We start from the raw sequence: 144,179 nt of genomic DNA, 5'->3' as shown, positions 1-144,179 counted from the left end.
GGACACCTCTTTGTATGACTTTTGGCCTTCCTGATGGATGAACAGATTGCTCATTCTGATTTCCACTAGTTTTTAATCAGGTGGAATTTTCATTCTTTTAAAAGAATTCACTGCTCTTTCCATCGCTCCCTTTAGCTGCTTTTAGGCACCTGCTGTTTGTTCTTTTGGATGGCTGGTTTATTGCTCTTGCATTTTGGCTGTTGTCATTTTTAATTCTTGATGGGGAGGGGTTAGGGTTGCCAGCCTCCAGGTAGTGGCTGGAGATCTCCTGGAATTACAACTGGTCTCCAGGCCATAGAGATCTGTTCACTTGGAGAAAATGCGGGGTGGACTCTATGGAATTATGCCATGTCGAGGTCCCAACTTTCTCCAGGTTTCTCCAGGTTTCACCCTCCAGATCTCCAGGAATTTCGCAACTTGGAGCTGGCAACCCTAGGTTACACCATAAGCTTACAGCCAAATGCAGTCTTTGCTGCTTGGGCTGGTCAGAGCCTCAATTTCTCCCTTTGGTTCTGCTCCAAACTGTCCCCAGATTTAAGGAAAAGATGGCGGGGGGAGGTAACGTTGTTGCAGAAAAGAGGGACAACACCTCTTTTCAGTTGTCAGCATTTTTGTGCCTCTGCGGAAACTTTAATCCACACTCTGAATGAAGAAAAAAATTGAAGCCCCCCCGCCTCCCCGCCACATGAGCATGGCTTAAACCCTCTCAATTCCCTTTGGAGAGGAAAAAGTTTGCTAATCCGTCTAAGTTTCTGTTGAATGTGGGATGGGCAGGTGGAGGGTTTGTTGGGGTGGGTGAAGATTGACAAGTCACACCCCCCCCCCCGAAGCTGTTAAATAAGAGGGCAGAAAGTGCCGGTCAGATTTGGCAAGACGCACAAGAGGACAGAAAGCATCCAGAGACATTTCTGAGACTGGTGAGTGAATCTGGAGTGTTGGCTTTTTACCTGGGCAAAAAAAAATCCCATTTTTTATTATGTGGTCTGTTGGCGAAGGCACAAAATGCAGAACAGGACTTCTGCAAAGTCCAGAATAAAAATGCTAGGAGTGGGGTGGGAAATACAGATTTTCCTCTAGCGAATCCTTCTCAGTTCCATTTGTTGGCAACTTTCCTCTTTTTATATTATGATTAGCAGCTGGAAAGTTTTCTAGATGATTTATTTGCCGTATGCAATTGATAGCAAATTCAGGGTTGAAAAATCTCATAATATAGCAATCTCAAACAGCAAAAGAGCCTGGTGGAGAAACTTGCAGATTTTTTTTTCAGGATGATTTTGAACTTCTCCCCTCTTCTGTTTTGACCAGAATTTTTTTTTGCTCAGGACAGCATACATTGTGTTTCTTTCCCTACTTTCTCTTCACAACAGCCCTGTGAGGCTGTTTAGGCTGAGAGAGAGGGGCTCGCCTAAGGACATCCAATGATCAAGAGGGGATGTATGCTTGGGTCTTCCAGGTCCTAACCTACTATTCTAACCACTATGCTATCCCACTTCATACAGTAGGAAAAAAAAGAGAGACCCAAAACTGTGGACAAAATTATGAACAAATAAAAGGAAAATCTATATTTTCTCATCAGTGGAGAAGGTTCCTGCCTTGACTTCCATTGGCTGGACTGCTCTGATGTCACAGAGATGCTGTGCCTAAGGCCACAACATAAACAGAAATGAGTATGATGGGATGAGGTAGGGAACATGCGTGTGAGATTCTTACGTGACCTTTGCTTAAACAATAGTCTTGGGACACTGGAAAAACTATAAAATAGTAAAGAGTCCAGTAACACCTTTAAGATTAACCAACTTTATTGTAGCATAAGCTTTCAAGAACCACAACTCTCTTCATCAGATGCATCTGATGAAGAGAGCTGTGGTTCTTGAAAGCTTATGCTGCAATAAAATTGTATCTGATGAAGACAGCTGTGGTTCTCGAAAGCTTATGCTACAATAAAGTTGGTTAATCTTAAAGATGCTTCTGGACTCTATTATTTTGCGACTACAGACTAAGACAGCTAACTCCTCTGGAAAAACTATGGGAATCATGTACTTTAATGGCTTACAAAACTAAGGGCAACACTTTGAGTAGCTGACGGGATGGGATGTGGAACCTTCTGCCACTATAAATTTGTTAGTCTTTAAGATGCCACCAGACTTTTGATTGCTTGGGCTGCCATGGACAAATCCAGACAAACTTCTGTTTCAGAACATTGGGGTACTCCTGCTGTGTTTGTACATAGAAGGCCCTGTGTTTAATTCCCGGTATTCTGGTTAAAAGACCCTTGGGTTTTGTAAAAACCCTTTCTCTGCCAATCACACGAGACGATGCTGGGCTTGGTGTACTGAGGGTTGGACTCTGAGCAAGGCATGTTTGACTCTGTAGTGCCCAGGGCTTTTGTTCTGGGAAAAGAGGTGGTGGAACTCAGTGGGTTGCCCTCAGAGAAAATGGTCACATGGCTGGTGGCCCCACCCCCTGATCTCCACAGTACAGAGGGCAATCTCAACTCCCCTCTGTCTGGAGATCAGGGGGCGGGGCCACCAGCCATGTGACCGTTTTCAAGAGGTTCTGGAACTCCGTGCCTAATTTTAAGTTGCACCCAGGGCTTTTTTTCTAGGAAAAGAGGTGGTGGAACTCAGTGCGTTGCCAGCACAGGGGGCAACTCCTGGCAGGAGGTGGTGCCCCTGGTACTACATGCATGCATGCAAACTGTGCGCACGCTCCCAGGCCCGCAAAATGATGTCACTTTGGGTCAGCTGGAACAAGGGGGGAGCTTTTTAAAGTTTAAAATGCCCTCAGCAAAAATGGTCACATGGCCGGTGGCCCCGCCCTCCTGATCTCCAGACAGAGGGGAGTTTAGATTGCCCTCCGTGCCCAACTGGGCACGGAGGGCAATCTAAACTCCCCTCTGTCTGGAGATCAGGGGGCGGGGCCACCGGCCATGTGACCATTTTCAAGAGGTGCCAGAACTCTGTTCCACCACGTTCCCGCTGAAAAAAAGCCCTGCTGGTAGCTATAGCTGATATTATCAGTACGTTTGTTGATTTTTCTCCCCCTTTCTTCAGGGTAGCCTCATTTCCACCAGAAGAAGGAGGGCATCATGTACCATCTGTGTGGCAGCTTTGCTTACCCACTGGGAACCATTGCCTCCCCATCATTGGTCTGTGCCATGCAGCTTCTGCCGCTACTGCCTGAGTCTTTCCCCTTGCTGGCAGGGCCCACGCCCCAGGTGTCACCTTTCGCCAATGTCACTCTGACAGATCGCTTGGCCGGTAAGAGGATCCAGAGGGGAAGTCGTCTTTCTCATATCTTTGGGGCTGGGTAATGAATGATTATAGGAAGACATGTGAGACTCACCCAGTCCCGTAGCTTCACCTTTCACAGCAGTGAGTAAATGGGGATTTATCATGCCTGCTCCTTGGCTTGAAACACAGGGCATATGGGAACTGAGAGTTCAGGAAGTCAGCTACACATGTGCCAAAACAAGTTGCATCCCTCTCCATACATGTGAGAAGCAGATTCTTTTATTTACATTCATCTAGGAGAATTTCTAAAATTAATTCCAGAATTAGAGCATGCAGAGAGTGCCACAGCATCGAGTTCATTGGGGAGGGACCCTCCAAACAAGCCCACCTTGATGAGATCTAAATGATGATTGCATCCAGACTGTTTGATGTGGTGTGTTCCTGATGTGCATGTGTGCACACATCAAAAGGTGCTGAATGCGAAACACCACACAAAGAACCATGGTGGTACATCAAAATGGCCTTTTGGCAGTGTTTCTTCACTGCTCTTGTAGGCATAAGGAGTGAGCATGATGGAAACCGGTGTGTGTGTGTGTGTGTGCGCGCGTGTGTGCACACCCATGCACACCCTGTTTCATAATGCACTGATTCAAATTTAATTCAGAACTCCCAAGTTAAGGCTTATAGAGGAGACAAGGGTTTTAACCATGTAGGATACATGGCTGGTTTGGGGTGTCCCAGGTGAACTATAAGAGTTCCCTCATCCTGCTACATCCAGTAGAGAGAGAAATGAGAATGAACTTTATTTACTTGGCATTTGAAATGGATAGTGTACAAATAAACACAGAGGTTCTCTTCTGCCTTTGGCGCCCCTCAAAGAACAAGCCGTGAAAATGAACTAGATAACAATTCAAAAGGATATATCCTGTAAGTGATTGAATCAAGTTCTTAAAAATACAAAGACAATAAGGTTTTAATGCGTTTATATTTTGTCAATTACAATGCTTTTTTGTGGCCAGCAAGGCTCCTCAATTATTAAACAAAATATTTCAATAACACAACAGAGTGGGTTATGTCAATTTCAGCCCCGTTCAGAATATTACACAAGCCTCTACGAATGTTGTCAATAAAGTATCTTAATCACGTATACTCAAAGACGGTATCTCAAACCATTCAAGTGCTAGTGCATGGAGACCATTCAAAAAATATATAACACAATCAATTTCATTCATATTCAAAATATTGCGCAAGCCTCTGTAGATACAATCTGTTCGGTCTTAATATAGCAGGATTTTTTTTTTACTCAAATCTTTAAAGCGTCAGTGCAGATACAGTCCATAAATAAGCAATTTATAAAAAATTGTGAACTGTCCTGCTATACTTGAAGTAAGCCTAATTGGTCCTTGATTCCTTCTTAGAAGATATGATTCCAGTTGTGACCACGACAGGTAATCCGGTTCATTATCCCCATTTCCAGAATTCTTTCTCAAAGTAGTCACAGTTTAATGGTATTTACGCTTAGTTAAAAATAACACATCCTTCTCATCTCAGACAAGAGTTCTAGTTTGCCTTCATCAGGGCCCATTCTCGCGCGAAATCGCGCCAGGAAGATGCTGTCGTTCCAGGAGCTTGGTGCGATGTTCCATGGTTGCAGGGCTTTTTTTCTGGGGAAAGAGGTGGTGGAACTCAGTGGGTTGCCCTCGGAGAAAATGGTCACATGGCTGGTGGCCCTGCCCCCTGATCTCCAGACTGAGGGGAGTTTAGATGGCCCTCCGTGGAGGGCAATCTCAACTCCCCTCTGCCTGGAGATCAGGGGGCGGGGCCACCAGCCATGTGACCATTTTTCAAGAGGTTCCAGAACTCCATTCCACCGTGTTCCAGCTGAAAAAAAGCCCTGCTTCTATCAAACTGAAGCTTACTTTCCTACTTCTCTTACTTATGGCATACGTCCGCATGGCTTCCCTCTCCGCTTCTCTACCAACAGTTTAATCTGAGTGGCAACAAACAACCAAGACTGCACCCCCAGCTCCAGTGAAAGGGCTCTTGGGTATCAAGGGGGTTCTTGCCAAAGCAGTTTTCTTCTGTGAAAACTGCAGCACAAGGAGGGCTTTCATTGCTGATTTTGCTGCTCCACGTGGCAGATCTGTGCTCAGAAAAAACTGCTTGGGGGGGGCAGCAACATTCTGAGCCTGTTTGTGCTCTCTCTCTTTTTAAATCCAGAGGAGTTAGCCGTGTTAGTCTGTAGTAGCAAAATCAAAAAGAGTCCAGTAGCACCTTTAAGACTAACCAATTTTATTGCAGCATAAGCTTTCGAGAATCAAGTTCTCTTCGTCAGATGCCTGATCCAAACTGGCCACATACAGAAGAGGAGGGGAGAGAGGGAAAGAAGGGGACATATATCACAAGGGGACAGGATGCAATTAGCGTGGAGGCAACCCAAACATTCCTTTGCTAGTAAATGTAAACATCTCCTTTTGGTGTGGAGTCAGTTTGCCTGACTCCACACCACAAACACGGCAAACTGACTCCACACCAAAAGGAGATGTTTACATTTACTAGCAAAGGAATGTTTGGGTTGCCTCCACGCTAATTGCATCCTGTCCCCTTGTGATATATGTCCCCTTCTTTCCCTCTCTCCCCTCCTCTTCTGTATCTGGCCAGTTTTGATCAGGCATCTGACGAAGAGAACTTGATTCTCGAAAGCTTATGCTACAATAAAATTGGTTAGTCTTAAAGGTGCTACTGGACTCTTTTTGATTTTTCTCTTTTTAAAGAAGCAGTTCCCCACAGTTGCTGTGTGACTGCACGAAGCACATTAAAATGAGTGCATGCCCAGGCAAAAAAGTGTCTTCTTTGCAGAAATAGGATGCCCACTTGGGCAGGTCATCTTGAGTACGTCAGCTTGTTTGCGAAGTCAATTTAAAGCTAGAAGCAGGAGACTAGATGAAATATTGGCAAGAATTTTTTCCCTTGGTTTCTGGTATAAGGGACAGTTTAAAACATAACATGATAAGTCCTCAATTGAGGTTCCACAGATACATATACACTGATCAATGGATTTTTTAAAAAAATTGTCCGAGTAGTAGCTCCTGCCTGATTTTGGTAAATTAAACTTTATGCTCTCAGATATAGATCCTTTTATTTCCAATAGGATGGCACTTTATGCCCTGGCTGCTAGGAAAATAAGAGCAAATGTGGCAACTAGGAAAGTAAACAGCTGATACAGATTGTTGCCTTTTAGTCTGTTAGAAGTCATCTAATGTTAAAGCTGTTTATATTTCAGGTAAAATTCATTTTATTATAATTGTATCCGTATGCATGTTTTATTATGAAAGGTTTTGGCTTGTGAAGGCCTATGGCCATATACAATAAGCTCTCTCTCCGTCCGTTATAATTTAAAGCTAGCACACCCTTGCTTGCTTTTTGCTGCATTCTCCTGCTGTGCGTGTGTGTGTGTTGTTACCAGAACTGCTATTTTTATAGGGGAAATTAGCACGCAGTTCGGCTTGAGCTAGCGTGGATCTTTGACCAATGTATACCAGAGTCAGTCTTTCGGATTGCTCAGATAGGAAAGAGGAGGCTAATATTCAAATAAATAATGTTTACTAAAGTGTTGCATATGCCTGACATAGCACTTACATACAGCAGACATACACGAACTCAGAAATAAAGGTTGGAAAGAGTTACAGACATTTGCATTAGCAGGTTCCCACTTGAGATCGACGGCAGAGAGAGAAGCAATACATTACCTGATCATGGCGAGAAGCAGAGATTCCAGAAGCGCAGTTGGGAATGGGGTGCAGCGCCCGGCTGAGCCCGGCGCCGGGCACTGGGCACGGCGCCAACCACCTAGCACCGAGCGTCAGGCAGAGCCTGCTTAAATAGCCAAAATGTGGGGGCCATTCTGCCTGCCTGTTTTTAACAAAAGATATGATAGGCCAGTATTATGACTTTGATGGGCCACTTTAGAGTCTAATCGTGTGATAGTGACACCCTTGGGGCAGGGCGGGTTGATTGAATCTGACAGGAAGCCAGACTGCTCTTGATGCGATCGGCTCGGAATGTCAATGTTTGATGGGCATATTGATAAGTGTCCATTGTCCGCCCTGTACAGTCGGCCTGTCGCTCCCGTCCCTGGGCTGTTGCAAGCGATCTGCATATCGGGGTGAGGCATAGCTTCGGACTTGACAGGAACCTTGTGGTGAAATGGTGGACTCAGGGAAAACCGTCTGTAGTAACTGCCTGTTGCCTAAGAACATGGCTGCTCTCTGGTTTGCTGTCTGTGGGCTTGCTGGCATGCTGCTCTGGGCATTGAGGCGGACCCAGGACTGTTCTGCGGTGGCTTCCCGGTGGAAGCGGGCCAGGGGGTGCCTGCCTAGTCCGTTTCACAGAGACTCCTTCCTGTTTGCATGTCATTGCTAGCTGCCAGGATCTGGGCCCAAGGTACAGTTCATGCCCAGCATAAGGCATGCAGCGGGTCTCAGGGCAAGAGAGAGAGAGAGTCCATAATCCAGGGAGGCAAAGAGCAGGCACAGATAACAGAGTCCATAATTCAGAAGGCAGGAGACAGGCACAGGCAATCAGAGTCCATAATACTGCAGGCAGGAGACAGGCACAGGTAACAGAGTCCATGATTCTGGGAGGGGGAAGGCTGGCAACAGTGTGTGTGGGGGGGTTACCCCACCACCCCAGCTGTAACACCTTCAGAGCCTATTTCTGGCCTTGTCTCGACCCACCCACCCCAATCCATAAACTCACATGTGGAACGTTTTTAGCAGGAAAGGAGAGGCAGAGAATAATAACCTTGTGCTTATATATTGCTCTTCTGGACAGATTACTGCCACAGAGCAGTTTATAGAGTCAGTGGGTGGGGCTGAGAGAACTCAGGAGAGCTGTGACTGGCCCAAGGTCACCCAGCTGGCTTCAACTGGAGGAGTGTGAATCAAACCCGGTTCTCCAGATTAGAGTCCTGCTGCTGTTAACCACAACACCAAACTGGCTCAGAAAGGGTAAGAAAGGAAGGAAAATATGTCCTTTCAAGGGGGTTGTGCACCTAGAGACAGATTAGGCCTGTTGCTAGCTAGTAGCCCTGAGAGTGGACTGAGTTTTCTCGGTTCTGTCCCTGATTGCTGGGAAGCAGTCAGTAAGGGTGGTTGTTCCCCCATAACAGTGGCGCCTTGTAGGGTAGGGTTGCCAGCTCCAAACAGGAAAATTCCTGGAGATTTGGGAATGGAGCCTGGGGAGGGCAGGGTTTGGGGAAGAAGGGGACCTCTGTGGGGTGTAATTCCATACAGTCCGCCCTCCAAAGCAGCCATTTCCCCCAGGGGAAATCTCCTCTGTTCTCCTGAGATCATAATTCTAGGAGATCTCCAGATCCCACCTGGAGGTTTGTTCGTTTATGTCATTTATAGTCCGCCTTTCTCACTGAGACTCAAGGCGGATCACACACTTGAGACTGGTTCAGTCAACATCAAGGGCATTTCTATAGCAATGCCATAGGGTAAATAAACCCAAGTTTACAGAGACAAAACATTAGCAAGAAGAGTTGAAGAAATGCCGAAACAGAACCGAAGCAATTCGAGGGCTGACATTAGATTTGCAACCCTGCCTGACCGATCCTGCAGGTATTCTTGTGTCCTAAAATGGCCGAGAAATGAACATAAGGAAGAAGGCTGGGGGCGGCAGCACTTCAAGACGCCTCTGTGGGCATACATGCCTAACAGGGGAGATATCCATTGGATGGCAGCTTATCCACCCTCCTTTGGGGCTGCCCCTAAACTCACACCTGTCTTTCTCGGCTTCCTTTCTCTCTCTGACACCCCTCCACCCAACATGCCCAGAGCTTTTGCTGGAACTCCACTATGGGCTGCCCCAGAAACAGCGGAGGAATCGGACGGCGTTCACCAAACGACAGCTGGAAGCTCTGGAGAGCACCTTTGCAAGAACCCACTACCCGGACGTAGGCACCAGGGAACGCCTGGCTGTGTGCACCGACCTGCCAGAGGCCCGGATCCAGGTAACTGCGGAGCACTCGCTCTTTGCTTCCATCCACTCCCCCACCCAATGATTCCTGGCCATCAACACTGCAATCCAGTGTTTCCATCTGGCAAATGGAAAATTATATTCAATCAACCTGATGCTTGAATAGATAAAGCTCTCGTAACCAGGGCTTTTTTTCAGGGGGAACACGGGGGAACAGAGTTCCGGAACCTCTTGAAAATGGTCACATGGCTGGTGGCCCCGCCCCCTGATCTCCAGACAGAGGGCCACCAGCCATGTGCCCATTTTCTCCGAGGGCAACCCACTGAGTTCCACCACCCCTTTGCCCAGAAAAAAAGCCCTGCTCGTAACAAATCTCAGCGTGGGTCTGCCTACTGCAGTAGTTAGAGCAGTGACTTGCCCACAGCTGCTCCCAACTAGTGAAGGGTCTATCCTAGCAGGAGAACCACTTCCAGTCAAAGCGGGCACTACCGGCCTCAGTGGACCGGTCCTCTGATTCATCATAAGGCAGTTTCATATGCTTTTGATTTTAAAAAGGTCTGTGTTCGTGCCAGTCTAATTTGAGCCAGAGGGTCCGTAGGCCAGTGGTACAGGACCAGCTCCCCATACGTGGTATAGTGGTTAGTGTGTCAGACTAGGATCTGCCTTCAGATTTTGGGGTCACTCCCTCTCCCTCGCAGGTAGATTGCCAACCACCGGATGGGGCCTGGCGATCTTCCAGAAGCATAACTGGTCTCCTGATGAAAAAGATCAGTTCCCCTGGGAAAACTGACTGCTTCTGAGGGTGGACTCTATGGCGTTATGGACCACTGATGTCCCACCCCCTCCCCGAGCCCTACCTTCCCAAGCTCCACCCCCAAATTTCCAGGAATATCCCAGCCTGGTGTTGGCAGCGCTATTCATATGGTTTCAAGGCAATCCAGTGCCTTGTTCTGGGGAGGGAGCGTGACTTGGTGTAGTCAAGAACACTCTTTCCATGTACAAATGCCCAGGTTCAATTCCCAGCTGTGAACAGGACTAAGATTTGGGGAATAGTAGCACTTTTAAGACTAAACAACTTTATTGTAGTATAAGCTTTTGAGAACCACAGCTCTCTTCATCAGATGCAACTTTATTGTAGCATAAGCTTTCGCGTACCACAGCTCTCTTCGACAGATGCAACTTTATTATAGCATAAGCTTTTGAGAACCACAGCTCTCTTTGGCAGATGCAACTTTATTGTAGTATAAGCTTTCAAGAACCACAGCTCTCTTCGACAGATGCAACTTTATTGTAGCATAAGCTTTCGAGAACCACAGCTCTCTTCATCAGATGCAACTTTATTGTAGCATAAGCTTTTGAGAACCACAGCTCTCTTTGTCAAATGCAACTTTATTGTAGCATAAGCTTTCGAGAAACACGGCTCTCTTTGTCAAATGCAACTTTATTGTAGCATAAGCATTCGAGAACCAGAGCTGTCTTTGTCAGATGCAACTTTATTGTAGCATAAGCTTTTGAGAACCAGAGCTCTCTTTGTCAGATGCAACTTTATTGTAGCATAAGCTTTCGAGAACCACAGCTCTCTTTGTCAAATGCAACTTTATTGTAGCATAAGCATTCGAGAACCAGAGCTCTCTTCGTCAGATGCAACTTTATTGTAGCATAAGCTTTCGAGAACCACAGCTCTCTTTGTCAGATGCAACTTTATTGTAGCATAAGCTTTCGAGAACCACAGCTCTCTTTGTCAGATGCAACTTTATTGTAGCATAAGCTTTTGAGAACCACAGCTCTCTTCATCAGATGCAACTTTATTGTAGCATAAGCTTTTGAGAACCACAGCTCTCTTTGTCAAATGCAACTTTATTGTAGCATAAGCATTCGAGAACCAGAGCTCTCTTCGTCAGATGCAACTTTATTGTAGCATAAGCTTTCGAGAACCACAGCTCTCTTCGTCAGATGCATCTGACGATGAATCTGACGAAGAGAGCTGTGGTTCTCGAAAGCTTATGCTACAATAAAGTTGGTTAGTCTTAAAGGTGCTACTTTACTATTTTGCAGCTACAGACTAACACGGCTACCCCTTCTAGATTTGGGGGAGAGTCTCTCTCCTCTTCTGGTGACCCCAGGGATTCTTGGCCAGCTAGAGCAGACAGTGCTAGGCCTGAGGCAGTTTGCTATGTGCAGACTATGGCGCTGCTTGGCTCTTTGCTCCGAGGACCGCCGCCTTGGTGCCTCATTGCATAAGAGGCTCGCAGGCCTGCTGCTCGTTTAGCAGCCTTTCCCACCCCACTTGGGTGTTTTGATCCAGCCAGGTTTCGTTGCAAACCAACCCTACCGGTTTAGACCTTCCTTCAGTTTAAGAATGTTTAATCCTGCAATCCATCGGGTTGCACTTCTTGTAGGAGGGGAGCTGCTGCCCAAGCACAGTGCCCAATTTTTATTTTTTGCTGGAAAGAGGCACTTAGGGGGGGAGGGGAACCATTTGGTGGCCACGGGGATGCAGGGATGGGGTTGCCAACTCTGGGTTGGGAAATTCCTGGAGACGTAGGGGTAGAGTCTAAGGAGGGTGGCATTTGGGGAAAGGAGGAATTTAGAGACCATGGCCGATTCCAGACGGCCCTCTGCAATCCAAAACGTTGTGCGTTGTCGCGCGTCATCGTGCGGAAAACGCGAAATATCGTGTTTTCTCGCGCGAGTTTTGCACGTGGTCGTGCAAAACTCGCGCGAGAAAACGCGATATTTTGCGTTTTCCGCGCGATGACGCACGGCAACGCGCAATGTTTTGGATTGCAGAGGGCCGTCTGGAATCGGCCCATCTTCCAAAGCTTCCATTTCCTCCAGGGAAACTGATCTCTGTGGTCTGGAGGTCAGTTGTAATTCCAGGATCTCCAGGCCCCACCTGGTGGTTGGCAGCCCCTACTCTGGGGTCAAGATGCAGCTACATCAATAAGTTATCTAGATACATCCTATGCTTTGATCAGAGCTCAAGGCATTATACCTGTTGCCCTCTTCTTCCATTTATCCTCACAACAACCCTGTGAGGTAGTTGGGTAGGGAATGACTGGGCCAGGATCCCACAGCAAACTTCATTGTTGAACATGGATTTGAACTTGTGTTTCCCAGGACCTTGCCTAACCCCTGCACTGCTAGCTCTGTTCATATGTTGCAATAAATGCACACACATCCTGCATGTACAGGCATACATCTGTTTGTAAGAAAGTGCCAAGGTGCATTCGTTTTACAATTAAAACCAGGGACCGGTACCTGGAAAATGTGGGGGCTGTACATGCATTGAGCATAACATGAGAATTACTTAATGTGCAATTTAAAAAAAAAATCAAGTGTACAGTGCTGTATATTGATTGTCTCTGTGTTCGCTATGACTTGTGAATAGAGCTGTTCTCAGCAACCATTCTCTACTGAGAGATAACCTGGGAGAGCTGGCAACTCCGGTTATCATGAGTTCCCATTGATAGTATTTTCAAAAGACACCTGAAATATCTCTCCTAAAGATGGAAAAAATGCACAATCATTTACCAGAGAAGAGACAGCCAGGAAAGCTGGCTCCGTGGAGGGAAAACAGGCCTAGAATTCTCTGCCTTGCTAGCTAGCTAATGATCATGGACAGGGCTTTTTTCTGGGAAAAGTGGTGGTGGAACTCAGGACTGCACAATGACGTCACTTTGGGTCAGCTGGAACAAGGGGGGTTGTTTTTTAAAGTTTAAATCGCCCTCGGCAAAAATAGTCACATGGCCGGTGGCCCCGCCCCCTGATCTCCAGACAGAGGGGAGTTGAGATTGCCCTCCATGCCGCCGAGCGGCGCGGAGGGCAATCTAAGCTCCCCTCTGTCTGGAGATCAGGGGGCGGGGCCACCGGCCATGTGACCATTTTCAAGAGGTGCCGGAACTCCGTTCCACCACGTTCCAGCTGAAAAAAAGCCCTGCTCATGGGCATTTTTCATCTTGCTTGCATGTTCCTAATGGTGGTTTGCCAACTTTTAATTTTTTTCTGAACAAGTCAATCAGTCTTAATCCCCGGATCCATTCCCCGACACAGGTGTGGTTCAAAAACCGACGTGCGAAATTCCGCAAGGGCCAGCATGGGCCACTGAAGAAGCCCGCTGGGCCTGCAACCTCCAGGACTGGAGGAGGTGATGATGCGGGAGAAAAACACCATTCGCGGACCTCTTGGATTGGGCCTGCCTCAAAGAGTGCGGTGCTGGCAAGGGAACAGTTGGTCATGCCAGCGGCTAAAGAGGGCCTGGAAAGCTCCACATGGTGTGTCTCGGGGGGTGCTTTGAGGGCACCAGGGATTTGCCCCCTGGAGATCGCATGGCTGGGAAGAGAAAGCAAAAGACCGGATTTGGCACTTAGTTGTAGCTCAGCTGTGCCCTTTCAGTATTCGTCTAATTGGATAATGTAAATTCTCTGCTCTTATTTATGCCCAGGGTTGTAAATCAAGAAAAGGTGCAGAAAAAGGCAGCCAAAATAATCAAAGGGTTTTAATTTAGAAAAAAGATGCTGGGGAGGCAGGATGACACACCATATATAAAACTACAAACTGTAGAAAAAGTGGATAGAGAGAACAGTTTTCTTCCTCCAGCCTCTGCCTTTTGTGACAGTGAGTTTCACATGCTAATGTTATAGTCTGTGAAGAAGGGCTTTCTTTTGCTTGCCCTGAGTCTTCTAGCTATCTGTTTTGTTAGTTGTGTTTCAGCACAAACAAAAGGAAGCCCTTCTTTGTGAAATTAGCTTGTGGAACTCACTTTCACATGAGACAGTGAGGATGCACATCTGGCTTAATGATTGGTCTGTCTGACTCAAAATTCCCCATTCCAGCTGGAGAGAGCTTTCTGGGGTCTTCTTGAGCAGTGGCCCCTCCATGTTGTCAGCCAGAACTCCTCAGTGGAACTTCCATGTATAGTAACAGTGTACCTCTTAATACCAGATGCTGGGTTCAAGAGCGTACAGCCTCTGGCCTCACGCCCTGCCTTTGAGCTTCTCAGAGGCTGGACAGGAAGGGCCCAGAATGCCAGGTGGACCTTGGAAAGATCCAGCGAAGCCATTTCATATCGTTCTGTTGAGAAGAATCCTTTTCCAACCTGCTCCTTGAACAAACCCATCTTCCCCATGTTTGTGGGTGATATTATCTTCTCCTCGACTTTTGAATAAGGAAGGCCTCCTGCCCGAGCATTCGAGTTCTGTGCAAGCCTATGGAAGTGTGTGTGTGTGTGTGTGTGTGTGTGTGTGTGTGTGTGAGAGAGAGAGAGAGAGAGAGAGAGAGACCTATTGTGCCACATAGGCAGGGTTGCCAACTGTGGGTTGTGAAATTCCTTGAAATTTGAGGGTAGAGCCTGAGGAGGGGCTTCGGTGGGGTATGATGCCACACAGTCCACCCCCCAAAGTTGCCATTTCCCCCCAGGGAACTGTTCTTTGTCATCTGGAGATTAGTTGTAATTCTGGGAGGTAGCCAGGCCTCACTGGAGGTTGGCAACTCTACACACGGGCCAGATGGTATAAGATAATGGGCTTGGGATTAAAACCTCAGCAGCAACTAAATGATTTTATTTCTCCTTTTGCAGAGGTCTGACTTTATTCCTCTCTTCCGAATTTCTTTCTTTTCTCTTCACCACAATTGCCACCCCCGTTTTCTTCTTGCCTTTCCAGCATCTGAAGAGTTGCTGCATGCACAAAACTGCATTTACACAGCACAGGAAGAGTGACCCAAGTTGGCCACCGTACTTAATGCTTCTTCCTTCCTCGTGCTGCTGCATCCTTCTGTGTGAAAGTTGTGCATGGGTAGCAGTGGGGGGGGGGGGGCGCAAACTAGCCATGGGGAAAGGATGCAGAAGGAAAGGGGCAGTCAGAAGGAGATTGCCCCACCCCTTCCCCTGCAGACTGTAACTTGGTGTGTGTGCGGCAAACACAGGTGCTAGGAGTTCCACATCCCCCCCTTGCCCGAGCGTTCAATTCAGTCCGGACAAAGATGTGCAGAATAATAACGATAGCCCCTGAGTGATAACTGCAGGGGTGACAGAGGCCCAACTCTTCAGAGTAAAGGGAGGGGGATACAGCCAGGGCTTTTTTTCAGCTGGAACGCGGTGGAACGGAGTTCCAGCACCTCTTGAAAATGGTCACATGGCTCGTGGCCCCGCCCCCTGATCTCCAGACAGAGAGGCGCTGAGTGGCGCGGAGGGCAATCTCAACTCCCCTCTGTCTGGAGATCAGGGGGCGGGGCCACCAGCCATGTGACCATTTTCTCCAAGGGCAACCCACTGAGTTCCACCACCTCTTTTCCCAGAAAAAAAACCCCTTGGATACAGCTTTTAAAAAACCTTTTCCATGGAACAATCTCTCTTCAAGTAAAACACAAGCACATCAGGAGCAAAGATTCCTCTCAGCTCCCTTCCTGTTGTGCTGGTTTTCTGCTTCCGTGGATTATTGAAAAGTTGGTCCGCCACCTGCTGTCTGAATTGACACAGCCCTATTTATGCCATTTCAGGACTCTACCACCTCATTCTGTTGCATATCTACACCCGGCTGGGAACTTCAGTACTGAACTGTTGCCATAAAACAGGTGGGGCCTCTATCCAGGGCTTTGTACAGCAGCTTGGCACACAAGAAAATTAGGAGGGCATTTCCCCCCCCCCCTCATTGCTTATGTCCATCCTACAGCAAATGTCCAAGGATTATGTCCATTCCAAGGCAAGGACACAGCTTAGTGTCCACATAAGTTGCTGTTAAAGACCAAACAGAGCAGTGAGCATAAGCTCGACCTGTACCTGACTAGTGGAACTCCCTGCTACAGGATGCTATCTAAGCCAATCATTACCAAGGCACATGCCAGGAGGAAATTGCTAGCATGCCATGAGCTAAGCATCAATTAAACTATTAATAGCTCCTGGAGAACTCATTAGTCAAGGCTGCGACCCTCTAAGTGCTTACCTGAGCAAGTTCTATTGAATTCAGCGGGGCTTGCTTCTGAGGAAACAGGGAACATGTTGCAAATGTGTCAAAGAAAAGTCCCTTTGCCAAGCAACTGGAGAGGAGGTTGCCTGTTGCATCTCTGAATGCTTCTCCATCAGCCAAGCAACCTTATGGGTGTGTAATTTTTGCACTGGGGCTGATTTGGTCATTCAGTCAGGCCCCGTCTGCATTTTTGAAGAGTTGGTGTGAAAATTGGTAAAGTGCCTGATTTTTCAGCATAAATAATCTAGGATCAAAGAGTGCTTCAACTCTCAGGAGTCTGGCTAACCATGCTCTATCCTAAGTGACATACACAGTGCTTCATTTTATCCTTACCAATAACCCTGTGAGGTTGGCAAAACCGAGTAAAGGTGACTGAGTCAAAGGCACCCAATGAACTTCATTGACACAGTGGAGATTTGAATCTGGGGCTTCCAAGTTCTGGCCTGACACTTTAACCACTACACCTCACTGCCAATACTTCCAAAGAATGTAGTTGCAAAGGGAGGTTTTAATGAGAGGCATTCATTAACCTGGCTAGCTCAGGAAATATATCCTGATGATTTATAAAGACCAAGGTCAATTGGTGCTGGGCGGTTTTGCTGTTTGAGCACACAAGCTTAATCTCTGCATTCGGCTGCCGCGGAAGAAAGGATGCTGTGCTAAGAAGATTGTGGCAGGAAAGTTTTGTGTGTGCTGAGGAGGCTGAGCCAAACATTCTGGATTCAAAGGTGCGGGCAGATTAACCAGAGAGTAAGCAACAGATTGTTGTGAGGTGTGGGGCTTGTGATCACATTGCCCAAAGTGGGCTGATTCCACAATGGAAAAGGAGAGTTCGGAGAAGGTGTGCTAAGCCAGGTAACCCCCCCCCCCCCACAAACTGTTGTGATTTGCTACCTTTTGTATTAGCCTTGCTTTGAAAAGCCGAGACACAGAAATTTAGCTTGCTTGGCATAGGACTGAAGGCTGCGGGCTCCTCTTCCAAGCTGACGGCCTGTGGTTTTAAATCTTAAAATCTTATTTTATGGGAAGAGTTGAAGATGTTCTTGATACTTGTCTAGCCTTTTAATATATTTGATTGTGCTTTGAAAAAAATATGTTCGAAGTCCCAGTGCAGCAGGTAGTGTGAAGCTTTTCTGACACAGCCCACAGAAGTTCTGAATTTGGGGTCCAAGTGTCCATGGTTGGCCTATAGAGTGTGCTGAATGTCCACTTTACGGTGGGGGAGTATGATTTAGATTTGTGGAGAAGGGGATGTCGCAGTATACTGCTCTTGAGAATGTTTTTACCCCTCGCTTTTGGAAGGCATGTTTTTAAAAAAGTAGAATGATTACTTTGGGGGTGAATGTTATGAATACATGTCTAGCTTGTGATATACCACACCTGAGTTTGCTTTGCTTTGGAGGGATGCTTCATGCTAAAATCTTAACTAGCATGAGCCATTTTGCAAACCGGCAAACCCAAACTGTGCTGAATTCATCCTAGGTGAGGAAACGTCCTCATTTAAGCACCCCTAATTCCAAGATCAAAGATGGCTTCGGAGAACTTGCCGAAGAAACAAAAGGGTGAGAATGAAGAGACGGAGAACAGAAGCAGGAAATGAATGCCTGACAGGGAGTGCAAGCCCAGCTGTGGGGGCGGGCGGGAAGAGGGCAAGCCCAGCTGTGGGGGCCAATCAGCAGGGCTGATCCAAAACTGGGGAAACGAGTTCTTGAGCTTGGGGATTGCTGAACAGATCCTGTGCAATAGCCAGATAGGCAGAAATCATGTGTCACTAGTTCCCAGAGCCAATTCCCACCCCCCCTTGCTCGCAGTCCCTAGTTTTGGGGGGGATAAAATCACTAGAAGATCCAGTTGCAGGATCAGATCAAAGGTCCACCTAGCACAGTATCCTGTTTGACCAGTTCTGGTAATAGGAAGGCCCCTAAGCTGGGCACAAAGGCCAAAGTCTCCATCCAATGGTTGCAAGTGGCATTCAGGGGTAGACTGCCTTTGACAATGGAGAGTCTGTTTAGCTATAATGATCAATAGCCATGGATAGACTTCTGCTGCAAGAATTTATCTAGACCCCACCTTTGAAAACATTAGTGGATGTTGCTACATCCTGTGGCAGTGAGTTCCATGTTCTAATTATGTCTCATGTGAACAGGCCTGGTGCCAGGTTTTCTGGTGCCTGAGGCCAGGGGCAGCTTCAGCGCTGTTGCTGCCCATGCTGCGCCTGGCCCACAGCTGTTGTGCCTGGCCAGGAGCGTGTGCTGGTGGCTGCAACGGCAGCACCACGGGGCAGCTGAATGGGAGGGCTAGCAGGCTGCAGCAGCTGTGGGCCAGGTGTGGCAGGTGGCCGGGGCGGTGTGCAGGTGGCTTCTCAGCCCTCCAGTGCTGCTGCCACCAGCTAAGCATCGTGCTCCCGCCCCCAGCGCTCCCTCCTGCGCCTCACTGCTCGAGGCGGATGCCAGACCTGCCTCTATGGATGCCATGAGACATTTGTCATGAATCTACTGCCCCTAACTTCATTAAAGGCTTTTTTAAAAACAACAACAACAACATTCGATTTATATACCTCCCTTCAGGACAACTTAATGCCCACTCAGAGCGGTTTACAAAGAATGTCATTATTATCCCCACAACAAAACACCCTGTGAGGTGGGTGGGGCTGAGAGAGCTCTGAAAGAGCTGTGACTAGCCCAAGATCACCCAGATGGCTTCAAGCAGAGAAGTGGGGAATCAAACCTGGCTCTCCAGATTAGAGTCCTGCTGCTCTTAACCACTACACCAAACTGGCTCTCTATGTGCATACTTGTGTACTGGATTGGGTCCCCCCCTATTTATTATTTATTTGTATAGTTTTCTATGTTACCTCTGCCCCTTCATTGAGCCTGATCATACTGTTATTAAGTAAAATTTCTGATCTCCCTGAAAAAGGGATACTCGATTACCTTCTGTGCGATAAGAATGCCGAGATGACCTACCAAGTCACCAGATATTGTTTGGTGATATTCAGGTCTTGGAAATTATATTGTACTAAAACTAGATCTTAATTCCAAATTGTTTTACTTGTTCTACTCTATGCTTTGAATTTTCTTTTTAGTGCAATAGTGTTACATAATTGGTCAAATGCCCGTAAATAAAGAAGTGAATGTTGATAAACTGTTTAAAATCCTGAATTTAAAACCCAGCCTGAACAGCCTAAAACATATTGTGCCTTAAACACTTCCCAAGCAAAGCAAACTCTAAAACTAGTTCCTATGTCAGCCCCTCCAGAAGTCCCTAGAAGTGAAGTCTCCAAGTTGTATACATTCGGTTCCCCTGCACACTTGAGAAGGCAGCATGCACCCATGTGCATAAATGCCAAGGGGTGTGTACACAGTATTTTGTACACAAGCATTACGTTTAGGGAACTGCCTCTGTATAGGGAGGTCCTGTTTCATTTTTGTGGCTAGTAACCGTTGATGAACTTCTCGTCTTCCATAAATCTGCCTGCCCAGCCCAGGAGGCAATGGAGATGTGTTTAGGGTGGCATAACTCCAGAAACTCATTAGACAAATCCCGTCAGGGGAGTGCATGCCTCAGACTCTTGGGACTACAAAGAGTTTGTTTATTGTATGCTACTCGTGTGCCCGGTGCTACATAGAGTAACAGGCAGGCACCGCTCCACGCAGTTTGCAATCTGAAATTTGGCAGGAGGGAAGGGGGAGGGGAGGCTGCTGGGGAGAGAATCTGCTTTCTGTTCCACACATTCTGGCATCTTTTGAATGGGGCCTGAGGATTAGAAGAGTGCATTAAAGACTCACAGAAGGCAGGTCGTGGGGAAGAGTTTTAAAGGACAAAACTGTTGGAATTGTTCTCAAACACACCATTTGCTCTGACTGCCGCCTCTGTTTCTGCTTTCGGTGCCAGTGGTAGACTCAGGGCTTTTTTTCAGCTGGAACGCGGTGGAACGGAGTTCCTGAACCTCTTGAAAATGGTCACATGGCTGGTGGCCCCGCCCCCTGATCTCCAGACAGAGGGGAGTTGAGATTGCCCTCCGTGGCGCGGAGGGCAATCTCAACTCCCCTCTGTCTGGAGATCAGGGGGCAGGGCCACCAGCCATGTGACCATTTTCTCCAAGGGCAACCCACTGAGTTCCACCACCTCTTTTCCCAGAAAAAAAACCCTGGGTAGACAACATGTGAATTGCTTGACTTCTGCCTGCAGTGCATACAGACGATCCTCTTCTCTAGGAGGAAAAGGTATAGAGTCAGGGGCTTTTCAGTTTAGAGAAAAGACAGTAAATGTGAGGAGGGGGGCATAGAATGAAAGCTTATAAAATGATGCATAGTGTGGAGAAGGTAGATAGACAGAGTTAGTCTCTCTACTAGAACTTATGGGCCCTCAATGAAGCCGAGCAATACATTTGGGACAGCCAGAAGAAAGCTCTTCTTTACGCAATAGTGATGAACTGGGGAACTCACCGCCACCAGACGTCTGCTAATTTCAACACCTTTAATGGCTTTAACGTTTCAATGGCTTTAACTTTTGTGATGGAATTGGCTGCTGGGGAAAACAAGACGCAGAACTGGCTGGGCCTTGCTCTCAACCAGCAGGGCTCTTAGGGAGGGGCAGACAAATTGGATTTTTTGTTTGGGAAGCAAAACTGCTTGGGCAGGTCTGGGATACTTGAAAGGTTCTGTGGCTGCTTTGGCTTTTCCCACCGGCCTGCTGATGGCCTGGGTGTGACTTTTGGCAATGCTAGAAGAGAATCTCGGTGCAAACAAAATCTAATTGGGGTTTCTGTGCAGTCTTATATGGGTAGCTGTGTTGGTCTGCAGTAGACTCGTAGAATTTGAGTCCAGCGGCACCTTAGAGGCCAACTCAGTGTTCAAGGTGTGAGCTTTCTAGAGCCACACTCTGAAAATCTCGTTGGTCTGTAAGGTGCCACTGGACTCAAATCCTGATTTATATGTGTAGGACAGATGCACTTTGTAGGTGGGACAGGACAGCCATCCACGGCCCTCCTGCCTTGCCTGGGAAATAAGGGCACGAGGAACAAACCAACCCCCTGTTGAATTTGGCCATTCAGGAATCTGGGAGCCTGCCAAGGCCCAAACCCCATGCAGAGGGGCCAATTCCTGCCGGAGATGCCCAGCCAGCCAGGCGGCCGTGCAGAGCTGAAAGCGGTGGCCAGCGGGTGTCCCTCCTTCCATCAGGATAGGGGCAAACGGCCCAAAGGTCTGGCAGCCTTTCAGGAATCTCTGGGTGAGGAGCAACGGAAGGGGTGGCCACCAGATCCTTCCACATTAGCTTTAGACCTGCCAGCATTGCTCAGGTAGAAATAATTACGCCCTCCTGCCCAATGTTGCCTCTTGTCCTTCACATAGTTGCTGTAAAATGCTTACATGCTGCCATGTTCTTTGTTTTTATATTTGTATTTATATAGTTGTAGTATACATTTTAACTGAATGACATGTATTATTTATGCTTTTAATGGTGATGTGTTTAGTTGTGTGGTGTATTTTAAGTCTGTTGTGATCCGCCCTGAGCCTGCTTATGTGGGGAGGGCGGACTATAAATTGAAGAAATTAAATTAAATTAATTGTGGGAGGTTTACGTTTCAGTAGCTTGCAACACTTGGGGTGGGGGAGAAAGGAAAGAAGTCGAAATAGTGGGGGAAAGAGGAGAGCTCCCATGGAAGGGCCCATAAAGATTTATAGCTGCATCAAGGATGGAGCCTGGTGGGAGAAGGTGAGGGGAAGGTTGCCAACTGTGGGGAGGGAAATTCCTGAAGATTGGGGGGTGGGGAGGGTTTGGGGAGGGAAGGGACCTTAGTGTAGTATAATGTCATAGAGTCCGCCCACCAAAGCAGCCATTTGCTGAAGGGGGCCTGATTCCTGTTGCCTGGAGATCAGCTGTGATTCTGGGAGATCTCCAGGCCCTGTCTGGAGGTTGGCAAAGCTATGGCCAGGTCTTGACATATTAGGGAGCAGTTTGCAAAAAAATGAGAGTATTTTCAACAGGTGCTGCAGCTTGGCCAGTCATGGCTTTACTGGCTGCACCCATTAAATATGAACTGATTTTGAAAGAAAAACATTCTATGCGTGCCCAGAGGCATGCCTTTTCAACATCCCCTTTGCTTTTTACTCAGATAGGAGGGCTGTATTGTAGGGAGGGGGTCTCAGATGATCTGCTAATGAGTTAGGAACCAGAGACCTCACCGCTATGTCGTATTGGATTCCTGCTAATGCTGTGTCTTTGTGAACTTGCTTCTATTTACCCTATGGCATTGTTTATAATAACATATTAACATGGGATTTATATACCGCCCTTCAGGACAACTTAATGCCCACTCAGAGCAGTTTACAAAGTATGTTATTATTACCCCACAACAATAATCACCCTGTGAGATGGTTGGAGCTGAGAGAGCTCCAAGAAGCTGTGACTGACCCAAGGTCACCCAGCTGGCTTCAAGTGGCAGAGTAAGGAATCAAACCTGGTTCTCCAGAGCAGAGCCCCGTCGCTCCTAGCCACTACACAAAACTGGCTTATGGAAATGTTCTTGATATTCACTGTACTAATCTTGCACTGTATAATCCACCTTGAGTCTCACAGAGATGGGGTATAAATGACATAGATAAATAATAATTATAATTTGCACATGCTCTGGTTGAGCCGTGTACTCCAGACAGGTCTTGCGATGAGGGGCCAGGCATGCTATTTCAAAACAAAGCGTTCTTTCATTAATTAAAAAAATTACACACACCCCACAGATTGGTGAGGTCCCACATTGGCTAGGTCAGAGCTCTTTCTGGAGGTTGGCTATGCTAGGGTCTGGTCTTGACATGTTGGGGTGTCGTTTGCAAAAAATGAGAGTATTTTCAGTAGGTTTGGCAGCTTTGACCCATCATGGTTTACTGGCTGCACCCATTAAATATGAGCTGGTTTGGAAAGAAAAGCATTCTGCACATGCCCAGAGGCACACTTGCCTTTTCAACATCCCCTTTGCACATGCTGTAGATGAGCTGGGGACTCCAGACAGATCTTGAGGTGAAGCCCCCCCCCCATTTTGCCAAACATGACTTTCTTTTATTTTGTTTTGGTGTTGAATTTGGCACAGAAAGCTGACTCCCCAACAGACACACACACACACACCGCAGAGATTTTTTTAATGGTTTTGAAGAAAGGAGTTCCCTTATCAGGCAGATCAAAGAATTTGGTGCAAACAATGAATTGAGCATATCGATAATTCTTAACAGCCTTGCTTCCGTCAGTGTCTCTGCCGGGGCCTCGGATGAAGTTACACCTGCATGCACACAAACAGCCTGACCTCACCAAACTAGAGAGGATTTCAAATTTCTCCACCCTGACCTGAAAATCTCTCTGGTTTTGGTGGGTTGATGCTCCCTTCAGCAAATCCAGCCTAGATTCTTTATTTCCACACCACATTCTGTTTTCATTCACACAATTTCTCCCCAGTAAAATCGATGTTATTTCTGCATCAGTTAAGTCAGGATGATATATCATGCTCACCGGAAAAGAGGATCTTGCTGAGGAAAGGTGCAGAAAAGAGCAGCCCAAATGAGAAAGGGGTTGGAGCCTGCAAGGAACAGCTGAAGAATCGGGGGCTTTTCAGTTCAGGCAAAGAGATGCCGTGGGGGCAGGGAGGCATGATAGAGATTATGCATACCTGGAGAAAGTGGACCTCAACAAAATGTTAAAATCTGTGGACACCTGCTGAAATCAATGGGCAATATATTTAGAATGCATAATTAACTTATGGAACTCATCGCCACGGGATGCAGCAATGACCACACACACAAACACTTTTAAAAGGGAATTAGATACAGTCAGGAAGGAGGAGAGTTTCATCAATGGCTACTTGCCATAATAGCTAAACTGAAACTCCATCTTCAGAGGCAATATACCTCCGACAGAAGAATGGGGGAAGCTTTGATCTCCATACTTTGCTTGTAGGTCTTCCAGAGCCATTTCTCTGGCCACTGTGGCAGTCAGAATCCTGGGCTCTGACCCAGCAGGGCTCTTTCTTTATCATACATGTATGTCAATGGCGCACAGTTTTTCTTATAAATGCGCACAAATTACATATTAAAATCATCAAATCTGAAGATGTGATGCAAAGAAATCTACAAAACCAACAGTGTAAAAGAGAACGCCGAGCCAAAATAAATGAATACAAGAACCAAAAACAACATGGGAAACATTTCCTTATCCACAGCTAATAAGGACCATTGGACTGAACTCCCTTAGCAATGAGCAGAAGATTGAATGCGAGGCCCGCCATCATTTCATGGTAGTACGGCTACCTTTGGCTTGGGTGCTTTTCTGCTGCAAAATAAAGGTTAGAGCCAGCATTCTCTGGCTCCCGCATTGTACAATGTGAGTTTTCATTTCTGGGGTGCATGCTGGAGAGGCAAGTTGCTAGTCCTTATGTTTGCAAAGCTAGGAGAAACACCCAGACTTCTGCCTGGTTATCATGTCCTCTGACCCACAGAGTGTCTTTTAAATTCCAGGTACCTGCAAGGTGGTTGCTTTTAGTCAGTGGCGAAATTCCCATGTCACGAGGCCCTTGCTTGAAAGCATGAACTTATTTCCTTGTATGTGTCAAGACATGAAAGCTGATATTATGAATAAGTAAATGCACGGGCTCTAAGCTTAAGCTCTGCAGGCAGAGGAGGTGCATAGGAAGTTCATGTGTTGTTAGGAGAAGGTGTGTGTCCCAGACCCCTCAGCCAAAATATTTCCAGCTCCGTCTGCATTGATTTATTTAAATCTGAAGCAATGGACAACGTATCACTTAAACTCACAAAATAAAACCCCATCAAACAGTTGAAGCTGCACTGTGGAGAAAACCTGGAGTTCTCAATTAGGTAATCTGCTGCGCATATTTCATCCCTCCCACGAACTTGTCAGGCGGCCCAAGGAAAGTAGATCAATCTCAGTTTCCCCCACTCCCCGAATCTGCAATGGAAATCTGACCTGCCTCTAGGCTCCCGGGATGTTTTCTAGCAAGAGTGATGCTGCAAAATGATTTGAAGACTGGAAAGTCTGCCACAAGCACTAACTTAATTTCCACAGCTTTTTCTTCCTTTTTGTGGCTAGGTTAGGAGGAAGCCGAAAGACCAGGGCTTCTTTTCAGCTGGAACCCGGTGGAACAGAGCTCCGGCACCTCTTAAAAATGGTCACATGGCCGGTGGCCCCGCCCCCTGATCTCCAGACAGAGGGGAGTTTATATCGCCAGCGGGGCAGAGGGCGATCTAAACTCCCCTCTGTCTGGAGATCAGGGAGTGAGGCCACCGGCCATGTGACCATTTTCACCGAGGGTGATTTAAACTTTAAAAAACTCCCCCCTTGTTCCAGCTGACCCAAAGTGACGCCATTGTGCAGTCTTGAGTTCCACCACCTCTTTTCCCAGAAAAAAAGCCCTGAGAAAGACCCTGGTTCAAGTTATGCTTCTTAGTAACTTCAGGCACCCCATCTCTGCACTGGTTAACCGATATGCACAATAGATTGGGATAACATTGGGCCAGCGTGATGCAGTGGCGTCAGTCTGGATTAATCTGGGAAACCTGGGGTCAGTTTTCCATCGCACGATGAAGTTTGCAGTGACCTCAGGCCAGGCACTCTGCTTCTGTTCAAATTACCTCTCAGAATTGGTTTGAGGATTATTTTATTTATTTATTTATTTATTTATTTATTTATTTATTTATTTATTTATTTATTTATTTATTTATTTATTTATTTATTTATAGTCCACCTTTCTCACTGAGACTAGGGTTGGGAAATTCCTGGAGATTTTGGTGATGGAGCCTGGAAAGAGTGGTTTGGGGAGGGGCCTCAGTGGAGTATAATGCCACAGAGTCCACCCTCCAACGCAGCCATATTCTCCAGGGGAACTGATCTCTGTGGCCTGGAGATCAGTTGTAATTCCGGGAGATCTCCAGCCACCACCTGGAGGCTGGCAACTCTAATGGAGACTCAAGGAGGATTACGTAGTATGATATTAGTACAGTCAGTATCAAGGACATTTCCATAAACAATGCCCCCGGGTAAATAAATGCAAGTTTACAAGAGACAGCATTAGCAAGAATCCAATATAGAGCTGAAGAAATGCTGAAACAGAACATAAGCACTTCTAGGGCTGACATTAGACAACATGAAGCACACGTAGCACATACTTAAAGCAACAGATAGCACATAAGGCAACATAGTGGTGCAAGGGAAAGAAAACCATGCATGCTTCTCTGAGCTCTTTGTTGGGAAAGCCAGATAACAACAACATGTAGCTTTCTTGAAGCGTTTCTTATCTGCCCTTCTTAAAGGTGGCTTTACAATGATTAAATCTAGGGAAATTTGCAAGAGACGTTTTCCTTCTCTTCAGGGAGCGAATTGTGGAGGGGCACAGCAGACAATTCTCTCCACCTAATACACTTGAATTTCATTTGTGCCATCGCAAGCACAAGCCTCATCCGTCAGGAGCAGGAGGGAGCTAATTCAGGGGGGAGGCCAGGTGTGGATTCTAAGCTACGTGAAGAACTGGAAAAGTTGATGCCAGCACCTGGCGTTGAACCCGGAAGTAGACTGGTAAATCAGCCAGGATAGTTGCACCTTAATCCACCCCAGTGGACGTGGAGCTGCTGAGATTGAGGGCCAAGCTACAAGTGATGAATGACACTTGCCTGGCAAGTGAACAGACTCATGTGTATTCCTCCCTGTTCACTTGCCCTCCACTTGATCACGTAGTGATCAAGTGGAGGGCAAGTGAACGGGGAGGAATACATGCGAGTCTGTTCACTTGCCAGGCAAGTGTCATTCATCACTTGTAGCTTGGCTCTCACGTGTATTCCTCCCCGTTCGCTTGCACTCCACTTGCCCTCCACTTGATCATGTAGTGAACAGGGAGGAATACACATGAGTCTGTTCACTTGCCGTTCAAGTGTCATTCGTCACTTGTAGCTTGGCCCTAAGAAACAGAGCCCAAGTGTTCTGGAGGAACAAAACAATACGTGACACCGAGAGTGTTGTGTGCATGGAACTCCAGAGGTGGTTATTTAGCTGGTCAAAACAGCTGTGTGGCAGTCCCAGAGGGACTGAGGCAGGTGTGCCAGGCAAGGGGGGTGTTAAACCTTCCCCTCTCCCCAGATACAAAATACTCCTGGCCCCAGGGCTGCTTGAAGCCCTGATAGGAAAAAGGATAGGCATAATATAGGTCTTTCTGTCTCTCTAAAAGCAGCTTTGGAGGGGGTGTTTTAGTTCAGCGAAACTGCATGGGGAAGGTAAACCTCTTCTCCAAAGCCCTGATCGAAATCATCTCCAGTTGCTTGTTAGAGTTCCCCTGTGGTGTCACATCTGGCTTGGAACAAAGGCTGCCACACATTTGCATTTTGCCTTCACAACAACCCTGCGAGGTAGGTCAGCTGGAGAGAGTAATGGCCCAAAGTCACCCAAATGATTTCCATTCAGAGTGGGGATTTGAGCCCGGTCTCCCAGTTCCTAGTCCCACACTCTACCCACTCCATCACACTGGCTGTCTCAGGGGATGGCTTTTGCCATATTTGCAGCCTAAGCGAAGTACAACATGATGGATCACGGAACACTGAAAAGTTGCAGAGAAGATAACAAATCATTTTAAACGCCCAGTTTTGAAACCTGAAGAGCTCTCAGATGCGCACCAGGCCTTGTGCCTTCCATGCCCCTACTGCATTTCTTTAAGGAGTAACAACTTGAAGGGAGTTGCTTGTGCTTTCATTGGGGGCAAGGAAAGGAGAATTGTTGCAGAGGCAGGTTCTTTTCAGTGGGAGAAGCTAAATGGGCAGGGAGGTGCTAGAAGCCTCTTTGGGGAGCAAATCAAGCTTGGAAGTTGTCCAAGAATGGATCGGGATGGCAAGATCTCCATGCAAGGTTCAAAAGTGGGGAAAGCCCACCTGGGCACTGCTCCCGCTGGCTTTTCAAAAAGCAGACCTGAGTCTCAGAGCCAAACTACAAGTGACGCCTGACACAGGTTGGACACTGGTCAGCTTCCCTCAAGTTCTGATGGGAAATGTAGGCGCCCTGGTCTTGCAGCTGTAATGGAGAGCCAAGCTGTAAAACCAGGACGCCTACATTTCCCATCAAAACTTGAGGTAAGCTGACAAGTGTCCAACCTGTGTCAGGCGTCACTTATAGCTTGGCTCTAAGTGCACCACAAGCTGATGAAGCTGGGATCCAACAAACCCATCTAATTCAAGCTGTACAGACCTAACAAATTCCTTGACGATATTGCTTCCGTTTTGTCTTAATTCCATTTCAGCTGCTTTACTGTCAGACTATGGAATCCCAGTTATCTAGAGTTTGTCTCCCCCCTTCTGCAAGAAGCACAAGGTCTCTTGGTTTCAAAAGGTTTATTGGAAGATTATGCTCAGGATACAGGGGTCCATGATCCAAGGACTTGAGGCCCTTGGCTGAACCAAAGCTTTGTTGAGAATGACACATAAAATGAAAGTAACAACACTTCAAACACCCCTTCCCAGCCTCCCCCCTTAGTCCTGTCTAGAAGGCCTGGGAAGGCGAGGACATCAAGGTTGGCCGGGCTGATAAGAATTCTTCGTTCCCATGGATATAGGTGGCCTGGGCAGCACCTGGGCCTGGAGGGAGAGAACTAAATAACTACAGATTATTCAAGCTTCAGCTGAACTATGACAAGTCAAAAGTCATGGTCTTCTCTAAAACTTGGAGACCATATAAATGGGCCATGGATGGGAAGGAGATAGAACAAGTTAAATATTACAAATACCTAGGTATCTATTTTCAATATAATGCGACTTGGTCCACCCACCGCAAGTCTGCAGCAAAGACAGCTGACATTAGTACTTCAGCTATAGCACGTTTTTTTTTCTCCAGAGGTAATCAATTTGTACCAGCTGCTTCCAAAATGTTTAAGTCCGGATTCGGTTTCGTTTTCTCGGCCATGTCGGACGCTCCTCTCTGCAGGTCCGGGAGGATGTGCCTGAGCACCCTGACCGGGCGGCTGATCTGCGAAGATTAGCCCCCAAGACTCCCAGTGAGGGAGGCAGGGTCCGGGACGCTGCGGGAAGAGCCCTCTGAAAATCAATGCGGGGGGTAAATTGCCCGTTTGTCCCTATGGAGGCCGGCAGACATGCGCGGCGCCTCGAGTGCTGCCGGGCCATGGAAAACGGCAAAGAGCAGAACTAGGTGGAAGCCTGTAAGTAAGCGAATCCCTTCTGTTATTACAAGCGTATGCGAAGGAGTGGTGGGATCTGAAGCTAAGAAGGCTCGTTCTTCCCCTTCGCTGAGTTTCAGAATCTGGCTGGCGGTCCCCCCCCCCCTAAAATGGCAGCGAAAAAACAAAGTCCCGCTCTGGGCAAGTCAATCTCGGCTGCCCTGCAGGGGAAGGGAGAGTCGCTCGAGGAATTGGTGCGGAGGGCGGTTATCGAAGCCATAAAACCCTTTGTTGACAAGCTGAACGAAACAGATCAAAGGGTGGGCTTAATTGAGAGAGAAGTGAAAACCATTAAGGAAGCAGCGGGGGGGGGCAGAGAAGTCTGCTCGGGAAAGTGCGTCACTCGTGAAGGCTACGAATAAAGAGTTAAAGCTGGTGGAGAACCAGCTGATCAGGCTACAAGTGGAACGAACACAGACAATTTTGTGCCTCCAGAACGTGAAAGAGGAGGAAAATGAGGATTTATGGGGTCTGGTCTCGGAACTATTGGCAACACCCGCGAAGGCAACTAAAGAAGAGGTTAAAAGCGCCATTTTGGAAGTCCGCCGGGCTTCTTCAAAATATGCAACGAAGCGTCAGCTGCCTCGCGAGATCATCATCGATTTTTCATCTAAAAGGATCCGAGACACTATCCTATACAATTCATATAACGCGGATCTGGACTTTTTGGGTAACAAAGTTAAGATACTGAAAGACGTCCCATTTTTAGTTCGGAAAAGACGTTTTAAGTATAAAAAGCTCGCAGCTCTTCTGAGGGAACGTGGAATAAAGTACAAATGGTTATTTCCGGAAGGAATCTGGTTCAGTTACAAAGATCAAGCTTACAAGATATTATCAGAAGATCAACTAAGGGATTTTGAGGACGAAAATCCGGAATTTCAGCGCACCAAGCAAGAAGAAAAGGAGAAGTCTGGGGGGGGGGGAGGAAACGAGCACTGCGGCTGCAGTTGCTCAGAGAGAACTGCGTCCGGGATCCAGGAGGGGGAGGAAAACTTAATTTGAATTTGAATTGTAATTTGCATTTTGTAAGGTCAACCACTCCATCAATACTATACAAAGCTTTAATTTTTAATAATGGCAGTATGAAGGGAAAGCATTCTGTGTAGTGTAGTTGTTATATGTTGTTGTTGGGTTTTTTTTCTTTCCTTCCCTTGTTCCCCTTTCTTTCCTTTGTATTGTTAGTTAATGTAGTTAATAAAAAGAATAAAAAATCTTTAAAAACAAACAAACAAAATGTTTAAGTCCAAAGTGATTCCACAACTATTGTATGGCATTCCGATTTGGATTAGGGCCTTTGATCGGGTCATTGAACGTGTCCAATCTAAATTTCTGCGAAAAATCCTGGGCCTACCGAAGTGTGTTCCATATGCAGTTATTTGCTTAGAAACTGGCTTAATTTTAGTGGAAACGAGGGAATGGCTTATGACATTTAAATACTGGCTACGGTTACATTATAATTCTGACCCTGGGAGCTTTATATATCAAATGCTTTCAGAGTCCAATGTGTCAAACTGGTCAGTGTATATCTTGGAAAAAATGGGTGTATCTGTGGACTGACTGTCTATGTTAACATCAAATACTGCATTTCATCAAATTAAGAGTAGGTTGCTAGATATCGAGCGCCAGAAGTTATATAGCCTGGCTACTAAAACCTGCTCCCCCCCAAGCTTTGAAGTCCCCCTCACTGTAGGGAGGATGGCTCCATATTTATCCTCCCTGCAGGTGCCACAACTTCGTAGAGCCTTTTCTTTGGCCAGGTGCAATGCTATGCCTTCGGCCATTCTACATGGCAGATATAACAGGATAGACTATTCAGCTAGATGCTGTTTATGTGAACAAAAATGTGTCGAGTCAGTTACTCATGTCCTTTTGCACTGTCATTTGTATGCTGGAATACGTCAAACATACTTAAAAGCTGTCTTAACTAGTATGATGGATTGCTCTGACTCGCTCAAAGTCTATAGACTGTTGAACGATTCCTTTCATGATGTCACTGAGAAGGTGGCTGAGTTTCTCCATTCTGCCTTGAAGTGAAGTTTCTCCGTGAAGGATATCACGGAGTTAAGCTCTAAATGTATTTTTGAATTTGTAATACAGCATTCTTTTAACTTTGTTCTTTCTTTTTTGTAAGTGGATAACTTGAATTGCTGCTATATCCCAATAAAGACTAACTTGACTTGACTTGACTAACTACAGATTATAACAGGAGAACATGGCGTAGCTTTGGTTTGAGAACTGACATTCTTGTCCAGTTAAGGGTGGCTTGGCATTTAGAACCTTGGCCGACCTTCTAGGGCTGTCGTAAGGTGTGTGAGAATATGGCATACAAAGAAAGAAAGAAAGAAAGAAAGAAAGAAAGAAAGAAAGAAAGAAAGAAAGAAAGAAAGAAAGAAAGAAAGAAAGAAAGAAAGAAAGAAAGAAAGAAAGAAAGAAAGAAAGAAAGAAAGAAAGAAAAAGCTAAACAGATAAACCGGAGATGGTTTTGAATGTCTCCTGGAAGTTATCCATGCTCTGCCACGAAAAGAGCATGACACATTATGTATATTGTATGCAAATGGTGTGCATATAAATGCACCCTAAAGGACACCTACAAGTGCTCAGTGTGCACCCATGATACAAATGAACCTACTAATTCAACAGCAAAAAGTTAAGAAATTAATCTGGCAACAAGACTGAAACTGTCTCCATCCCTTCCTGTTGAGTGAGGGTTCCAGAGGCTTGGGGCCACTCCTATGTAGGCCCTGCTCTGAAAAGCTGTGCCATTTTCTGCATTTCGGCGATTGCTTTGCTACACATTTAAGCCATCTTGTAGCTTTGCTGTGTAAGGCTCTGACTAAATTGGGGTCAATTCTCCCCAATGCCTGATTAGTCAAGTACTTTTTCATGAGTGCAGGAGAGGTGGGAGATGCTGGAGTGTCATGAGACAGTGCCCAGGGATTGAGCCAAAAACTCAATAGTTATAGTTCAAGTGATAGCTGATGAATGGTGACCCTTAGCAGGGCTTCATGGTAAGAGACCAACAGAGGTGATTTGCCATTGCCTGCCTTTGCAACAATGGTCTTGGTTGGAGGTCTCCCATCCAATTACTAACCAAGGCTGGCCCTGCTTAGCTTCTGAGATCTGACAAGATCAGGCTCACCTGGGCTATCCAGGTCAGGACACATGGTAAGGGGGCATGGGTATATTGAGGATGACAAGAGTTGCCTGATGATGTCATGGGGAGGGATATGACAACTTCACATTGAATAGAGCTATTAATAGCACTACTTCCACACATCATTAGGTAGGTACTGTGTGGTATCTCTGGGTAATCCTAATCGAGGGGCTTTGAGGAGGGGGAGCTACTCACCAGACTGAAAAATAAAAATTATATGGGTCTTAACAATGTGCTAAAAGTCAAATCTGCTCAAGTTTTTAATGCCAGCTGCTGCCGCCCATCTCCCGTTTATGAGATCCACAAGCTCACATGCGCAGAAAAAAAATGTGGATCTACAACAAGGCACCAGCTATCTGGGGAATAGTCATTTGCTTATAATCATGCTATGAGTCATTTGTGGGATTTAATGAGTGGCCATACCTATAATCTTTTCTCAGAAACATTTCCATGCACATGACAGTACAGTACAAACTGTCTTGGGAAAGAGTAGAGGTGGAGAGATGGCAATCTACTAGCACTTTAATTACCACAGTGGGATATTCCCACATTACAACAGCCTGTAAATCCCTTCTTCCAGCCTAGAAATTGTCCCCATATGTGTGTGGTTACTCCATAGTGAGGGGAAGGTACCCTGTACATGCTCAGAGTGTTTTCAGTCTTGACCTTCAGCGCACTGATTTTTCTTGAGTTAGGTTTAGTTAGATCCCCCTGCGGCCTTATTTTTCTGTAATGAGAGATGATGGAGCTTAGAACTGCCTGGATATTATAGTCCCTCAGCCCTTTGGCCTTCTGTTGTAAAGTCTTTTTCTGTACTGAGAGGTTCTAGCGTTAAACTGGCCTGGTTCCTTGGGTTTCCAATCTCCAGGTAGATCCTGAAGATCTTCTGGAATTATAACTGATATACAGACTACTGAGATCAATTCATTTGGGAAAAGTGGCTGCTTTGAAGGTAGACTTTATGGTATTATACTTTGCTGAGGTCCCTCCCTAAATCCTGTCCTCTTCTGGCTCTAACCCCAGCCCAAAACTCCAGGAAATTCCCAAACAGGAGTTGGTAACCCTATGGACACGATGTCTCTGATTCTTTAGCTCTAATTTCAGATTTTGTGCTGTAGGGGAAGAGGGAAGAATGAGAATTTGACAGAAGTTATTCATTCAGAAGTTCATTCATTCATGCATTCTGTACATGCTCAGAGACAAGTACACAGGCAAGTGGCAGCAAGGTGGTTTGCAATTAAGAATTACAACTAGTTCTCAAGCTGAGAGAAACTGGGCATAGGGGGGAGCTCCTGCCTTCTGTCTCATAGCCCCATCTATTCCTGAGACAAATTACCCACTGCAGATAGAGGAAGCAACCGCAAAATAGTATGTTTCACAAAAGTTTCCTGCCCGACATTCTCACTTATCACAGAGGTTAGAAACAAAAAAGGAAGAAGTTAAGTCCCAGGGAAAGAACATGAAGGGAAAAAGCAATTGAGAATGAATTTGGGCAAGAAAGAGTTAATTCAGCTCCAGATCCCCTTCCCCTCCCTCATTCATTCCCAGGTAATCTGGAATAAAATTGATTGCATGTTCCCCTTTATATCTCCACAACGAAAAAGGTCAGATCCTGCTTACTTAAAAAAAATGAAAGCCTGAAATTCAGAGTAGGGGTATGTCATATTTCCAAGGGGCCATTGCCCTCTTAGGTCCCTGTAGGTCTGGGCCTGAGTGCATGATTTTTACAGTGCAATCCTAGCCAGAGTTACTCCAGTCTAAACCCATTGACATCAAAGGGCTTAGACTAGAATAACTCTGGTTAGGATTGCACTGTTACTATATAAAAAGTGGCTGATTCACTGCCCCAACCTCTCCAGCTAAAAGGCTCTCAAGTGCCTTTCTCTGGAAAGTAGCTGTCCACTAGAGCTGACAATATGGAGCTCGATAAGACAGCTTTGTATGTTTGCAGAAGAATGAAATGATATCTTTGCACAAGTGTCTGGAACAAGGAAAAGAGTCAGTGAGGCACAACACTCACAATTATCCTTTGTTCTGGGCTTGTGATCCCGCCAACTTCTGCATCCAGCCTCGTTGTGATTTTAATGGGTTGAGATTTTACTGTCTTCTTGGGTTTCTGCTTTTTGATAATCCAGTGTGGCTGAAGCTTAAGACACATCTTTGTTGTTGTTTAGAATTATAATGGAAAGAGCCCGTGGAAATCAGGTTCCCCTCACAGGTGAAAATGAACAGGAGTCCTGAACATTTATGCTAGAAGGAAAACTTGTTGGTTTTCAAGGTTTCACAAGACTCCTGTTTTATGTGTGTGGCAATGGACTCACACAACAACTCTTCCCCTGGAAAGGGCCGCTTTTAGGCAAAGTAGGCCACTTTCAGAGGGGGCTGTGTTTCTCCAACCATTAGGTCATGCAACCCACTCTGGCTTCTGTTAACTGGTGTCTCAACTAAAATCCTCCCACTTTGTGAGATGATAGTAGTGTGGGTTTTTTTCTGTCACTGTCTGATCTTCAAGAAACTTGTTTGTTCTGTATCTGTTTAGTACTCAGGGCCAAGCTAGAAGTGACGAATGACACTTGAATGGCAAGTGAACAGACTCACATGTATTCCTCCCTGTTCACTTGCGCTCCACTTGCACTCCACTCTATCCGAATGACACTTTAACGGCAAGTGAACAGACTCACATGTATTCCTCCCTGTTCACTGGCACTCCACTTGTGCTCCACTTGATCACTACGTGCCGTTCAAGTGTAATTCGTCACTTCTAGCTTGGCCCTCAGATGTAGTATATTGAAATCTGCAGCTTCTATGGGAAGCTTCAGGTGACAGCTTCTGGACTTCCCGTCATGCCGTTTTTCTCATTCCTGCATCAGTTTGACATTTTCTTTCTTCCTTTTTTTCTTTCTGGGATGGGCAGTATGTACACATTTTTGACTGTTTTCCTGTGTGATTCACTGATATAGCCTGCCACAGTGACTTGTGCAACCAAGGGCTGATACTCTTGCAAGTGACGGATCACAAGTGATGGATGGGTCAATTGCATCTAATATTAAAACGAGAGCTCTCACTGACTGATTGGTAGGCTGGAGTGGTAAGCACACAGAGATTCAACAGGCAGCCTTCACAGCAAGGGGCTGCTTTGGACTCACAGAATTAGTTTGTTAACTTTTTTGATTTCTTGCTGCATGCAGTAAGATAATTCTCAGAATGTCCTCAGAGGAGATGGGGCAACTACTTAACTGCATCTCTGTATGACTCACTGTTCTGACTTGGCTAACCCAGACCAGCGACTTATGCAGAAACTCAGGAGGACAGCCTCCTCCAAGGAAAAGTTATTTTTATTGTTGCAACTTTTGGAAGGCCAGTGTTGAAGTGCCAATCCAGAGAGGTCCAGGTTCGAAACCCCACTGGGCCAGGAAGCTTACTGGTTGATCTTGGGCCTGTCATATTCTCTCAGCCTAACCTTTCTGGTGAGGTTAAAGGAGAAGTGAAACCAACGCAGGCCACCTCGAACTCCTCGGAGAAAGGTGAGGGAGACAGATGGATAGACTGGCATAGAGGCGGACTGAGCTCTGCTCCCAGGGAGCTTACATGCCCAAATTCTTACTTTCTCCAATCTGCATTTGGAAGAAAACGTGTGTAAATGCACCCGAATTATGCAGCATGTGTGTCTGGGAGGGGAGCGGGTGGTATCCTTCCCTAGGCCCCCCCATGAGAGTGTGACATTTTTTGGAAGGGAATATTTCCTGCTGGGGCTGGCACCGGGTGGAGGCGGCGGAGAACCTGGGGTTTGTCTTAGGACAACTTGACGCAAGAATCCTCTCCGGGCTTGGCTTTCTGGGGAACGCGTGTCATGTCGAGGAAGAGAGTTTGGGAGGGGGGGGAAGGAGCGCCCTCCTGCCCTGCCCTACCTGCGAAGTCTCGGCCTCGGTGCCCAAGCGGAGAGTGGGGGGGGGAGTGCCCTCCCTTGACGCACACCTGGGCGCCTTCGGGGATAGGTGAGCGAGCGAGTGGCGCAGGGCATGCCAAGGGAGCGCTTCCAGGAGAGGGAGAGAGGCAGGCCGGGGGGTGGGGTGTGGCACTGCCAAGCCCTCGCCACCGCTGCTTAAGAGCCTCCCATGCCAGGGCATCGCCGTTGCCTCTCTGCCAAGGCTCCAGGCCACCGGAGGTTTCCCGAGTCCCTGGAAGAGGGCATCGGCGCCGATCCCCGGCGGGTAAGGAAGGCTTCACCTCCTGGTTGCTAGGGACTCGCTCCGCGCCTTTGCCTCGCAAATCCGTCCCCGGTGAGCCCTTGGGGAGAGCGAGGCGAAGGCGCCTTCCCTCCAAGAGCCGAGGGGGGCGCGGGCACCTGGCGATGCCAGCCAGTGCCCGCCCCGGTGAGCCGCGGGGGCGTTGAGGGGAAAAGTGAGGGGTCCCAGGTGAGACGCAGGGAGGAGAGGAGGAGGGTCGTTTGCACAGGTCTGCCTGTGAGCCCATCCATCTATGCATCCGCCCGTCCATCCATCCGTTCATCAGTCTATCATTCTTCGTTCATCTTTCTTTTCCATTCCCTTCTTTTCCATTCCAGTTTGTACGTTTTAGAGCGCCTGCACGTTTTTCTTCTTACTATGCTGACTCGAGTCGCAGGGTGGGGGGATAAGGGGGGTCTTCTAAACACGCCCCCAGGGGCTGTGCCTTATGCCCTGCAACATCAGCGGAGAGGGTAGTACCAGGTCTCTGCCCCGAGGAGAAGGCGATGTCAAGTTTGACGATGGGGTGGGAAGAAAGAGGCAAAGATAAGGAGTGATGGATATATCCTTGACTGTCATATTTAACAGCACCTTGTCCTTTCCTCGTGCCTTAGTTTCCCTCCTGGTCACTCGGTGGATCAGTCTGTCTGCCTGTCCCTCCCTCCGTCCCTCCCTCCCTCCACAATGTGATCTCTACCTGGTTCAGGAGTTTGCCAAGGTGGCCCAGGGACAGCCAGTCTTTCTCAGTCTGGCCTGCATCCCAGGGGTGTTGTGAGGAGGAAACAGAGGGGTTGTGGAGGGGAAGAGCCTGTGTTTCCTATCCTCAGCTTCAAAGAAGGGAAGGCAAGATGCAGCTGTGGTGGACAGCTAGTGTGGTGCAGTGGTTAGACTAGGAGACCTGAGTTTGGATTCTTATGAAGCTCAGCAGATGATGTTGGGCCAATTGTCCCCTCTTTCACCTTAACCTACCTCGTAGGGTTGTTGTGAGGCTGGAATGGCAAGCCACGTACCCACACCTCCAAGCTCCTTGGAGGCAGGGAGGGATAAAATGGGAGAGGCCAGTGGATCTGCTAGAGTTGTTCAGCTGTAAAAGGAGCAAGAGGCCAAGAGCCTTTTGCAGAGGCGGAAGTCTCAGGAAGGGCCTCTCTCCCGTTGCCTGCGCCTGCTTTCTTCAGCAAGGGACAGCTGTAACCGCATCCTGTGTATGAACTCCCAGGAGGCACACAGACATCTCCGTTTGGAAACAAAAAGATGGATTATTTTTAAATCATTTTACCTCACTGATACCCTGCTTTCCTCCTCAATAGGAACCCAAGGCAGCTTACATCATTCTCCTTGCCTCCATTTTTTCTCACAACAACCCTGTGAGGTGGGTTAGTCTGAGAGCTGCCCAAAGTCACTCACTGAGTTTCCATTGGCAGAGTAGGGACTCAAACCTGGCTGTCCCCGATAGTGGTCTGCCACTCAAGCCACTACACCACACTGGGTATCACACTGGATTAGTCCGTCTAATTCAGCAAAGTGTTTCTGGTGTTGGGTATCAGTGGCTATAGGCTCTGGAAGCTCACTGGAACCTTCTTGCTCCGATTGCTGAATGCCGGAAACAAGCAACAGGGGAAGTCAATTGTCATCATTTCCTGCTTGCATGCTTTCGGCATCAGAATGCTGGGTCAGGAGGTGCTTTTGGTGTGATCCAGCAAAGAAATCCTTATGCACTTTATGGGAGGAGGGGGGCTAAGTCTATCACTGGCTGATAGCTCAGTGGAACCTCCATGTTTAGAGGCAGTCTACCACTTATTGTCAAACGTCGCAGGGGCTCACAGGGAATGAGACTGCTGCCTTTATGCCCTGCTTGCTGGCTTATGGACAGATCTGGATGGATTCTTGTGGGGTGGGGGGAGGGAAATGTGCTGTTGGTATGATCCAGTATCTTTGCTCTCACAGTAATTCCCTCTTCCACGGGGCTCTGTCTTATGGCCTTTCTTTATAACTCCTTCAAGGAGAATTCCCTCTTCCACGGGGCTCTGTCTTATGGCCTTTCTTTATAACTCCTTCAAGGAGAAAGGAATTGTAGGATGGTTGAAGGAAATAATTTCTTTTTTTAAAAAAAACAATGTGAAGAATCAGGTAGGCAGACCAGAGCTAGCCAAGGCTTGGCTTTGATGTCTGTCCAGTGCTTTGAAAAGGCAAGAAAATGTCATTGGCATAGATAACAGAATGCAAGAATGGTGTACGGTGGTATGTGTGCCATGCCAGGGGTGGGTGTTTGGCAGTGGTGGGAGGGGGGGGATCATATTTGCATGCAGAAGTCTTTGTACTTGGCTTTTTAAAAAATTCCCGTGGCCTCTGTTGGAAATGTTTGAAAGCTATGCTTGTTTTTCTCAAAACATGAGTGAAAAAGACAATTCTGTCGTTAAGGAACATTGACACACTCATCGACAGCTGTGTTAAAAATATTTTTAGAAAGTTAGTTCGGTGATTGTGTCCCATAAAAATCACCGTATTAATAATATATTAATACAATTGTCTATGAACTATTATTAATACATTTCATTTATTAATATTAATGTAACATTGGTAGTGACAATGTTGCTATAGAATATAATTGTACTAATGTTTTTAAAATAAAGCTCTAGTTCACAAGATAAACCCTTAAGAGTCCAGTAGCACCTTTAAGACTAACCAATTTTATTGTAGCATAAGCTTTCGAGAATCAAGTTCTCTTCGTCGGATGCATGGTACATCATGCATCTGACGAAGAGAACTTGATTCTCGAAAGCTTATGCTACAATAAAATTGGTTAGTCTTAAAGGTGCTACTGGACTCTTTTTGATTTTGCTACTACAGACTAACACGGCTAACTCCTCTGGATCTTTGAAGATAAACCCTTAACTCCCTGTTCTGTAGTTTGATTACTGTTTTTTTTTTTTTAGTTCTGTTACTTTGTAGCCAGTTTTATATATTTGGTAATGTTTCCTGCTCAGGGCTTTTTTTCAGTGGGAATGCGGTGGAACGGAGTTCCAGCACCAATTAAAAATGGTCACATGGCTGGTGGCCCCGCCCCCTGATCTCCAGACAGAGGGGAGTTTAGATTGCCCTCTGCACTGCAGCGGCGCGGAGGGCCATCTCAACTCCCCTCTGTCTGGAGATCAGGGGGCGGGGCCACCAGCCATGTGACCATTTTCAAGAGGTGCCGGAACTCTGTTCCATGGTGTTCCAGCTGAAAAAAAGCCCTGCCTTTTACTAGGGATTGCAGCATTAGGTTAGGGGATTCCTGGAGATTTGGGGACAGAACCTGGGGAGGGTAGAGTTTAGGGAAATAAGGGAGCTTAGCATGCCATAGAGGTTGAATCCACACGTCCTGGCATAGTGCTAAACAGCCGGAACGATAGCGTCTTCCTGGCACGATTTCTGACATCATCACGCCATGTGTGTGATGACATTAGAAATCGCGCCAGGAAGATGCTATCGTTCTGGAGCTGATCTCTGGTGTCTTGAGAAGCTGAGAGATCTCTTAACTTCTACCCTCCCACCATCTAGCTGTATATTGCCTCTCTGAGGTCCAAAGCAGAGAAAGGGTTTTCCCAATACCAGGAAATTACATGGAGCCTTCTGCATGCAAAGTAGAAGCTCTGAAACACGGCCCCTCCCACCCTGCCCACAATCCGGAGAAAAGATGGGGAGGCCCAAAAGCTCAGCATCTGTTTTGCATGTGTGAGATCTCAGATTCGGCCTTCGGCAGCTCTATGAAAGCCATAGCAGATCAGCAGGTATTGAGGAAAGCTCTTTTAGGCACCCAGTGACAGCCATCCTCCCACACTGAAGGTTGCTCCTACATACACCTCTTGATGGGGGAGAGTGCCCTCAAGTCAGAGTTGACTTATGGTGACCTCTCGTGGGGTTTCCATGGCAAGAGACTAACAGAGGTGGCTTGCCTCTGCTACCCTGGTCTGCTTTGGAGGTCTCCCATCCAATTACTAACCAAGGCTGACCCAGCTTAGCTTCTGAGATCTGACGAGATCAGGCTCACCTGGGCTATCTAGGCAGGGTATATATACCTCTTAGCTCTCTTGTTTCTATGAGCTCAGCTTGTATTCTTGGGTCTTTTCTGACTTGCTCTCTTGACCGTACAGAAGGCCTATCTGCTCGTGTTGTAATTTGGAGCAGCGAAATCTCCTGGGTTTGCCCCACAGGGTCTGAAGTAGAGCTGGCAACAAACTCAGACCTTGCCAGGTATCCCAAATTCACTGAAGGCTGCATATTGTCAGAAATCAAAGCTAGTGCCAGTACGTCAGAGCTGTAATGTTTTATTTGGTTTAATCCCCTGGTTGATGAGTGACAGCTCAGCAAAGTCATGCCAATGTTTCCTCAGCTTAGAGACCAACAAGATTTTCAAGGTGCAGCAGCATAGCGTGGGTTGCGAGTGCACAGGGCAACTCCCGGCAGGAGGTGGTGCCTGTGGCACCACACATGTGTGCAAAGAATGTGTGCGCTCCCAGGTCCCCACGCAATAACGTCACTTTGGGAAGTGATGGCATTGCACAGGGTGTGGTTGCCCCCCATGAGCGCTCCCCTGTTTCAGGGCCACTCACCTCTCCATCCCTTACCCCTCCACCGCAGCCTCTCATCCCCCAGGAGTGCTCCTGCGATTTGGAGCCACACAGCTCCCCATCTGTCAGACTATGGAATCCCAGTTATCACGAGTTTGTCTCCCCCCCTTCTGCAAGAAGCACAAGGTCTCTTGGTTCAAAAAGACTATGCTCAGGATACAGGTGTCCACAATCCAAGGGCTGGAGAGGCCCCTGGCTGAACGCAAGCTTTGTTGAGAATGGCATGTAAAACGAGAGTTACAATACTTCAAACACCCATTCCCAGCCTCCCCCCTAGTCCTGTCTGCAAAGGCCTGAGAAGACGAGGACATCAAGGTAGTTGGCTGGGCTGGATAGATAAGACTCTTCACTCCCATGAGTATGAACGGCCTGGTCAACATCTGGGTCTAGAGGGAGGAAAACTGGAAAACTACTGATTATAAAAAGAGTTAATATGGTGTTGCTCTGGCTAGAGAACTGACATCCTGACATTCTGCCCCCCTTAAGATCCTCCCTCACCCCTCAAGTCCCGGTTTCTCAGGATACTTTCTGTGAAATTTAGCTATCAGTTTTGGGGTGTTCACATTGGAGGCTTCTACCCACTCTCTGTACCCCTCCTCAAAGTCTTTCCACCTGACTAGGTGAAAGATCTTGTTGTGCCTCCGTTTTGAGTCCAAAATCTCCTCTATTTCATAATGTATCTGGCCATCCACGAGGGTAGGGTGGGGCACCGCTTTTTCAGGATGCCATTCATCTGGAGGGGGTGCCTTCTTGAGGAGACTGACATGAAAGGTGGAGTGGACCTGACGAAGGTTTTTGGGTAGTTCTAATTCCACAGTCACGTCATTGATTACTCTCTTGATTGGGAAGGGTCCCAGATACTTTAGTCCTAAATTTTCCGTGTTGTTCCGTTTTGAAGCTCTTGGTAGAAACATATACTTTGTCTCCTGGGTGTAATTTCCATTGCTCCACACGATGGCGATCGGCATACTTTTATAATCCGCTTTGCCTTTGTTTAAAGTCTTTTGGATTTCAGTCCATTGCTCGGTGAGGGAGGTCCACCACTCTCCCAGATCCCCAGATTTCTTGGATTTTGGGCTGGTTTCATTGGGGAAGGCTAAACCCTCATATCCATACACAATTTTGAAGGGTGATTCTCCGGTTGAACTGTGGACCGAGTTGTTATAAGCGTACTCGGCAAAATGAAGAAATTGTGTCCAATTGTCCTGTTGGAAATTAATATAACATCTGAGAAATTGTCCTAAGACTTGATTAGTTCTTTCCGATTGTCCGTCGCTCTCGGGATGATAGACGGAGCTTATTCTTTGCTCAATCCCCACTACTTGTAGGAGCTCCAGCCAGAAGTTGGTAACAAATTGTACTCCCTGATCCGATATCACCTTGGAAGGAAAAGAATGTATTCTTACAATGTGTTTCATAAACAGACCGGCGAGTTTCTTTGCCGTAGGCACGGTTGTGCAGGGGATGAAATGTGCTTGTTTGGAGAACAGGTCTACTACCACTAGAATGCAGGTGCAACCTTTAGAGGGAGGTAGATCGGTGATAAAGTCCATAGAAATGACAACCCAAGGCCGGGAGGGGGTTTCTAATAGCTGCAATAGTCCCGGGGCTTTCCCCCTTCATGGTTTTGCCATTATGCAAGTAGGGCAGGAAGCCACATATTGGGAGACATCCTTTCTTACGCTATTTGGCAGTCCGGTCCCCAATTTAACTTTGCTAAATCAAGGTCATTGGCTGGGCTGGATAGATAAGACTCTTCACTCCAATGGGTATGAATGGCCTGGATGACATCTGGGCCTAGAGGGAGGAAAACTGGAAAACTACTGATTATAACAAGAGTTAATATGGTGTTGCTCTGGCTAGAGAACTGACATCCTGACACTGTCCCTTACCCTTCCGCTGCAGCCACTCACCACAGCTGCTCACGCCACCTCCGCCTGCTTGGCACGTTCCTCAACCAGCAGCGGCATGGGTGTCCTCCCAGCTCCCACAAACACGGTGCAGGCTCTCCTCAGCAGCTGGCAACCCCTAATGATTTTGTGCCCAGGGCGGCTGCCCCTCTGGTTCCCCCCATACTACGCCACTGTCAAGGTGTAAACTTTCAGGAGTCAGAGCTCCCTTATTCAGATGCATGTATGAAGTTCAGACTCTCAAAAGCTCATTCCGTGAAAAAAATTGTTGGTCTCTAAAGTATCACTGGACTCATATCCAGTGGCTAGTTGACATTGACTGAGGTGGGGCTAGTTGACATTGACAGAGAGGTTGTGGAGAGGCACCTGGCTGCACTAGATGAATACAAATCCCCTGGGCCAGATGGTGCGCACCCAAGAGTGCTCAAAGAACTTTCTAGAGGACTTGCAGAGCCTCTGTCCATCATCTTCAAGGCCTCCTGGAGGACTGGGGATGTGCCACAAGATTGGAGAAGAGCAAATGTTATCCCAATCTTTAAGAAAGGGAAGAAGGATGACCTGGGAAACTACAGGCCAGTCAGTCTGACTTCTGTTGCTGGGAAGATGTTAGAGCAGATTTTAAAGGGATCAATCTGTAAGCATCTGAAGGACCGCTTAGTGATCCGGGGAAGTCAACATGGTTTTGTCCCCAACAGATCTTGCCAGACCAACCTGGTTTCCTTCTTTGATCGAGTGGCAAGCTTACTGGATCGTGGGAACTCTCTCAATGTAATTTACCTGGATTTCAATAAAGCTTTTGATAAGGTTCCCCATGACATTCTAATGGGTAAACTGGAAAACTGTGGACTGGACTATAGGACAGTTTGGTGGATAGCGAACTGGTTAGAGGACCGCACCCAAAGAGTGGTGGTAAATGGCATTTCATCAGATTGGAGGGAGGTGTCCAGTGGGGTGCCACAGGGCTCGGTTTTGGGCCCGGTACTTTTCAATATTTTTATCAATGTTCTGGATGAAGAGGTAAAGGGGCTACTCATTAAGTTTGCTGATGATACCAAATTGGGAGGAGTGGCAAACACCCAAGAAGACCTGAATACTCTGGAGAAGTGGGCGGTTGTGAACAGGATGCAGTTCAACCTAGATAAGTGCATGGTATTACATCTGGGCCACAAAAATGTGAAGCACAAATACAGGATGGGGGATACACTTCTGGCCAGTAGTATATGCGAAAGAGATCTTGGGGCAAGAGTGGACTGTAAACTAAATATGAGCAGTCAGTGTGATGCGGTGGCAAAAAAGGCAAACTCAGTCTTGGGTTGTATCAAAAGGGCCATTGCATCGAAATCGCAGGAGGTCATAGCCCCTCTCTATACTGCCTTGGTCAGGCTGCACCTGGAGTACTATGTGCAGTTCTGGAGGCCTCAATACAAAAAGGATGTGGACATTGAGAGGGTGCAGAAGAGAGCGACGAGGATGTTCAGGGGTCTGGAGACTGAGCCCTACGAGGAAAGGCTGAGGGCCTTGGGAATGTTTAGTTTGGAGAAGAGGAGGTTGAGGGGGAACATGATTGCTCTCTTTAAATATTTGAAAGGCTGTCATTTGGAGGAGGGCAAGGAGCTGTTCCAGTTGGCAGCAGAGGGTAGGACTCTGGGCTTAAATTACATGCACAAAGGTACCGGCTGGATATTAGGGGAAAAAATTTTCACGGTCAGAGTAGTTCAAAGGTGGAATCAGCTGCCTAGGGAGGTGGTGAGCTCCCCTTCACTGGCAGTTTTCAAGAAGAGGCTGGATGAATATTTGTCAGAGATGCTTTAGGCTCATCCTGCATTGGGCAGGGGGTTGGACTAGAAGGTCTGTATGGCCCCTTCCAACTCGGTGATTCTGTGAAGTCCTGCCGTTTTACTGCAGACTGACACAGCTATCCACCTAAACCTTTCCTCAGCTTTTCCCACTTCTTTCTTTCAATCAGAATCTATCCACAAACCTCTAAGAACTTGAAGATGTATACTTAGTTCTCCCACTTCCATTTTATCCTTACCACAACCCTGTGAGGTGGGTTAGGCCGGGAGAGCATGAGAAGTCTACAGCACGTTGGGGGTTTGAATCTGGGTCTCCCCAATTCAAGTCTGGCACACCAACCACCATGTTCACACCACTTGGTCTTCTAGTTGTCTTAGGGCTGGAGCGATTAAAGTTCTGCAGTAAAGCATAACTATAGCCATTGCTGGTATAATATTGGCCATTTTCACACTGCTTACCGGCCACGGAACGTTGCGCCGAGCTCCTGGAACAACAGTGTCTTCCTGGCACGATTTCGTGCAAGAACATTCTTGCGCAAAATCGCACCAGGAAGACGCTGTCATTCCAGGATCTTGGTGTGATGTCCCCTGGCTGGTAAGCAGTGTGAAAACAGCTATTGCCTCCTTTTCATACCAGATTCTGGATTGGACAGAAGGAGGGAAGGAGCCAGCCATGCAGCCAATAGAGGCAGTGGATGGCTGCAAGGGAATCCCTTCCGTCCCCCAGCAAGCTCGTGAAGCTCTGTTTATTGTGTCACTGGCCATTTGAATGGACCTTCTCCTGGCCTCTCCTTTAGCTTGACCTTGACATTAAAGGGTGTTGCAGAGTTTTTCTGTAATGCGTTTTAGCCAGATTAAGACGGGCAGCCATGCTAGTCTGTCTGTAGCAGTAGAAAAGAGCAAGAGTCCAGTAGCACCTATAAGACTAAAAAAAATTGTGGTAGGTTCTGAACTTGCATGAGTCACAGCTCACTTCTTTAGCTCTAACAATTTGTGGTAGGGTATGGTATTAGCATTTGTGAGTCACAGCTCACTTCTTCAGATACAGCCAGAATGTGAGTCCATCTGTCCTTATATCTTGGCGAGTGGAGTGATTTCAGATGCCAAATGATAATAGCCGGTGAATGACAATTGCAGGCGTGATTGGATAGGGTGGGGTATGCAGAGGGGTGGTGAGTGTGGAGAAATCAGTATTGGTAATGAGACAAGAAGCCTAGATCCTGATTCAATCCAGATGGATTCATTGTCTTGAGTTTCGTTATCAGTTGCAATTCAGCAGTCTCTCTTTCTAATCCCCCTTTGAAATTCCTCTGCAGGAGAACTGCTGCTTTTCGGTCAGCAACAGGATGTCCTGGAAGGTTAGAGTGTTCCTCCAGTGAGCGAAGTTACTGAACATGCAGAGAAAGTGTACGCTTATTCAGGGCTTTTTTCCTGGGCAAAAAGGTGGTGGAACTCCGTGGGTTGCCCTTGGAGAAAATGGTCACATGGCTGGTAGCCACGCCCCCTGATCTCCAGACAGAGGGGAGTTGAGATGGCCCTCTGCGCCACATGGTGCGGAGGGCAATCTCAACTCCCCTCTGTCTGGAGATCAGGGGGCGGGGCCACCAGCCATGTGACCATTTTCAAGAGGTGCCGGAACTCCGTTCCACCGCGTTCCCGCTGAAAAAAAGCCCTGCACTTATTACAGCTTGATACATTTCATTTCCAGAGCCTTGAAAGAGAGTTCCCTGACCAGTTTTATACAAAACCCGAATATTTCCAGAAGTGGGATTCAAACCCCTGCATGCAGTAGAGACTGCAACCTGAATGTAGTGCCTTAGACCTCTCAGGTATCCTGACAAGCGAACGCTCTGTTCACCTATGTTTATATTCAGGCCTTTCTTGCACACGATTTGTATCAGTAGAGGACAAAATTTTAGTTTTCTATATCTGCTCTTCTTCCAAAAAGCTTGGGGTGGTGTACATAGCTCTTCCTCTTCTCCCCACCACTGCACCTTGTTAATTTGTTTTATTATTTGTATATTGATTTTAGTTTTTGTTTTTATCGATTTTAACTGTTCACCGCCCAGAGCCCCTGGGGATGGGCGGTATATAAATTGAATAAATAAAAATAAAAATTTCATTCCTCACAACACCCCTATGAGGCAGACTCGACTGAGAGAGAGAGAGCAATTGGTCCTCTGAGGAGCTTCATGGCTAAGCCGGGATTTGAACTCATAGCTCAGCAGGGATTTGAGCTACACTATCTTGGCTTCTCGCCGTTTGCCATCAAGTACGTGCAGACTTTGCCCACAGGTGCCCCAAGTGTACCAGCTATATTGTCTAAACAAGGAGTGGATGGATGCTACCTACTCATTAGTCCTATTTTGGAGGCAAACACTTTTGCCATCCTCCCAACTGCTCTTGGGCATGGCAAGAAAAACAAAACCCTTTGTGGGTAGAGAAGGTCAAGGTTCCTAAAAGACCATTTTGGCCTCCTTTGCTCCGCTTGTGTCCATTCTGGGGATCAGCAAAAGGCGTCATTATACAATTGAAGAAATAAAAAGAGAGCTTGGCTGGATGAGAAAATGGAGGTTCTGTTTCAGTATCCTCCAGGAATGTGTCTAATCCCCCTTTTTAAAAAGCCAGACTTAGAGCCAAGCTACAAGTGACGCCTGACACAGGTTGGACGCTTGTCAGCTCCCCTCAAGTTTTGATGGGAAATGTAGGCGTCCTGGTTTTACAGCTTGGCTCTCCATTACAGCTGCAAGACCAGGATGCCTACATTTCCCATCAAAACTTGAGGGAAGCAGACCAGTGTCCAACCTGTGTCAGGCATCACTTGTAGCTTGGCTCTGAGCTTATGCTTGCATTTTGTAGCAGCGAGTTCTATACTCTTCTGTCCCATTAGGAAGTACAAAGCTCTGATATAATGGGGGTGGAGGGGTGGGGAGACAGAGATCTTTCCACTTTTCTATCACATTCTCTTCCCCCTGCCCAAAGTTGTCTTTGTTCTCTAAACAATAAATGTGGTGAGTTTTTTCAGCCTGAAATAACAGGCGTTCTTTGCAATATATGTTCTCTGCAAATGACATTGCATAGGTGGAGTGCACAAGTCTTACATCTTGTGAGCCCAAGGGACTCTATGTGTGCCCTCACTTGGTTGTTGCCAGATAAGACCTCTGCACGCCTCAGAGTTCAAGGAGGGAAGTTGGTTCCCAGTTCTCTACTCACAGGGCTGTGCTCCCGTGTTGCAAATCCAACCACAAATATCGATGTTACTTGAAAAGCCCTGAATCCCCAAATAAGCTTTTCCCAGCCTGACATCTCCATAAAGCTTGTTTTTGGATGCAGAAAGGACGCAGCTGCCCCCATTCACCACAGCGCATCAGTACAATAGGAGCTCTCACTTTGAAGTTTTTGGTGCTCAGAATCAGGCTTGGCCCCAGGGAACAATCTATGTTCCTTGAAAGGCACATTATATAGGGTCCCCAGGTGCCTGCTGGTGGCAGGCAAACTCCCAGAGATTTGCCCCCTTGCCCTTAGGTGGATCAGCAGGAAGTGGTGAGCCCCCCGCCCCCGGAGGTTGCCCGCCACCAGCAGGCACCTCAGGAACATGCGTGGCATGCTTGTTTCGGGGGGGGCTTAGCGGGGGGCTTAGCGACGTCACAGGAGCATTCTGACGCTTCCGCTGGGGCCTATTTGGGCTCCAAGTGGGCCAAATCTGCCCTGCGCTGAGTGCGAGAGTGCTCCTGCAGCTGGTGTAGTGGCGTCACTTCCCGAAAGTTCATTCTGGGGCACAGAGCTTTTTTAGTATAATCAACATTTGTGGATGGATTCACGAGCGAGGAACTCGAACTATAAATAAGGACATGGGAACTGTCAAAGTTCTTGGGGTTTGCTTAGGGCCAAGCTAAAAGTGAGGAATGACACTTGCCTGGCAAGTGAACAGACTCACGTGTATTCCTCCCTGTTCACTTGCCATTCACTTGCGCTCCACTTGATCACGTAGTAGAATTCTTGTACTGGGGTTCTTGTACTTGGGAAGGAAAGGGAAGAGCTAAAAACAAACCAGACTTCATACCCCAACTTCACCCTCTTCCTCTTTCTCCCATGTAGTGGGAAGCAATCTGTGCTGTGGTGAAAATTTTTCTGTAATGGGAAAAAAGTTGGGCAGATGGGCTTGAGGGATTTAAAAAGAAACTAAGTTGTTACAGAAAGCCCCGTAATTCTTGAGGTATCTGGCAACTTGGTCTCAGTACCCCTTTCCAGAAAATAAGGGAATAAGAATTCACATTCGGGGCCAAATTTGTTTTTCTTTACACATGCAATGCCGAATTAACTTGTGGAACTTGCTGCCACTGGATGTGGTGAGGGCCACTGGTTAAAGGGGAAATGGTTTTAGGGGGGCGAGGGGCTGATTTGGGATTTTAATGCCTTTGGTACATTTTAAAATTGAATTAGTGAGCTGTCTTGAGTCAAATTTTTAATAAATATTTAAATAAATATTTAAATAAAATATTTAAGAGGGGTTTAAGCAAATTTATGGAGAAGGAGAGGTCTATCAATGGCTATTAGCTGGGATTGCAAAATGGAACCTCCTGTTCTGAAGCAATCTACCTCTCTGCATAAACTAGTCAACACCTTAACTCAACACCTTCATGTTTACAGTTGCCAATTCTGATTGGGAAATTCCAGTAGATTTGGGGATGGGGTCTGAAGAGGGCTGGGTTTGAGGAAGGGGGATGCCAGCGGGGTATAATGTCATAGAGTCCCCCCTCCAAAGCAACCGTTTTCTCCAGGGGAACTGAGCTCTTCAGTTCTGGCGATTGGTTGTAAATAGAGGTGGGCACGATGCAAAGAAAAATACCGATCAAGCTGTTCGTGGTGGATCCAGGCTGCCGCCAAGCCCAGGTCACTGATTCTAACCGATCAAGTCCCGTTTCCGATCCAGAATCGGGAATCAGGGAGGTCAAAGCGGGAGGGCGCTCCGCTGTTTCCAGCAATATAGGAACGGTGGTTGGTGACAGTGGTCACCAGGCCCGGCGGGCACGGGGAGGCGGCGATGAGCCGCCTCCCCTCAGGGAGGGAGGGGACATTCACACACACACACACACACACACACTTAGAGCAGGGGGGGGTTTAACCCGGCAATGAGCCGCCTCCCCTCAGGGAGGGGACATTCACACCAGGGCCGGATCTACGCTTGCCAGCGCCCAGGCTCTTGTGTGCGCGCGCGCTAACAGGTCGCCCCCCCTGCCCACGCAGCAAGCCGGCTGTGCCAGTGCGTTGCGGAGCTGGCAGCAGCGCGAGTGGCTTGGAGGCTGCCCGCGCCATTCACCTGCCCCACAAGAGAAGGGGCGGCCGGCTTGCCCATGCGCCCCTTGTCCTGGGGAAAGGTGAACAGCGCAGGCGGCCTCCCAGCCTCCCGCGCTGCCTTTTGCCTTCCCCCAGGACAAGGGGCGGCCGGCTTGTCTTGCGGGGCAGGCGAACTGCGCGGGCAGCCTCCGAGCCACTCGTGCTGCCGCCAGCTCCGCAGTGCAATGGGGCAGCCGGGTTGCTGCGTGGGCGGGGGGGGGGGTGACCCAGGAGTGCACGCACACGTGTGCACGCGCGCCAGAGCCTGACTACGGTTGCCCTGGGTGCTGGCAACCGTAGATCCGTCCCTGGTCCTGGGGAAAGACGAACGGTGCGGGCGGCTCCCAGCCACCTGCGCTGGCTTTTGCAGAGAGTGACAGACAGAAAAACACCCAATTCCTCCTACAAAGCCCCATTTTTTTAAAAAGCAAAAAAACTTTGTGCCCATGGCTTCAGAATACCCCCTTCCCCCTCCCTCCCCTGGGTTGCTGCTCCGTGTTTGGAAGGAAGCCTGCTAATCAAGGAAAGCTGGGCTTCCATTCGGTTTTCCAGAGTGACTGAAGGAGGGCAAACAGCTCAGGCATTCCCCTGGCTCCATTGCTAGGGGAATAGATTATTTGCGCCTGAGTGTCTGGCTCTCCGATTAGATCACGATGGCCCCCCCAATCAACCCCCCCCCCCCGAACACTGGATCGGTTGCTGTGGACGGAACCGATTAGCTGAGTCCCGATGGCGCAAACGCCATTATCGGGGGGGTTTTCACATCGTGATTCCGATCATGCTCATCTCTAGTTGTAAACACAGGAGATCATGAGGCTCCTCCGGCAGGTTGGCAACCTGGTCAGCTAGACTAGTTTTCTCCACCCACTTAAAAACAAACCAGCTATGCACATGTCTGCGCACACAAGGAAGGGAAACAACAATCTTCAAAAGTAATCAGCAGAGAAAAGATTTGCTGTCCTGCAATGGCGCAATACCAGGAGGGAGGAAGTTGCCAAAGAGTCAAGAGCCAGAAAACATTCCTGCTGGCTTGTGGTGTGTGTGTGTGTGTTAAGGGTTGATTAAGCCATTTAATTCATTTGCGTAATGCTGAGGGCCATTACTAAAAAGGAATCAAGTGCAGGAGAATATTGAACGGCTCGATGCCCTGCAGGTATGCTGACGCCATTAGGTAAGCTCGGAGTTCAGCCCATCTCTTCGCCTCGGGTTTGGTCAGTTTGCAAAATCCCAAAGGCTCTAGGCCGCCACCTCCTTAGGGGCTTGTTAGAAACACACCATGCCACAGCGGCTTGCCGATAATCAGCCCCCCAAGGAAGAGCGTAGCTTAGTAAAGTTAGCTATTTATTACACTTCTGCAGGGGGAAAAAAGTTTCATTTTCTCCTCCTACACAATAAAGAGAGTGATTTAAAAAAAATATAGCGGGCCAACCGAAATAACACCAACTAGTGTTCAAGCTTATCAGGCTCAAGGTTTAATGCTGAAAGGAAGGAAGAGAGAAAGAGAGGATATAATGGAAAAGCCGCAAAAGCGGCAGCTTTGGAGAGCTGGCAGTATGGCAGACCACATTAAGGCTGAATCCAAACAAATTTCAAGATGCACCAGAGGTGGAAACAAACAGCCATATGAAAATATAAATGCCAGGTTTTGGCCCAGCAGTGATCGGAATACAGCTCCCTTGCAAGGTGGAGAGCAGCAGGAAACGGTGGTGATCCTTAGCTTACCAAAGCTGGCGAATAATTTTAGTTGATGCAAGAGGCAGCTATAGAAGAAGCCAAAATGGGGAACATGACCTAGTGGTTGGAAACCATCTGCACAGGCCGATTTAAAGACCTTCTTCCTCCAATTATAGAACCCTTTTGGGATTTCCTGAGGTACACAAAGATTGGAGGTGGTTATGTTTGAGAAGCGACATCACCAATGACATCATCAACAACGGTAATAATAATGATGGGGGTGAGATCGAGCAGGGGAAGAACTTGTACCCAGTCGCAGAGACCAGGGTTTAATTTCCTTGCTAGGTTGCTCTTACAAGAATTCCTAAAATATTATATATGTGTAATAGGGGAGGTGAGTCGCCCTTGATTCTGAGAGCAGAACCACAAGTGACAAAAGGCACAGGTTGGACACTTGTCTGCTTCCCTCAAGTTTTGATGGGAAATGTAGGCAGCTTGGCGGAATGTTGGACAAGTGACGGTTGAAAAGTCCATTGGACAGCAGTCAGAGAGCGAAGCTGCAAGACCAGGATGCCTACATTTCCCATCAAAACTTGAGCAAAGCTGACAAGTGTCCAATCTGTGCCTTTTGTCACTTGTGGTTCTGCTCTGAGTCTTTTTATTGTGCTGGACATTCTCTCAGAGTTGCCGTCTGTTCCAGCTCTAGCTTGTTTTGATTTCTAAAACTAATTCTGGGACTGCAGCATTTGAATCTTGCAGTTATTTTGGGGCTCCGTTCATTCATTTGCATCTTTCCACCCTTCTCTATGTTAAGGCAGCGGATATGCCCATTGAAAAAACACTGCAAATGAAATAAAATCGTGGCCGTTCAATCTGTTTGTTTTTCTGTGTGATTTTTTACCAGTCTTCACATATGTTCATGTGCTTGGGGGGTTAAGCATGACAGAACAAGCATCTTGATACAGACGATCACACCCAGGGGTCATTTCGTAGAAAAAGAGCTGGAGGACCTCATTAGCATAACTCATTAGCATAACTCATTAGCGTATGCCATGCCTCTTGCCATCACCAGAAGTGTGTCATTAGTATGACTGATTTGTACATGCCACACCCCCTGACATCACCTATTTTGGCTGTTTTGGACCCAATCCTGACCATTCAGGGCCGAAATTGGGCCCAAAATGGCAAAAAGGGGCCCCAAATGGTCAGGATCGGGCCGTTGATGAGTGGGAGAGTGATCCATTACCTGTCAGAGGCCCAATTCGGGCTGTTTCGGCCCCGATCCAGGCCGAAACAGGCCCAAAATGGCCGAGAGTCAGGGGGGGCACCTGACATGTGACCTCTTTGGGAAACTGCCGGAACTGCATTCCTGCGCATTCCCCCTCAAAATGAGCCCTGATCACACCAATGCTTTCTTGCAGTGTTCAGTGTGGAGAGGAACTGGGAACTGTGGCAGAACAGATATGAGAAGTGCTCTCTGCAAAAACAAAATTTTTTAAATGAAGGATCGTTTTTTTTATTATTGAAAACAAGGCCTGGCAGTTAAGAACTCTAAAACCCAGGGAGCAGTTTGGAGGGGGAGTTTTGGAAGTACCCCACAGGCTATGGCCAGAGTGACCTGGGATGTCAAGTAAGAAGCAGGGCAGATGACCAGCGTTTGGTTTGTTGGCTTTCTAGATTTCAGAATGGTTGGCAAGGAGTCTCCTGGCAGCTACCTGAAGGCAACCCAAACACAACAAGGTACGTGAGACACCAAAAGGGGACGACTGGGCACATCTAATTCTGCAGCAGTGGTGAAATGCTTGTTTCAATTGCTGTTCTGTATCTGTGCACTGTTTTCAAGTGGATTCTATTGTCTTTTTAACTGTTTGCTGCCTTGAAGGGCCCAATAGGATGGAAAGGATACGAATGTTTTAAATACATAAATAAATAAAATTAAGGAAGTGCTGGCTTGGAGGGAAAACCACCGGAAGCCCCAGGTGAGTTGCCCCACTCCGCTAGGAGAGATGGTGACTAAAAATCAATCAGTCTATCTATTGGCCAGGAAGCTCACACATCAGGAATAAAGTCTGACCACATGGCAAGTAAGGATGCTGCAAATTTCACATGGAAGGTGTTCAACAATCAAGCTTGCCCTGTTCCTATGTGAGCCAATCAGCTGGTTTAGTTTACAATGAATTACTTGAACATCTGCCTGCCAAACAGGTTAGCATTAGGTGTTTTCAGAACAGTTGCTAAAAGACTTATACTTCAACACTGGAAAGGCCAAAGCTCACTTCCTGTAAATCACTGGATTGAAGACCTTATAACCTTATGGAACATATCGCATATAGAAGTAGGGCTGCCAGATCCCCCAGGGAGGGCGGAGGATTCCTAGCTCCCATCCTCCACCCCTCGCCACCACTCACCTGGCCAGTAGGGGGAAAAGATGAGGGAACGGGCCTCCTGGATGCGCTCTTGGCATGGTGAAAAGATGTCACTTCCGGGAGTTACATCATTGTGCAGGCTCTGGAAATGCTCCCGTGCTTCACACTGGGCCAGTTTTGACTCACCAACCTGGTGCGAAGCACAGGAGCATGCTGGGGCCCTAGGGTTGCCAGTCCCCCGCTGGGGGTGGGGGAAACCCTGCTCCCACTCTCCCCCTGCCCCACTTACCTGGCTGGCAGGGGAGGCATGAGCCTCCTGGGGGGGGGGGTGCTCCCAGGCAGCGTGGTGCGTTCCTGCGGGCCTGATCCGAGCCCAGATTGGGCCGATTCGGGCCCAAATCAGGCTGATCTGGCCTGACTTAGGTCAAATTTGGCCCGAATTGGGCCTGAATCAACCCCCGCCCCCCAAGTGCAGGAGCACCCCTGGGGGTGACTGAGGCCTGTGTGATGATGTCACTTCCTGGAAGTGATGTCATCGCGTGGACCTGGGACTGTGTGCATGACTGACACCAGAACCAGGTAGGTGCTGGGCTCCCCCACTTCCTGCTGGGAGGGCAAGGGGACCTGGCAGCTCTACTGTGTGCTGATGTCACTCCCAGAATTGAGGTCATTGCACTGTGCCAGGAGAGCGCCCGGGAGGCCCGTTTCATCCACACGCTTGAAGGAATCAATAAGGTAAGTGCCGAGTCCCCACCACCCCTGAGAGGGTAAGGAAACCTGGCAAGCCTGCATAATAGAAGGCACTTGCATATGGACTTATTTTTAGATATTTAGAAATCTTTTATAGACATCTATGTATTGATTTGCCAATAGTGGTTTTGTAGCCGGTACTGTGTCCTTTTTTTCTCTTTTTTTCTGTTTGCTTTATTACTGTTTTTTTCTGTTTTGCACTAATAAAATAATACGTTTATTATTGGCAACCCAGGTTGGCAACCCTGATTTGATTATGACTGATTTGCATGATTTTTGACTGATTCAAGGCATCCTGTTTTGCATGCATTTTCTCCCTGCCCATCGTGCCCTTTTTAAAAGGCTAGTTGCTCTTTACTGAAATGGCAGCCAGAGCAGGTGGAAAGCCAGCTGTGCTTTATTGCACCGTTTGGAAGGAAAACAGTGATGCATCCGGCCAAACAACCAAAAATGGATCGACAAACAGTTGAACTGATCATCAGAAAACTGATTCCCCGTTCAAGCGACTGGCAAAAAGGATGCGAACCAAATCAGGGAATCTTCAAACATCCCTAAATGCAACCAGAACTTAATTTTTTTTAAAAACAAGAAAAATTATGTACTTGTTAGTTTCGATACTTTTGGAAGGAAGGACCCTTCCTGACAGGGGTGACACCTTGAGAGTTTGAGACCTGCATTCTGCTATTCCAGATTTCACCTGGATTGTAAAAGCTAACGACCGGGTTTATCACGACCAATTCCGGAAGACGTATGCCTGTTGCCTGAAAAAGAAAAAATATGCGGTAAGATTTCTGGAGTCTTATGGGGTGATTTCTGTTCCTCAAAAATGTTGCATCCTCCCAAAATTCCATTTCAAAAGCAATATATAACAATGAGTAAAATAAAAAAAAGAAAGAAATGTAAGAATTTGCCAGTTGTGGGATGTGTGTGAAGCTTCTTGTCCAATCTCTCTTCGGTCATAAGAATGATTCGAAATGCAGTGTTGTGTAGTGGTTAGAGACTGAGAAACCTGGATTCAAATCCGTGCACAGGGATAAACGACATTTATTTATTTACATTATTTACTGTCTGCCTTCCTTGTTGAGACTCAAGGTGGATTATACACTGTGAGTCACTCACTACAATCAGTTTCAAAGACATTTCCATAAACAATGTAATTGGGTAAATAAACACATATTTGCAAAATTTTAAAACTGGCAGGAATCTAATACAGAGTTGAAGAAATGCTAAACAGAGCATAAGCAATTCGACAACTGACATTAGTCAATGTATAATTTTGACTGCACAATTTTTCAGTACGGAGTTTTCTCACAGTGTGCACACATCTGCTAATATCACCATCTTCCACCAGGGCAATGCAATCAAGACAGCCAAGTACAACGTTCTTACTTTCCTCCCTCTCAACCTGTACGAGCAATTTCACCGGATGGTAAATCTCTATTTTTTGCACATCATTTTGTTACAGGTAAGAACTGACTAGTCAGTAGTTTGGGGTTGTATATTGCTTTTGGGGAGGGACAAGTTTTTCACAAAAACTTCTTCATGGCCAACTTTTTATTTGTTTAGTTGTCTATAACATTTGTTAGCCTCCTTTTTACCATGCGGGAACTCAAAGAAGCTTACAATATAAATAAAAACAATCATAGATAAAAACAAAGTTTAAAAGCAACAAAGTTGAGGACTGCCACTAACATAAAAAAATTAATTAAAAGCAGACCTAAATAAAAAATATCTTCAATCTGAAAGAAAAATGTATTTTCCAACCCTGTTTGCTAGTTGTTGCCCCCCATACACTGTGACTTGGGCACAGTTTGAGGGGGTGGTAGGTTGGTTAGAGCTTCTTTCCTCCAATCAGAGATCACATGAATGTGATGACATTATGTAGCTCAGGGGTCCCCAACGTGATGCCCTGAGGGCACCACCATTCCTGGTGCCTGCAAAATGTTTTTAGAAAGTGGTTAGGGTGGGGGTCCTGCTAACCAGAGATTCTGATTGGCCATTGGATATCTTATTGGCTGTGCAGATTAAAATAACATTGTTTTGGCAGCAGCTGCCACGTTGTGGTTTTACTCTTTCTCACTTTGGTTTTCCAGTGTATTTTTAAAAATTAGTCCTCTTTTATCCTGTACTTTGGCTTCCTCTATGTGTGTGACTCTGTCTCCTTGAGTGGCCATTTTGTATTTAGCTTCATCTTCTATGGTGGCCATTATCTGGTGCCATCTCCCGTGGTGGCCCATTTTTGTGGTGGACTTCTGTGTCAGAAGTCCAAAGGTGCTGACAGCCTTTAAAAGGTTATTGACCCCTGGAATAGCCATTCAGATTGGGTAAAATGATGAGGGCAAAGTGAGCTGATGGCAAGAAAAAGTTTGTCACATGAGTGACCCTGGCCAATCAGATCACCAACTCCATTTCTTCTTCCTGGAATACCCCTTTTGCCCTCCTTTTGATATGGTACCCTAAGGGGATCAGAAGGGGCTTGAAGCTGTTGAGGAATATGGGAATGAAAACATCCTAAGTACTGCACACCTGAGTAGCCTCCCCTAACCATGTCTCACTATTCATTTTAGACTATCCCAGAGATTTCCACTCTGCCATGGTTCGCCCTCCTATTGCCCATCAGCATCCTCCTTGGCATTCGAGGCATTCGGGACTTGACCGATGACATTGTGAGTACTAGAATCATAGAATCATAGAGTTGGAAGGGGCCATACAGACCATCTAGTCCAACTCCCTGCCCAGTGCAGGATCAGCCTAAAGCATCTCTGACAAGTATTCATCCAGCCTCTTCTTGAAAACTGCCTGTGAAGGGGAGCTCACCACCTCCCTAGGCAGCCGATTCCACTTTTGAACTACTCTGACGGTGGAAAAGTTTTTCCTAATATCCAGCCGGTACCTTTGTGCATGTAATTTAAGCCCATTGCTTCGGGTCCTACCCTCTGCTGCCAACTGGAACAGCTCCTTGCCCTCCAAATGACAGCCTTTCAAATACTTAAAGAGAGCAATCATGTCCCCCCTCAACCTCCTCTTCCCCAAACTAAACATTCCCAAGGCCCTCAGCCTTTCCTCGTAGGGCTCAGTCTCCAGACCCCTGATCATCCTCGTCGCTCTCCTCTGAACCCTCTCGATTTTGTCCACATCCTGTTTGAAGTGAGGCCTCCAGAACTGCACACAGTACTCCAGGTGTGGCCTGACCAAGGCAGTATAGAGAGGGGCTATGACCTCCCGCGATTTCGATGCTATGGCCCCTTTGATACAACCCAGGATTGAATTAGCCTTTTTTGCCACCACATCACACTGACTGCTCATATTCAGTTTACAGTCCACTCTTACCCCAAGATCCCTTTCACATATACTACTGCCCAGAAGTGTATCCCCCATTCAGTATTTGTGCTTCTCATTTTTGTAATACTGTGCACTTGTCTTTGTTGAATTGCATCCTATTCACAGCTGCCCACTTCTCCAGAGTATTCAGGTCTTGTTGAATTTTAATTCTATCTTCTTGGGTGTTTGCTACCCCTCCCAATTTGGTATCATCAGCAAATTTAATGAGCAGCCCTTCCACTCCTTCATCCAGATCATTGATAAAAATATTGAAAAGTACCGGGCCCAAAACCGAGCCCTGCGGCACCCCACTGGACACCTCCCTCCAATCTGATGAAATGCCGTTGACCACCACTCTTTGAGTGCGGTCCTAGTTTCATTTCAGGGTTGCAATGTCACATGGAAGCAGGCTGTCTCTTGACAAATGGGCCTCTGTACACAGCCCAAAATGTGTGCATGGAGTGTGTGTGTATCAGGGAGCAGTAGCGTGGTGGAAGAATTTTTTAAAAAGGTGATGTTGATGATGTTGCCACATCACTTCCTGGGAAAACCTGGAAGTGATCTAGGACTCCTCTAGGAATTATCAGAATATCTATGGTAAAACCACATAGTTTCTGACAGTTTCTAGAGCTGCCCTACATCACTTTGGGGTTTCCCCAGGAAGTGATATAGTGATGTCACTGGCATGCCTTGCCCATGTCCCCACCCCCAACCCTCCCACAAATTGCCAGGCTTGGCCTGGCAGCCCTGTACCAAGGACCGGGGAGAGCATTACTGCCCATCTGCCAGTGATCAGGAATTTTATGGAAAAACCAGAAGGGATGGTTGTTGTGGGTTTTCCAGGCTGTATTGCCGTGGTCTTGGCATTGTAGTTCCTGACATTTCGCCAGCAGCTGTGGCTGGCATCTTCAGAGGTGTAGCACCAAAAGACAGAGTGTCACGGTCCCCCCAACCAGAAGGGAGTTGAGGGGAAGGAACACAGCGAATAAAGGCATAATGGTCATGTCCCTGTGTCCAAATTTTCAGAACTGTAAACTGAAATGCAGGGTTTCTGGGAGACTTGATTGGAGAGCCAGTTTGGTGTAGTGGTTAAGAGCAGCAGGACTCTAATCTGGAGAATCGGGTTTGATTCCCCACTCCTCCACTTGAAGCCAGCTGAGTGACCTTGAGCCAGTCACAGCTCTCTCAGAGCTCTGTCAGCCCCACACACCTCACAGGGTGGTTGTTGTGGGGATAATAATAGCATACTTTGTAAACTGCTCTGAGTGGGCATTAAGTTGTCCTGAAGGATGGTATATAAATTGAATGTTGTTGTTGTTGTTGTTGTTGTTGTTGTTGTTGTTGTTGTATATAAACAGAATACAGGGAAAGAGAATTGGGTTGGGGAGAAGCCATACTTCCTTATGTATATCTGTATGTATGTATGTATATAAATACAAGTCTGATTTATTGACAATACAACTCATGTCAAAACAATACATATGCTGAGCTCAGAATACTGAAAATCAGGGCTTTTTTTGACGGGGAACGCTCCGGAACAGTGTTCCAGCAGCTCTAGAATCTGCCCATGTGATTCCTTCCTCCTTTGGCCCTGCAGGCTCTGCAGAGGAGGTTAAGCTGCTTTGAGTTCATGCTGCTTTCTTTTCATTTCTCTGTGAGTGAGTGTGTGTGTGTGTGTGTGTGTGTGTGAGAGAGAGAGAGAGAGAGAGAGAGAGAGAGAGAGAGCTGGGGCCCAGCATGAGCTCTGCAGAGGAGGTATAGCTGCTTTGAGTTAATTCTGCTTTTTTCCCATTCCTCTGTGTGTGTGTGAGAGAGAGTGAGCTGGGGCCTGGCGTGGGGTCTGCAGAGGGGGGGTTAATCTGCTTTGAGTTCATTCTGCTTTCATTCAGGGGTTTCTCTGTATGTGTCTGCTGCTTTGAGTTCATTCTGTTTTATTTTCATTGGGGGAGTGGGTGGGTAGGGCTGTGTGTGTATGTGTGCTGCTTTGAGTTCATTCTGCTTTCTTTTCGGGGTTGGGGCTCTGTGTGTGTGTGTGCTGCTTTGTGTTCATTCTGTTTTCATTTCATTCAGGGGTTTCTGTATGTGTGTGCTGCTTTGAGTTCATTCTCCTTTCTTTTCATGGGATGTGGGGGCTGTGGGGGGCTGTGTGTGCTGCTTTTAGTTTATTCTGCTTTCTTTTCAGGGGGTGGATGAGGTTGTGTATGTGTGCATGTGTGTGTGTGTTGCTTTCATTCTTTTGTTGACTGACGTTGACATTGTTATGGTTACCACAGCTTTTGAATGTAGATTGGTTTTGTGTTAGTTAAATATATCAGTTATGCTTATTTGTATTAGTTAAAATATCAATTATGGTTATTCCAGTTTTGTGCTAGGAATGGATAGCTATGTCCAAGTCATAGAAGGGTTTCATCAATATATTCACCAGCATATAGGTGTTCTTATGTCTTAATAGCTGTAACTCAAATGGTTCTCCCCACCCTCAGCTGATTAACATCACTGAAATTGCAGTGGACATATGGGTGTTAAGAAAGTTTTTATGACTATTGTTTGTCTGGGACATTGGAATATTTATGAGTATTTCACAATGTCAACAGCTTAGCCATTGGTAAGGTAGAGTTGGCAGGCAACAAAAAAATCCATTTTAAACTAAGTATAAATCTAATGCAGCTAAAGTTGAGTATCTAATTTTGATTTGCTCCAGTAAAGCAAAACCTTCCCTGAAAATTTGAAAATTCAATATTCATTAGATTAGGAATTTCAGATTCTGTGGAATTTTGAGAAAAAAATTTGAAACTTTTTTCCCTATGCTGGCAGAGGGAATCTGTTAGAATTTAGATTTGTGAGATGGCTTTTAGATTTTTCAAGGCCCCCTCCTTCATACATATTTTAAAATATGATTCCAAAGAAATGAAAAGTTTGGGAAAGGGAATGGAAGATTTCACTTTTTGTAGAGGATACAGAAAGGGACAAAAACCCTTTCTCATAATAGTGTAATTTTACAAGCTTACTAACATTTATGTCATCGTAATGCATTGTGCTGGGTTCCAGGAAGCAGCGTCACTTACAGGAGTGATGTCACTTCCAGAAGTGACGTCATCACGCATTTCTGGGAGCGTGCACGTGCTTCATGGGCACACATGCGATAATAGAGAGTTCTACCACCTCTTTTCTCAGAAAAAAAGCCCTGTTGAAAATGATACATTTTAAAATATTTTATTCATTCATTTATAATATTGTCCCCCGTCTTGTCTCTTCAGTCTCAAGGCAGCTGACAAAATAGCAAAAACTATATGGACACAAACATCTTAAGGGTTCAGCAACAAGCTAAAACAAGGAACAATGAACATACACAATTGAAAAGCTATGCACTTAGTTCAACTATAGTCAATATTGGTATTTTATTTCATTGGGAATGATCAAATGATCCAGTCAATCCTGGTGGAGAGACAGGGAATAATTATTTACTCCTAGCAGAGTCTGGTAGAATGTGGCCATCTTCCACCCGTTATTTAGATCACTTCAGTCTGGTCTCTCGGGAGGAAGTTGATAGGATCCTGCGGTGGGTGAGGCCCACTACGTGCTCCCTAGACCCCTGCCCGTCGTGGTTGGTGAAGGCCAGCGTAGATGGGTTAGGAGCTCAATTGGAGGTTATTATTAATCAGTCACTGAGTTCCGGGGTTTTCCCTGGGAATCCGGCTCCCGATCTTTGATGGGGCACTGTTAGTGCCTGTCTCATTGGTCCAGAGTCTTGGAGTGAAACTGGATTCCTCCTTATCGATGGAGTGCCAGGTCACGGCAGTTGCCCAGTCTGCATTTTTCCCTCTTCGACAGGCCAGGCAGCTTGCGCCCTATCTGTCGACCCACAACGTAACTACAGTGATCCATGCAACGCTCACTGCCAAAATAGACTACTGTATGTCAGGCTATGGCATTCCAGACACGAGAGTCTGCCTTACTCCCTTCTGCAAGAAGACAAGGTTTCTTGATTTCAAAAGGTTTTATTTTGAAAGACAGCATTCAGGCCTAGACGTCCATATTCCAGGATTTGAGACCCTGGCTGAGCAAGGCATTGTTAGGAATGAGATACAGAATAGAAGTTGTTACATTTCACACTCTCAGAGCCCAGCCTCCCCCCAGAGTTCACATAGCAGGAGAGTTCTCTGTGGGAACACTAGTCAAGGTCGACTTGGCTTGCAGAAAAGATAAGATAGTGTCTTCTCCCATGGAAACGGCTCCTTGCAGGTGGGGCCTAGAGGGAAAAGAAGACTAAACATCTAAAGAATTAAACATGGCGTTAGTTAGGTTGCTTCCTGTCAGGCAACATACAATACAGACTCTGACATTCTGCCCCCCCTTAAGACCCCTCTCCCCCTGGTTTGTTGGGATATTGCTGATGGAAATGTTTGATTAGACGGGGAGCTTTGACTTGAATTGACTCCACCCATTCCCTATACCCTTCCTCAAAGTCCTTCCAACAGATTAAATAGTAAAGCTTATGGCATCTGAGCTTAGAGTCCAGAATTTCTTCAACTTCGTAGTGTACTTGGTCATCGATCATGGTGGGAATAGGGGTTGCTGGTGATGGGTGCCATTTGTCTGGTGCAGGAGCTCTTTTTAACAAGCTGATATGGAATGTTGGGTGGACATGGCGTAGATTCTTTGGAAGAATAACTTCTACGGTCACACGATTTATTATTTTCTTGACAGGAAAAGGACCGAAATACTTTAAAGCCAGTTTTTTGCTGGTTTGTTCCACTTTGAGGTTTTTTGTAGAGATATATACTTTATCTCCTGGTTGCAATTCCCATTGGGCCGCACGGTGGCGATCGGCATATTTTTGTAGTCTGCTTTGGCTTTGGTTAAAGCTGTTTGGATAGCTGCCCATTGTTCGGTGATGTTAGTCCACCATTGTTGCAAATCTCCGGCGGGTTGTTTTTTCATTGGCATTTCAAAGGGGAATGCTTGTCCATCGTAGCCATGTACGATTTTAAAGCGGGTTTCACCTGTTGAACTGTGGACTGCGTTGTTATAAGCAAATTCGGCGAAATGCAGAAGCTCCACCCAGTTGTCTTGCTGGAAATTAATGTAGCAACGTAGGAACTGTTCTAAGACTTGATTTGTTTTTTGATTTGTTTTTTCGGACTGTCCGTCAGATTGCGGATGGAAAGTGGAGCTGATTCCTTGCTCTATTCCGGTTAACTGGAGAAGCTCCCGTCAAAAGTTGGCAACGAATTGTCCTCCGTGATCCGATATCACTTTAGAGGGAAAAGAGTGCAGCTTCACAATATGTTTCATAAATAATTCAGCTAGTTTTTTGGCCGTGGGTATAGTTGTACTCGGAATAAAGTGTGCTTGTTTAGAAAACAAATCCAGAACTACCAGAATACAGAAGCAGCCTCTGGAGGGCGGTAAATCGGTAATAAAATCCATGGATATTACTTCCCAGGGTCTATTGGGTGTTTCTAATGGTTGTAATAGTCCAGGTGGTTTTCTTTTCCTTGTTTTGGTGCTTATCCAGGTTGGGCAGGAGGATACATATTGGGATACATCTTTTCAGATCCAAGGCCACCAAAATTGCCTTTGTATTAGGTGGAGGGTTTTCAGATAGCCAAAATGACCAGCGGCATGGGCATCATGACAGTGGTGTAGAATTTCTTTTCTGAGGCTGGCTGGTATATATAACCGATTGTCTTTAACCCAGTCTCCCTCCGCCGTTTGAGACATTTTGGCTTTGGGCGCTCCCTCCACTTCTTTTTCCACCTCACTTTTCACTTTTGCTCTCCACCCCTTTTCCTCTGGTTGAGCTTGGCTGCGAGTGGTAACCACACCGCCTAGTTGCCGGGGATTAAATACAGTGTCAATAGTCTCCTCCCTTTTGCTCTGATGTTGGGGTATGCGCGACAGAGCGTCGGCCAGGAAGTTAGTTTTCCCCGGTAAAAAGTTGAGGGTGAAATTAAATTTAGAGAAGAATTCTGCCCATCTGAGTTGTTTGGCGTTAAGACATCTGGGGCTTTTTAGTGCTTCTAAGTTTTTGTGATCTGTCCAAACTTTAAATGGGTGCCGTGCCCCTTCAAGCCAATGACGCCATACTGTGAGAGCTACTTTGATGGCAAGGGCTTCCTTTTCCTAGACGTTCCAATGTCGTTCTGCTTCAGAAAATTTTCTAGAGAAATATGGACATGGTTTTGCTTTCCCGTCTCCCCCTTTCTGCAGGAGCACTCCCCCTATGGCCATATCGCTGGCATCGACCTGTACTATGAAAGGGCGATTTTGATCGGGGTGTTGCAAAACAGGTTCAGACGTAAATTTAATTTTGAGTTCATCGAAAGCCAGTTGGCAGTTTCGGTTCCACTCCAATTTGGAGGTGGGTTTCTTTGCCTGCTCCCCTCTCCCTTTCGTTTTCAGAGGCTCAATTAGAAGTAGGGCGATTTGGGCAAACCCCTCTATGAAATCTCTGTAGAAGTTGGCAAACCCCAGGAAGGATTGCAATTGTTTACGAGTGGAGGGGGTTTGCCAGTCCTGTACCGCTTTGACTTTGGCAGGATCCATTTTTAGCCCTTGTCCAGATATGCGGTACCCTAAGTAATCCAATTCTGTTTTATGAAACTCACATTTGGAGAGTTTGATAGGGAGTTTGTGGCACATTAAAGTGGTTAGTACTTCCTGTTCTAGTTTTACATGTTCCTCTTTTGTTTTTGAATAAATTAGCACATCATCTAGGTAAACAACCACTCCCTTATATAAGTATTTATGCAGTACTTCATTGATCATAGACATATATACGGAAGGAGCTCCAGATAAGCTAAAAGGCATAACAAGGTATTCATATTGCCCTAAGGGTGTGTTGAACGCAGTCTTCCATTCATCTCCTTCTTTGATTCTGACATGGAAGTAGGCATCTTTTAAATCCAATTTGGAAAAGATTTTACCTTGAGCCACGAGGATGAGAAGATCTCGGAAGAGTGGGATGGGGTAGGCATTAGTTGTTGATACTGCATTGATCCCCCTGAAATCTGTGCACAGTCTTGTTATGCACAAACTTGTGCCTTAGGTGTCCCTCTCGCCAATCACAATAAGAGACACACACCACGGAGTCCTGTAGAATGGAGCAATATATGATTGTTTAATTTAAACAATGGAGGAGCTTATTTTCACAGGAGTAGGTGGTCTCCTTGTGTCCTGAGCTCATCAAAATTACAATAGAAATACAGGCAATTAATACTTTCAGATAATCATAACAATATTACAGTATTCTAATATTTGATATCTTATTGGCTCGTAACATATCTAGGGTCAGTTCTGATTTGAAGATGCAATTCTGGGCTGGCCTCTCTATTTGGGGGAATTCCAGTCTTCACAGTTTTTTTCCTCTGCCCTCATTTTGGAAGGACACTGTCTAACCTTTTACCTACTTTCTTCTGGGCATAATACTTTCAAGGGCGCCAATGAGTCTCAATCTGATGGATAGGAAGGGATGTTTTCCTATTTGTGTCCTTTTCCCGAGTTTCTTATCAGCTTTAAGGAAGATAATACCACAGGTGGCCAAAACCAGCTTGCTGCATCAAATCAGTTTTCTACAAAAGGCTCTCTGGTACTGATTTCTATTGGAATCTATAGAATAATATAACATATAATATAAGTGCAGCCCTAAAAGCAGTATATCAGTTCTTACAGAGTTTCAAGTCTTCTTGTTTCAAGTGTCAAATTCTTACAGGTTACATTGCAAGTACTACTTTGGCTCCTGAGCATAGAAAAAGTGCAAAGCATGTAATACTGAAAAAGCATAGGTTTAGTATATAAAAATAAGTATATAAAAACCCTCCAAATCTATATCCATCAGTCTCAAGCCGCCATCCTTTTTTTTGACGAAAAGTACAGGAGCTGCATGAGGACTATTAGCAGGGCGTATGAATCCTCTTTCCAATTTTTTATTGATGAATTTTCGTAGCTCTTCCCTTTTCAAAGGGCTCATGGAATATAATTGGCCCTTAGGTAGACTTTCCCCCGGTATTATTTCGATGGCAGTCTGTAGCATGATGGGGGGGAAGACTGTCCGCTTCCTCTTCACTGAAAGCTTGTTTCAGGCTTCTATGTTCTTTAGGGATGCGATTAATTTCTTCTTGAGTTAGAACGGCTACATCCAACTGGGGTGGTTCATCTCTCCCCCATTCCGCCAGCCAGCAATGATGCTTACAGTAGTTTTTCTTGAACATAATTATTCCCTTAGCCCAGTCTATGTAAGGGTTATGATCCCATAACCAACGGCTACCTAGGCTGACGATGAAACATCTGCTTTCCCAGTGCTTCCCTATATCTGTGGGAATTGGTTCGGTTTCTAAAGTCACTGGGTTCATGTTGGATCCATCCATTTGTTCAAAAATGATAGGATTTTTTAGTTCTTTGATTTCCAACCCCAAACCGTTTACTAAGGCTGGGGCTATAATGTCTCTGGAGCATCCAGAATCGATCAAAGCTTCTACACAAATATGAGTCCCTCTTTTTGGATTTTGTAGTCTTACGGGAAGAAACAATACAGACCCCTTTTCTCTCACCTCTTTCTGGGTGATTTCTTTTTCGATCTGCCGTTCGGGCCTCGTTACGACAGATCCATCTCATTTCCCGATTGGGGGCTGGGAGCTTCGTCTTCACTTTCTGCGGGTTGTACATCCAGCTCCATTAAAACTTCTTCTGCTTCCAAGCCTTTTTCTGGTTGACTGTGTTTTGGTATTCCATGTCCCCGGCTGGCCCTTGGGGCCGGGATGGGGCGAGCAGGAGTAGGGGCAACGGTCGCCAGTATGCATGATGGGCATTGAGCTGCAAAATGTCCGCTCCTTCCGCATTGGAGGCAGAGTCCTTGTCGCCAACAAGTGTCCCTTGCTCCATGACTTGGGGGACCTGCTCGCCCCCCTTTGGGTACTACCGGTGTTCTTCTCACCCCTAAGGATTGTTGTTGCTCCACTAATCTTACTTGTTGTATGCAATTTTCAACTTCGCAGGCCAGTTGTATCCAACCTAACAGTGTTGGTGGGTCATCTTGCATTAGGGCTCGATCTAGCAGCCTGGGGTTCATGCCTCTTTTAAACATTACAATTTTGGTCCCTTCTTCGCAATGGGGACATTTGGCCACTAGTTGATGAAATTTGGCCGCATAGTCTCTGATTGGTTGCGTACCTTGCCGTAAGGTTTGTAATTCTGTGCGGGAACGATCTTCTTCTAGAGGATCTTCATATTGGGCTCGTAGCGCTGACACGAAACTTTGTAAAGTGTCTAATTCAGGAGCGCCAGAGTCATATAACGTTACATACCATTCCGCTGCTTTGCCTTCCAGTCTCGATTCCAGGTGATCAATCCTACTTTCCTCATCTGGGAAAAGGTGACCCCAACAGTTGAAAAACTGGAGTGCTTGTACTACAAAGAATCCCAACTTTTGCATATCTCCATCAAAAGTGGCTTCCAGTTTAATCCATCTCCACGGTAGCTCAGGCTCCCTCCGTCTGTCTGGTTGTATCGGCCACGGGGCTGGCGGGGGACCAGGCGGCACCAGCCCCTCATCAGTCCTCTGGGCTGGTCTTGCGGGCCTCGGGGAATTCCTAGCAGCCATGGTCTGGGTGCGCTTCCGGGCAGCGGGGCTCATGGAACTTGCCCTGGAGGCCCCGGTGGGAGACTTCCTGGACATGGTTGGGGTGCTGGGGGGACTTGTATAGGAGGAGGCAGCCTCGGCGGAGTTGGTTGCTGGGGTACCACCTGTCTAGGAGGTACCTGAGAAGGAGGTGGCGGAGGCAACTGTCTGGGCGGCGGAGGAGGCGGTCGCAGCTGTGGGAGAGTTAATGGCTGCGGTATAGTTTGAAGAGGAGGTGGTGGTGGTGGGACCTGCCGCAGGGCTGTTTGAACAGGTGTCGGTTGAGCTGGGAGCTGTAGCATTTGCGGAGGGGTTGGTACTATTTGCAGGACCAAAGGTAGTGGAGCCTGCGGTTGAATCGGTGATGGTCCCACGCCCGACCCCAGAGTTGATTGGGTACCCACCGATATTGGGCCCATCCTCTGTACTTGCCCCTGCGCTTCAGCTGGCCCTAGTGGGGCTACTGTTTGTCCAGCCGCCGCTCTCACCTCCCTCTGCTCTCTCACCAACACACCAATAAAGTAGATGGCTTGGGCTAGGTCTTCTTCCATCGCTCCCACTCTGTCTTCCATCCGGCGGTAATGTTCTTGAATTTCGCGGTTTGTTCCATCTTCCCCTTGTTCACTGGGTTCCGAGGTTTCCCGTGACCTCGGAGGAACATAGTCTGTGGGCCAAGGCCTTATCGGTCCTTCTGCACCCCCAATTGACCCCCACTCATGGGCTGTATCCCCGGTGTCATGGGGCCGTATCGGACCTTCAACTCCGCCACCTTGCAACAGTTGTTCTTCCTCCATAGTCATGCTGGCCAGAATACCTTTAGTTAAGCCAGTAACGGCTGAAATTCCAGTATCCACTGCCTGGTGTCACAGGCTGGGCCAGCCCAAGCAGGGTGGTTCAAGTCCAAACCTTAAAGCCAAAGTCAAAGGGGAGTTCCAAGAGCAAAAGCCAAGTCAAACCGGTGGTCAGAGCACGAGATAAAGCCAGGAGTGAGTCCAGAGTCCAAAAGCAAGGTCAGGCACAGTCCAAGGTCAGTCACCGATAGTGTCAGGTCCAAAAGCAGGCACGGGCAAGGTTCACGAAACACGGAGTGGTTGCAAGCAGTAGACACCTTGCTTCCACGCCCAGCAGTTCCTCCAGACTGGCTCTTATAGCCAGGCGTGGTTTTCAGCCAGCTGCTGGGGCTCTATCCTGTCACTACTCATCATCACTCTCCAGCAGCTGGCGTTGGCTTAAGAGGCGAGCACTGCGCCGTCTCTCCTGCAGTTCCAGTCTCTGGCGCTGCCTGTGGCATTCCTTGGGCGTGGGTGAACCTGAGGGGGTGGAGGCTCTTGGCTGCGCTGCACCTGTAGAAGTCCCTGGCTGAGCTTCCTCTGTAGTATTGGAGCTTGAGGGTGCTGGTGCCTCAGCTGCTGGCTGTAAGCTCTGATCAGCCAGCAGCTGTTGCTCCTGATTGCTGGCTTCTGCTGAATCAGGGCTAGGGCTGGCTACACAGGGCTCCTGTTCTCCTGAGGAGTCCTGGCTGGCTACACGAGGCTCCTCTCCTCCAGAGGAGACCTCACTCTCAGACTGGGCCATGACACCATCCCCCCTCCCAAGGCCCCCCCTCTTCTGCGGCCCGGGCAGCCCCGGTTTCTGAGGATAGGCCCGATGGAATTGTCGGACTAGGCGGGGGGCATGGATGTTCACGGCAGGCTCCCATGAGCGGTCTTCCGGCCCATACCCCTTCCAGTCCACCAAGTACTGTACTTGCCCCCGCTGGCGACGTGAGTCTAGGATCTGGGCAACCTCATATTCCTCTTGCCCCTCGATGGTAATCGGAGGCGGAGGGGGCGGTGGCCCGGGATGGTGCGGATCCGGGGGTGAAGCCAGGACTAGAAGGGACCGGTGAAACACAGGATGGATCGGGAGGGTTTGTGGTAGTTGCAGGCGGTAGGCCACAGGGTTCACCTGGTCTGTGATCACAAAGGGTCCAAGGAACCGGGCATCTTGCTTTTTGGAGGGCCGTTGGCTGCGGATATGGCGGGTGGATAACCAGACCCGATCACCCACAGACAAGGGAACACCAGGTTGCCATTTCCGATCCGCAGCCTCCTTGTAGCTTCCCTTGGCAAGCTGGAGTTGTTCCCGCAACAGCTCATGCATGGATTGGAGTTCCTGGAGGCGATCATCAGCGGCTGGAATTCCCGACAAGGGTGCCGTGCTAGGGAAGAAACGAGGGTGGTGGCCATAGTTTGCCATGAAGGGGGTCTGCTGGGTGGAGGAGTGCACTGCATTGTTATATGCGAACTCGGCCAAAGGCAGTAGAGCTAGCCAGTCATCCTGTTGATGGTTTGTGTAGCATCTCAGATATTGCTCCAGGGTTGCATTGGTGCTCTCTGTCTGCCCGTCAGATTGGGGGTGGTGTGCTGAGGATAAGTGGACTTGGGTGCCAAGAAGGGAGTGCAGGGCCTGCCAGAATCGAGAGGTGAATTGAACTCCCCGATCAGAAATTATATGATCTGGACGCCCATGGAGTCGAAAGATGTGCTGAAGGTACAGGTGTGCCGTTTCCTGGGCAGTGGGGGGTCCAGAACAGGGAACGAAGTGGGCCATCTTTGTGAACAAGTCCACCACCACTAGGATGCAGGTGTGGCCTTTGGAGCAGGGCAGGTCTGTAATGAAATCCATGGAAATAGTCCTCCATGGCCCAGTGGGTGTGGGGAGTGGATGCAGGAGACCAGAAGGTTTGCCAGGGACGTCTTTGGCCCGTCTACATGTTTCACAGGCTGCCACATACCGGGCCACATCCGATTGCACCCGGCGCCACCAGAAGTCACGGGTCAAGAGATGAGTTGTCTTGTGGCGGCCGAAGTGCCCGGCAGGTCTAGAATCGTGGACCAGCTGCAGTACCTTTGTTCGTAGAGAGCCTGGGGGTACATAAATCCAGCCTCAGTGGGTCAGTAGCCCCTCTTCCTCTGCAAATCCCTCTGCCTGGGGATGGGGAGATCCCCGGACGTTCTGGAGGTACTTCTGGGCAACGGGGTCCAGCAGCTGTTGAGTCTGTATCTCCTCCACCAGCCCCGGAGGGGGTTGCGTGGCGGCGAAAGTTTCTGGAGCCAGGATGGTCATTGGAGGTTGTTCCAGGTTGGGGGATGTGTTGTATTCTGGCTTTCGGGACAGAGCATCGGCCTTCTTATTCTGGGAGCTGGGAACATAGGTGATCCTGAAATCAAAACGGGAAAAGAACAACGACCAGCGGATCTGTCTCTGGTTGAGACGGCGGGCAGTTTGGAGGTGTTCGAGGTTCCGATGGTCAGTGAGCACTTGGACTGGGTACCGAGCCCCCTCCAGATGATGCCGCCAAACCTCAAAGGCTGCCTTTATTGCCAGCAGGTCCCGCTCTCAGATGGTGTAGTTCCTTTCAGCGGGGGTCAGCTGGCGAGAGTAGTAGGCGCAAGGCTGTGGAGAGCTAGAGGGGGTTGCCCGTTGTGAGAGCACCGCTCCAATGGCGGTGCTGGAGGCATCTGCTTCGACTAGAAAGGGTAGCTGGGGATCCGGGTATCGAAGGACTGGTTGCGTGACGAAGCGTGTCTTCAGGGTCAGGAATGCCTCGCTGGCTTCCGGTGTCCAACGGAAAGGTTCTCGAGGCCGGAGAAGTCGAGTGAGAGGGACGGCTATGGATGCAAACTGGGGGATGAATTGCCGGTAGTAATTGGCAAACCCCAGAAATCGCTGCACATCCTTCCGAGAACGGGGGGCTTGCCAAGTCTGTACAGCCTCGACTTTAGCTGGGTCCATTTGGATTCCGTGGGGTGATAGCACATGGCCAAGGAATTCCACGGTAGGCCGGTGGAATGCACACTTTTCCAGTTTGGCGAATAGGCCATGCTGCCGGAGTCTTTGCAGCACCGTCCGCACGTGCTGAGTATGTTGCGACGCATCACGTGAATAGATTAATATGTCATCCAGGTAAACAATGACAAACTGATCCAGGATATCTCGAAAGATGTCGTTCATCAGTCTCTGGAACACAGCTGGCGCGTTAGTCAGGCCAAAGGGCATGACGCCTTGCCTTTTCCTCTGGAGGCAGGTGGGTAGAAGGCATGTTCAACGGTGTGGGTTCCGCTGTCCTCTCAGGCAAGGTCTGGGGCGGGGGTGGCTGGCGTAGCGCACGTGCTTGCCGCTGGCTCTCCAGTCGTCCATCAATACGGAGGCATAGGAGAATGAGCGCTTGCAGCCCTCCTGGTCATTCAGATCGAGCCACTTCATCCAATACTGCGTCAGACAGTCCTTCCAGGTACTGGTCAACTAAGGCTGCTTTGTTCCAGTCCAAGTCCTGAGCCAGTAGCTGGAATTCAGTGGTATATTGGGCCACAGTCCCATCTCCCTGGGTGAGGGCACGTATTTTCTGGTTTGCTTTCACAGCTTTCAGTGGGTTTACAAAGGCGGCGGTAATGTGAGCCACAAAGCTTGGAAAATCCCCCAGCAAAGGGGATTTGGCCAGTAACAAGGGTGTGGCCCATCTTGCTGCCTGCCCCTTTAACAGGCTGAGGATGAAGCCAACTTTGACTTTATCTGTGGGGAAGTCTCTAGCCCGGAGTTCAATATATAGCTGGCACTGGGCGAGAAATGCTGGGAATTCCTCCACATTACCCTCAAAACTGTCAGGAGGCTTCACTGGGCATTTTGCAGGCAGAGGTGCAGCAGGGGCAGCAAGGAGAGTAGCAATCTGCTGCTGCAAAGTCACCAGTGCTTGGGTTAGTTGTAGTACCTGGTCCTGCAGCATTGCCAGGCTCCCTGGGGTGGGTGTTGCCATGTCCATGCCAGGGAGTTTTGGGTGGAAGCAATCTGTCACGGGCTGGGCCAGCCCAAGCAGGGTGGTTCAAGTCCAAACCTTAAAGCCAAAGTCAAAGGGGAGTTCCAAGAGCAAAAGCCAAGTCAAACCGGTGGTCAGAGCACGAGATAAAGCCAGGAGTGAGTCCAGAGTCCAAAAGCGAGGTCAGGCACAGTCCAAGGTCAGTCACTGATAGTGTCAGGTCCAAAAGCAGGCACGGGCAAGGTTCACGAAACACGGAGTGGTTGCAAGCAGTAGACACGTTACTTCCACGCCCAGCAGTTCCTCCAGACTGGCTCTTATAGCCAGGCATGGTTTTCAGCCAGCTGCTGGGGCTCTATCCTGTCACTACTCATCATCACTCTCCAGCAGCTGGCGTTGGCTTAAGAGGCGAGCACTGCGCCGTCTCTCCTGCAGTTCCAGTCTCTGGCGCTGCCTGCAGCGTTCCTTGGGCGTGGGTGAACCTGGGGGGGGGTGGATGCTCTTGGCTGCGCTGCACCTGTAGAAGTCCCTGGCTGAGCTTCCTCTGTAGTATTGGAGCTTGAGGGTGCTGGTGCCTCAGCTGCTGGCTGTAAGCTCTGATCAGCCAGCAGCTGTTGCTCCTGATTGCTGGCTTCTGCTGAATCAGGGCTAGGGCTGGCTACACAGGGCTCCTGTTCTCCTGAGGAGTCCTGGCTGGCTACACGAGGCTCCTCTCCTCCAGAGGAGACCTCACTCTCAGACTGGGCCATGACACCTGGGCTCGATATTCCAATTGATGTGGTCGCCCCCACTCCCCCGCTCTGGCTGAGTTTATGTCCGTATAATCCCAGCTCATGAGCTCATGTCGGGTAGTTTCCCAATCTTGGATATCTTCGGTCCCACCTCGGGGATCACACTCCTCCAGGCGGCCCGCATCTACGTCCCACTTATAACAGGGTTGGGTACTGGCCAGCATTTCCTCTGGAGTGCGGGCTGCTCTCCTTAGATCCCAAACGACGCTGGGGCCCTCCTGCTCCGTCAGCCTGACTGTGCATCTCATGTCGATCATCGACCAGGAAAACATGGTGCCCGCTCGCCTCTCCCTTGCCTCTCGAGGCTGGGAGCCCCACTGCCACGGTGTTAGCAGCGAAATTAAATGGTTCTCCCCGGTAGCTTCGCGCACCTTTGGTCGTGCGCCGGCTATGGCTGGGTCGGCCTGTTCCACCCCTCTGCCAGGCACCAGCTCCATCCAGCCATCGGAAACAGGCGCCGCTCCTCCAACAGGAACAGTGAAGGTTACGTCGGTAGGTACCACTCCTGGATCAGGGATCACCTCCGATCCATTGTCCGGTACCAACGGTGTCGAATCAGGAAGTCCTCCATCCTCCGTGCCAGGATTGGTTAGATCAATCAAGGCATCCATGGTATCCATCCTCCCTGGGTGAGGGGTTGAAGACTTCAAAGGTGATTCCTAATAAAATGTCAGGCTATGGCATTCCAGACACGAGAGTCTGCCTTACTCCCTTCTGCAAGAAGACAAGGCTTCTTGATTTCAAAAGGTTTTATTTTGAAAGACAGCATTCAGGCCTAGATGTCCATATTCCAGGATTTGAGACCCTGGCTGAACAAGGCATTGTTAGGAATGAGATACAGAATAGAAGTTGTTACATTTCACACTCTCAGAGCCCAGCCTCCCCCCAGAGTTCACATAGCAGGAGAGTTCTCTGTGGGAACACTAGTCAAGGTCGACTCGGCTTGCAGAAAAGATAAGACAGTGTCTTCTCCCATGGAAACGGCTCCTCGCAGGTGGGGCCTAGAGGGAAAAGAAGACTAAACATCTAAAGAATTAAACATGGCGTTAGTTAGGTTGCTTCCTGTCAGGCAACATACAATACAGACTCTGACACTGTAACTCACTCTACGCCGGGCTTCCCTTGGGCTTAACCCGGAAATTACAGCAGGTCCACAATGCTGCTGCACGTGTCCTGATGGGTACACCATGCAGGGCACATATTACTCCTATCTTGAGCAGCTGCACTGGCTCCCCGTGGAGTTCCGGATTAGGTTCAAGGTTTTGGTTTTAACCTTTAAAGCCCTAAACCGACTGGGACCAGCATACCTGCAGGACCATTTCTCCCCATATGAACCCCGGAGAGCATTAAGATCTGCAAAAAAGAACTTGCTGGTGGTCCCTGGCCCCTGGGAGGCCCGGCTGGCCTCAACCAGGGCCTGGGCTGGCCCCAACCTGGTGGAACTCTCTGTTGGAGGACACTCGGGCCTGCCAAGACCTTATGTCCTTTCGGCAGGACTTTAAGACAGAGTTGTTCCACCAGGCATATGGTTGAGGCCAGTCTTTGACTTTCTGATTGCTTAGGAGCCTCACTACCGGTCTCCCACCAGGGGGGCGACAAAGTCATCTACCTCCTATAAGTGCTGTCACCAGAATAGAAAAGAGTTCAGGGCTCATTTGGAGGGGGAACGCGCCGGAACAGCATTCCTGTAGATCTGAAAAGAGGTCATGTGGGTTTGGGCCTTGCCCACGTGATTCCTTTTCCTCCCCACTGCCTCCCCGCTGCCCGTGTCTTTAGCAGCAGGCAGCGGCAGAGGCAGCAGTAGCTGCAGCACCCCCACCCCCACCTCATCACCACCTCCTGGATTCCCTGGTAGGAACCCGGGGGGGAGGGTGGCCATGTGAGAGGGGGCAGCCGTGTGGCCCATCCTCCAGGCCTGCAAGTGGTGAGGGCTCTCCAAAGGAGGGTAAGCTGCTTTAAATTCATTCTGCTGCTTTATTTTCATTCGTGACTCGTGAGTAAGTGAGAGAGAGTGTGTCATGTCTGTACCCATACATCCATGCCATTGTCTAATGTTGGCCTGATATTTTCAACCATTACTGTTGCTGTACCCCGATATCATATTGCTAATGCCATAGCTTGCTTTCACAGGCCCTCTGAAGCTGCAGGTGTCTTATCTAACGATTTGAAGCTCTCATCGCTTATGACCTTGTATACTGCTCACTCCCATGAATTACTGTTCCAGAGGAATTAGCCGTGTTAGTCTGTAGTAGCAAAATCAAAAAGAATCCAGTAGCACCTTTAAGACTAACCAACTTTATTGTAGCATAAGCTTTCGAGAATCACAGTTCAACAGACCCAGATGCCAGCTCTGCCCTTATATCTACCCAGGAAATACAATTACAGGACCCAATGGCGTCAACTACACTGTCTCTGGCTCTTACAACTGCTCATCCTCCAATGTGATGTATGCCCTCATGTGCCAACAATGTCCATCTGCTCTGTACATTGGACAAACCAGCCAACCTCTGCGCAAAAGAATAAATGGACACAAATCTGACATTAAAAATGGCAACATCCAGAAACCAGTGGAAGAACACTTCAATCTACCAGGACATTCCATCAAGGACTTAAAGGTCACTGTAGTTCAACAGAAACCTTTCAAAAACAAAATCCAACGGGAAGCTGCTGAATTGGAATTCATATGTAAATTTGACTCAGTCAGGCTGGGATTGAATAGAGACTATGAATGGTTATCTCATTATCAGAAGTAACTGACTTCCTTAACAGAAGCAAACTGATCTCCATATCAGAAGCTACTGTTTGCATCTACTCCTCCCTCCCCTCTCCACCTATACATCTGACCAGTTTCTTCTTGCCCTCCATGAATCTGACGATGAGAACTGTGATTCTCGTAAGCTTATGCTACAATAAAGTTGGTTAGTCTTAAAGGTGCTACTGGACTCTTTTTGATTAATTACTGTGTTTCAGTTTTAATCTCATGCCTTTTAATGTCTAGACTCAATAGGTAAAATATGTGAGAAGTTCTCAGGACTGGTTCGTGCCAAAAGTTGTGTTTTACTATTGGGAGGGCGAGAGGAGTAATTGTGCTCTATAATAGAAAGATTTTCACATGTCGTGAGTATTCTTGTCAACCTGCTGTTACTGCTCAGTTGTTTACCTTGCTTCTAAGTAATCCTATGGACATATCTGTGGAAATGATCTGATTCCTGAATAAAACCTTTTAACCAAGAACCTGGATTTCTTGCTGTAATGGTACGGGGGTCTCTCTGCCATAGCCTGTCATCCATAGACTGACAGAGAGAGAGAGAGAGTGCAAGCTGGGCTACTGGGGCTGGCTTTCCAAAGGAGGGTAAGCTGCTTTAAATTTATTCTGCTTTATTTTCGTGAGTGAGTGCGTGCGTGCATGCATGCAAGCAGGGCTGCTGGGGCTGGCCCTCCAAAGGAGGGTAAGTTGCTTTGAGTTCATTCTGCTTTATTTTCAGGAAATACCTGGAGATTTTAGGGGAAAGGGGCCTGATGGGTGGGTGTTGCTTTCTGGCACACTTCCGGTGATGTCAGGGGGTGTGGCATATGCTAATGAATTATGCTAATGAGTTCCTGCAGTTCTTTTTCTACGAAATGACCCCTGAGCAGCTTTAAGACTAACCAACTTTACTGTAGCATAAGCTTTCGAGGTGAAGAGAACTGTGATGAAGAGAACTGTGGTCCTCAAAAGCTTATGCTACAGTAAAGTTGGTTAGTCTTCAAGGTGCTACTGGACTCTTTTCTATTTTGCTACTACAGACTAACATGGCTAACTCCTCTGGATCTGTCACCAGAATATTATCAAACTATGGCCTCTACCCAATCCTCTTGGTTTGTTTATGTTCAGATTGGGGAAATTGGAGAGGGCCACCATCTGATATGCTGGTATTTTTGTTTTTCGCATTTTAAATTTTATTTATAAATTTTATATATTTTAAATGCTCCTTGAACATTTTATTGTGCCCTGCCCTGAGCCTGTTCGTGGGGAGGGTGGGCTAAAAATTGAATGAATGAATGAATGAATGAATGAATGAATGAAAAGCCAGAGCAGTGACTCATTCAGAGATGCTATGGGTGGCTTCCTTGGTGGGTGAGTGCTTTGGTCTCATAGGAGCCCAGATCTATTTATTTGAAACATGTTTTGGAGAAACAGAGGATGCCATTTCAAATCAAGACCTCTGCTTTTTGCTTGTGGAAGTAATGCCAGCTTGTACCCATTTTGCAGAATGGTTTGATTCATTCTTCTCTTTTGCTTTTCAGGCACGGCACCGGAGTGATGGGGAAATCAACAGTCGGTCCTGTGAGATTTTGACTGGGGGGAGGTGAGCTGACACACAGTGCAAGGTTGCCACAAGTAGGCACCAGGAGAAGTATTCCTCCTTCCCAGCACCCATTGAGAGAGTGGGCGGGGGCACCTCATTCTGAATTGGCTCCATGACATCACCAGGGCTTTTTTTCTGGGAAAAGAGGTGGTGGAACTCAGTGGGTTGCCCTTGGAGAAAATGGTCACATGGCTGGTGGCCCCGCCCCCTGATCTCCAGACAGAGGGGAGCTTAGATTGCCCTCTGTCTGGAGATCAGGGGGCGGGGCCACCAGCCATGTGACCATTTTCAAGAGGTTCCGGAACTCCGTTCCACCACATTCCAGCTGAAAAAAAGCCCTGGATATCACCATAACAACTAGAAGGCAAAAGCCCAATGGAGGGGAAAACCTACAATTCCAAGAAAGTTAATTAATTTTTTAATCCAAATTTCAAGTCCACAATTAAGAATTTTCTTTCCTCTTTTCTTCTCAGAGTCACAAGAGTAAAGATATGACATCTGACTGATGTGAAGAGATGGAATCTAACGGGCGTTTGCCAGCATTATTAATCCTGTTTCATTTTGCCAACTTCCTCAAAGGCTCAATATTATTAATAAAATAAAAACAGCGTTTTGCCAGGTAATTCTCAGAAACCAAATGGTGTGTATTTCCAACGGTGGAGAATAACCTGGCAAAATGCTGTTTTCATTTGATTAATAATATTGAGCCTTTGAGGCTGTGAGGCTCTTCACGTCATTCTGCTTTAAGAAGTCAGATGTCATATGATGTCAGATGTCAGATGTCATATGTCTTGTGAATCTGAGAAGAAAAGAACGAAAGAAAATTCTTAATTGTGGACTTGAAATTTGGATACTTACCTTTTGATACCTTTTGTAAATAGCGGCATTCATCTGTTCAACCAACTTGGAGCAGCTCTTCAAACAACTATGGGTCTCTGGTTCCCATTCATTTTTCCAGCAATCTTTGCAAAAGGCAGAGTGCCTCTGATCATAGGTAGAAACTGTAGAACAGGGGTGGTCAAACTGTGGCTTGGGAGCCACGTGGCTCTTCTAGATAAATTGTGCGGCTCCTGCTGGGGCTCCATGTATGCCATGGCCATACATTTTATTTTAGTTCAGTTTATTTCCCTCTCTCCCTTTCCTCTTTTCTTTCCATGTCTTTCCCTCCCTCCTTTTCCTTCTTTCTTTCCATGTCTTTCATATTTTCAATAAAAATGTTGGGGTTGCCACGTCTGACTCAGAAAATACCTGGGGACTTTGGGGGTGAAGCCTAGCAAGGATGTGACATCCCAAGCTCCATCCCTTCTGATGATGTCACTTCCAGCATACCCCACCCCTTCCTGTGATTATTCCCCCAAACCCACCTCTTCATCTGAAGTCACTTCAGTGCATCATGTCTTGCGGCTCTCAAACATCTGACGTTTATTTTATGTGGCTCTTACATTAAGCAAGTTTGGCCACCCCTGCTGTAGAAGAACATGTGAAAAACCCTACTGAATCAGTCCCAAGTGTTCACTGCCTTATTTCCCACAATGGACAACAAAATCCCCCAAGCAGTGCACGAGGCCCCTAACCTCCCACTCTTGGTATTTGGAGGTACATTGCCTCTGTATATGGAGGTTCTGTTTAGCCATTGCAGCCAATAGCCATTGAGGGACTTCTCCTCCTCCATGAATTTCTCTCATCCCCCTTTAAAATCATCTAAGGAAGTGGCTATCGCCACATCCTGTGGCTGTAAGTTCCTCATGCTAATTTGCTGCGGTGAGAAGCAGGAGTTCATTTCGTATGTCCCGAATCTATGCTCATTACTAGGGGTGTGCAAGCCAAAAATTTTCGGCTATAGCCGAAAGTAGAAAGCCGAAAGAAAATTCTCTATCGTTAAAGCTGAAAGCCGAAACAAGAATCTCTTTCGGGATTCGGGATTCGGGATTCTTTCGGCATTATTTCGGCATTCTTTCGGCTTTTTTCTATGGGAAAATGCCTCCGTCTTCCAGGACGCCTGGAGGAGGCATTTTCCCACCGAATAAGCCCAAAATTGGTGGGGACCTTCCTCTAACCCTTCTCTAACAACCACCCAAGTTTCAGACAGATTGGACTTTGGGGGGCCATGTTATGGCCCCCCAAAGCAGGTCCCCCCATCCTCCCATAAAGGAGCATCTTCTTCATTATTTCCTATGGGGAAAAAATGAAGAAGCAGGCTTCCTTTGCCAGGGGTGGCATTTTGCATGCAAAATGCCCCCTTACCCTCAGGGGCCCTTCTCCCACCCCTCCTCCCACCCCCCACCAAGGCTCAGCCTGCTCCCACTTGGGGGGGCCATTTCATGGCCTCCCCAAGTAGGTGCTCTAATCTCTACCACTGACAGCTGGGGGAGGCTTGTGTTGCCAGGGGTGGCATTTTGCATGCAAAATGCCCCCCAACCCTCTGGGGCCCTTCTCCCACCCCTCCTCCCACCCCCCACCAAGGCTCAGCCTGCTCCCACTTGGGGGGGCCATTTCATGGCCTCCCCAAGTAGGTGCTCTAATCTCTACCACTGACAGCTGGGGGAGGCTTGTGTTGCCAGGGGTGGCATTTTGCATGCAAAATGCCCCCCAGCCCTCTGGGGCCCTTCTCCCACCCTTCCTCCCACCCCACACCAAGGCTCAGACTGCTCCCACTTGGGGGGGCCATTTCATGGCCTCCCCAAGTAGGTCCTCTCAGCCCCTAAAGTCCACCCCTTACAGCCCCACACAAACCCAATTCCCCCCCAGCTGCCGCACACAGACCCAAATCCCCACATTAGCCCCTCACAGACCCAAATCCACCCCCACCTGCCCCACACCCATAACCCCAGGAACAGGCTGGCAAAGGCCAGCCCTCTCCCTTTGTTCCCTATGCTGGGAACTTCTAAACTCTCTTTCCCTGGGCAATTCTGCACAGCCCAGGGGTGCCACAATGGTGGGCACACTTCTGAGTGCCAGCTGGTCCCTGTGAAAGAACACCTGAACCACAGACACCCTCCCTCAAATTCCCCCACCACCTACAGAGATGGCTGGCCAGCCAGCCCCATTGTTCCCTATGATGGGAACCAACTGCACAACAAAGAATAAAACAAGAACAACACAAAATAAAGTTTTTAAAAAATTATTTTCTCCCTTCCAAAGTACAAGTAGGCAAAGCATTATGACACATTACACCAGCAGTCCCCCACACAGAAAAATAACACAACTCACTTAACATCAGAGAATCACAAAGCACGATTCCTGTCAAAAACACTTTATTTCTTGAACAGCTTTAGGTTACACAGCAGGGGGGAACACCAAAGGGCTTGGCAGCAGTATCTTACACAAAAATAACACAACTCACTTAACATCAGAGAATCACAAAAGCACAATTCCTGTCAAAAACACTTTATTTCTTGAACAGCTTTAGGCTACACAGCAGGGGGGGGACACCAAAGGGCATGGAAGCAGTATCTTACACAAAAATAACACAACTCACTTCACATTAAAGAATCACCCCAAAAATTGCTGTCAAAAGCACTTTATTTCTGTAACTGCTTTAGGTTACACAGTAGGAAGGCACCACAGAGCAGGAAAGCAGTGTACTACACAAAAATAACACAACTCACTTCACATCAGAGAATCACACAAACACAATTGCTGTCAAAAACGGTGAAGTGGGTTGTATTATTTTTTGTAGTACATTGCTATCATGCCCTTTTGTGCCCTCCTACTGTGTAACCTAAAGCTGTTCAAGAAATAAAGTGTTTTTGCCAGGAATTGTGTTTTTGTGATTCTCTGATGTTAAGTGAGTTGTGTTATTTTTGTGTAAGATACTGCTTCCATGCCCTTTGGTGTTCCCCCCCTGCTGTGTAGCCTAAAGCTGTTCAAGAAATAAAGTGTTTTTGCCAGGAATTGTGTTTTTGTGATTCTCTGATGTTAAGTGAGTTGTGTTATTTTTGTGTAAGATACTGCTTCCATGCCCTTTGGTGTTCCCCCCCTGCTGTGTAGCCTAAAGCTGTTCAAGAAATAAAGTGTTTTTGCCAGGAATTGTGTTTTTGTGATTCTCTGATGTTAAGTGAGTTGTGTTATTTTTGTGTAAGATACTGCTTCCATGCCCTTTGGTGTTCCCCCCCTGCTGTGTAGCCTAAAGCTGTTCAAGAAATAAAGTGTTTTTGACAGGAATCGTGCTTTGTGATTCTCTGATGTTAAGTGAGTTGTGTTATTTTTCTGTGTGGGGGACTGCTGGTGTTATGTGTCATAATGCTTTGCCTACTTGTACTTTGGAAGGGAGAAAATAATTTTTAAAAAACTTTATTTTGTGTTGTTCTTGTTTTATTCTTTGTTGTGCAGTTGGTTCCCATCATAGGGAACAATGGGGCTGGCTGGCCAGCCATCTCTGTAGGTGGTGGGGGAATTTGAGGGAGGGTGTCTGTGGTTCAGGTGCTCTTTCACAGGGACCAGCTGGCACTCAGAAGTGTGCCCACCATTGTGGCACCCCTGGGCTGTGCAGAATTGCCCAGGGAAAGAGAGTTTAGAAGTTCCCAGCATAGGGAACAAAGGGAGAGGGCTGGCCTTTGCCAGCCTGTTCCTGGGGTTATGGGTGTGGGGCAGGTGGGGGTGGATTTGGGTCTGTGAGGGGCTAATGTGGGGATTTGGGTCTGTGTGTGGCAGCTGGGGGGAATTGGGTTTGTGTGGAGCTGTAAGGGGTGGAATTTAGGGGCTGAGAGGACCTACTTGGGGAGGCCATGAAATGGCCCCCCCAAGTGGGAGCAGGCTGAGCCTTGGTGGGGGGTGGGAGGAGGGGTGGGAGAAGGGCCCCAGAGGGTTGGGGGGCATTTTGCATGCAAAATGCCACCCCTGGCAACACAAGCCTCCCCCAGCTGTCAGTGGTAGAGATTAGAGCACCTACTTGGGGAGGCCATGAAATGGCCCCCCCAAGTGGGAGCAGGCTGAGCCTTGGTGGGGGGTGGGAGGAGGGGTGGGAGAAGGGCCCCAGAGGGTTGGGGGGGCATTTTGCATGCAAAATGCCACCCCTGGCAACACAAGCCTCCCCCAGCTGTCAGTGGTAGAGATTAGAGCACCTACTTGGGGAGGCCATGAAATGGCCCCCCCAAGTGGGAGCAGGCTGAGCCTTGGTGGGGGGTGGGAGGAGGGGTGGGAGAAGGGCCCCTGAGGGTAAGGGGGCATTTTGCATGCAAAATGCCACCCCTGGCAAAGGAAGCCTGCTTCTTCATTTTTTCCCCATAGGAAATAATGAAGAAGATGCTCCTTTATGGGAGGATGGGGGGACCTGCTTTGGGGGGCCGTAACATGGCCCCCCAAAGTCCAATCTGTCTGAAACTTGGGTGGTTGTTAGAGAAGGGTTAGAGGAAGGTCCCCACCAATTTTGGGCTTATTCGGTGGGAAGATGCCTCCCCCAGACGTCCGGGAAGACGGAGGCATTTTCCCATTGAAAAGCCGAATGAAAGACGAAAGAATCCCGAAACGTTTCGGCTTTTTTCTTTCGGCTACCCGAAACGTTTCGGGATTCCCCGAAACGTTTCGGCATTCCCTGAAAGAAGCCGAAACACTTTTGTTTCGGCATTCTTTCGGCATTCTGAATGCCGAAACGCACATCCCTACTCATTACTAGTAACGGCAAGAAACAACTCATAGCGTTCCCATGAAGTGAGCAATGGCTCACTTCATAGTCTGCACCTCTCTCTGCTCTGTCAGTTACATCTATCAAAAAGAGATCAACGATGGACTTGGTACACAAATTGAGGCATAAACAGTACCAGGAAAAGTATCCCTTGCATTACATCTACTGGGAACAGGATGGTTTAGGGTAGTTTCAGGAAGAACCATAGAAAACACATCCAGTCCATCTTTCCATCATTTCTTTTAGAAGTGAGTTCCACAGGTTAATTATGTGCTGTGTACACACCAACGCTACTACCAATTGCCTTTACAGTGTACCCCAGAGCATGTTTCTCCAGAAACAAAGTTTAGATTTTTAGAGGGGGAACAAAAACAGATGGAAGGATAGGTCTCCTTTGCCCTATGAGAACACAAGGTTGTCTTTTGTCGTTTCTTCATAGTTTTTGCAAGAAGCAATGGCGGGACATATGTGTGGGTGATATTGTTTGCCTCCGCAAGAACAGCTTCGTGCCAGTAAGTAAGCTCTGCTGTGTTTTGCTTTGTCCATATGTGCCAAGGCTTCCCAAGAGTAAGATGCCACGGAACGGACTGTCAAAGAACGATGTGAATATCTTGACTACATGATGGTTCTTCTGGGGGAATTCCCCTGGAATGGACAGGTGGGGTATAGAAAGAATAATCCAGGTTTGGTGGTAGTCCCAAGATGCCAAGATGTGGGCGGAGGGCTCATGATCTGGCAACGTGGCAAACGATAAGCAGAGCCTGAAGAGGAGACCACGGAGGAAGGTGACATAGGCCGGCTTGAATCCCACAAAGGAAGAAAGATGGAATAATAAGAATGCAATTTAAATAAATGAATTGTCCCTTAATAATTCACTTTATTTCCCAATGGTCAAATTTTAAGTTTCAAAAACAATAAAATAAGAATTTCATGAAGCTCCTCTTTTGGGGATGTGTTTCAACGCCATTACCTTTGGTCTGCTTATAAGGAGAACCGCTTGCGGATTGCTGAAGCATCTGCCACATGTCGTAAAGCTTCTGCAAATCAGATGGAAAGTGGAATGTACAGCTTCAGATTGTAGGTGGAAGCAGGGCTTTTTTCCAGCAGGAACGCAGTGGAATGGAGTTCCGGCACCTCTTAAAATGGCCATGTGACCATTTTCGCCAAGGCCGATTTAAACTTTTAAAAACTCCCCCCTTTTTCCAGATGACCCAAAGTGACATCATTGTGCAGTCTTGAGTTCCGCCACTGAGTTCCACCACCTCTTTTCCCAGAAAAAAAGCCCTGGGTGGAAGACTAGATTTCGGAATGTCCCATTGGTTGAAAAACAACATGCACGTCAGAAAATGGCACAGTAAGCAAAGAGAGGGATATAGAACCTTGCTTCCTGATGTGGTAGTTTGAAGGAAGGGACATTCAGAACCGGAATCCACCCCCGCAATCCAAAGTGGTGCAGTCCATTCAGCCACCTCCGGGGCTCCTATTGTGTGTCTGAATCGAGCCTGAATCATGTGTCATTGCACGTGACTCAGATCAGACCGTGTGATCAGACCGGATCACATGTGATTAGACCGGATGGAGACCTGGGTTAAAATCCCCACACAGCCATTGGGTGAGCTTAAGCCAGTCATTTTCTGTAAACCTAGCAAAGCCTTACAGGGTTGTTGTGGAGCAAAACAGAGGAGGGGGGAAGTGTGCCTGCTACTCTGAGGTCCTTGGACAAATTAAGTGGGAAAAAATGCAGTAAGTGACTGGATTGGGACACTGAGATTTTGACTTGTGGCCGGAGTATTAGAACCTTTCCGTCTTCATTTGCCCCTAAAAGCATCCTGACATGGCAGAGATTCTCTGGGTTAGTAGAAAGGCAGATCCAGAACTTAAGGTCTCTCCTGTCTTGGACAGGGTTATACTTCCCTTGAAAAGCCAGGTGCACAGCTTGGGAGTGCTGCTCCACACAGCCGTTACCTTAGAAAACCAGGTGGCTGAGGTGGTTTGGAGTGCTTTTGCCCAGCCTTGGTTGATGCGTCAAGCTGCCCTGGTTCCTGGCTCAGAGCCAAGCTTCAAGTGACGCCTGACACAGGTTGGACACTTCCTTCAACCTGAATTTAAAGGCCTCCCCTGGCCCCACCTCCCTGGCTCTGCCCCCAATCGCCACCCAGTCTCCCTGACTGGCCCTGCTTCCGACCTATCTGACAGGAGGGCTGGGTAGACTCTGCAGTCTCCTGGCCCCACCCACTCCATCCTGGTCTAGGGCGGGGCATTTGGTCTGCTCTCTGCCTGGCTCCCCCCTGCTGCTTTTGGACCCTCCTCAGTGGCTCCCCTGGCAGCTCGGGGCCGGGCCTGCCTGGTTGGTGCTGCTGGCAAACTCCCGTGGGCCTGGATGAGGTGGAGCCGTCTGGGCAACTGCGGCTGAAGGGTGAGTGACTCTGCTGAGTGGCTGGCTGCAGGCTGCTCCCCAGAGTTGTGCCTGGGCGTCAGCTGCAACTGGCCTGAGGGTGAGGGAGGCCTGTAGGGGCTCCTGCAACGGAGGTACTGCCAGAGGCCGCGCTGCAGGGCCTGAAGGGGGCTGGTGGTGGGGGTGGATAAAAGGCCGGCATCGCCAGACAACATGTTATCATTGGTATCAGTGTAATATGTACGCTGTTCCAAGTAGCACTGTCTTTTGCAGTTCTGCAGGTGTTTTATCAGAAAGCTGCAGTTTTTCCATATAGGTTGCCAAATTTTTCAAAATAGTTCCCAGTGCCCCGATGACATTAGGGACTAGTGTTGCATTTTTCATCCGTAGTTGGGTGGCTTCTCTTGCCAGATATTTAAAAAAAAATTCTTGTTCGTTTTCTTTACTTTATTATTATTACTATTACTGTTTGTTGTTGTTGTTGTTGTCGTCGTCGTCGTTATATACGAGAGATGGCCTTTTTGGTGGCAGCCCCACAATTATGGAACAGCATCTCCAGGGAGATGACTCAGCCCCTTCAGATCACTGCTGATCTTCAGGAGGCAGCTGAAGACCTTTTAAAAAAAAATTTAGGACCTGCATTTAATTAACTTTGTGTTTATGTTCATTGGTAGCCCTAAGCTGTGTTTTTAAACTTCATTTTTATTCATTTTATTATTGTTATTTTACTTATATTGTAAGCTGCCTTGAGTGCCTGCAAGACAGAATGGAGGCTAATGAATGTTTTTAATGAATAAATAAATTAATTCAATATACCACACCATTAAAAAGGAACAACTTTACTGGTGCCTTTTAAAAATGCACGAAGAAACTTTCACACCAATGTTTGAATTCTGAAAATCAAATCTTCCTGGAAAATGTTTGACTTCTGAATGCAATGCAATGTGACTGTGATGAATTCAAAATGAATTTCAAAATGATCTTCAGGTGCTTTCCGGCCGTCTCCCGTTAATAAAAAAGACCTTGGCCGTTTCCACACGTCTTACCTGCCTGTGGAACATCGCGTGAAAGACCCAGAAGACAGCATCTTCTCGCGCGAAATCGCACCCAGTGTCAGAGCTGTGGCTAGATAATGTCCTTACTCCAGACTACCTTCTGCAATCAGACAAAAGCCCATTGTTTTCAAAAGTTAACTGAAGAAAGAATTCATTATAGTCCACGGGCCCAGATACAATATCCAGGCTGGTACACGTGTATTGTTACGAATGGCAGGCAAAGCATGAGGTACAAAGTAACAGATCCCAGCAGGCCCATCCTCCCCCCATAGTTCTCAAAACAATCCCTTTGAAGCTGAGAAATCGAAAGTCTCTCAAGGCTGGAAAAGCGATAGCCAAAACAATCCTCTTCTGTGAGAAAGCTGCTTGGGAACATCTTGGCACCTGTGAAGAAAGCACTCAAAACACTGAAAGAATTAAAATGGAGTCTCTTTGGTTATAACATACAGAAAAGCCTTCTGGACATGACACCCGGAAGATGCTGTTATCTGGGAGTTTTGCGTGAAACGTGCAAAACTCCCGGATAGCAGTGTCTTCCAGGTGCGATTTCACGTGAGAAGATGCTGTCTTCCGGGTCTTTTGCCCGATGTTCTGCGGGCAGGTAAGACGTGTGGAGACAGCCCTAGATAGCTCACCTTGTAACTTTTTTGGCACCAGCCAGGGCCCGTTTCAGCCTTTACAGAGGGACTCCAAAGGTTTCCCTGCTGCAAAGTATTCAGTTGACCCAGAAAGTTTGTCTCATGCACCTCCTTGGGCCACACACTCAAAATATCTTCCTACCCAGACATTTTATGAGGGGGTTTATATTTCCAGCTGTTTTATGGTCTCCTGTTCTGAGTTCTGTTTTAAGGCTAGTTTTCTGCTTAAGGTTGCCAACTCTGAATTGGGAAATTCCTAGCAATTTGGGGGTGGAGCCTAGGGAGGGTGGGGTTTAGGGAGGGGAGGGACCTCAGCCGGGTATAACGCCATGGAGTCCACCCTCCAAAGCAGCCACTTTCTCTAGGGGAACTGATCTTTGTCACCTGGAGATCAGTTGTAATTCCAGGAGACTTTCAGTTCCAACTTGGAGGTTGGCAACCCTATTGTTTATGTCCTTAGGCTTCTTTTAGAGGCTTGTTGTCTTTAAATGGCTAATTGTAAGGCACCTCAAGCGGCACTGTGAAGAGATGGCACAGAAATCTCCTAAATGAATAAATTAAATCACTGTGCCAGTATTTAACTTCAGTCTTGGGTCAACTGACCTAGCAGAAGTTAGCGTGATAGAGTTGGAAGGGGTTTTAGAGACCATCTAGTCCAACCCCCTGCCCAATGCAGGAACCGCCTAAAGCATCTCTGACAAATATTCATCGAGCTGCTCCTTGGAGACTGCCAATGAAGGGGAACCCACCACATCCCTAGGCAGCCAATTCCACTGCTGGACTACTCTTAACATGAAGACGTTTTCCCTAATGTCCAGCCAGTGCCTTCCCTCCTGTAGTTTAAACCCATTGTTTTGAGTCCTATCCTCTGTTGCCAACAGGAACAACTCCCTTCCTTCCTCTAAGTGACAGTCTTTTAAATACTAAAAGAGAGCAATCATGTCTCCCCTCACCCTCCTCTTCTCCAAACTGAACACGCCCAGGTCCTTCAGTCTTTCCTCGTAGGGCTTGGGTCTCCAGGCCCCTGATCATCCTGGTTGCTCTCCTCTGCACCCATTCCAATTTGCCCACCTACTTTTTGAAGTGAGGCCTCCAGAACTGCACACAATACTCCAGGTGGGGCCTGACCAATGTGGTATATAGTGGGACAATGACATCCTGTGATTTGTATGTTATGTCTTTATTGATACACCCCAAGATTGCATTCGCCTTTTTTGCTGCTGCACCCCACTGACGGCTCGTATTTAGCTTCCCATCCACCCGTATCTCAAGATTTTGTTCACACACACTGCTGCCCCGAAGTGTATCCCTCATCCAGTATGCATGCTTTGCAATTTTGTTATCCAGATGGAGAACCTGGCCCTTGTGCATGTTAAATTTCATCTTATTCAAATCTACCCACTTTTCTAGTCTGTTCAGTTCTTATTGAATTCTATCCCTATCTTCAAGGGTGTTTGCTACTCCTCCCAGTTTGATGTCATCCACAAATTTAATGAGTAATCCCTTCACGCCTTCACCCAGATCATTTATAAAAATACTGAAAAGCACTGGGCCCTATGGCACTCCCTCCAATCTGACATGATGCCGTTGTCAACTACTCTTTGGGTGCAGTTATCCTGCCAGTTCCCTATCCAGTCCACAGTCCTCAAGTTTACCCATCAGGATATTATAAATAACTTTATCAAAAGCTTTACTGAAATCCAAATAAACTATATTGACAGCATTCCCACAATCTAGTGAGCATGTCACTCAATCATAGAAAGATATGAGGTTAGTCTGGCAGGACCTGTTGGGGACAAATCCGTGCTGCCTTCCCCGTATCACCATGTTGTCCATCAGATGCTCACAGATTAATACCTTTAATATCTGTTCCAGTATCTTCCCTGGGACAGAGGTCAGGCTGACTGGCCTGTAGTTCCAAAGAACGTCCTTTCCCCCTTTCTTTCTTTTTTTTTTTAATAAAATTTTTATTGGATTAGAATCATTTAATTTCACATTACAATCAATTCCCCCATTTCCCAATTTCTAACCCCCTCCCTTTCCCCCCTTTTTGTAGACTTCCAACAGTTTTCCAACCCATTGTCCCTTTTCCCTTACTCATTTTAAATTCATCTATCTAACAAATATATACTTTCACTTTATTCTAAGCAATAATTCTTTAACTATTTTTAATACTCTATACCCTATCTTTAAGTCCCTTCTTCCATATTAGACAAACAATTTGTCCCATTTTTCATAATTTCAAATATTTCTATAAACCTTAAACCATATAAACCATACATTCGTATAAGTCAACCATTTTAACTTGTACTCTATATATTACTTTTTCTGCATATCTTAACTTCATTCTACTTTAGTTATATTTAGTTATGTTATTATTTTTACTCTGCTTTGATCTATATAACTATCATCAAAAGTTATCAATCCATTTGACCCATATATATCTTCAGGTATACTTGTTCAATTTAATACATTATACAATTTTTACCAAAAGTAATATTGGTTAGTCAGTCCTTATAATTAATTATTTTCTATCAATATTCTGTATATTGTTTTATATATCATAATCTAACAAAGTAACTGCTTAGAAATTCTCATTTGCCTCTCCACCCCCCGGTAAAGTCACCCCCCTCTGCATTTTATTATGTTTCAGTAGTTCTCAAACTGCCACAGTTCTCCTCCCACCTCCCATTTCTTCACCAAATATTGTTTCAGCTTCTCCCAGTCTGTGTTGAACTGTCCTGGGTCAAGGTTTCTCAATTTTCTTGTCATTTTGTCCATTTCCGCCATATACAGCAATTTATAAATCCAATCCTCAATAGTTGGCACCTCTTGTACTTTCCATTTTTGCGCATACAAAAGTCTAGCCGCTGCTGTCATGTAAAATAACAATGTCCTGTGTTGAGCTGGAATGTCCTCCATTCCCAAGTTCAGTAGCAGGAGTTCTGGGTTCTTATTAATTTGAAATTGTAAAATCACACTTATTACTCTTATTATTTCCCCCCAGTACTGCCTAGCTACTTCACACGTCCACCACATATGATACAAGGAACCCTCATGTTTTTTACATTTCCAGCATTTGTTAGAAGTGTTCAGATTCCCTAGCGCAATCTTCTTTGGTGTCATGTACCAACGATAAATCATTTTGTAAATGTTCTCTTTAATATTAGTACACGTCGTAATCTTCATTGTATTCTTCCACAAGTATTCCCATGCCTCCATTGTTATTTCTTTGTTGAAATTTATGGCCCACTTCACCATTTGTACTTTAACTATTTCGTCTTCAGTATACCATTTCAACAGTACTTGGTATACCTTAGAAATTTCCTTCTTGTCCTCTTTTAAAAGTGTCTGCTCTAGTTCCGAATTCTCTGTTCTTATGCCTCCCTTTGCACAGTCCGAATTGTAGAGATCTCTGATCTGTCTATACTGAAACCAATCATAGTTTGGTGATAACTCGTCCTGTGTCTTTATTTTAAGTTTAGAAGATTCTATTCGGGTTATCTCCTTATACGTTAGACACTGTTGCTCAGTATCGACAGCTCTCGGATCTATTACCTCATATGGAACCACCCATAGGGGGGTTCCTTCTTGTAAATAGTCTCTGTACTTCTTCCAAGTTGCGTATAGGCTTCTCCGTATGTAATGATGCAAGAACATAGAGTTCGCTTTTACTTTATCATACCATAGGTATGCATGCCATCCAAATATTTTTTTTTATATCCCTCTAGGGCCAATAATTTCTTATTCTTCAGCGTCATCCAGTCTTTCAACCACACTAGGCAGATTGCATCGTAGTAAAGTCTTAGATTGGGCAGTTGCATTCCGCCTCTTTCTTTTGCATCTTGTAAAACTTTCATTTTCACTCGAGGCTTCTTGCCTGCCCAAACAAAATCTGATATTTTCCTCTGCCATTTTTCAAACTGCTTAAAGTCTCGAATAATTGGTATTGTCTGTAGCAAAAACATTACTCTTGGTAACACATTCATCTTAACTGCTGCAATCCTTCCCAACCATGACAAATTCAGTCTATTCCATTTAATCAGATCTTGCTCTATCTGGGTCCATAGTTTTTCATAATTATTTTTGAATAGATCTATGTTCTTTGTAGTCAGTTCAATTCCCAAATATTTTACCTTACTTGTTACTTCACAGTCTATTTCCATTAGCAATTGTTGTTTTTGCTTAGTCATATTTTTACATAGTATCTTTGACTTCTTTTTGTTAATGTAAAACCCTGCCAAATCTCCAAACTCCTTAATCTTCTCTATCACTTTTGGCATGTTCTCCGTTGGGTCTTCTACAATTAACATTATGTCATCCGCAAATGCTCTGACCTTATAAGAAAAGTCCTTTATTTTTATTCCATGAATTTCTTCATCTTGTCGTATTTGTATCATCAGAATCTCCAATACCAGAATAAATAACAGCGGAGACAACGGGCAACCTTGTCTTGTTCCTTTACTTATAGTCAGTTTCCTAGTAGCCTCATCATTCACCACAATTGCTGCATTCTGGTCTCTATAGATTTCTTTAATTGCTCTTATGAATCTTTCTCCCATTTGTAGCTTTTCCATAGTGGCAAACATAAAATCCCAGTTCAGGTTGTCAAACGCTTTTTCAGCATCAACAAAGAAGAAACCAACCTCTTTATCACAACGCTTATCATAATATTCAATAGCATTGATCACTGTCCTTAGGTTATCTCTAATTTGTCTATCTGGCAAAAAGCCTGCTTGTTCCTCCTCAATAACTTCCGAAAGCCATCCCTTCACTCTCTCCGCCAGTATCTTCGCAAAGATTTTGTAATCATTATTGAGTAACGATATAGGTCTGTAGTTTTTCACATTAGTCAAATCTTGGCCCTCTTTGGGGATCAATGATATGTTAGCTTCGTTCCAGGTGTCTGGAATCCGTTGATCCTTTAAAACTCCATTGATCACCTCTTTTAGGAATGGTGCCAGTTCATTGGCCATTACCTTATAAAATTTAGCCGTAAGTCCATCTGGCCCTGGCGCCTTTCCCAGATTTGTTGACTGTATTGCCTTTCTTATTTCCTCATCCGTTACTTCATTATTCAATCTATCTCTCCAAGCTTCCGAAATTATCGGGAGCTTCATTTTCTCCAAGTATGTCGCTATTGATTCTTTGTTCACCTCTTTCTTATTATACAGTTTAGCATAAAATTTATAGAAGGCTCTACCAATGGCTGTCTGTTCCAAATACGTTTTGTTATCTTCACAAATTTTATTTATTATTTTCTTTTCCTTTCTCTTTTTCAATTGCCATGCCAAATATTTCCCAGGTTTGTTTGCACCTTCAAACGCTTTTTGGTTCAGTCTTTTAAGATTCCACTCTAATTCTTTGTTATTCATTGCTGTCAGCTGTTCTTGAAGTATTTTAATGTCCTGGTAAATTTTCTTTTTCCCTGGTCTCTTCTTTAACTGTATTTCTTTGGCTTTTATTTTCTCCATAATCTCCTGTCTCTTCTCCTCTTTCTTTTTTCTGGCTCTTCCATTTAAGTCTATTAGTATGCCCCTAATTACCGCCTTATAAGTGTCCCAAACCTTGTTGGTTGGTACTTCTTTATTCATGTTGTATTGTATGAAGAACTTTGTCTCCCTTCTCAACATCTCCATGTTCTCTCCCTCTTGTAACAAGTCCTCATTTATTCTCCATCCTTTCCTTTTACTCCTTCTCCCCAATTTCCACATAATTGGATTGTGATCTGAGCCTACCATCGGCATTATTTCCGCCTCCTTAGTCCATAACGCTAAGTCTTTTGAGGCCCAGATCATGTCAATTCTCGATAATGTAGAATGTCTTGCGGAGAAGAACGTGAATTGTCTACTTTTAGGGTTTTGTCTTCTCCATACATCCTCTAAGGTTTCCTGTTGTGTCAATTCAAAAAACAATTTTGGTAACAGTCCTCTTTTCTTTTGTGCAGATGGTGATTTTTTATCTAATTCCAAATTTGTCACTCCATTGAAATCTCCAGCAAGAATTATCTGGTCATATGAAAGTTCATCTAGTTGCTTCCTCAAATCCTCAAAGAAGCTTTCTTTTGCTCCATTAGGTGCATAGATTCCGACTACCAGCACTCTCTTTAAATTCCATATACATTCCACTGCTATAAATCTGGCTTCCACATCCTTCATTACAAACTTTGGCTGCAGCTCCTCTTTTATGTACAGCACCACTCCTCTTTTCTTCTTATTAGAGGCCGCTGCAAAATCATTGCCCAATTTTTTCGATTTTAAATATTTTACATCCTGTTTTCGAATGTGGGTCTCTTGCAAACATACAATATCACATTTTTGTTTTAACAGCCAGTGGAAGATGCTTTTTCTCTTGTTCGGTGAATTAAGTCCATTTACATTCCAAGATAAAACTTTACACTCCATAATCATAATCTTGTTGCTGGTAAGTCCTTTTCATTGTCCCTTAAAAATCGCTCCATCTCTCGTTCAGATCTGATACGCCTTTTGGCCCCTCAAAATTCAAAGGACACTCCTTCTGGTAGTTCCCATCTATACCTAATTTTCATGTCCTTCAGAATCTGAATTAGCGCTTTATATTTTTTCCGATCTAATAACACCGATCTGGGTAATTCCTTCATAATGATAATCGTCTTGCCATCAATCTCCAATGGATCTTGAAACTGTTTAGTCACAATCTTCTCTTTCATATTTCGAGTCGTGAACTGCACAATCACGTCTCTTGGTAATCTCCTCTGGGTCGCAATTCTTGAATTTACTCGATATACCACGTCCAGGATAGCCACAACTTCCTCCTCCTCCTTTCCCAGGTATTCAGCTAACACCTCAGTAATCTGTTCTTGTGCTGTCTTTCCTTCCACTTCCGGCAAGCCGCGAAATCTCAGCTGCTTCTCCATGTGTTTACTTTCCACAACCGCCATTCTTCCCTTCATCAGTCTCATCTCTGTTTGTTGCGTATCAGCTAAATTCTCCACCACGCCTTCCACTACTTTAACTCTCTGCTGTGTTCCTTGCAGTTCATTTTGCATTACTTCCATACCTTTCTTCACTTCTGACAGCTCACTTTTCACTGTCTGTTTAACCTCTTTAATCAGCTCCGGTTTCATGTCCTTAAGTTCTTTAATCACTTCTAGGAGTTTTTTGTCTAGATTTTCTATTGCCGATTGCCACTCTTTTTTCGACATCGTGGGGCTTGCTTTGGCTCGCTCCCACGAGTCCGCTCTCTTCCTTAACTCCGTGGCGTAGAATTTAATGCCCTTTTAATTTAAATGTCCCGGTCTTCTTGCAAAAAAAACAAAAAAATCTTTTAGAAAATCCAAAATGTCGGGCGTCTTTTCTCTATGGTTCTTCTGTAATTTTTGTAATCCAAAATGGCTTACTTCCTCTTCCGCTGAAGCCGCGACTCTTCCCCTTTCAAAGATGGCGATTCCCCACTTCCTGCCCTCCGGCAGGGGCCGCTTCTCTCCAGCAACTCTATTGTTATTACGTACTTCCTGTTTCCCGACTTCCCACAGTAGCTCTCGCGATGGTAAAATTTTCTCACAGCTCCATAACCGCAAGTATTCAAAACAATAGTCCAATTTCTTTAATAACTTCTTTAAACTTAGTCTTTTTTCTAATACAGCTCTTGCCGAGTCTTCCCCTCCTTGTAATTAGCCTGTTGCAGTTTGAAAATTTACTTTTGTTCCTCTTTACTTTTAACAATCTGTCCCGTATCAGGAGATAGTGATCTTTACCTTCTCATTCACTTTCCTTGGGTTGTATCTTTCCCCCTTTCTTGAAGATTTGAGATGACATTTGCCCTCCTCCAGTCTCCCGACACATCACCTGTCTTCCAAGAGGCCTGGAAGATGATTGACAGAGGGTCTGCTAGCTCTTCTGAAAGTTCTTTAAGCACTCTTGGGTGCACCCGATCTGGCCCAGGGGATTTGTACTCATCCAGTGCAGCAAGGTGCTTTCCCACAGATTCTCTGCCTGTGTCAACCAGCAGCCTTGAACAGGTGGGCCTGTTCTTTCCTTCCGGGAGAAAACTGAGGCAAAGTAGGCACTGAGTCTTTTTGCCTTCTCTTTCTGTCCTCTGTCAGAGTTTTTCCATGTTCACCCAGCAATGGGAGTATTTATCCCTTTCTCTTCCATTTGCTCCTCACACATCTGAAGAACGTCTTTTTGTTGCGATGAGCACCCCTGGCCAGTTTCAGCTCATTCTGAGCTTTGGCTTCTCTGACAGCTGGCCTACAGTGCCTAGCTACCCCTAGATACTCTTCTTTGGTTGCATTCCCTTCCCTCCGTTTCTTGAACATCTTCTTTGTCCTCATTTGCTCACCACAGAGCTCTCTGTTCATCCACATTGGCTTCTTCCATCCTTTACCGCATTTCCATCTTGCTGGGATAGTGATAGCTTGAGCCTGCAAGAGCTCTTTTTTTAGGAAACCCCACCCTTTGCTCGCTCCTTTCTTTTCCAGCGTCCTTGTCCATGGAATAACTCATTGTATCTCTAAGTTTATTAAAGTTTGCCCTACTAAAAAGTTACTCTTTCTCCTTTCCTTTTCCAAGGCTGACCTCCTCTTGCTGTCCAGCTCAGAACCCAGCAGCCTCTGCTACGTGGAAACAATGGACATAGACGGGTAACATTATTTTCTGGTGATGGCGATTTGGCAGCCCTGGGCAAGATCCCCCTTTGAGTGCTGGGGAATGCATGGGATCGGGGAATGCATAGCTGACCCAGAGTCAGCAGCTCAGCATTCTTTTAAAAAGGCAAGCTCCCTTCATCAGATATGGAGAGCTTGACTCCCCAAAGCTTATACCCTGGAAGTCTTGTTGGTCTTTAAGGTGCTACTGGTCTAGAATTTTACTCTTCTATTGCAGACCAGTAGGGCTACTCACCTGAAGCTATAGTGAGAGACCTCCCCACAAGTGACCCCTATTCCCAGCTAGCACTTTTAAGGCCAGTGGGGGGGGAAATAGGGGGAAGTGGGGGGGCACAGTTGGCACCATGCCAATGAGCAATGTCACTTCCTGTGAAAAAATGGAAGTGACATCACTCTGTCAAGGCGACAGTAGGATTTGCCAGTTGTAGAGCATTGCCCTGACATAATGGTATTGCTTCTGGTTTTCCACTTGAAGTGACGTTGTGTGTTGGCATGACGTTGACATACTTGTCCCTGATAAATAAATTGTATGTTGGCCCCAGAAACCAAATTAAAGGATCCCACGTTTGGGCCATTAGCAGAGTCGATTGTTTATCAGAGGAAGCGTGATTATAGGTGGTTGTGAGCTGGTTTTGCTGGCTGGTTGTGTGCGCAGGAGAGAAAATAACAAAGCATACACTTGCTTATATTTAGAAAAGAAATGAGTTCTTTATTGCAGGAACTCCATACTCTGATAGGAAAGGAGGAGAGATAGATCTTAATTACCTATCTAGTCTAAGAATGGACATGGATGCTGGGACAAGTCCTGCATCCATGCTACCAAGATGGAGGAAGGAGAAGGAGAGAGATGGTGCCTGGAACAAAGCCAGGAAGAGAAGAGGTGAGAGGGAGGAAGTCAGGAGGAGGAAATCCTGAGAACAGCAATCTACATATCAAAGGACAGTCAGAACAGTAAAACAGTAAACAGAGTGCCCTGACCTCTCTATCTTTCTAATTCTTTGGTTTGTCCCCCTCTGAAACCTGAGGAAAGGGACAGCGCTGAATCTTCCTCTTCAAACAGTACCCACCTCCAGTTCTTCTTCGAGGAGGGGGGGGTGACAGCTGTGACTGGCAACCCTAAAGTAGACATGGGCATGAACAGAAAAAAAATCCGAACATGGTGTTCGTTGTTCGTTGCCATCCACAAACAATGAACATTGACGAATATGACCTGTTCACAAACATGTTCGTTGTTCGTGGGGGCCAGCAGGCTCTCCTCCAGCCATCAAGATCCCTACCACACCACTCCCAGAAACCCTACCTGAGCAGGCAGCAGGAAATGTACCAATAATAAATAATAGCTTGGCCCCAGAGCCTGGCAGCAGCCATGGAACTTGAAGAGGTAGATCCCTATCCTATCACACACAAAGAAAATTCAAGCTCCAATGCACTCTCCCTGTCTCTCTCTCAAAATGCCAACAGCAACTGTCTCTCCCTCACTGTCTGCAAAACCAGAGCTGGGAGCCCCCCTCTCCCCGCTTTTTGCTTCCTTGTAACTAATTTGGAGCTCCACACTTGAAAGAAAGACCTGCCTATCAAGCTAAATTGGGCTTAGATTGGGGTTTCCAGAGCAACAGCAGGAGTTCAGACAGAGTTTGGGCAGTCCCTGCCTCTGGTTGCCAAGGGAATTGATTGCAGGTGCCAGATTGTCTGGCTTGATGAACAGCAACGAACAGCAACGAATGAGGCTTGCAACGACCACCTGTTCGTTTAGAATGGGGCCTCACCAACAGCTTGTTCGTGAACAGCAGATTGGGCTGTTCGTGGCTTTTTTTAGTTTGTATTGCTGTTCGTGCCCATCTCTACCCTAGAGCGGCAGAAGGGTGCAGTACCATTTCTCCATCTGACCAAAGTAGTTACATGTACTTAGGACATGAATCACACCTTGTCAAACATACCCACCATGCTGCTTGCTTGTGAAGAAAAGTCTCCATGAAGTTGGGAGCAGGTGTAACGTAGTGGCGCAGAGAAACCTGGTGTCTGGATTTTTAGTCTGAAGCCTGTTATTTTAAGCTATTCAAATATCTGTTTCTGCACTTCAGCTGAAAACTCTTTATTTTAAGCTGCTGAATTACCTGTGTGGTCTGGCTGGGTTTTTAAACTCTGGATTCAATCACCTGTAATGTTTTATGCTTTTATATTGTTTCATTTTGTAAGCTGCTCTGGGCAGGTTCCCTGGGGAGGCAGCTTAAAAATATTAACAAACCAACAGCCCTTCCAGAGGTGTTCAGATTTACCTCAGCCACAAACTCGTTTATATATGGCATTTTCTCGTTTATATATGGCTTTATATATGGCATTTTCTCTTTTCTCCATCTTTCCATATGCAATATAGGGATTATAGTAAAGGAACTAGTTCCAGTTTTGCCTTCCCCCTCCTTAACCAACCCTTCCATTTTCAGAGAGACAAATCTAAAGTATAGACAAGCTCTCCTGGTAACCCATCAAGAGTTAGCCAGTGTGGAGAACATGGCAGCCTTCGACGGTAAGTTTCAGTCACCATCGCTTTTGTTTATCTCCTTAGGGGTAGGCCCCAAACCCTTTAAAACTAACCAACTTTATTGTAGCATAAGCTTTCAAGAACCACAGCTCTCTTCGTCAGATGCATCTGCTGAAGAGAGCTGTGGTTCTCGAAAGCTTATGCTACACTAAAGTTGGTTAGTCTTAAAGGTGCTAGTGGACTCTACAATTTTGCAACTACAGACTAACATAGCTAATTCCTCTGGATCTTTGTCCTCACAATAATAACCCTATGAGGTAGGTCAGGCTGAGGGGTGGGGTGAGGTGGTTAGCCAAACTCACCCAGTGAGCTTCATGGTAGAGAACAAATTCAATCCCAAATATGTCCAGTTCAATATTCTAACCTTACATCAATCCTGGAGTGTTGGTCCTAACAAGCAGTACTACATCCTGTGTGCTGTGCTGTGTGTGTGTTTGTGTGTGTGTGTGAGAGAGAGAGAGAGAGTTTGTGGTTTGAATTGGCCATGCCATGGAGAGAAAGGGGAAGAGGAGAGCAGTTTGCGGGCAGGAGAAATGAGCAGACCGCATCTTCCCTTCTGTCTTCTGGTGGCTCAGGAAAAGTGACCTGTGAAGAGCCAAACAGCAGACTGCACAATTTCATTGGCACCCTGGAATGGCGTGGTGAGACATTCCCTCTGGACAGCGACCAAATCCTGTTGCGTGGCTGCAGAATCCGCAATACAGAGATATGTTACGGCCTTGTCATCTACGCAGGTGAGCAAGAACGGTGCAGCTGAGCTCCAGCATGGCCGCAGGGCACCCCAGCTCCTCATCTCTTGCAAATAACGGTTGCCTTTTTATTTCTGGCATGGGTTGTGCCTCTAGCAGCAGGTTAACTAGAGAGGAATGGTGCTGGTGGATTTCTTTGGTTTTTAAAAAATGCTTGTTTCCGGAATCTCTCTGACACAGGTTTTGATTCTAAAATAATGAAAAACTGCGGCAAGATCAAACTGAAGAAGACTAAACTGAATCAACTAATGGATCGAATCGTGCTGCTGGTAAATGCTGTTCCCTTTTAAGACATTAACAACCAATCCAGGACAAGAACCTGGGAGAGGGAAGTAGGTAGCAAGGAACCTGGTGGTAGCCATGTCTATCATTTATTCATTCGTCTATTACATTCTTTAATCTGGCTCTTTGGTCATATATTTTGCTTCTGAATTAACTATTTGTTGAAAAATGTATATCCTGCTCCTAAGCATACCAGGCCGGCTGCTGACAAGCCCTGTTCTGAGTGCTGGTGGGAGAATTTTTTTTTTTAAAAAAAACAGCAACATCACTGCTGTTGCTATGTCACTGCTGGGTAAAACTCAGAAGTGACATAGGGTAGCTCTAGGAATTGCTGGAAATCCTATGATTTTTACCATAGAGTTTCTGGCGATTCCTAGAATTATCCTTTTTCACTTCTGGGTTTTACCTGGAAATGATCCAGTGACATTTGTGATGTCACTGATGTTGCTCTCCTGTTGATTGCTAGGCTTGGCTGGCAACCTTAAGAGAGTCTTAGAGCGTCTTATAGCATTTGTGTAATACAAAAAAAATTAAAACACCAAATTACCCTAAAATGTAAAATACACAATACAAATATCAAAAGCCCAAATGCCATCACTCCCACAACAAAACTGTACATGCAACATCAAATTAAGATTAATGTAAAAACGGGTATAATCGAGGCATCAGCAGAGAGCAGGGCATGACCTGGCAAATCCCCAAAGCCCAAGCAAGTCACCAAATAGGATAAAAGGCCTGGATGAACAAAAATGCCTTAGCCTGCTGTCAGAAGGTTGCCAGATCCAGCACCAGCTGATCAGCTGCAGGAAGGGCATTCCAAAGCTGGGGTGCCTCAGCCAAAAAGGCCCTGCTTCTATTTGGGGTAAGTTTTGCACGGAAGATGATGCAGAAGGCAATACACATAAGCGTTAGAGTTACCAACCTCAAGTTAGTAAAGAGACCACTAGCACTTTTAAGACTAACCAACTTTATTGTAGCATAAGCTTTCGAGATGCACAGCTCTCTTTGTCAAATGCATCTCGAAAGCTTATGCTACAATAAAGTTGGTCAGTCTTAAAGGTACTAGTGGTCTCTTTACTATTTTGCTACTACAGACTAACTCCTCTGGATCTTTGACTATGGAAAACAACCTCAAGTCAGAGTTTTCCTGGAATTACAACTCATCTCTAGGCTACAGGGATCAGTTCCCCTGGAAGAGGTAAAATCAAAAAGAGTCCAGTAGCACCTTTAAGACTAACCAATTTTATTTTAGCATAAGCTTTCGAGAATCAAGTTCTCTTCGTCAGATGCCTGATACAGAGACTGGTCAAACACAGAAGAGCAAGAGAGGGAAGAGGCAATTAGGGGGGGAGGGGGAGGGAGCAATCAAAACATTCCTTTGCTAGTATATGTAAACATCTCCTTTTGGTGTGTGTATCAGTTGGCTTCAAAGGAGTTTGCCCTGTTAGTTTGTAGAAGCCAAACAGCTAGACCATCCAATTCCAATGCAGTATGGGCCTTCGATAACCACAGCTCTCCCTGCCAGATGCATCTGACAAAGAGATCTGTGGTTCCCGAAAGCCCACGCCAGGTACCACTGAGCTCCCCCCAGACCCCACCTCTGTAAAGGAAATCTGTTACCTGTGGTAATGTGATAACCATTCATAGTCCCTATTCAGTCCCAGCTTGACAGAGTCAAATTTGCATATGAATTCCAATTCAGCAGCCTCCCGTTGGATTTTGTTTTTGAAAGGTTTCTGTTGAACTACAGTGACCTTTAAGTCTTTGATGGAATGTCCTGGTAGGTTGAAGTGTTCTCCCACTGGTTTCTGGACGTTTCCATTTCTAATGTCAGATTTGTGTCCATTCATTCTTTTGCGTAGAGGTTGGCTGGTTTGTCCAATGTACAGAGCAGAAGGACATTGTTGGCACATGAGGGCATATATCAGATTGGAGGATGAGCAGCTGTAAGAGCCAGAGACAGTGTAGTTGATGCCATTGGGTCTTGTAATTGTATTCCCTGGGTAGATATAGGGGCAGAGCTGGCATCTGGGTCTGTTGCAGGGCCTGGTACCTGTGCTGGTGACTCTGCTGGCTGATTCATGGTTGTGAGTGAGAAGTCGTTTAAGGTTGGGGGGCTGTCTGTAGGCAAGGAAAGGTCTTCCACCCAGGGCTTCTGAGAGAGAGGTATCATTTTCCAGGATGGGTTGTAGCTCACTGATGATACGTTGGATGGGTTTGAGCTGGGAGCTATAGGTGACAACCAGTGGTGTTCTGTTGTTAGTTCCTTTAGGCTTGTCCTGGAGCAGGCTGTTTCTGGGTACTAGTCTTAGAGCGTCTTATGGAATTCATATGCAAATTTGACTCTGTCAAGCTGGGACTGAATAGGGACTATGAATGGTTATCACATTACCACAGGTAACAGATTTCCTTTACAGAGGTGGGGTCTGGGGGAGCTCAGTGGTACCTGGCGTGGGCTTTCGGGAACCACAGATCTCTTTGTCAGATGCATCTGGCAGGGAGAGCTGTGGTTATCGAAGGCCCATACTGCATTGGAATTGGATGGTCTAGCTGTTTGGCTTCTACAAACTAACAGGGCAAACTCCTTTGAAGCCAACATACACACACCAAAAGGAGATGTTTACATATACTAGCAAAGGAATGTTTTGATTGCTCCCTCCCCCTCCCCCCCTCATTGCCTCTTCCCTCTCTTTCTCTTCTGTGTTTGACCAGTCTCTGTATCAGGCATCTGACGAAGAGAACTTGATTCTCGAAAGCTTATGCTAAAATAAAATTGGTTAGTCTTAAAGGTGCTACTGGACTCTTTTTGATTTTGCTACCACAGACTAACACGGCTAACTTCTCTGCATCTATGACCCTGGAAGAGGTAGCAGTTTTGGAGGACAGACTTTATGGTGTACCAGTCTAGGAGAAACGGCAGCCCAAAGCAGACATCAAATCGCTGACTTCCCTATGCACCATCTCCCAATCTCCAGTAATTTCTCCAGCCAGAGTTGGCATCCCTAGGATCATTTGGTGCAAGTGCTCCTTGGAAAAGATTCGTAATCAGCTGCTTCCTTGTCTCCTCCTGATGGCCCTGTGGATGGATTTGGGGAGACCTCAACTGGAACTGGATCCAGGCAGGAGATGGGACGAGGGGCAATCCAGCTTGTTCTCACTGAAATGGTGAAATTAGATATGGATTCATAGCACTGAATGCTCCTCAGTACAAAAGAAAACCCCTGCCCATAGAAAACTACAAGTCAGGGAGGAGCTACACACCCAGAAGGACAAGTTTTCTAAGAGCAAGGATTTCTTTTTGTTTGGAAGAACGCTCATTGATGTGAGCCAAACCTCTATTTAGACTCAGACACTGGCTCATCATCTCACTGAGAACTAGGGCCTTAAAGCGACCTAACAGCTTGCACGCCAAAGTTGAAATCCCTTTGCTTTTTTATAAAAAAAAGGGAGTGACCTGAGCTGTGTCTCCAGAGCTGCCATGGTTATGGCAAGGCTCCCAAAAGTAACTGAAATGAAATTTTAAAATACTTTGTTTTGATGGCTTGGCTTGTAGAGAGGGAAATCCCTTCCTGCAAGTAAGAAAACTGACACACAAAGGAAAACCGCACCTAACATGTTAGGTTTCTACAGTGCAGAAGCTTTTAGAGGACACCTCTTCTAGTATGAAACACTGCAGTCTCTGGGAACCTCCTCCCACATGATTTGTTGGCCCGTAGGACGAGAGCTCAGGCTCCCTTCTTCTCTTCCCTCTTCCTCTCTGCAGATCTGCCTGGCACTCTTACTGACTTCGTTTGGCCTCGCGGTGGGCTCAGGGATCTGGGCGGACAAGTTCCGGCAAGAGCACAGCTATCTCTCTGTTTTCTACACGGACGCCAGCCCAGCCAAGCACGCCTTCTTTGCCTTCTGGGGCTTCATCATCCTGCTCAGTTTTGTGCTGCCGATGGCCATGCTCATCACGTATGTCCCGGCCACTCTGTTTCTCATGCAAACAGGACGGTAGACAACCCAGAGGGGGGGGGGTCCATTTTGGCTTGACCTTCCCTAACAAAATGTCATTTCTCAGCAGTGTCTCACTTTTCCTTGGGTGAGTTCTTTCTGGCCGTTAGCCAATGGTTTGGCTTGCCTTTTGCCTGCCCTCGGTGGGCCAACCACCACCTTCAGCCCCAATCTTCCACACTTGAAAATCTGAGGAGCAGCAGAAAAAATGGGATGGACATAGCATTAATGGTGATGCACTAGCAATTTCCCCATTCTCTATGATAAAGACCATAGAAGATTGTAGGGATTCCTAGAGCATCACCCAGCTGTGATGTTGCATCCTCCAAACCGCTACACAGAAGTGACATCACATCTGCTATGATACTCTAGGAATATCCTCAGACTCTATGGTCTTTACCATAGATATTAGGGGAATTCCTAGAACATCACGGAGGATGTGATATCACATTTCATGAAACTCCACCCTTCCCAGGCACTGCCTCCAAATCTCCCAGCATTTGCTAATTCAGGGCTGGCAACCATACCAATGGTATTGATATGATTATCCCCACACAATATGGGTGGGGCTGGCTTTTCTTCTGACTTACTTTGCAATTGACTCTTCTTTAAATATAACATAGGTATGGTGCACTTTTTAATATAAAAATAGCATTCAAGTCTAGAGAAGAACCAGTACTTCCACACTGTGTGTTTATTTTTCCAGAATTTTCTGCCATGCACTGTACTCCTCAGTAATTTCAGATCAATTTGGAGATTCTCTACGATTAAATCTGGAATTGGCATTTCACACACACACCATGTTCCCACTGCACATTTTCATGGTGATTACACACACCTGAGAAATCTTCCTTTGATGTGATCCTAGATGAGGATTGCACAAGATCCCTCTGAAGACATGTTTTCCTGATGCTCACACACGTTCTGGCACATGGTTAAAAGCACCACCTAAAAAAAGAACCTGCACATGTGAGTTCAACACAATGGCATCCCTCCAGTATTTTACCGATGAAAAAATGCACATTAAAAGTACTATGGGCATGCCTAACCTGAAGGAATAGATAGCTGTGGGAAACTGCATGTGCCTGGACTCTATATACATTTCAGAAACAAAATTGGAACAGAGGAGAATTCCAAATGCATTGTTTCCAATTTGGAAAAGAGACTGGATCATTTGGAACTCCAGAAGGCAGGGAGAAATTCAGATCAGGGAATTTCAGGCGCATCTCTTTTCAAGACCCCTGATGCCTCACCCTTTCTTTAAACCCTCCAATATCCTGGCAATGTGAGACATTGGCACATTGGTTCAAAACTGGTGATGTGAGCTTCTAGAACCTTTCTGGAGGCCATACCTTAGTTCTGGCCAGGAGGTGGATTCTCAGATGGGCCTTTGTTGCGTAATTGGCATTGTGTCTCTTTCCCCAGGTTTGAGTTCATCTATCTGGTCAACAGCTGTTTCATTAACTGGGATTTGGAAATGTATTATGCACCTAAAGATACCCCAGCCAAGGCCAGAAGCACTAGTCTGAATGACCAGTTGGGTCAGATAGAATACATCTTCTCTGACAAAACAGGCACCTTGACACAAAACATCATGACTTTCAAGAAATGTTGCATCGATGGAACCATATATGGTAACATTAAATCACAGAGATGCTGGGGTGAAGAATGGAGGGGCTCTGGTTTTATGTGGCACATGATGACTCTCCAGGGGCCGTGCTGGGTGCCCCAAAACCGTGGGGGGTGGGTTATGCAGAGATGATGAGTGCAGAATCTTTACCCTGATCTTTCCCCTCTCCTCACCCCCAAAATGCACGTTATTGCAAGTTGCCACTCACACTTTGCACAGGCTGCAAGAGGAGTTACAGACAGAGATGGTTTTGAATATCTCCTCTCTGGTGCTTCAGCCTGAAAATCTGCTTTGATTTTGGTTAAACGCAAACCAATTGCATGAGTCATTGGTTCCATGTTATTTCCTGCTGAGAAATTTCCTTCATGAAATGTATGCATTTCGTGCCTGCATGTCAAAAATCAGCTTTATGCATTATATGTACAACATTTGCCCTTCCCTACATAAAGACTCTGCCCCATGGCGCAGAGTCGTGAGCTGCAGTACTACAGTCCAAGCTCTGCTCACGACCTGAATTCGATCCTGGCAGAAGCCAGGTTCAGTTAGCCGGATCAAGGCTGACTCTGCCTTCCATCCTTCCGAGGTCGGTAAAATGAGTAACCAGTTTCCTGGGGGTAAAGTCAAGTGTAGATGACTGGGGAAGGCAATGGCAAACCACCCCGTAAAAAGTCTGCCAAGAAAACGTCGTGATGTGATGTCCCCCCATGGGTCAGTAATGACTTGGTGCTTGCACAGGGGACTACCTTTACCTTTTTACATAAAGACTGATGTTATTGTTAGCACATCCCAAAGCATTGTTAAGTTACCAATACTGCAGTTAGTACAAGATGAAGAATAGGATATCAATTTAAATGTTAATTGTTTGTTGTTGTTGTTGCTATTAATTCCCTTTCTTTGTATTGAACAAGTGCATCTCCGGATTATGCTCTTAATATATTTCCCTCTTTAAAAAATATTTGCAGGATCAAACAGGAGTACCAAAGACAATTCAATGGTATGTGAAATATTCCTGGCTTAAATGAGATGGGTTGCCTAAGGAAAAGGGATGGCAGAGTGAGAGAGAACAGGGGGGACCCACAGGACTTGTACAAAGCTGCTGGAAAGGACAGGAGGATGACATTTCTGTTCACTGGGAGGAAATCATCCGCTGTGCAATTTACTGAAGAGGTTCCAGCATTCCCTCTGGAAAGCAGTAGAATTAACCTGGCCAACCTAAACGACATTGTAGATCCACAGGTAGAGATGCCAGGCTGTGTCTGGCAACTGGTGGGAGCCCAGGGCAGCTGCATCACATACACCACAATGCCACTCCTAGGAAAAATGGGAAGCAATGTCCTGTTGCTCTAAGAATTGCTTTTGGCACTTTGTTAAGGGGTCCATAGAACTGGACCCCTGGGTCCAATCTTCCTGAAACTTGAGTGGAGGGGGTCTTTAGTGGACGGAGAGGACAAAGGTCCCTGCAAAGTTGGAGAAGTTTTCTTGAAATATTCCCCCAGTCCCCAGGGAGTTTCCTCATAGAGTATAATGGCCAGATAAATTGGAGATCCTTTGCTGAAGCAGTTAGAGAATCTAATCTGAATTTTAGGAACGATGAATTTTTATGGTATTCTTCAATACCAGGTCCGAATTCAGCTGAATTTCTTTTGCAGCATACCCTTACCAATCGCCTGGGCCCAGTGGGGAGTCCCCCACCCTCAGTCCCATTTCCTGCCCTTGAGAAATTGAGGAGCAGGAGAAAAGAATGGTCTCCATAATGATGCTCTAGGAATTTCCCCTAATCTCTATGGTCTTTACCATAGTGATTAAGAGAAATTCCTAGAACATCCCCTGGAAGTGACATCACATCCTAATCCTTATTTGGCTTTTCTTACAGGAAGCCAATTTAAGTTGGAATAAATATTGGGACATGAAGCTGGACTTTTATGACCCTCTGCTGATGAATGCCATCCAACAGGACAACCATCCCATCATGAGGGAATTCATGCGTTTGCTTGCCCTGTGCCACACCGTCATGGTTGAGGAGAAAGAAAGTGAGATGACAGACATGGAATGCCTTATTTTTCTGTTGGCCTTCTACTTCCTGTTAACAATTATTTACATTCCATATTGGCTGCTGCCTCAGGATCCAGTTTTGATTTCCAGTTTCTCATCCCTACTGTTTCAATTCCCAAATCTCGGTTTTCGCTTTGCTTTTCCCTTTGCAGCAGTCAAACAAATGGTTCTTTATATCCAACTCGCGTCCTGTTTCTTGGCACTGAATTTTTCTTCTAAAACAGACATGTTAAGAAGCAAGAAAAGGTGCAGACCAAAAGTTGGTTCATGAGTACCCATTTAACTTTTTATGAAAGGCAATTGTGTCATGGACTTTCTAGCATTGTACCAGCAAACAGAAGCCAGCTACAGTTATCCATGCTCTGACTGTAGCCAGGTTAGATTACTGCAGTTTGTGGGGGGCTGCCCTTGGAGGCTGTTTGGAAATGTAAAACAACTGAAAACACTGTTGTGTGCTGTAGGGTACAATTTGTTTTGGAATACAATTCCTAGTGCTGGTTCATACCTTTAGAGCCCTAAGGGGCCTAGGACAAGGGGATCTGGCAGGGTTCCCAGTTAAGATCAATTAAGGGCCTACATTAGGCTTACCAGGTGCCCACCGGTGGCAGACAAACTTCCGGGGATTTGCCCCTTTGTCCGCTGATCGCTCAGCAATCAGTGGGAGGGGACACTACCTCTGTTTTCTCTGTGAAGAACTCAGGCACATCTAGAGATAGTAGAAAATGTGGCAGGACACCTGAGTGGCTAATTGACATTGACAGAGAGGTTGTGGAGAGGGATCTGGCTGCACTGGATGAATACAAATCCCCTGGGCCAGATGGGGTGCACCCAAGAGTGCTCAAAGAACTTTCTAGAGAACTTGCAGAAGCCCTGTCCATCATCTTTAAGGCCTCCTGGAGGACTGGGGATGTGCCACAAGATTGGAGAAGAATGAATGTTATCCCAATCTTTAAGAAAGGAAAGAAGGATGACCCGGGAAACTACAGGCCGGTCAGTCTGACTTCTGTTGCTGGGAAGATATTAGAACAGATTTTAAAGGGATCGATCTGTAAGCATCTGAAGGACCACTTAGTGATCCGGGAAAGTCAACATGGTTTTGTCCCCAACAGATCTTGTCAGACCAACCTGGTTTCTTTCTTTGATCGAGTGACGAGCTTACTGGATCGTGGGAAATCTGTCGACATGATTTACCTGGATTTCAGTAAAGCTTTTGATAAGGTCGCCCATGACATTCTGATGGGCAAACTGGAAGACTGTGGACTGGACTATAGGACAGTTCGGTGGATAGGGAACTGGTTAGAGGACTGTACCCAAAGAGTGGTGGTCAACGGCGTTTCATCAGATTGGAGGGAGGTGTCCAGTGGGGTGCTGCAGGGCTCGGTTTTGGGCCCAGTACTTTTCAATATTTTTATCAATGATCTGGATGAAGGAGTGGAAGGGCTGCTCATTAAATTTGCTGATGATACCAAATTGGGAGGAGTAGCAAACACCCAAGAGGATAGAATTAAAATTCAACAAGAAAGACCTGAATACTCTGGAGAAGTGGGCAGCTGTGAATAGGATGCAATTCAACAAAGACAATTGCACAGTATTACATCTGGGCCACAAAAACGAGAAGCACAAATACTGGATGGGGGATACACTTCTGGCCAGTAGTATATGTGAAAGGGATCTTGGGCTAAGAGTGGACTGTAAACTAAATGCTAAACTAGATGCGGTGGCAAAAAAGGCTAATTCAATCTTGGATTGTATCAAAGGGGCCATAGCGTCAAAATCACAGGAGGTCATAGCCCCTCTCTATACTGCCTTGGTCAGGCTGCACCTGGAGTACTGTGTGCATATCTGGAGGCTTCACTTCAAAAAGGATGTGGACAAAATCGAGAGGGTGCAGAGGAGAGCGATGAGGATGATCAGGGGTCTGGAGACTGAGCCCTACGAGGAAAGGCTGAGGGCCTTGGGAATGTTTAGTTTGGAGAAGAGGAGATTGAGGGGGGACATGATTGCTCTCTTTAAATATTTGAAAGGCTGTCATTTGGAGGAGGGCAAAGAGCTGTTCCAGTTGGCAGCAGAGGGTAGGACGTGAAGCAATGGGCTTAAATTACATGCAGAAAGGTACCGACTGGATATTAGGAAAAAAATTTTCACGGTCAGAGTAGTTCAAAGGTGGACTCAGCTTCCTAGGGAGGTGGTGAGCTCCCCTTCACTGGCAGTTTTCAAGAAGAGGCTGGATGAATATTTGTCAGGGATGCTTTAGGCTGATCCTGCACTGGGCAGGGGGTTGGACTAGATGGTCTGTACGGCCCTTTCCAACTCGGTGATTCTATGACACGCTCCTGGAAGTTGCTGTTCGTGCACTACCAACCAGTGCAGCGCCGTCACTTCCAGAAGTGACGTTGTTTCACCACCCACAGGAGCATTTTCACGCTTTGTCTGGGGCCGATTTGGGCCCCGAATGGGTCAAATTAGCCCCATGCAGAGCGCGGGAGCGCTTGCACAGCCGACATGGGAATGTCGCTTTCGGAATTGGCGTCATCATTCCAGCTCCGGGGAATGTGCGCGTGAATGAAGATCTCGTGCTCTGCACACGGTAAGTGCCAGGTACACCACCCTCCCGACGGGAGGTGAGGGGTACCTGTCAACCCTAGACCTACAGCAGCACTCTTCTACTGCAAGCTTCAGGAAGCATCAGAAACATTTTGAATGAGCAAAATTAAAAAGGGTCCAGTAGCACCTTTAAGACTAACCAATGTTATTGTAGCATAAGCTTTCGAGAATCAAGTTCTCTTTGTCAGATGCATGGTACAGAAACTGGTCAAATATAGAAGAGGAGGGGGGAGGAGGGGAGGAGAGAGAAGATGCCCTCCTCCCCCCTCCTCTTCTATATTTGACCAGTTTCTGTACCATGCATCTGACGAAGAGAACTTGATTCTCGAAAGCTTATGCTACAATAACATTGGTTAGTCTTAAAGGTGCTACTGGACTCTTTTTGATTTTGCTACCACAGACTAACACGGCTAACTCCTCTGGATTTTGAATGAGGAAGCAGAAAATGGAGCTGGGTGTGGAGGACAGTTCCTGTCTGGGCCAAGAAGAAGTGCAAAAGGAAAAAGCGATGTTTCAGTTCCAAACCTGCAGGGACGAGAAATTCAAAATTGTCCCTAATTTGGAAGTCCAAAATCCAGAGAGAACTTCAGAGGAGCATTTTGTTGCCTTCCTTAGAGTACTCCAAAATCATCTCTCCCACTCTTTCTTTCCTGCTAGGCCAGCTGATTTACCAGGCAGCTTCACCGGATGAAGAAGCTCTCGTGACGGCAGCCAGGAACCTGGGATATGTCTTTCTTTCACGGACGCAGGATACCATCACCATCAGTGAGCTGGGCAATGAGAGGACCTACAAAATGTTAGCACTGCTGGATTTCAATAGTATACGCAAACGGATGTCTGTTCTGGGTAAGCGGTTAGGGATTGGAAGCAGGATCCCTCCAGAAGTCAGTCTGTGTTTACCGCCTCCAGACAACGGCCGTTTCCACATGGCCCCCCGCTGCTCGTAACAACCCGGAAGATCGCACAAAAAAACGCGGAAGATCGCGTTTTCTCGCACGAGATTTGCGCGACGTCACGCAAATCTCGCGCGAGAAAACGCGATCTTCCGCGTTGTTACGAGCAGCGGGGAGCCGTGTGGAAACGGCCCAGGTGGAGCTCTCCTCTGTGAAGTCCTCTCAGCCCCTTTTTAGCCTTTGGCCACCATTACACCCTGTGACTCTGAGCTCCACAAGTTAAATCTGCATTTTGTGTGAAGGAGGACTTCTTCTTTGGGTACGTCCAACATCTGGGAGCCAGTTTGGAGTAGTGGTTAAGAGTAGCAGGACTCTAATCTGGAGAGCCAGGTTTGATTCCCCACTCCTCTGCTTGAAGCCAGCTGGGTGACTTTGGGTCAGTCATAGCTCTCTCAGCCCCACCCACCTCACAGGGGGATTGTCGTGAGGATAATAACACATTTTGTAAATCGCTCTGAGTGGGTGTTAAGTTGTCCCGAAAGATGGTATATAAATCAAATGTTGTTATTATTATCTAATATTTTGGGGGAAGGCAAAAAGAAGTTCTCTCTCTCCTTCTGTCATTTCACCACCCCATACTTAATTTTTTAATCCCTTATTATGCATCTCCTCTGCCCCCCATCACCTTTTCTCTAAAGTAAAAACATTACCCTTTTCTCTAACTTATGGGTGTGGTCTCTTGACTTTAGTCCGAGATCCCGAAGGACGTATCAAGCTCTACACCAAAGGAGCAGACACAGTGATCCTGGAGAGACTTCACAGCGATCGGTCTTCTGAGGCCTACACAGTCAAGGCGTTGAATGTAAGTCTGGCACAGAAGTCAGGAAAGAGGAGGAGCCCGAAAGAGGCTCACTGTCTTCCCCGCTCCCCACTTTTGGAATGTGGCCAATGCCTTGGGCTTCCAGGCCTCCCACTATTTTAAGGCTATTTCTACTGTATGAATTTTGTATTGATGTTATTTTTTACAAACTGGTTCTGCATATATTGATACATGATATTGATTGTATTATCTGTGAATGGCCAAATTGCACTAGCACTTTATTAGTCTGAGATATTCTTGTTGGATATAGAAATTTTGGATATGTAGTTACTAGCCCTCATTGAGGCTCACGTAGCACTTTGAGTTTCTATAAAGTTTACTCCACTTAGCCTATTGAAAAAAATGTGTTAGAGCATTATAGAATTTTGTTAGCCATAAAAATTCCTTTGAGGACTAATTATATATATATTTCAAACAGTTTTGCCTCTGGTTTTCTAAGTATTTCATTTGGATAACTTTGATTGATGTCTTAGTTTTCATGGCTTGCTGTTTTGTTTAGGCCTCCCACTATGGCAGGAAACGTCCCGCTGGCAGCAGCTCTTCTCCACTGCCACTCTAAGAATATTTTTTTAAAAGCCAGTGTCCTCTGTGCCATTACATCATTCCTGGGAAATCTGGAAGTGATATAGGGTAGCTCTAGGAATCACCGGAAACTCTATGGCAACCAGCGATTCCTAGAGCTACCCTGCATCACTTCTGGGTTTTCCCTCTAAGTGAAGTAGGGTCACAAAGAACATTACGCCCCCGCAATACCCACCCACAACTCTCTCAGCAGTTGCCTGGCATGGCCTAGCAAACCTATCGAGGACCCTGGATTGCTATTCTGTTTGGAAGAAATACTGAATTACAGCAGCAAAACCTTCCTATCTGCATGCCTCCACCAACCATGTCCTGAGTTCCCCTGTTTTGTTACTAGGGTTGCCAACTCTGGGTGGGGAAATTCCTGGAGATTTAGGGATGGAGCCTGGAAAGGGCAGGGTTTTGAGAGGAGAGGGACCTCAGCGTGGTATAATACCATGGAGTCTGCCATTCAAAATAGTCGTTTTCTCCAGGGGAACTGATCTTTGCAGTCTGGAGATCACAGGTAATTCCAGGAGACCTCTAAGCTCTACCTGGAGCCTGGCAGCCCTAGAATCCTCTCTCTGGAGCTTTCATTTTCTCTAAGGAAACTGATTTCTGTAGTTTGGAGATCAGTTGCAATTCCTGGAGAACCCAAGGCCACGAATGGAAGCTGGCACCCCTATCTATCAGTGTTCCAAAGATTCTGCCCTGCAATGAACGTATTCTATGCACTGAACATAGATATTGAACTTAGAGTTTCCTAGATATACCTCGGCAAACCGCAGGAGATTTGGGGGGCAGTGCCGGAAGAGGGCAGTTTGAGGACACACAGATGTCCGCATTCAGGTGATGTTCTATGCAGCCTCTCCTCGTCTCTACCATAGATACTACAGGAAATTCCTTGTGTCACTGTGAGGAGGCCATTTTTCCCCTCCTGTTCCTCGGTTCCTTGGAAGTGGGAAACGGGCAGGAAGGAGGACCACCATTTGAAGCTTATAATTCTGTTGGGTCTCTGCATAGAGATAGGTTTATGCACCTCCTACAGAGGTTGATGGGAAGAAGGCATGTCCAATTTAGTTTCGTTTATTAATGAACTGCATTTCAACTAAAAATGTCCCCCAAAGGGTTTATAGCACAATAACACACACAACAAATGTTAATACAAAAAACTGTAAAATACAATTTAAAAAATCAGTTAAAAGACAAGAAGAAACCAATTTCTCAATTATGCCCTTCTCTTAGTCACACCATTTCTTAGCAATCTAACTCAAAGATTCTGAAGAAAAGGTGGGTCCTCAAAACTACCAGGAAAGTCTTTAGGGAAGCCATTTTTCTCATCTCCTCAGGGAATGACTTCCAAAATTGGGGCACAACAGCTGCAAAAGTCCTTCCCCATGTTCCCACCAGCCAAACCTCTACTAACCTGGGTTCCCAGAACATGGAATCATACAGAGATGCAATGGGCACCCTCTCCTGTGGGTGATATCTTGGGCTTGTTTCATGAACTTCCAGGGAGTACAAAGTTTGAGCCATGATACTCTGCCCGTGGTTTAGCTGTAGCTCCTTTACTAAAATGTTCCTGGAACGCAGAACAGCTGATATTGTCCTCTTCCTCAGAGCTTTGCAGAGGAGACCCTCCGGACTTTGTGCCTGGCTACCAAAGAGGTGGAGGAGAACGAATATGCCCAGTGGAGCAAGAAGCACCACGCCGCCAGCATCTTGCTGCAGGACCGTGCCCAAGAATTAGACAAGGTCTATGAAGAGATAGAGAAGGATCTCCAGGTAAACGTTCTCTCTTTGGTGGGGCCAAGACCGAAGGATGATTTTTGCCTTCACACATCCCCATTTTGATGTTGCTTCTCTCTGGAGAGGAATGAATTAGGGGTGAGCACCCAAAAAGTCGCTTCAGGATTCGGGTGTTTAAACGCTTCGGTATGATCCGTAAATATTCTTTACAGAGCACACCGAAGCTCAAAGTAGCACTTTTCTTGCTGTTTGCAAATGGCAAGAAAAGTGTTGCTTTCAAACTTACTGCTGTGCTGCTCTTTTCATATGCAATGCAAACAAATGGACAAAACCGACAGTAGAAAGCAGAGAAGTGAAAGGGAATTTGGAAAAAAAAAACAATGAAAGATTCTTTGATCTTGTTAAAAATGTGCCCAAATGTTTCTTTCATGCTATTTTTATGTCTGTAGACAGCACCTCACTTGTTTTATTGCTGGTTTTAATGTTGCTGTTTTTAATGCTTCCTTATATTGTCTTGTTGCTTTAGTATTTTAACCTTGTGAGCTGATTTGAACAGATCTGTCGAAAGGCTGCATATAAATTTTTGGTACAAATAGATAAAACATCATCACGTGAAAACAATCTTGATACAATTATGGGAATCTTCAGAAGCCTTGCTTTGGGTGCCCCTGCCATCTTATGTTAGACCAGTGGCAACCTGGGAAAGGGCCTTCTTGGGCATGTCCCCAAAACATTTGGACTCCCTCTCCAGGGAGATTTGTCTGTGTCTCTCTCTACTGTCGTCTTCCACCTGTCAGACTGTGGCTTACTAAAAGTTGCAATCCAGCCTATCTCTTGCAATTAGACATGAGTCCATTGGTTTCAAAAGACTTTACTGAATATAAACAACCCTTATAGTCCACTGACCAAGATGCAATATCTTGGCTGGCACACGAGTATTGTTACGAATGACAGGCAAAGGTTAAGGTACAGAATAGCATAGCCCAGCAAGTCCCATCCTCCCCACTTAGTTCTCAAAACAAACGGCGTGAAGCTGAGAGAGTGAAACTTTCCCAAGGCTGGAAAGGCTGTAGTCATAACATTCCTCTTCTTTGAGATAGCTGTTACTGGACTGCTTGTCACCTGCAAAAGAAGAGCTTAAAACACTGACAGGATTAAAATGGAGTCTCTTTGGGTAGAACACATAAGGAACATAGTCAGACCTGACACCACCAGTGGGTGAAGACTTTTTAGTTCTGTTTGACATACCCTCAATAATTGTTACTGGCCTTCATATCTCGATTTGGTGTTATGTGTGTTTTCATGTTTTTATTAAATTATTGTATATATACTTCAAATGCTTTTAATGTTGAAATGCTTTAAATGTTTTGATGCGTGCCACCTTGGGGACTCTATTTGGATAGAAAGGCGGCAGAGAAACGTTTTAAATAAATAAATAACAACAACATTCAATTTATATACCACCCTTCAGGATGACTTAACACCCACTTGGAGCACTTTACAAAGTATGTTATTATTATCCCCACAACAACAATCCCCCTGAGAGGTGGATGGGGCTGAGAGAGCTCTGAGAGAGCCATGACTAGCCCAAAGTGACCCAGCTCGCTTCAAGTGGAGGAGTAAGGAATCAAACCCGGTTCTCCAGATTAAAGTCCTGCACTCTTAACCACTACGCCAAACTGGCTCTCAAATGATAAAATAAAAATCCTTCAGGCCAGAAAAGAGTTTTAAAGGTGACTTAAAATCAACCCACCAATCCATTGATACACTATGAATGCAAAAGTCTTGAATATTTTTTTTAAAAAACCTTGAATTATGGAGTTTTGAACTATTATGCATAGCTTCCCATCTCATTTTCTCTTTCAGCTTCTGGGAGCCACAGCCATAGAAGACAAACTCCAAGAGGGAGTCCCAGAGACCATCCACCTACTGAAAAGGGGCGGCATGAAGGTGTGGGTCTTGACTGGAGACAAGCAAGGTATGCCTGTCTGATTTGATTCTAGGGGTTCGGGTCTGGTGAGAAAATTACAGGGAGGGCAGAGTTGGCCATCCCTTAATGCCTCCACCTCAGGCCTAACAGCCCCCAGCTTGCTTCTTTCTGCAAAATTCCAGCAGTCATCAGAAATGTTCCGTTCTGCTCCAGCAAAACACCTCCCGAGGAAGCTTGGACAAATATCACTCATTCCGTGGCATGCCTGTTCACAGTTGCAGCTGATTGAATTTTTTAAAAAGTCAGGCATGTGTATTACAAACAGGGTTGCCAGGTTCCCCCTGGCAACTGGTGTGTGGAGGGGGGAGACAGTGGGTTATAAGGGAGACCTACTGCTCAGTGGCAACGCAATGACATCACTTCCGGCACTAATGTCATCATATCACCAGCATGCTGGAAACGCTCCGATATTTGGGCAAAACTCTATGGTTTTTGCCCAAATACCAGGGCTTCATCTGGTGACGTGACAACATCACTTCTGGGCATACAGGAAATGATGTCATCACATCACCAACAATGTCACAATGTTGCCCCGAAGGGCCATTCAGTCACCCTGTTTCTTCCCTCCCATTGGCCAGCTGAGTGGCAGGAGGTACAGTCTGGGGGGCTGGCTACCCTAAAAAGTGGGTGGGACAGATCATCTACCTGGCATACTGAAGGTCCTGAGTTCGATATTCAGCATCTCCAGTTAAAAAACAGAATCAGGTAGCAGGTGATCTGAATGATCTTGACTTGAAACATGGAGGGCAAGCAACCAAGAAAGCATTTCTTGGCTCATCTAATCAGGAGGTCCAGGGGTGGAAGCCACAAGGCTCTTTTCACGAATGCTCTGCCCACCACATCCCATTTCTGGTCTGCTTTGCGGTTTCAGAGACGGCCGTGAATATTGGCTTTGCAAGCCAGCTCCTGTCGGACGACATGACCATCCTTGGGGAGAGCGAGATCTGGTAAGGAAGAGGGGTGATGGAGGGGTGGGAGGGTACCTAGAGTTTCCTGCTCAGCGTTCCATTGCTGAGTGTTCCACAGTGTCCCAGCAGCTACTCTGGTACGGAGGGAGGGTTGTGGCCATTTGGAGATGGGACGCAGATTGCTTGCACTTTTAAAAAGCCTATTCAGGAGCCGCTTTGCCAGTCTGTGGCTCAGGACCTTCTTCTTCCCCACTTCTCTTGCAGTGAAATCCTCAAATCTTCCTGCAATAGCCATAACAACTTGGCTGGCAGCGGAGAAGCCTTGTGCGGCCCAGACTCACCCCAGCTTTTCGAGGAATCTTTCACGCGTGACAAGACAGCTTTGGTGATCACTGGCGACTTCTTAGTAAGACAGGTTTTTTCCCCTTTTTTTTGCTGCAGATTCTCAAAGTAGGAGTAGATTTGTGATCTGTAGGAATAAATATGTGATGTCCTTTTCCACTTAGGGTTGCCAGGCCTATGCCTGCATATCCTGGGAGATTCTGACAGCCAAACTACAAGTGACACCTGACACAGGTTGGACACTTGTCAGCTTCCCTCAAGTTTTGATGGGAAATGTAGGCAGCTTGGCAGAATGTTGGACAAGTGACAGTTGAAAAGTCCATTGGACATCAGTTGGAGAGCCAAGCTGCAAGACCAGGATGCCTACATTTCTCATCAAAACTTGAGGGAAGCTGACAAGTGTCCAACCTGTGCCAGGCGTCACTTGTAGTTTGGCTCTGAGGGGGCAGAGCCTGGAAGCCGGAAACATCAAAGGGATGTCACTTCTGGGTGACACTCTAATGAGGCCCCCGATCTATACTAGAGAAATTAGAGGGGATTCCTATAGTGTCACTGTATGTGTGTCAGGTATGCATACCTCCTGCCTACCTGCCATTACTATGTGTTCTGTATTATGTATTGTTCATCTGAGAGAGTGTAAAAGGTATCCAAGTGTATTCACAGATGTACCCTGCTGGTGGGTGGGTGTATCTGGTGACTGTTATCTGTAAGAAGGAATGTTCTTTCACTTCTTGAAGCTGTGCTGTATCTTGTTCTCAGAGACTGCTATGAATCATTCTGTAACATGCCTAGTCTAAACTAATCAGTTCCCATGTAACTCCTGGGGGTCCGTGCCAGAATGCCTACGGACCCTGAAGGGTGGGAAGTTTCTCTATAATAACAACTGACCAAGTTTGAATAATCACTTCTGCCAATAACTGTTTCATAGTGCCTTGTACTGAATAGATCTCCAGTAAAGTCTTCTTCAACCAATGCACCTGAGTGCTTGCTGTGAGGGGCTTGGGGGTCTAACTGCCAAGGACTGACAGTGTGTGTGTGAGAGAGAGAGTGTGTGAGGTGTTGTTCCTCCCAAATGATCTCCTGCTATTTCCTTTGCCCACCACGGATGGAGACCTGGCTTGTGGCCATCTTCACACGCCATTAACATGGCACAATGTTGCGCAACACTCACGGAATGGTGCCATCTTCATGGTGCAGTTCCTGACGTCATCCTGTCATGATTCTGTTTTCGTGGCATGATGATGTCAAAAATTGCGCCATAAAGACGCCGGTGTTCCACGAGTGTTGCGCGATGTTGTGCGAGGTTAACAACATGTGACAATGGCCTGTATCTACCAGCTGTGTGCACAATTTAAAAGCAAAAGGGTGTGTTGATTTATTTTGATTAAAGATGTGCTAGAAAAACTTAACATGGTAGCACCACTGGCAGCTGTGTATAAAATGGCAGATGTGGGCACCATGCCCTCTTAGAGTTCATTGAGGCACATTTCCGCACATAAGTACGATACGCCACATTCAATGGGCCTTACTCCCAGGGAGGAATGCAGAAGACTTGCCTCCCTAGAGGGTCACAAGGCAGAGACTGAAAAACTACATATTTAGCAACTAACATATGTTTTTTAAAAAGAGGGACACACGCAAAAATGCAGCGGTGGGACCATGAAAATCAGGGTCCACCATTCGGGACTGTCCTTGTAAAAGTAGGAACCATTTGAATCTGTGATTTCTTTACAGGACAAAATCCTTCATGCTGCCGGGGAAGAGCAGGAGAAGAGGAAGCGAAGCATTTGGGAGCAGTTTCGTTGCCACCGAGCAAAGCCCGAGGAAGACTACAAGGACTCAATGGAAGTGGCCTTCGTGGAGCTGGCCACAGCATGCCAAGCAGTTATCTGCTGCCGAGTGACTCCCAAGCAGAAGGCACTCGTTGTCCAGATGGTCAAGAGGCACAAGAACGCCATTGCTTTGGCCATTGGAGATGGGGCCAACGATGTCAACATGATCAAAAGTGAGGCCGGATTGCAGCATTCTTTCTCTGGGGGAAGGGAAGGTGCCCAACAGATTGTTCTGAAAAATGCCTCGTCTGTTGGATTTGGAGCAGGTGGAGCCTGCTTGGAAATGGATCCATCTACTTCTTTTCACTGCTTTGTGTTTTCATTCATTCTTGTCCATTTTTGTGCATTGTGGTTCTATTTTATTTATTATATTTTGTAATGTTACGTTTTATGTTTTATTTTATTTTTATGTTTTATGTTTACTTCTTATTCTATATTTTTATTTTTTATTTTTTTTAAATTTTATTCATCATTTTAACCCCATTTGTACATTAAATGCCATTTACCAATACTGAGATTAAAAATAACACCAAAAAGTGCCTTGATTTTAATGGGACAAATCTGATATGAGGCAACTGTACAGTCCCACATGGGTTCAGTTAGCAAAAAGAAGAAGTAATATCAAAACAGGAAATTTTCAAGTTGAACCAGCAGCGTTTGGGAAATTTGCGAGCATCGCTAAACTTGGTGAGGTTTGGGCAGCCCAGGAGCTGGAGTTTGGGAGGCTTTAGATTGTCGGGGAGATTTGGGGTGGTAAGCAGGAGGAGCTGAGCCAGTTTTGACCAGCGGTCAAACAGAATTCAGATATCATCCATCCACGCTGCACAGTTTCAATGTGATAATCAACAGGACAAGAATTCAGAGACCCTTTCTTTTCTCCCCCATCTAACAGAAGCTGCGCAATGGAGGGGGATCCAGGTGCCTTGGCAATAGAGATTTCTTCCCCTTCAAGATTTGCCCTTCACTGACTAAGATTTACAGTTCTAGAGTGTATGGTCTTTGGGGCAAGGACCCTGGGGCTCTGAAAATCTCCATGCACATTTCCTGCCCAGTCAGGGCCATCAAGGTGGTTAATGATTAAAAACAAGACATTACAAAACAACCGTAAAACCAAAAAGTAAAATACATGTATAAAAACACAGACTGACCACGGGGCAGGAAGGAGTGGTTGTTGAAAGAATGCAAGACAAAACGTAAACGTCTTTATCTGCTTGCAGAAGACCCTGAGAGCAAGGGACAGATACTGAGGACAGATAACTGTCCCAGGGGAAGCATTCTACAGTTTTGGTGCTGAGACTGTTAGGGCCAAGCTACAAGTGACGAATGACACTTGCCTGGCAAGTGAACAGACTCACGTGTATTCCTCCCTGTTCACTTGCACTCCACTTGATCACGTAGTGGAGTGCAAGTGAACAGGGAGGAATACACATGAGTCTGTTCACCTGCCGTTCAAGTGTCATCGTCACTTGTAGCTTGGCTCTTAGTTTCCTTAGTGATGATAAGCTGGTGCTTTTCCTTCAAGCCACCCCCTTATCCAATATGTAATGTGATATGAAGTTGGGTCATGAGTTCCAGGTCCTCCCCAACTGATTCTCTCTTTTTCTCTCCAGCTGCTGACATTGGGGTGGGGATCAGTGGGCAAGAAGGGATGCAGGCGGTGCAGTGCAGCGACTACGCCTTGGCACAGTTCTGCTACCTGCAGCGGCTCCTCTTTGTCCATGGCCGATGGTCCTATCTACGGATTTGCAAGTTCCTCCGGTATTTCTTCTACAAGACTTGTGCAGGCATGATGGTGCAGATCTGGTTCGCCTTCTACACTGGCTTCACGGCCCAGGTGATTTTTTTAAACAAAAATGTTGACGATTTGGGTATTTTGATTCTGCCCTATGGCTCCAAGCTGGTGTCATTTAGTGCAGGGATCTCCAATGTGGTGCCCATGGATGCCATAGTGCCTGTTGGCACCGTTCCTGGTGCCCACCTAGGCCGTTTCCAGACGGCTTACCTGCACCCGGGATGTCGTGCCACATTTAGGATCCTGCCGGGGAAAACCCGATATTTCGTGTTTTCCCCGGCAGGATCCGAAATGTGGCGCGACGTCCCGGGTGCAGGTAAGCCGTCAGGAAATGGCCCTAGTGTTTTTAGAAAGTGGGTGGACTTTTGCCCAGCAAGGCTTCTGATTGGCCATTGGAGATTTGATTGGCTGTGCAGATTTTTAAAAAGCGCTGTTTGGCAGCACTTGCTACCACATAGGGTTCCCTGTCTCCCAGTGACAGCAGGGGATCCCCTGCTCCAAGCCTCTGCCCCCCTCACCTCTTACCTAGCTAGGTTGGGGGGAAAGGTGTAGGGAATGGACCCAGGAGCTCTGGAGAGTGCTCCCACCTGCTCCAGAGCCTTTGGGGTTGCTCTGGGAATGACGTCCTTCCCAGCACGACAACAAAGGATCTGGAGTGCATGCATGCTCTATGTGCGCACATGGTAAGTCCCCCTGTGTGCGCCCTCCTCATGACCCCCTGTCCTGGGGGACCTGGCAATCCTACTACCACAGCATAAAGATTTATGCTGTGTGACTGAAGGTAAACCATGGCAGCCATTTTGTGGCTGGTTCCGCCTCCTGCACAGCCAATTAGTGGCAGCCATTTTGTGGCTGCACCCCCTGTGCTGTGTCAGAATTCCAAAGGCTTCCACAGCCTCAAAAAGGTGGGGGACCCCTGGCTTAGTGCTTCGCATGTAAGCTGTGACCTGGAAGCCCCTGATTTCAGTTTCTCCTTAGTCCCCAAAAATGTCTTGAGATTGGTTCATGACCTGTCCTCAATAATATGGGGATACTCTTCCTTGGCTACTTTTCAGGGCTGCTTTCAGGATTACCCAGAATGTAGCTTTGATTCAAATGACCATCTTCATGTTCAGAAGCAGACACTAGAAAGAAACAAGGGAGCAAAAACAAGATCTGGGCATGACGGAAGGATGCCTCGCTGCTTCCACTCTTCCCTTTGGTCTTGTGGGTGGGAGTTGTTCCCAGGGAGGTGGGGGACTCTCGGCTGTAGCTGGATCCAGCTGTGATGGAAAGGTGCCTGGCTGCTGCCTCTTCTCTCTCTAGCCTCAGCAGTAGCAAGTAGTAGCTGGGCAGAGGAAGGAGGGTCTCAGCTGGAGGCAGTTACACATTTCGCCTTATATCACGGGAATGAAATAAGCAATGGTTCGTCCAGTGAGGGCCACCCTCAACCATCTCCCTCTCTTCTCTCTTTCCTTGCAGCCTCTGTTGGAGGGCTGGTTCCTCGCTCTTTATAACGTCTTCTACACTTCTTATCCAGTGTTGTGCATGGGGATGTTTGAACAGGTACAGTTGCCCTCCAGCATCCAACAGCTGAAAGTCAGGACATGTGCCGGTCAGTGATACCCCCTGGTCTCCCCCTGCCCCCAATGACTGGTCCGTGTTTCTTGAGACTGTGATTGGCGAGTGGCGTGTGCATCAGTTGACCTTGCAAGGCTCAAGAGCTGATGTGGTGTTAGTGGTGAGAGTGTCGAAATGGGCGGGGGGAGGGTTGGGTCCAAATGTCCACTGAGCTGCTAATCTCCTTGGAGGACCTTAGGCTAGTCAGTCTCACTGAGTCTAGGCAACCTTAAAGGGGTGATGTGCAAAGAACCGTTTTTGCTCTGGGCTCCTTAGACGGTGGGTAGAATAAAAATTAGGTAGGGAGGTAGGGAGGTAGGTGCAGAGGCAGGCAATGGCAAACCACCTCTGTTAGTCTCTTGCCATGGAAACCCCTCCGGGGTCACTGTAAGTCAACTATGACTTGACAGCATTCTCCACCACCAGACAGACAGACAGACAGACAGACCCTTGCCCCAAAGGGGACTTTTTAATTAATTAAAAATGATTAAGGATAAACTTCATGTAATAGACACAATATTTGGTGGCATCTACTTTTAAAAAAAAACATCCTAGGGGAGGCATTACTGTTTGAGAAAATGGTATGGTAGAGAAGAGGGGCACGTTCCTTCTCCACATTACCCCTCTACACACACACATGGCCAATATGGCTTTTTAGGGCCAAATCACACTTTTAGGGCCAATTCAGTTGCTTGCATGCGATCGTGGTGGGGGGAGCACGGGGGAAAAAGAGATGGAGAGACTTTTCTTTCCTTCCCATGGACTGCTAGAATGTGGTGACACTCGATGCCGTTGATGCAGGACAATCCAAAGGAAGTTTTTCTACACCCAGCGAACTCCCATTTCCTGTTTCCTTGGAACTGATGGGTGAAGGGCCCTCAGCCAACTATTTAGCATCAAGAACACTGTGAGTGAGAGAGACTCCATACCAGAGAAAGGGAACTTTAGTGCCAGAGGGCAAAATAGATATCAAGAGACACGGTCAACTGGGTATCGATTGATTTGCCTTTCTTGCCATGGTCTACAGGAGGCAGCAATCATTGGGTGGCCCACTCCTTTTCCAGGTGGGGAATTGGCCCCTTTCCCTCCCTCCTGTCTGATGCCTGAGCAACTTCTTGCCTTTTCTCTCCCACCACCCTCAGGACGTGAGTGACCAGAAAAGCTTGAAGTTCCCTGAGCTCTACAAGGCAGGCCAGAACAACTTGCTCTTCAACTTCCGGATCTTCTGCCTTTCCTTCGTCCAGGGTTCTTTTGTCTCTCTGGCCAGCTTCTACATTGCACTCTGGGCCTGTGAGGACAAAATGGGAGCCAAGATCGTTGGGGATTATCAGTCCTTTGCCATGATAATAGCAACCTCTGCAATATTGACTGTCACAATTGAGGTAAATCTTGGGGAGGGGGACCAGAGCATTGGGGGCATCAGCACTGGTTTATCAGGTTCTCGCTCACTGTGGGTGAACTCCGGCTCCCCGCCCCCAATTGCCCATGTTCAACCAATTGAGCAATGGGAGAAAAATGGGGACGACAACATTGTGAATGCTGTGACATCACATCTGAGAGTGACGTCACAGTGCCCATGACGCTCTAAGAATTTCCCTAAAGTGCTGTGATTTTCACCTTAGGGGAATTCCTAGAGTGATGTCACTTCCGGCCGATTGCCTGGAAATGATGTCATAGCATCCATGATGCTGCTTCCAACTGCCCCAGAAAGTTCCCGGGATTCATGGACATGGGCTGGCAGTCCTACTTGAACCCCATGGGTTATTTCAAATTCTATTTAGATGTGAACACTACCATGCAACCTGAAATCTTCTATGAAATGTAACTCTATTAAAAAGAAAAGTTTTCCTGTGTGGAGGATGTGGGCTCCTTGGGTATACTGTAGTGGTTAGAGTGCTGGAGTAGGATCTGGGAGACCCAGATTCGAATCCCCACTTTGACACAGAAACTTATAACCTTGTGCTAGTTACACACTCCCAGCCAAAACTTCTGGGTTGTTTTGAGGATAAAACAGAGGAGAGGAAAGCAACAAACTGCTTTGGAACCCCATTAGGAAGGAAAGTGGAGGATAAATGAAATAAATAAAAAAGATAAATAAATTGGGTTCTTCCCATGAAGGAGAGAGGCCATAGCGCAAAGGGGCAGGCTCTGCTTTGCATGCAAAAGGTTCCAAGTTTAGCCTCTGGCATCTCCAGTTAAATGCTCTCAGGTAACAGATATCAAGAAGGTTTTGGAAAGCCACAGTCATTTGGAATAGGAAATATTGAACTAGATGGACCTGCAGTCTGATCAACTGTAAAGCAGCCACAGGTGTATATTAATGGTGCTAGTTGGACCAGTGAATCCAGAGGCGTAAGTGCTTTGTTGTAAGGAGTTTATAATATATTCCAAGTTTCAATTCAACAACCTCACTGGTTCTTGAAGTGTATTATGGTGCCCTGGATGTGAGTGAGATATGGATGTGTTAGTTAAGTTTATACTTTAAGCCACCGATGAAGGCATCGTGCCAAAACATGATCATTTGGTGTTGCATTTGTTCTCATTGTTAGTGTGCAACTACATTTTGTTCTTCAATTATTTATATATGAAATTATTGTGGGTAAGTTTTGTGCCTGCTTTTTAATCTGTTATAATTGTATGTTGTATCACACAGTGCTTTTTATTTCCTGCCTTCTCAGCCTTTTTTGGTTCTCCCTATAGAATGACCATAGATAGTGTGCTCAAGCCTCAGTGCCCTCTTTGGGAACAGAAGGGAATAGGGGTGTGCAACACTGTCCTCTATGATTGGTAGGCAGTGTGAAACTTCTGATGTATATATATCCAAGTATTAACCAAGCCTGACCCTGCTTAGCTTCCGAGAGCAGATGAGATTAGGCGAGTTCAGGGTGGTATGGCCATACGCCTTCTGATATATCGATATCGATATCGATATACAAGGAGTCTGGCATAAGGGCAGCTGTAGATCAGACCAACGGTCCATCTAGAACAGCATCCCCTTCCACACAGTGGCTAGCCAGAGGCTTATAAGCAGGTACAAAGGCCAGTCTCCATCTGTTGCTACTCCTCAGTTTGGTGTAGTGGTTAAGAGCGGCAGGACTCTAATCTGGAGAGCCGGGTTTGATTCCCTACTCCTCCGCTTGAAGCCATCTGGGTGACTTTGGGTCAGTCACAGCATTCTCAGATCTCTCTCAGCCCCAACCACCTCACAGGGGGATTGTTGTGGGGAAAATAATAACACTGACTTTGTAAACCGCTCTGAGAGCTAAACTACACGGGATGAATTACACGAGAATGCTCATGTTAGCTGGGAAACCAAGTTTGAATTTCACCTCTCTCTACAGAGCCTTCAAAGATTGCGCCTCAGAGGGTTTGTTAATTTTCATTTTGTCTCTTTGCCTCCCCGAAGGCTCTGTCAATTAGTAACAAACCCTCTGAGGAGCAATCTTTGCCGGCTCTGTAGAGATGAAATTCAAACTACACTTCCCGGCTAACATTGTGTCTCCCTTCACTTTGGCGTCCTCGTCTAATTCATCTCCTGTAGTTTAGCTCTGAGTGGGTGTTAAGTTGTCCTGAAGGGCGGTATATACATCAAATATTATTATTATTGTTACATTATTGCTGGCTTTCAGAGGGTTACTGCCTCTGAGCATATAGGTTCCATTCAGTTGCTGTGGCTAATAGCCATTGATGGACCTGATTTCCTCAGTGAATTTGTCTACTTCTCCTTGAAAGCCAACTTTCTGCCTTTGCCTGGTCAACAGAGCACAAAAGGTTTATCCCCGTACTGGAATAAAGACATGCAAAGAAAAGCGTGCAGGTCGCATGGGCAGGTGGTGTGCCAAATGTTTCTTCAATGTTGTTCTCTTGTTCTTCCCATTTCCCCGGGCAGATCGTTCTTGATGTCAAATTCTGGACTATCTTCTCTGTGCTGGCCATCTTCCTCAGCTTGGGGCTCTACTGCCTTTTTTCCTACCTCACTCAGAGTTTCCAGGCTTACGAGACGGCCCCCACCGTGTTCCAGTTCCCTGGTAAGAGGCTGCCTAATGGGAATTTCATCTCATTTTTTCTATTTGCACGTGGAAGGCAAGGGCTTAGTTCGGGGCTGCCTCTAGGCAGTGAAGTTGAGCACTACCATGACTTCCTCAAGCTATGCTGGCATTCTGATTTGGAGCAAAATACCAAGGTGGTCAAACAGGAACCTGCTTGCATGCCCTACCTCCTTCCAGGTTAATGGAGAGGAGTGTACTGAAGCTACTTTGTCCTAATTACTGCTCTTGGAGCTGCTGTAGCATAGTGGTTAAGTGGTTGGATTGCAAACTAGGTGGCCTTGGGTAAGCCACTACCCTCAGCCCCAGCTCCCCAGCTGTATTGTGGGGATAATAACAATGTTGACTTTGTTCGTTGCTCTTGAGTGGGGCACTAATTATAACATTCCTTCAGGACAACTTAACACCCACTCAGAGTGGTTTACAAAGTGTGTTATTATCATCCTCACAACAATAACCCTGTGAGGTGGGTGGGGCTAAGAGAGCTCTGAGAAAGCTGTGATTGACCCAAGGTCACCCAGCTGGCTTCAAGTGGAGGAGTGGGGGATCAGACCCAGTTCTCCAGATTAGAGTCCTGCCACTCTTAACCACTATGGCTAGAATATGTCTAGAAGAGTGGCATATAAGCATTACTTGGAGTCAGCTGTATTTACCATCTTGCATACTGCAGTTGCACAAGTCCCATAGAGATGAATGAGATTTAGTGGTGTATAGGAAAGATACAGGACATATTGAACACAGAAGGAATTTCCAGAAACTACCATAGAATTACCACAGAGAATTACCATAGAGTTTCTGACGATTCCTAGAGCTACCCCATGTAACTTCTGAGTTTTCCCCGGAAGTGACTTAGTGGCACAGACGATGTCACACACTCCCATGTCGCTGCTTGTAACCCTAAGGACAAGTGGCATACCATATTTCTAATGCCCTCATTGGCCCTGTTGTGTGGATCTAAAAATTCACATAGTGGGGACATTCAGGGAAAAGGTCTCGTGTTTTCAGAGAAATATGAAAGCATGTGTGCTATCTTGGCCATTTGCTGTCTCATGAGGATCGCTCTCTTACAAAGGAACGCCTGTGATCTATTATTGCCTGAACAGAACCAAAGATGCAAAAAGAGTTGCATGTCTTTTGGGGAGCGGCTGGCTCTTGCTGGCAGCGGATTCCTCATTATGCCCTTTTTGCAAAACCTCTTTATGCTGCCATCACCGCAGCGGCTCCAAAGCTTTTGCAATGGACACCTGACATATGCCACGGCTTCCTGGAGCTTAAGGCAGCCATGGCAAAGGGAATGGCTCTCGGGATGGCAACTTACGATCTGCCTTTTTATCTTTTTATTCATAACACCTCTTTGGCACCTCTTGTTACCTCTTGGAAAGCCAGAGGGGCACATTCGTGATATGATAAAAGGAACACTGGCAAAACCAAGTTGTAACAACTAAGTGTTTCTGAAGCCATGTCCTGTTGTCATTTTGAGGGGGAATGCGCAGGAACACAGTTCTGGTAGTTCTCCAAAAAGGTCACATGTCAGGTGGCCCCGCCCACCTGCTTTTAGGTCATTTTGGGCCCGTTTCGGCCTGGATCGGGGACAAAACGGCCCAATTCAGGCCCAAAATGGGATCAGGCCCCAAAGAGCCAGGATTGGTCCCAAAATGGCCAGGATTGGGCCTCTGGTGGGTGGTGGATCACTCTCCCGCTCAGCAGCGGCCCAATCCTGACCATTTTTGGCCCCTTTTCAGCCATTTTTGGCGCCTTTTGCCATTTTGGGCCCAATTTCGGCCCTGAATGGCCAGGATTGGGTCCAAAACAGCCAGGATAGGTGATGTCAGGGGGTGGGGCATATGCAAATCAGTTATGCTAATGACACACTCCTGGTGATGGCATATACAAATGAGTTGTGCTGATGAGTTATGCTAATAAGTTCCTGCAGCTCTTTTTCTACGAAATGACCCCTGCCTGTTGTAGATTCAAAATACAACTTTTATCTCACTGTCTTCACCTACGTTGCAATTTCTAAAGAGGGATAGTGAAATGAAAGTAGGTAAAATGGGAAAGAAGTAGCCAAGACTCATTCCCATAATGCTGTGCTAAAGAACCAAGCTCAGAAAAGAATACAGCTAAAACTATATATGAATATATAAAAATCCCTTAACAGTATTTTTACATAATGATAGCCTCCCTCCCCGCAAGGAGAACTGTATTCAATATTAAACCCTCCATACACAGAAAGAACTGCATTCAAAAAGACAGAAAGATAGGGGTTGGCGGGGGTCAGCAAACGGTAGAAGGGTTGGGGGGAAGAAGAAGCCTCATGTGATGGAACAGTTGGGTGTGGGAGCTGGTCAACCAAAAAGGTTGGGGTGGGGGGGAATGTATGACCAGGAGAGTTAAACAGGGGGGCATCATAAGAGGGGAGGAAGTGGGGTAATAAGGAGGAAGGGATTTCCCCTCCCATCGGAGTCCTTCAGGGTTCCTATTGCGGAAATTCATTTATTCCTCAGTGTACCAATATGAGGTTCCTCTCTTCTTAGTCTGAGCAATTGACCAAGATTTCCGATTTAGTGATCTCAGAAGTAAAGTTTATTTTCTAATAAACTTGACGCACAAGGCAGATAGCAAAAGTGCATACCAGAATTTGGTAGCATCCATTTTTATACTTTTCAGAAGGAGAAGATACAGGTAAACAATTTTGTTTACAGAACAAGAAATTATTCCATGAAGTCTAAAAAGTCAAGTGAAGTGTAAAAAGTCGTCAAGAGAATTATGACATAAAGGCCATTTCCAGATGGCTTACCTGAAGCTGCTCCATGCCGCAATGTTGTGGATCGTGCCGGGGAAAACGCGAAATATTGCATTTTCTCGCGCAAGTTTTGCACGACGTCACGCAAAACTCGTGCGAGAAAACACGGTATTTTGTGTTTTCCCCAGCACGATCCACAACATTGTGGCATGGAGCGGCTTCAGGTAAGCCATCTGGAAACGGCCAAAGTGTAAAAAGTCAAGTGAAACAATCGAAGAAGAGTTATATCGTGTTCAAATTTGATGGATTGACCGGTTAAGTACATATCTGCTTTGGGTCAATTCTGTAAACAAAATCCTCAGACTCCAGTGATATCTAGACATGCCTGAGAGAGAATATACCCAATGCTGAAAGAGAAGGGCAATATGGGAAAACATCCAAGCCCTTATTCACTCAAGGATTTGGTGTAATGGTTAAGAGTGTGGGACTCTAATCTGGAGAGCCGGGTTTGATTCCCCACTCCTCCACTTGAAGCCAGCTGGGTGACCTTGGGCTAGTCACGGCTCTCTGGAGCTCTCTCAGCCCCACCCACCTCACAGGGTGTTTTGTTGTGGGGATAATAACAACATACATTGTAAACTGCTCTGAGTGGGTGTTAAGTTGTCCTGAAGGGTGGTATATAAATCGAATGTTGTTGTTATTTTTATTATTATTATTATTATTATTATTATATGCTTGCTAAGTTTAATTTGGCCTTTATCTTGTACTGACTAAGCAACAAAAGAACAGAGTAAAATGAATTAATAAACATAAAATGTGTGGAGTAACACTTTAGTTACTCCAGAGCATAGAACGATGGGAGACAAAAAGAAAGAGCAAGATGCCCCCAAATTCCCTAACAGTTCCCCCACTTGTAAAATATTATGGATCTAAGTTCCCTCCAACGTCCTCTTTTTTCCCAGATGCCTCCAAGAATGCACTGACAGACCCAGCCTCACTGCTTGTTATCTTGCTGTCCGTCACAGTGAACACCATCCCCTCCCTCACTATCCGCTTTGTGCGCATCATCTCCAGCCCCAGAACCATGTCGGAGGTAAGCCCCACTCTTGCCACGGCCACCAAGGGGCTGCTGAAGGGCTGTCGCAGGAAACAGCCCCAGGTAGGGAACCTTTGGTGAAGCCAGATGGGAAGGCAGGTTGGAGGACTAGACAGGGTTACCCTTGGCAGTTCTGTTTGTGCCTGTGTCATGAGCTGGCTGTGCCAGGAAGGCCTAGCAAGGCCTCAGAAGCCTGTTAGCAGTGGGAGTAGGCCTGCCTACAATTCCCAGGAGCATGTAAGCCATTTTGGCACCCTCTTTGGCCAATCAGAACACGGGGGGCTAGTGCTATATAAGTCTGGGAGGGGTGAGAAGACAGGCCTGGCAGGCAGAGGGACAGGGAGTTCAGTTGCGCTAGGGCCTTCTGTTTATTTTGCTTTCACCCATCTATTGCTGCTAATGCACCTTGCTTCTTGTTTGCTTGTTTGTTTGATATTAACTGACCTTCTTGTAAATAAATCCTTTTGTTTGTTGTTACTCTGCTGGGTCCTCACGCCTGTTTATTGGCCAAGCTACGGCGGTCAGAAGGGGTGGGAGGGTACTCGGGCCTTCCCAAGGGACCCTGAATCCCAGAGTGGTGGCAGCGTAAGGTGGCTCACCCCACCGGAGGCATGACAGCCTGGCTTTGCAAGGGTTGGGTTGGTTAGAAGAACGTTTCCAGCGTTGCCAGGAATAAGGGTCAGTGATTGAGCACGGGCCTTGCATGTGATGTGTTCCCAGGTTCAGTCTCTGCCATCTACAGCTAAAAGGGTCTTGGGATAGGCCTTTCACTGCCTGAGACCCTGGAGAATTTGACCAGTTGCAGTAGACAGCCCTGAGCTAGATGTAGCAATGTTCTGCCGTGATATAAGGCAGCTTTGTGGGTTCAAAGTGATTTATAATTTTTACTTATTTATTTATGTCATTTATAGTCGACCTTTCTCAATGAGACTCCAGGCAGATAACACAGTGTGAGATTAGTACAGTCAATAACAGAACATTTTGATAAAACAATACCGTAAGGTAATTAGATACAAGTTCACAAAGACATAGCATTAGCAAGAATCCAATACAACGTAGTGGTAAGGTCTATGGTCCCTAACTCATTCGCGGATCATCTGAGACCCCCCTCTCTACAATAAAGACCTATCTGAGTAAAAAGCCTTTTTGAATAATTCAGTTTTGCATCGTTTGTGGAAAGCCAGGAGAGTGGGGGCTCTCCTGACCTCCTCAGACAGGGTAGGGGCCACCACAGAGAAATCCCGCGAATGGGCTGCTTTCGATTTTGCCCATGTGCAGGGTGGCACCTGCAAGAGACCCTGTTCAGAAGAGCGAAGCAGGAGGGAGGGAGGCGGTCCCGTAGGTATGTCGGACCGAAGCATGGAGGAAAAATGGATAGTGATCTTTTTTTGGTTATGGAAGGGATGCATGGATTTCCTACTCGTCCAGTTAGGGCAGCATAGGTGGCATAGAAGGTGTGGGAGAAGAGCTTAGCTGGAGCACCACTCGGGCACAGAGAGCTTTCTGGCTGCTTCCTGCCTCTGAGGGCAAGCAGAAGGTAAAGAGTAGACCAATCTCACCTGGAGCGGCACTTAGTCGGGACAGAGAGGTGCTCAGCTGCTGCGCCCCCCCCCCCCTTGCCCCATGATGGCTCCAAGAGATCCAGTGATATAACTGCTCTTTTTGTTGATTTTTCTGGCAGATGGCTCGAGCCAGGGACTTGGAGACGAAACCAAGCACGGTGGAGCTGACCTCTCACATCCGGAGGAATTCCCACTGGAGGCGCTCAAGCTACGCCTTCTCGCACAAGGAAGGTTACGCGGATCTCATCTCCCGGGGAGCCAGCTTGCGGGTCAAGGGCCCCCGAGTCCGCAGCGAACTCAGCGGCTTTCACCACACCACGCTGCCTGGCAAAGAAGACTCCACGCCCACCATTGACGTTGCCTCCAATCATGACGTTTCCGCACAGCAGAGGTTTCTGCCCTGTTGACCCAGTGAAGGATGGAGGCCACAACTATGCTTATTTAAATCCAAAGTGAACAGGCCTAGATTTTCAGTCACGGGGCTCAATATTGCACATCCCTTCTGCTCCGGAAGAGGATTCTGAGCACACACAGTTGAGCCGTAAGATGCTGGCTTCAAGTCCTGGTAGACCTGACTTTATTGTTCTGCAGTCCTTTTCTGGCCTGGTGCCTGCATATTAATGCCTGGTCCTTGCCTGGAACTCAGGAGAAAACATAGACACAGCTTGGCACCCTAACAAGTGTGAAAATCACCCTGCTAGGGGGAAGCAAATATGAGCCAAGCTACAAGTGATGAATTTTGCTTGAACGGCAAGTGAACAGAGGGCCAAGCTACAAGTGAGGAATGACAGTTGCCTGGCAAGTGAACAGACTCACGTGTATTCCTCCCTGTTCACTTGCCGTTCACTTGCCCTCCACTTGATCACTTGCCCTCCACTTGATCAAGTGGAGGGCAAGTGGAGGGCAAGTGAACAGGGAGGAATACACGTGAGTCTGTTCACTTGCCAGGCAAGTGTAATTTGGCTCCAAGTCCCTCTTTGGTTTCATTTATATTTTGTCCAGAGGTTTTGGTTGCCTGTTGCGATGGAGGCATAGGGTTATATACGCTCAGCAGCTAGTTACCTGGTATGTCTCAGCTGTACCTAACCTAACCTTCAGGGCTGAGTCCTGGATCAACCGTGCCAAAAGCCCTGGGGTATGTAAGAAATCGTTCTGCTAGATGAGACAAGGGGTTGAATCCTGTAAATACGTTCTACTAATGTTGTGGTGCTTTCTTCTCATGTAGATAGCTTTCCCCTGATGCGGGAGGCTCTTGAATCAGGGCAGCTCTCCTTGCACTGGAGCAATTTGGTCCCCACTGCCTGCCATTTGCAGATAGATTGCTTCTGTCTGTGGAGGTTCTATTTAGCCATAGGCACAGGTGAACTAGTGTAATACTTCTTTAAACTATACTTGGGGTTGCTTTTAAGTAGAAATGCTGCCATAATTGCATGTGTGTGATGTGTTAAGTCTCTTCTGACTTGGCAACCCTCACAACCTCCCAAATGCCCTAAAACTAACAGCCTTGCTCAGGTCTTGCAAACTGAAGGTCGTGACTTCCTTTGTTGTGTCAATCCATCTCACGGTGAATCTTTTCCATAATTCTGTCCATCTGAATTTCTCCCTGGATTTTGGAGTTCTTGTATTAGCTTCAGAGTCTAAGTTGGAGCCATTACAATAGGAATTTTCCATTGTTCTACCCTTTAAAATTTCCAAATTACGTAGTACAGTGGGTACTGAGAGCCAAGCTACAAGTGACAAATCACTACGTGATCAAGTGGAGCACAAGTGAATGGCAAGTGAACAGGGAGGAATACACGTGAGTCTGTTCACTTGCCATTCAAGTGTAATTTGGCACTTCTAGCTTGGCTCTCAGTCCATGGCTTGTGGAGAGCTAAATTTGCAAATACTATCAAGCAAAAGAGCCATGTTTACTCCCATTCCTGGCATGAGGTCTGCAACTCGGGGACTCACAGCTTACCTGTTCTATTTCAAGGTGATAACCACCTGGCAGCCAGAAGTCTCCACAGGACAGGGCTTTGCCCAGTTACCTGAAACATGGTGCAGGTAGCACATGGGGGAATGGTGCTCAGAAGTGCCACAGGTGGCACGTTGAAGGGTGGTTAAGTATCACAGAGGCAGAGACTGAACAGTTTGCCACAGCATAAAACATGTGAACGGTGACTTCAATAAGATACTGCAGAAAAAGCCCTTGACGCAAAATTGCATCAAGACGGCTTTCCGTGAAATCCTTATTTTTTTTTTTTAAAAAAACACATTTTAATGTAAATATACAAATGTATGCTGATAGGTTGCATCAATAATATTTTGGGACCCATACTTGGTAGCGCTTCGTGCATCAATCAAACAGCGTGCCAAGGGATCTTGATGTGACCAGATGTGGTCTTACATCAAGGTTGCTTTTTTTTCCAGGGCTGTATTCATGCACATGCATGCATCAATAACATGGGGCCACAAAGGGGAAGATGAAGGAATAAAACAAAAGAGAAATTTGCTCATGCCTAAATTTATGTTTTAATGGCGTTCTTTTTATTTTTTTTATTATGGGCTGCCTTGATTTTCTTCTCAGGAGAAAGTTGGTCTATGGATTTAAAATGAACTACCTACTGAATATCACCTCCTCTAGCAACAACCTAGTTCATTAGAAACATCTATGAGCGTTCAGAGTTTTCTATGAAACTGGAAGACTCTTAATCCAGATGCGTTATTAACTGAATCCTCTAGAGGGCGCCAGAATGACACGGTGCTCAAAATAATTTTCGCTGGTGTACGCACAATTGCCCTCTGCAGGATAGATGCAGTACTGCGAAAGAGCAATTTCGTTTCTATTGACTTTTTACCTAGCGTGAATCACCAAAGATTAATCTCCAGCTTTTCTCTCTCTCTCTCTCTCTCTCTCTCTCTCTCTGTGTGTGTGTGTGTGTGTGAGAGAGAGAGAGAGAGAGAGAGAATAGAGGATAGGGATGCTTCCAAAATTATCCCCATCTGGAATTCACCCTGGATTTTTGAGTTCTGAATTGCCCGCTCTGATTTCCAAACTGGAACTGATATCATAGTTGGTTGTTGTGGATTTTCCGGGCTGTATTGCCGTGGTCTTGGCATTGTAGTTCCTGACGTTTTGCCAGCAGCTGTGACTGGCATCTTCAGAGGTGTAGCACCAAAAGACAGAGATCTCTCAGTGTCACAGTCTTTTGGTGCTACACCTCTGAAGATGCCAGTCACAGCTGCTGGCAAAACGTCAGGAACTACAATGCCAAGACCACGGCGATACAGCCCGGAAAATCCACAACAACCATCGTTCTCCGGCCATGAAAGCCTTCGACAATACATTGATATCATAGTTCCTCACCTGTTCTGTTTTATTTACATTTCCAAATAATGTACAAAGTGTTTTTATTATGCTCCCTGCCTGACAAAGTGTTCTGATCTGGGTAGGGGAGCAGTCTGCTGAACTGCTCATTTTAATATTTTCAAAGGGGGTGCCTCCATCCCCCCGCCCCTGTTTCTATCCAGAGCCATCTAATCAAATGGGGTCTGTAATACCTTGTGGTCTCTAACAAGACGGCTACAGAGTGCAGATTCTGGGCTTTTCAATCACGTCCCGAAACACCCTTTTCTTCCTCCTGCCCCCTTTTGTCCTAAGCATCCAGCTTGGAGAAGAGTTCTGGGGAACTTGAAAGTTTACTCACCATTTTGTGACAATTTGGCTGGTCTTAACAAGAAGATGTTATACTGCTGTTATTCCGTGTTTGTTGATGGTGTGCCCAAAGATGAGAATAGAATATAATCTTACGTTTTGTGTCTGGGGAGGGATACGGCAATGGTTCTGATACAGGGTTGCCAATTCTGGTTTGGGAAATTCCTGGAGATTTGGGGGTGGAGCCACGGAAGGGTGAGGTTTTGAAAGGGGAGGGACTTCAGCAGGATGTAATGCCATAGAGCCCACTCTCCAAAGCAGCCATTTTCGGCAGGGGAACTGCTTTTCTGGAGATCAGTTGTAATTCCAGGAGAACTCCAGGCCCCACTTGGAGGTTGGCAACTCTTTTGAGGCACTGTGCCAGCCACTAAATCTTGGTTTCTCTTTGTGAATATCCTCACTTTTTTTGTGCGCTCCTTCCTTCATTTTCCAATAAAGCCAGTTCATTGGCTTTGAAAAATCCTGATGGCTCTTTGGCTCTTCATGTAGCACTGCAGAAAAGAACCAAGTATGTGGATATCTATCATTGCCTTTAGCACTGGTTTGTAAACTGGGTTCAGAGGAAACAGGCCAGAACGGGAGGGGTGTGATAAGCTCAAAAGCTTATCAGGGACTTTTTAAGGAGCCCCGTGGCACAGAGTGGTAAGCTGCAGCAATGCAGCCCAAGCTCTGCTCACGACCTGAGTTCGATCCTGGCGGAAGCCGGGTTCATGTAGCCGGCTCAAGGTTGACTCAGCCTTCGGTCCTTCTGAGGTCGGTAAAATGAGTAGCCAGTTTCCTGGGGGTGAAGTGTAGATGACTGGGGAAGGCAATGACAAACCACCCGTAAAAAAGTCTGCCAAGAAAACATCGTAATGTGACGTTCCCTCCATGAGTCAGTAATGACTTGGTGCTTGCACAGGGGACTACCTTTACCTTTTTTTTTTAAGGAGAAGATCAATCGTGGTGGACCAATCATAGCATGATCATAGCACAAATAGCTTCCCCAAGTAGGTAGCCTGCCCAGTAGCAGGGGATTATTGGCTGTGTTCTAGGGTGCGTTCCCAGAATCCTTTGCACCATAGCAAGAAAACACTCATGTACTCAGCCTTAAACTGCTTGCATTTTTGCAAGCATCTTCACTGAACACCGAAAAGATGTTCAATTTGTGAGCATTCTGTAGCTTCCCAAATTGAAGGAGACATCTTTGAAAGCTCCCGTTCCCATCAGCTCAGTGATCCAGGCACATCACCCAGATCAAAGTCAACATAAGGTGGGTGGCCCATAGCCAAAGTGGGGCAAAGAGGGAAGACACTCGATCAAAAATTGATCATGCCCCGCCAGTCAGCACTGGCTCCTCCCAGCCTTCTTGATAGAAAATAACACAAGGCAAAGAAGCTAACAATGGAGCCATTTGTATGGAAATGACAGCGGCCACAGAGACGCTACGGAGAGCCATGGGTGGCCAGAAAGCACATGTTCAATATAGAGCATCTTTTCAGCCCCAAATGGTTTTGAACCCCCCCACACACACACACTTTAAAAAGGGAGTGTCTTTTGGGGTGGAGGAAATAATGCTTCAGGAAAAATTATGCTTGGCCCAGGGTTTGAAGAGAGGTATCCAGACAGGAAGGTAACAGGGATAATCTTTGAGTGGAAATACACAATGCGAATTACCTGGGGATGTTCAAGTGCAGAATTTTATCTGTAGTCCTTAATTCACGTGCAGGCTGTTCTTGCTTGGCGCATGTGAAGGCCACTTTCATGGGATACTTTTAGCAGTTGAGGAGGAACTGATATCAAACGTGTGAATGTATTCACACGGAGCAAATTGAAGTGTGACTGTGCGAGCGAGTGCATGGAAAGTTGGAGGGGGGGCGACACATGGAATCAGGTTCGCTTGAATGTCCCTAGGTACTTAGTAACATGTATTTCCACCCCCAGTTGGAACAAGACAGCCTGAACATTAGAGCATTAGCTTCAAGAAGATCTGGCCTGTGCTTCTGGAGTCCTTCTGGAACAGACAGGCAAATTCAATTTACTGCAGATGTTATCTCCTGCTAGCCATTTTAAAATGGCATCTTTTCACCACAGGGATGGATTGACATTATGGGCAATGGGAAAAAGTGACTGTTATGGCCACTGCATCCCTCCCTGTATGCTCCCTGGAGGGCATTACGCTCTGTAGATAAACATCTGCTTGTGGTCCCTGGCCCCAAGGAAGTTCACTTGGCCTCAACCAGGGCCAGAGCCTTTTCGGCTCTGGCTCCAGCCTGGTGGAACACTCTCCCAGCTGAGACCCAGGCCCTGAGGGACTTAGTACAGTTCCGCCAGGCCTGTAAAATGGAGACGTTCCGCCAGGCCCATGACTGGTTGAGGAGCTGGCAAACTGTCCTGCTGCTCCCTTGCCTGTTTTCCTTTCTTCCACTCCACGTTTTTAATGAGATCTGTGGATTTTATTTATTTTTAATGACTTTAACATTTGTTGTATTTAATTGTAGTTTTGTGGTTTTATGATGTTGTGAGCCACCCTGAGCCTGCTTGTGGGGAGGGCGGGATATAAATTGAACTAAATAAATAAATAAAATAAATAAAGTCCTGGTGGCTCTCTGCTGGAGCCACCCTGGACCAAAGAGAGGGGCAAATGCAAGTCCCTACTAGAGATGGGCACAAACCTAAATAGGACCCCAAAAAACCCACGAGCCAAGCCGGTTCGGGGTTCTCGAACCAGGGTTCGTGGAAGCTCCTTTCCATGCTGGTTCGTTGGGTCATATTTACAGGGGCAGTTTAAATGGCCATTTAAACTGCCCCTTTAAGGGCCCTGTGCAGCAGGTCCCTTTAAACTATCAGCTGGCAGGGGGGATCCCCCCCTGCCGCCTGCCCGCTGATAGTTTAAAGGGACCTGCCAAGGTAGGGCCCTTTAAACTGCCCAAACCCCAGCCCCCCCACTCTCCTACCCCCCAGCCCCACACTTATCCTGCAGCACAGTCCTTCCTCTCCTCCCAGGCGGGGTGGGAAGTTTGTTTTCGGCCTCTTCTACCGCCCTGGGGGCCTGCAAGGTGACGGAAGAGGATGAAAATAGCCTTCCTGCCCTTCAAGTGGCTGCTGCAGTGGCCATTTGGGCGGCAGGGAAGCCGAAAACGGCCTTTTCTCCCCTAAAATAGTTGCTGCGGTGGCCATTTGAGGGGCAGGGAGGCCATTTTCAGCTTCCCTGCCCCTCAAATGGCCGCCCCTCAAATGGGGCCCTGCCCCTCAAATGGCCAAAAACGGCCTTCCCGCCCCTCCTGGGAGGAGAGGAAGGACTGTGCTGCAGGATAAGGTGTGGGGCTGGGGCTGGGGCTGGAGGTAGGGGGGCTGAGGTTTGGGCAGTTTAAAGGCCCCTGCCACAGCAGGTCCCTTTAAACTATCAGCTGGCAGACAGCAGGGGGGGATCCCCCCTGCCGCCTGCCAGCTGATAGTTTAAAGGGACCTGCTGCTTGTAAGGCAGGAAAGGGCCCCTTAAACGGTTAAATGCCCCTTCCCCTGCCGCTGTTAAGGCCAGAAAGGGCATTAAAACCCCACGAACCACGAACTGGTTTGTAACTGGTCCAGTTCCGTGGTTCGTGGTTCATTTTTTTGTTGTTGTTCCACACCCATGTCTAGTCCCTACCACCACAATAACAACAACAACATTTGATTTATATACCGCCCTTCAGGACAACCTAATGCCCACTCAGAGCAGTTTACAAAGTATGTCATTATTATCCCCACAACAAAATACCCTGTGAGGTGGGTGGGGCTGAGAGAGCTCTGAGAGAGCCGTGACTGGCCCAAGGTCACCCAGCTGGCTTCAAGTGGAGGAGTGGAGAATCAAACCCGGCTCTCCAGATTGGAGTCCTGCTGCTCTTAACCACTACACCAAACTGTCTCTCAAGGTAGAGAAAGGGAGGCTCCTGGCCTAGACTCGCCCTGCCCTGTGCACTGAAGAATGTTCCTGCCCAGCTACATTGCAGTGGTGGAAGCATCCCACCTGGCCTTGCCACGTCAAAGGATACACCCATTTGGCGCAACCTCACCGAGGATGACTCCTAAAGAACAGGCTCTCTTGGGAGTGCATCATCTCCAATTTGAACCAGAAGTGGTGTCCCCAGAAGCTCTGGAAAGCGCCCATGTGCCCTTTCCCTGCATGATCCACCAGCCTCCCCGCCCCCCCCCCCCGCCGGCCAGATGAACGGTGATGGGGATGGCAGCAGGCAGCAAGGGATTCTCTGCTCCCAGCAAGGAGCTGGCAGCCCCAGATAGCAAAATTTACATTCCCTGTTTCGTTGTTAGCAGTCAGAGCCCCTCCTCATACTGAAAGAGCAGGTTATGGATATGGAGTATCATAAACCCCTTGCCATAAGTGCTAGGCACTGCCTGGCCAATGTACAGTGGATGCCAGCTGGCCTGGAGACTGGAAAGTTACCAAGCCATGAGTCATGGGAGGGGGGCTGTCTGACAGCCTCCATGCCTGCTGTAGCACAGTGGTTAAGTGGTTTGGCTGCGAATCAGCACTCTACTGGTTCAAATCCCACCATTGCCATGAGCTCACTCAGTGGCCTTGGATGAGCCACTCCTCTCAGCACCAGCTCCCCAGTTGCATTGTGGGGATAATTATAACGCTAACTTGTTCACTGCTCTGGGTGGGGCACTCATCTGGTCTAGAAGAGTGGTATATAAGTGCAGTTGTTGTTGTTATTGCTATTATTATTATAATGAAGCTTCCTGAGAAAACTCCCCTCCTAATCTCATCAGTGCCTTCCTTTACCTCCCCTCACCCACTTATCCTAATCACTTATCCTAATCTAAGCTATTCAGCATGCCTGATAGCCTCCCTATCTGGTACTTACCAGGTCATCAAGCAATATTTGTACCTATAGTCCATCCCAGATAGTCTTTTCAAACTTTCCCCAACTTATTGTTCTACCTCCGGACAAACCGTTAATTGTTTTTGAGAGCAAGACATGACCATTGTCCCAGGGAACATTTTGCTCTATAATTGGACTTCCCAGCCATGTTCCGGTGTGTTCTGGGACCCATCCATGCCTCCCCAAACCTGTTTGGGCTTCCGCTTTTCTCCTCACCATGAAATGCTGGTTTTTCTCATTGCTTCCTCCACAGACCTCTTCATCGCCGAGACAGGTAATTATCGCTCTTCCCCTGAAACTGCTTTCCCATTTCCTCACTGCTTTCTTAGTTCTGTGTTTATCCTGTGTGTTTTATGTATGCGTACCTCTTATTCCTCTGTTAATAAAGAAACTTTTCTGATTGAACATCTGCCTGTTTATTTGAGAGTTCTCTAAGGGAACAATCCCCATAACATCGGTGGAGATTCCTAGTTACCCCCTCTCATTTGTCTCCTTTAATGCTAATTTCCCCAACCAATTAAGGAGACCTCCTATTTGGGTAACAGCAGGGCTTTTTTCTGGGAAAAGAGATGGTGGAACTCAGTGGGTTGCCCTCTGAGAAAATGGTCACATGGCTGGTGGCCCCGCCCCCTGATCTCCAGACAGAGGGGAGTTTAGATTGCCCTCCGTGCCGCTCTCAACTCCTCTTGGAGATCAGGGGGCGGGGCCACCAGCCATGTGACCATTTTCAAGAGGTTCCTGAACTCCGTTCCACCACGTTCCTGCTGAAAAAAAGCCCTGGGTAACAGTAACTTAGTCAAAAATCAGGTGCAGGGATCATGGTGGAACTTGGGAACTAGAAACAGGAGACTTCTATAAAATGTTATGACTCTGTGAGCTGCATCCTTCAGAAAAGAGGGCATCTGAAAGATAGACTTCCTTACGGTTCATAAAATTTTCTAGTTATGAATGATAAATTCCTGTGGAGTAGCTGTTTTATTCCACTACAGTAAAACAAAAGGGTCTTCTGAAACCTTAAAGACTAACAAATTCAACGAAGCTAACTTCCACTCCATGAAATGCATCTAATGAAGTATATATGAAAGTATCTGGTTCAATACATTTGTTAATATGTGGTTTCTACTTATGAATGAAGGCTAAAGAACTTTCCCAAAGTTTGTAATGGTTCTGAAATTGTATAGTAATACTATATTGTTATTTTGCATAACTATGATTAAAAAGGAAGGAAAGGTGGCATGGTATCGTTTGATCTCGTCAAATATCAGAAGCTAAGCAAGGTTGGCTCTGGTCAGAAGCTCAATGGGAGATCACCAGGAAAAAACTAGGGTTGCTTTGCAGAGAAAGGCAATGGCAAACCACCTCTACTCCTCACTTGCGTTGAAAACCCCTAGTTAGGGCCGCCATAACTTCATTGCAACTTGACAGCACAAACATATGATTAAAAAATAATATTAAAGAAGAACTTTCCCAAAGTTTAAATATATGGCTGTTAGTCCAAAAGACTGCTCGTCATTCTTTTTTTAAAAAATGCCATATATAAGAGTGGAAACACACGTTACCAATTACGTAGGGACACTCACATGAAACTCATTTCATGTGTCCCCCTCCGACTTCTTATGCACTTGCTCACACAGTCACACTTCAATTTGATCCACGTGAGTACATTCAAGCATTCAATATCAGTTTCTCTTCAACTACTAAACGTATCCCAGTTTCCATGTCCATTCATTGAAATGCAGATCTTGACACTTGCTCACACCCTAAAGAAATGCAAATTGGCAAGTCAAAGGAGCCTACAGTACTTGTTCTTGCAGCAAAAACAGAGCTGAATTGGTGCTCTGCCCTCTGGACCCAATTGCAGATGCAATCACACAAAGGGAGCTCCCATGAAAGCGGCATGCGCATGCACCAGGCAACAACAACCTGCACGTGAATTGAGGACCACACATAAAATCCCCAGGTAATTTGTAACATCTATTTCCACTCAGAATTGCAGCTTTTAATTTATTGTGAACTTTTGCACACTGTATTCCTAATAATATGAAAGTTGCAATCATAAACACTCTTAGTTGAAAGCCATACTTGTTAAAAACTGGTATTTATTTCTAAGTAGAGTTGGAATATTTAATTGATTTTTATTAATTAGACTAACTAATTAAAAGCTTTGGATCAACTAAAAGATGCCCACAATTAATTCGGTAGCCATTTTTAAATATATAAATGTTTCTAAAAAACTACTGGTGCAGACACTATTGTAGAAGATGCATATTATTTCTCACACAGGTGGGAATGCCAGTTCTAAGATGGTTCCGGCTCTGAAATTTTGGGACGTGCTCCTAGATCCAAAGAAAATGTGTCAAGGCCCGGCATAACTGACTTAACAATGAGATTAGACAAATTAATGGAGAACAGATCTGTCAATGGCTATTAGCCATTATGTCTAAATGAAACCTCCCTGCTCAGGTGCAGTGTACCAGTGAAGGTTGCTGAAGGGGAGAGAACCTAACCTTTGCTTTCCCTGGCAACTGGGCGCTATAACGATATGCTGGACTAAGTGGAGCATTAGTCTGATTAAGCAGGGGGGGCCCATGTAGCTCTAAAGATGCTTTAGGATATGATAGAACAGTCACAAACCTGCAGCTTCTAGTAATTTTAAAATGAAGCGCATGACACCTTGTTCTTAGGCTGTACTTAGCAGGAAAAAAACATTTCAAGAAAGATGCCTGATGTTGTAGATGAAGGAACTATTTTTACAGTGGGGAACAAAAAATACACTCCGCCTATGCTCAGAGATAGTATTTTTTCTTTATTATTTAATTCAACAAAGCCTTTGCACTACAAACTGGCCTAGGGGACCTCCCCCCCCCATCCTAAACTGGGCTTGAAATATGACAAGCTGCCTTCCACTGTACTCATTTGCCCCCCCCCCTCCAAAAGAAAAGTTTCCGGTTGCAGGCCAGGGCGTGGGTTCCCTTTAAGGTCCCAGGCTGCATGCATGAGCCACCTGGAGCCTTTTTTCACCCCACATAAGACTTTTTAAAAAAAAACATACGCTTTGAACCTGCGGCAAGGCCATTTTCCATTTGAAGGGCGGGAGTCTCTTTGCTGAATAAGAAAGGGCAGGTTTGAAAAACAGGAATGAGGCAATTTTGGCCATGTAATTTTGTTGCTCTCATGGATGAATTGTTGGTTACTCCTTTTTTAAAAAATTTGTTTTTGTTTCGTTTATCAGCTCTTGGCTCGAAACAGATAGGGAAAAAGGGGGAATGGAGAAAATGTGCAGAAACAAACTGGTGAGAAAACTCACAGGTTCGTTTTACTCAAGGCGGGGG

The 144,179-nt window shown here is 46.6% G+C and overlaps 1 protein-coding gene across 1 annotated transcript; it reads left to right on the top strand.

Annotated features, from left to right (window-relative positions):
- Positions 1-36,691: 36,691 nt before the first annotated feature.
- On the top strand, positions 36,692-133,061 carry ATP8B3 (ATPase phospholipid transporting 8B3). Its single transcript, XM_054979660.1, has 28 exons — positions 36,692-36,752; positions 53,772-53,834; positions 55,901-55,992; positions 56,562-56,675; positions 57,778-57,876; positions 78,024-78,085; positions 84,148-84,220; positions 96,349-96,419; positions 98,885-98,967; positions 99,558-99,716; positions 99,912-100,000; positions 103,777-103,970; positions 105,435-105,643; positions 106,602-106,633; positions 107,513-107,669; positions 110,953-111,141; positions 111,938-112,050; positions 114,247-114,411; positions 116,242-116,353; positions 117,237-117,312; positions 117,538-117,679; positions 119,350-119,620; positions 121,058-121,281; positions 122,701-122,784; positions 123,981-124,220; positions 126,728-126,866; positions 130,590-130,720; positions 132,405-133,061. Exons 2-28 carry the CDS (start codon positions 53,780-53,782, stop codon positions 132,690-132,692), a joined length of 3,663 nt encoding a protein of 1,220 aa, XP_054835635.1. The 5' UTR covers positions 36,692-36,752; positions 53,772-53,779; the 3' UTR covers positions 132,693-133,061.
- Positions 133,062-144,179: the final 11,118 nt, after the last annotated feature.

Source organism: Eublepharis macularius, chromosome 5 (assembly GCF_028583425.1).
Source record: "Eublepharis macularius isolate TG4126 chromosome 5, MPM_Emac_v1.0, whole genome shotgun sequence".
NCBI classification, from domain to species: domain Eukaryota; kingdom Metazoa; phylum Chordata; class Lepidosauria; order Squamata; family Eublepharidae; genus Eublepharis; species Eublepharis macularius.
The sequence above is the reverse complement of the archived record's forward strand: the minus strand, read 5'-3'. Positions and strand labels throughout refer to the sequence as shown.

Excerpts from the sequence above, each read along its gene's own strand:
- ATP8B3 (XM_054979660.1), top strand. The coding sequence starts at position 53,780 with ATGGTTGGCAAGGAGTCTCCTGGCAGCTACCTGAAGGCAACCCAAACA. Across the intron at positions 100,001-103,776 it reads TGGATCGAATCGTGCTGCTG|ATCTGCCTGGCACTCTTACT; the intron begins GTAAATGCTGTT and ends TCCTCTCTGCAG. Across the intron at positions 124,221-126,727 it reads TATTGACTGTCACAATTGAG|ATCGTTCTTGATGTCAAATT; the intron begins GTAAATCTTGGG and ends TTCCCCGGGCAG.